Source organism: Columba livia, chromosome 4 (assembly GCF_036013475.1).
Source record: "Columba livia isolate bColLiv1 breed racing homer chromosome 4, bColLiv1.pat.W.v2, whole genome shotgun sequence".
NCBI classification, from domain to species: Eukaryota; Metazoa; Chordata; class Aves; order Columbiformes; family Columbidae; genus Columba; species Columba livia.
Window position 1 is genome coordinate 24,994,397 of NC_088605.1, and position 116,328 is coordinate 25,110,724.

Here is a 116,328-nt window from a genome sequence, read left to right on the forward strand (position 1 = left end):
CAGACCACTTACATGATGCTGAAGGGCAAGGCAATCAGGTATTTTCTTCCTTAGATATGTCTTTGGTGACATTATCATTGATGAGGTGCTGGAGCTCATCATCTTTTCTGCCACGGCACTCCTGAGTGCTCTGGGCAGCTACACTGTCACTGCTGAGAGGATTGTGGGGTGACAAATGCCTCCATGGTGCTGCTTGAATGCTGGTGTTGCAGCTGCTGACTAGGGCTGTGTCCCTCTGCATCCTGCACAAAGGCTGATGAGCCAAGGGATCTGTCTGCCTGGAGCGAAGCCAAGTCTTGAGGGAATCCTTAGCTTATTACATGGCTGGAAAGCCCTCTTGCGAGGGCAGCAGCTGAAAAGTCAAAGACTAGAGAAACTAAGGATGCCCTGTGTACAGCCAGTGCATGCATAACAAGTTTAATAAGTAATCCCTTGTCATTATGTGGCCTGTTGAGTGACTGTAGGAAACCCTGGTCCGTATCCTACAGATTTGTTACAGGAGCAAGAACTGGTTGTCGTAGTTATTGCTTCAAAGCTTTGGAACAAAGGAAGTGTTTTAAGTGTAGGCTGGTTTGCCTCTGATTTAAATGCATCTCTCTCTTTACTGGTTAGCTTGAGGTCACTCCTGTGGCTTGTGAAGGCGGTTTGCAGGGGGGGTTTCATGCCTCAGTAAGATCTGGCTTACCTGAGCACATCTGAGCATTTTTACCCAGGAAGTTTTCTGGTGCAGACTTAGTCTTGTCTGCTCAACTCCCACATGCACGATCTGCAACTTTGCCTGAACAAGGATTGCAAGACAGTGAGTGCTTCTGTCTTCTTTCATCAGGAAACCAGTGAACTCCAGTCCTGGCCTTCTGGGTGAAGGAAAAAGTGTGTGATCTAATTAATCAGCTTGACAGGAAAAAATACTTTGTATGGGAAGTGCTACTACAGTACCAAATTTCTAAAAATTTCCGTAGCTCTGTGCTCTTTGGCACCTTGAACAACCATAATAGCATGGCACAGCTTGCCTTTGTGCCAGGAGAGAAGGACTTGGTGCCACAAAACTGCCCTGTTTTATTCCTTAAGTTGCAGCCTCTCCTTGCAACACCCTTCTGACCGTTTTGTTGCCAGGCAGAACTTGGCCTTGAAACTCAGTCAACTGTGGTTCAGCATTTAATTGACACACTGGAGCATAAAACCCGACTTTGCTGGCTTTTAGATGCACAGCAAACGTAGTTTCTCCTGTTATGAGGTAGGTCTGGGGTTTATTTATTTTACAGGTCAGCATGATGGGCCAGTTTTGTGGCTGATAGGCATATGGGGAGCAGAGAACTCAGCAGGTGCTCAGGACCCAGCCAGAGCAGAGGTCTTAGGTGTGTAACACCAGCTGTAGAGAAGGAGTTGGGGTACTGTTTATGCCTTTTCAGATGTATCAAAAATGCATTTTGCATAAACTTTGAGCTGTAGTGCTTATATAAATGAGATGTTGCAATACCAGAGTGGTGTTAATCCACTTGAATTTCTTGTTAATCTGTTTATATAGTAGCTGTATCACAGTGGTGTTAATGGGTGGGGTTTCCTGGAGAAAGTCAAAGCTGTTGTTTAGCAATTTAGGTAGATACCAGCTAGAGAGTGCGTGTCTGCTCTTCAAGATCATCAAGACAGGCGTTCAGAAAGAGAATGGGATCGACTTGGCAGCATGTTGAGTTGTCACAGTGCCCAAGGCCTCAGCAGAGCTCCTGACATTCCCGAGGCAGCAAGGTCATCTTGAAAGCACAATTGCATTTCTCTGGCATTGTTTATGTTAATATCCTGAGAATGACTTGCATATTTCAGCCTTACGATGGGTTAATCATTAATTAAGATCTTACAAAACTGAACTCAGAAACCAGCCGTCTAGGAAAATTAAAAAAAAAAAAAAAATATTGTAAAGTGTCTGTTTAGAAAAAGCTGTGTAGACTCATTTTAATCTTGGGTACCTTGGATAAAGGGAAAGAGGAAAGAGCCAGAAACATATTTCAGTGTGGCACAGTTCTTCACCTGACTTGGAAAACATTGCTTTTTATGAGGGACTTGCCCCACCTCTGAGCACCTGTGAAGGGCACTGGTTTGCTGCTGGTTTCATTCTCATCCAAGCGAACATAGGTGGACCTCTAGTGAGTAGAAAGGTCAGCAGTGAATTTCAAGGATGGCATTAATCATCTTGTGTGACTTGATTTGTCTGACAGGTGAAGTCCTAACGTGTCTGTCTCTTCTTGAGAGCTGCTTTTAGCATCGTGTTAATTACCCATTCCCCGAGAATAATAGATTGGCCTGGTACTGGAAATGATTGCTGGAACACGCAGACTCCTAAACCAAACCTGCAACATTTATACATGGAAAACGGGCAAAATTAGGTGAAAAAAATTTAAAAATATATTTTCTTTCTATTTCCTTGCACAAAAGATAACTAGGGAAACCCGAGGAAGTTGCAGACACTTTTGCTTTCCTACAACAGATGTAGAAGCTCATGCAGTATTTATCTGGTCTCCTTCTCTTTGGGATTATTCATTAGCACTAGTCCCTGCCTCGGTGGCCACCACCGCTCCCATCCCTCCTCTCTGCCTCAGTTTACCTCTGCTCCCTCACACTTCTCTTCTCCTGAGACTTGGTATTTTCAGCACATTTTGTCTGGGTGGACTTACCCTGAGGAAACAGCCATGGACTCTGGAGGATGGCAAATACTGCCAAGAGGTGCAGCAGAGCTTTCTGTGTTTCTGCAGGGTAGAGCACACTGAGATGAAAACCAAATGTCAGCCCTCAGCACTTCTGCCCTACAGCAAGGACACGCAACAGGGCCACAGGGGTTTTGTCTGCTGTGTGGATGGAAAGTGTGGAGGGATGCCAGCTTCAGTTCCTCCATCCATATCCAGGCACCGACTCTAAACTGGACATGAAAAGAGATTTAGTCAGACCGAGGGTATGCTGTAAGAATGGGGAAATGCCCAATATGCCTGCTGGGAAGGTCATTGTCCTCCTCAGGTGGTGGGATGGGGGAACAAGTGCATCTCTTCTCCCTGCAGGAGCCTGTGGGATGCCAGCTGTGGTGCCCCACTCCCTCCTGCCCAAACACCTTCTTGGAGGGGAGCACAGCCGTGGTGGAGTGGCTAACCTGGCAGCAGGATGTTGCAATGAAATAACAGTCTCCATTTTTAAAGAATGCTTTATTCACTACATCCTAGAAATGTACCGTAAATTGAGCAAGAACTAAATAAACTCAGAAGCTTCTGACAATACAGAAAAACAGAGATACAATAAAACAGGTAAAATATCAGCTCTTTTGAGAATAAGGCACACTAGCTTTTTTTTTTTTTTTTTAATATATATATTTATTCGACTAGTTTGTTCTTAACCTAGAGATGTTCACATTTCAAGTTATCAGACTTACCTCAGTAGTAGTGTACACGAAATGGTTTAGAAGCAAGTGTAAAGCACAGGCGGGAGGCTCAGCATGACCCAGCTACCTGCGTCCCCATGTCCTGCCTGTGTCCCCATGTCCTGCCTGCATCCCAATGTCCCACTTTCTCCCGTTCCTGCCCTGGTGCAGACAGTACCCAACCGGTGGCCGGGGGCACCTTGGGCTTTTCCCTCGTTGGCCCCTTTCTCTCCTTGCCACCTCTGTCAGTGACAGGACCCTCATACTGCCAGCGAGGAGATGATGGGTGGGAAGGGAACCATCAACCTTCACCCCTCCTCTGCGGGTGAACGTGGCTGTGGCAGGGGGCTGGAAAGGGTCTGCAGAGACCCAAGCCAGCAGACAGCCTTTTCCAGAGCCTGGGAATGTCTGTGCAGAGCCCACAGATCCGTGGCAGCAGTTACTGCTGAGCCATGCGAGCCCTTGGCCACAGGGAGCCCCCACGGAGGAAGCAGTGCCGGCCGACCCAGGGCTTTGCCCAATTTACCTCCTCTTGCGAAAAAACGGGCAGGGCCGCAGGACTGAGGTCTGGGTGCACTTTTGAGAGCACAGTTAGAGACAATAAAAACATGCCAGGCAGGAGTGCGGAGGGGCAGAGTCCAACCTAATGGTTAACCCCCTCCTCACAGTGCTGTCGCTACGGGTTCGGCGGGGCGAGCGGGAGCTCAGCTTGGCTGAGCAAGAGCACCTGAAAAACAACCGCTCAGTTTTGAGGCAAGAAAAAAAGTATATTAAAAGGTCACCTTAAAAAGGTCACTTAACTGAGCTGGACATGGTCTGGAAGGGGTTCAGTTGTCAAAATATACCCTATATGAAACCCTTTTGGTTGGTACTTGTACCACAAAAAGTAAAGGCACGTTGTTTGCTCACTCCCTGCTTTGCACCCCGTGTCACTCGAGCTGTGTTTGCAGGGCTGACGCACTTCATACAATGGGCAAGGTATTTCTTTACCATTTTACTATATTTTACATTCACCGCACTACTAAATAAAAGCCTTTAAACAGGCCACAAAACACTGCAATAATATATTTACTTCTTAATAAAACAAACTTTTTTATAACATCGCAATAAAAGGTTTTTGTTTTGTGGCAAACCACATACCATGTAAATTTGCAACATAAAATGACTCTAAAAATGTATATTAAAAGATATTTACAGGCTCTATGTCTTAAAATCGTCGGGTCTAACGCTCCCACCCCTGTTGTGCATGTACAACTCCAGTTGCAGAGAAGGGGAATTAAGCGTGGGAGGGAGGCTGGGCGGGAGGCTAGCCCCGTTTCAGTAATTCCAGTATTACTACCACCCCAGTACCTCAGAAATTTCTCACAGAACATGATAGAGCGATGGGTAAGTAACGCTGCGCACCCTCTCAGCAAGAGCGCACCTGCTCTCACCAACAGCAGCATATATTGTCAGTCACTACAGCATATACTTCAAAGAATAAAATAAAGAGAGTTGAAAAAGAACCTAGGCTTTATACTGGATAAAGATCTAAGTCAAGACACCTCGTGCGAAATAGCAGCTACTCGTTTCTGCACGTGCTCAGACTACGAGTAGCTTCAATAAATAGAAACTCCAGTTGTTTAGGAAAACTCAGAGCCTTTCCTTAAAGCGAGCCTGCAAATCACACCGTGAAGAGGTTTGTGTGAGGAGGCTTCTTTTTTTCTTTCAAACAGGCGATATTAGTTCTGATTTCAAATAAGAACAAGCAGATTGTATTAATGCCAGCACAAAAATGCAGAGGTCTTGCACATTTTTTTCAAATTGCACTTTCCAGTATTTTTTTTAAATAAGATACTTGTTGTTTTTTTTCTTAAAAAACTCTAAGGTATGTTTTTTTTTAAATATTGAATATATTCTTCAAAATATATTGTTAAAACTTTCCCTAGCTGCTCAAGTGTGCTTTTTAATATATAGCTGATATATTATTAAAGGCACTACAAAATAGACATTTCTGGAGTGCAGAAGTTACTAAAAAATAACCTTCATACCACAAATATATTGAAAATATAACTGCTAAAAAAAAAAAATTAAGACCCTATGCAACCCCACTAGGATGCGTATAAATGCACGTCAGCGGTGGGCTGGATGCATTGAGGTCCTTTAGAAATGTATGAATACAGGTGTGTTAAATTTTAAAAATAGCCTAAAAAAGTTAGTGAAAACTTCAAACGTAGAAAATATTTCAAACGTTTTTCTATGACATTCTTCACTTTCTGTTTCAGTTTACTGAGACCAAATGTTTACTCTTTCGCAGCCAATTCTTTCTTCATAAATAGTAAAGTGTTCCTTCAGTGTGTGTTTCTCTGCTGCCCTCCTATGCTGACAGTCTCAGTACGTCTGGTAGATGTCGTGGATGGGGACCTGGATGGTGGCAGCTGGGAACGCTGGGGGGATGTAGCCGGCGTATCCTCCATAGGCGGCGGCAGCGGCAGCGTTCTTCTGTAGCGTGGCTATCGTCGCCGTTGCTGCGGCAGGTGCTGCAAATGGCACGTAACTTGTCCCGTAAATCCCGGCAGCGGGGATCCGCTGCACATTGGGAGCCATGGTGTACACCGGTGTGATGGGGCGGCCCTGGGAGGAAAGCGTCTTGTTCAGACCTCAAAAATAAAGTGCTTGAATTGCTGCAATATCCCATTGCCACTCCCTGAATTGCAAACCCCCTATAAGGGGAGGTGACAACAGGAGGGTAGGTAGCATGTGCTCTGTTAAATGACAGTTATGCCATCATGAAGGGGGTTGCTCCCTCCCTCCTAGATTTGGATCCCCCATAGCAGGAGAGCAGCTGTCCAAAGTGTGCGTATCTAAGGTCAGATGAACTGCAGGGCTGTTGGGCACCATAACATCCTCAACAGCAGCTCCTGAATGGGAGTAGGGCAAGAGGCAAGGCTTTCTCTCCACCCCGGGTATGCAGGGTGGGACATATGGGAAGCGGGATGTATGGGAAGTGGGATGCATGGGAAGTGGGATGCATGGGAAGCAGAACTTACGTGCTGAACTCACCTGGAATGGGGGAGGCGTTGAGACAGCTGGTATTACGGCTGCGGCAGCGGCTGCTGCAGCAGCTGCTGCGCTGGCTGGGTCCTGCTGGATGGCTATAGGGTTGATGATGTGCTCAACAGTGTGGATTTTGCCGTCTTCCATCATCTTGGCTGGTGGCGCAGCCTGAAACATGGAGTACTGGGCACCAATGGCAGGGATGGCCACTAGGAGAGACCAGGCACATCAGGCACATTAGGAGAGGTTCTCCAAGACCTCATCTCAAAGAGCAAGCAGCCCTGTAAAAGCAACTGTTCTTTAGAGAATTCTCCCTTGTGCCAAAATGGGAACACAAAACAATTAGAGCTAAGGTCTCCCAAATGAAGAGAAAATGCTCCAGTCAGAATGGCAGTGTTCAGAGGCAGTATGTTGGTCCACGCTACAAAATGCAGCTTCATGGCACTGCTTAGGGAGGAAAGGTGCTTTGCTGAACATCTCCAATAATCACAATAGTTGGACATGACTCAGCAATGTGCATTTGCAGCCCAGAAAGCCAGTCATACCCTGGGCTGCATCAAAGGAAGCATGGCCAGCAGGTGGAGGGAGGTGACTCCCCCTCTGCTCCACTCTTGTGAGACCCCACCTGGAGTACTGCATCCAGCTCTGGGGTCCTCAGTACAGAAAAGTCCATGGACCTGTTGGAGTGAGGCCAGAGGAGGGCCATGAAAATCATCAGAGGGCTGGAACACCTCTTGCATGAGGAAAGGCTGAGAGAGCTGGGGTTGTTCAGCCTGAAGAAAAGAAGGCTCTAGGGAGACCTCATTGTGGCCTTTCCGTACTTAAAAGGGGCTTATAAGAAAGCTGGGAACAGACTTTTTAGCAAGGCCTGTAGTGACAGGAGAAGAGATAACAGTTTTAAACTGAGACTAGATTTAAACTGGATATAAGGAAAAAAAAATATTTACTATGAGTGTGATGAGCACTGGAACAGGTTGCCCAGGGAACCTGTGTATGCCCCATCCCTGGATGTGTTCAAAGTCAGGCTGGTTGGAATTTTAGGCAACATGATCTAGGGGTCCCTGCCCAATGCAAGAGAGTTGGAACTAGATGATCCTTGAGGTTCCTTCCAACCCAAACCAGTCTGTGATTCCGTGATGCTATGATTTCCATAGCTGCCTTATAGTGCACACTTCAGCATTCAGCTCTTGAGCCTTTCAGCAGTAAAGTTATTCACAGGGAAAACAGAGCAATCGGTAAATGATGGTGATGTTGGCATCTATGGGAGGTGCAGCCAGTAATTCAGAAATTAAGCCAAATACACACATAGAATCCTTTCACTGGGATGAAACTTTGCAGTGTGGAAGTGTCCAGGTCTGCCTGGGGAGAGGACAGGTGCCAGCAAGCAGTACTCTCATTTTCATCCTGGAGACTGCAACAAGGGATCTGGTCTGATATCTTTCAGGAAGAGATGTTTCCATTGCCAGTGATCTACCACTGTTTCCTCAAGCAGACACCTCCACCCGTGAGCTTTTCCAGTTCACCTTCTACACCAAGTCCACCTGGTCAGCTCAAACCAGTTTTATCACTGGTTTACATAACCTGGATAATTTCTCACCAATGCAAAGGCAGAGAGCTCACATGATCCATTCTGCAGTGGCTTCTGGCAGAAAAGCAGTAACAAGCAGCTGGAGTTGTTGGGGTGACCTCGTAGGAGTTTTCTAACTATTTGCAAAGAAATTACCTTTAATATTATTTTAAATGTAGGAAACTTTACAGAGTCAGTACATCTCTACTCCTCCATTCTGGTAATGTGCTTTCAGACTCATACTCTTAATAACAGAGGTAAGTCTTGCATGTGGTACCTCTTACTAGATCAGCTGATCTGATTAGGGAAAACAGAGTGGGTGCTTCTGTGCTCAGAGACTGTGCTGGAACCATATGAAAGAGGAAGACCCAATAAAGAAATCTGGATCTCAGCATGCTTCAAGTATAGAACCATTTTCAGTAAAGCATTGATACTGTCTCTCACAGTATCCTCCTGGACAAGATGTCCAGCGTACAGCTGGATAATCACACAATGCAGTGGGTGAGCAGTTGGCTGACATGCTGGGCTCAAAGAGTTCTAGTAAACGGGGTTATGTCGGGCCGGCAACCAGTCACTAGCGGGGTTCCACAAGGATCTGTCTTAGAGCCAGCACTTTCAATGTCTTTATAAATTACTTAGACTTAGGACTTGAGGCATTGCTTAGTAAGTTTGCTGATGACACAAAATTGGAAGCAGCTGTCAACACTCTCAAGGGCAGAGAGGCCCTGCAGAGAGATCTGGACAAATTGGAGAACTGAGCAATCACCAACCACATGAAGTTCAACAAGGGCAAGTGCCAGATTTTGCACCTGGGACATGGCAACCCTGGCTATACATACAGACTGGGGGACGAGATGCTGGAGAGCAGCTCTACGGAGAGGGGTCTGGCGGTTCTGGTCAACAGCAGGTTGAACAAGAGCCAACAGTGGCCCTGACAGCCAAGAGGACCAACTGTGTCCTTGTGTCCTGGGTGCATCAAGCACAGCATTGCCAGCTGGGCCAGGGAGGTGATTGTCCCGCTCTGCTCTGCACTGCTGTGGCCTCACCTGGAGCACTGTGTGCAGTTCTGGGTGCCAGAGGATAAAAAGGATTTAAAGCTACTGGAGAGTGTCCAGAAGAGGGCTACGAAGTTGGTGAAGGGTTTGGAGAGGAAGCTGTATGAGGAGTGGCTAAAGTCACTTTGTTTGTTCAGCCTGGGGAAGAGGAGACCCCATGGCACCTACAGCTCCCTCACAAGGGGAGGAGGAGGGACAGGCGCTGATCTCTTCTCCTTAGTGACCAATGACAGAATCCAGGAGAATGGCAGGAAGATGTGCCAAGGGAAGTTTAGGTTGGACATTAGGAAAAGGTTCTTCACCCAGAGCGTGCTGGAGCACTGGAACAGGCTCCCCAGGGAGGTGTCACAGCCCCAGGCCTGACAGCGTTCAAGAAGAGACAACAATGCCCTCAGAGACGTGGTGTGAACTGTGGGGTTGTCATATGCAGGGACAGGAGTTCGACTTGATGATCCTTGTGGGTCCCTTCCAACTCAGGACATTCTATGATTTAGACTTGAGCTTCAGATTTTTGTTTGGCAGTCAAACAAACAACAGACACCACTAATAGGTGTGCATTTCAAAGGCCACTTTTCCAGCATCCCTTAGTAAGAGCTGGAATTCCTGAAGTATCTTTACAAACACATAGTGGTAATATTTTCTGATTGTAAGTGGGTAGTTTTCTCAGGAAGTCTGATCTTCCTTTGGAAACAGCTTTAATCTTAACATCCTTCCTTTGTCTCTAGACCTCTAATCACATTGTCTCATCCAGCTCTTATGAAGAACTCTTCACAGCCTTTGTTAGATGCAAGCTGTAGTATGGAGCATGTTTTGGGAAACCACTGCAGCTGAATACTCAGCTGAGGATGTGGCAGAAAGAGGTGATCCCTGCCCTGGCCCTTGGACTGGCTCCCTGCAGCCCAGCAGAACTGAGAGAACCTCCTTCAGGTCACTGCACAGCTGTGAGCTGGACCCCGAGGGCTCCCTGCATCACTCCTTCCCCATGCTGCGGAGGGTGTTGGAGGATCTCTCCTCAGCTAGGGGCTCCCCTGCAGTGGGAAAGCCCCAGGTCCTTTTCCCAGCCTCATAACGCCAGAGAAATATGAGCTGAGATGGGGAGAGCTCTGACCTGGCTGGGGTGCGAATCACCCAGGGTGACATTAGCACCGAGGAAATTAAAAGAGAAGATTGCCCGTAGTCACCATGGTCTAGTGTACATGACTAGACAGAGAAGAAAGTCTGCTTCCTCCTGAGGAGCTGCAAGAGGGGGCAGGAGGAGTGGGCACAGCTTCAGCTCTTTTTCCTTTGGTCTGAATTGCTCCCAGACATTTGTGACCCCTTCCCCACTGGGTGCCTCTTGTTTGCAGAAAGCCTGACCAGGGCCAGGAGGCACCTGGCACAGGGGAGAGCTGAGCCCCAGCCCTGTGGATGTCTTCACTGCTGTAGCCATGGGCTGGAGGGGTCCACATGTGCCTGACACGGGGTTTGTCATGGGGGCTCACCCATCACCTCTGCCTTCCTCCCCTCATTGCACACTAACCTGCACCAGGCTTGATGGCCACTGGATTGACCGCAGGTAACTCCAAGTTGGGTACCAGCTCGTATCCTTTCTCCTGCTGTTTTCCTTTGCCTTCGTGGTACCTGCTGTAGATGCCGCGGCCGGCGGAGTATCCCCCCAGGTAGGAGCCCCTGGGGCCTGGGGCTCTGTTGCCAGCTGCACCTCGCCCTCTGCCTCGTATGCTGCCTGCTTATGGTAACAACACAGGAGAGGATGGTGAGTAACAGAGAGTGAGAGCCCCATGGGAAGCACAAACCGCCCTAGACTGAGACCAGGAGTCATGAGAAACCGGCATTAGAAACCGGCTGCTGGAGTTAGTTTGATCTGAGTCTTAGTGACTCCACTTATGAAAATAGAAGAGTTTGGCCTTAGAAGTACCCATTAAGACTACATACATTTTGCTCTTGGTGTTTCTGACCATATATTAACTGCTTTTTTATACTGATGCAACTCTCATGGCCAGTGTTACAGGTATAATGCACTCAGCAGAGAGAGAGAGGCCCTCCAGAGGTGATACCTCTGCAGTAGGAACAACTTCTGCTCTCAGCGCTCCTCCAAAGGAGACCAAACCTCTCAGCTGCTGTGGTGGGACCCTCCACAGATGGCCCAGAATTGTTGGCCTTAAACTAACTTTGTCCCACCATTGCATATGCTTTTACTAGTGTTGTCTGTTTCCTCTGCTCTTATAGTAGTAGTGTGAATATACCCCATCTCCAAAAATATTGCCTTTAATTATCTTAGTGTCTCCACACACTTTATAACAGTGCTTTGGACACTGTGGTACTAGTGCAGTCTATGATGGCCTAGTTGAATATTTAGACTGTTAGTTAACTTCTTTGTTGTTCAGTGTAAGTACAAATCTGGAAAATGCGAAGAAGCTGAAATTCTTGATAAACTAGAGTTAAAAATATTTCTTGGTTTATGTGGGTGCTCTAACAATATATTAATGCTAAACTGCCTATTGTATGGAAATACACATTACATTTCAGGAAACTATAATATCTGTAAGTACAAGATACTTGTAATTGTAACACCAGGTTTTTTTGAATGACTGATTTTTGGTTAATTTTTAATAACTGTAACCAATAACTCATTAAGTATATGCAAGAAAAGAATTATTTTGCACACACATGTTTCTGTCTGCATGTAGATATTAATCGACATTATAAAGGACATAGCACTGCTGTCATTTTAATGCAAATGACACCTGGAAAGTTTCCAGCTGAGGTTTTCCCTGGCACCTCTCCCTTTGGATGATGAGGTCACCATACCCACATCTCCAGGAGAAGGCAAAGCACTCTTTGTCATGATCTCTAATTCTTAGGTTCTAGATCTTTGGAAGAGGCGTCAGAAACTGAAGTCGTTGGACTTGCTCAGACTTAGTACAGCATTCATAAACCCCAGATCTCACTCTTCACCATCCCACGCTTGGTCCGTTAGCTCATTCTTAACTATATTATTGATGCCTCCCTCATACTAGCCCATACATTAGCCATTATTTCTAGATAAATATAGTCTGTGTAGTCATAAATTAAAATGAGACCAAATAAAAATATGGCAAAAAGACCTATAAAAGAGTGTTTGAGAAAAAAGTGCATCGCACCAGCTGTCCTTTGGCTCAGGCAGAGCTTAGGCTGCATCAGCCCAAAACCAAACCTGCCCATCACGTCCCCTAATTGCGCGTACTAACCTTTCACAAAGTAATCTCTGTTGGGCCCGATCAAGGCATTGTATGGGTATCCATAATACGCTAGTGTATATGGATCACAAGAGTAAACATAATTAGGTTGCTGAGTTACTTCAGGCGTTGCTGTGGCCCCTCCTTTTGCTGCTTTCTGGTAGCGAGTGTATTGCTCCTTGTCTACCGGCTTGGCCAAGGTAACCTCCAGGCACGAGCCTTCCAGTTCTACACCATTAAGGTTGTTCATGGCATGAATAGCGTCTTCCCTGGTTGTAAAGTGCACAAAGGCGTAATCACGTATTTTTTTCACCCGCTCTACACAGCCAGGGTTAAACTGCCCAAAGACCTTTTTAATGGTGTCCTCTGTGGTCTCAATCATTAAATTCCTCACATAGAGGATTTTAACAGTCTCCATGACATCTTCATCCACATCTATCTCTGGTTCTGCCCAGTCAACAGCAATTTGGTGTCCCCACAGCTGGATCCTCCCTGGCATGAGTTTCCTCCTGGCCATTGCTGCTGCTCGATGGCTCTCATACTCCACAAAGGCGAAGCCTCTGTTCTTCATCTTGTCTGCAGCACTGGCATACACAATGACATCCAGCACGCCTTCTGTCACCTTGGCAATCTCTTCCAGGATCTCCTCTCTCTTCTTCATCTTGGGAATGCCTCCGATGAAGAGCCGACAGTTATCCACGCTGCAGCACACACCCAGCAGCCTGCCGGGGCGGATTTCGTAGTTGTTCAGCTCCCTGACAGCACGCTTCGCCTCGTGCTTCTGTGTGTACATCACGAAGGCATAGCCACGGTTCTTCCCATCAAAGTCCATCATCAGGCGCATTTCATAGATGCGACCAACAGACTCGAACACAGGGACGAGCTCATCTTCATAGACGTCGCGGGGGATTTTGCCCACAAAGACTTCACAGCCACGAGGGGGATGCAGGCCCTCCCAACCAGGAGGAGGGCCACCATACTTGCGTTGCCCATTCTCCTGGATCATGCTATATCCAGTGCGTTCCATGAGGGCCAGCAGAGCTGCCTCATTCGGTGCACCAGCAACACCTTCAGGAACTTTCGTGGTAGCCACATTGGAGGAATCGTTGCTCATCCTTGCAGTTGAGTCCTCAGCAGTCATGGTGCCAAACTCATTCACAGCCTGATAAAAACTGGTCAAAGGAAGAAGGAAGACACTCATTAGAAGCTGTTAGCTACCACTGGAAACCCACCCCTCTCTTTTGCCATTCTGCAGTTGTTCTGCAAGTTCATTTTTCAAACTGGGACTAAGGCTGCAGAAAAGCTGATGAATGAGCCATACCAGCCTAAGACTTTATCTTGCAGGGGCAGAGCATCCTCAATGTAGGCACAGCCCCTCTTTGAAGGGTGTGTGTGGATCACCTGCCTGTACCACCCCAGCATGGAGAGCTGCTGCCACAGGAGGCTGAAGTCACATGAAGGGATGCCACCAAGAACCTCAAAACCTCAAGACCCTAGGGAGATTTGTCTCCCTTCTGAATGGGTAGGAAGGAGCTGGCATGGGACTGGGAAAGGGAAGATGTTGCTATGGAGCTGGTGGTCCCCACCTCCAGAGCCCTCTCCTCCTCCTCAGTCTTTACTTGGTTACTCCATCCGCTCCCGAACAGCGCAAGTGCCAGGTGCCATACTTCACAGTGAAAGATGGCGAATGCATGAGAAGCGCCGGTCATGGTTTTTGTTTGATAACAACCCCTTGCTCCTCTAGGCCTTCACAGTAAGAGTTGAGTAGGAAATAACAAATACACTTCATCATTGGAGGACCCAGTTCTTGCTCTCCCATGCAAATTGTGATCTGGCAAGCTTCTGAGTTGCATGATGGGCTTGTCTCTTCCATTATTACAACAGGACTCTAAAAAGACTGAGGAGAATCACTCCTTTATGACAGACAACTTGCTTTAGAGCAATTGGCCAGTACAGACCTGCAAGCCTACAGGGGGAAGGCAAATCTCTGAAACCTCATTCTGCGTTTGAATGCAAGCAGAGTGTGGGAAATGCAGACATACAGGAGGAGATGACCATGCTAACGACTACAGCTGCAAGAGCAGAAGGGATTCCTACCTGAGCACAACTAAATAAGACACTGAGACTGTAAGCATAGTTAATTCATTGACTTTTAAAACTGGAAAGGACCATCAGACCATTTAATATGAGTGCTTATGACGTGGACCATTACATTTTATTATTATTGGTACATTGACTCCTATAACATTTATCTGAGTAAACTGTATCTTCCAGAAGGACCTTGGTTGTAAGGTATAAAAGAGCTGTAGACCCTATCACTTCCCTTTATGTCTTGTTTGCTAATCAATCCCTCAGACAAGCAAGCGTGCTATATTTCTCATGAGAATTTGTCTGGCTTTTGCTTCCAGCTAGGATTACTTATTAAACCTTTCTCTGATAGCTTAAAGACTCTTTTAAGACCTCTGCTTTTGCCTTATGATGATATTTAAGTTGTGTAATCAAGCCACAACTCTGTCTTTTTAATAAAACTTGCAGGTTGAACTCCTGAATTCTTTCACAATCAGTTATTTTTTCACCTAAAATTGTTTCTGTGGCTCTTTTGACAGTTTTTTTCAGTTTTGCTATATACAGGAGTAAAGATCATCCCCCCTTTTCCCATGTCTCTGTATCACCAAGACCTTTTTCTACACAGCTTCTCAATAGCAAACCACATGTTTTGTTTTGTTTTGTTTTGTTTTTTTTTTTGTCAAATCTAACTCCAAATCCTTTCCAGAAGGAGCACTCACTGTGGTTATTTCCCATGCAGCCGGCATGCCTTATCTTTGTTACTCCTAAATGCCACATCCTTGTGTTCAGTCCTATTCCAGCTGTCTTCTGAGAAGATGCCACCTACTGACTGCTACACCATTGGCTCCTCCTCGTTTGTGTGGGGGTTGTTTGTTTGTGTTTGTTTTTGTTCTTGTTTTTTTTTAAGTCCATCAGCCTTAGCTGATTTGCTTTCATGACCAATTTGTTGATGGGACTACCAAAAAACACTGCCCCCTGTAGGAAACTCTGCAAACCACTGTAACAAACGACCTGGGATTGACAAGCTTATTTTCCAAAAAGAAAGGACAAAGCTTCAGCTAGATTCATTTATTCTATGTAGTCATGTTATTCAGTGGAACACAGATTTCTCTCCTTCTCAATAGCACCCCAATAGATACACTTCATTAGAACTATTTGGGCATTTTCAGTGCATTGGTTACCGTGCAGGCAGGTCTTTCACTAGTACAGTAGGCTCAAGTCCATGGAAACATGGGTGCAATATTTAGGCATCTAAGTCTGATTTGTATGGTCCACAAAACCCATTTAAATCCTAGTAACCTTAGCACCTCAGAGTTTTTTTTTGGGTAAAGCTCCTGAGCTGCCCAGAGTTGTGCTGGTCTGTACCCAGAGATGGCCACGCACCAGTCAGGGCAAACAGCACTGTGCCTGGTTCAGGTCCTAAATGCGTTTGGGATTGGGAAACCAGACCTCTGCACCTTGGTCTGTGGTAGGGCCTGATCCCAGAGGTGTGTTTGGGCCACGGGTGTTACATGCTGATGCTTCTGGGCCCTCTCAATTTAAAAATATGGAGAGCAGAGGGGGAGGCAGAGAAGATGTAGGGCAGTACTAGTGGTGCTGCTGCCCAGGCAAAACTTTAGAAAACAGTTTATTTGAAGCCAGGTCTTTCATGGAAGTACATCAGTTTTTGATAGCTTCTTCTTTAAAATGTTGATAAATATATTTCTTGCAGATTCCAGTGTTCCCCCTTCATTTTTATTTTACTCCTAGGAATTATTTGACATAATTAAAATACTAAGGCAGGGAAAAACATTTTCATTTTTCACTTGACAATTTGTTCCTGAAAGTGTGACTTCACCTTTCCCTGAATGAAAGCAAAGCTTGTTAAACAAACACTGCTGGGGAATAATCATTACCTTTACATGGGCCACCTGTTGGCAAGTGAATTACTTATCGCCCCAGGTTTGGGTAAGTTTAGAAATGAGTCATTGCCATGAGTTTTAGGTCAACTTACAAAATAAAAGTCTCTGTATTCTGTTATCTACAGTGCTAAGTCACTGGGGCTGTGGTCTAGAAAGCTACAGATGGGCACCTGGATTGTGGAGAGAGGAGAGGTGGAGAAAAGCCTCTCCTGCCCACCAGAAACCAGCTCTTAATTTGGTGGCTGTCCAGGAACTGTCATGTTCTCCAGCACTTTGCATTGCACCAGCAGGACAATTTCTAGTATTGGAACTTGTATTTGAAGCAGTTGCTAAGTGCTGATGGCCATCTTTGCTGCAAACAGTAACATACACCATTTGTGACAGTGAATAATTAAAACTTTGTGAACCTAAAATGTGTCTGTCCCTATGTAATTTATTGGGAATCAAGATTCATGATCACGTGTTTAATTTTTTTCCATGCAGCTCCATAGAGGTGGATTTCATAAGCGTATGCTATCTAAGAAAATTATAAAGTCCACGTAATTCTACTTGATGTAGCTACATACGCACTTAACAACAGTCATTGCCACATGGCACAATCAACACCTTCCCAAAGTTCAGATGCCATCTACCTTGACGAGAAAAAATGTAGGCATGTCTGGTTTGAGAGCTCTCGCCTCCTGTTGCTACTGCCTTACAAAATGGGCTGCCATAACAACCTAACCTTTTTGTTTCAAAAAGCAATCACTCTCAAGAAATTTTGTTTCAAAAATACCTGTTTCCAAAGTGTTCAACTCTACTTGCGCATTTTTTTTAATCCACCAACTGATTGTGAAACCTTGCTACCACGTGTTGTGGGTGTACACAAGGCATGAGCTAGTATTCCGGGTTTAGTGGCCTTAATAAAGCCAGACTGATTTCAGTATGTCCACCAAGTGTGATTAATGCTAGAAGAGGCAAAAATTTAAGCTACATTAAATTGTAGTGACTTGTGAAATATAAGCACTTGTTTTCTAGTCTCTGAGGAGGAAGATACACCTGATCTTGATGACAGAGATTCATACAAGAGAGGCAGACAAAAATATTAATTGCTAGTGAGGAAAGTTGAGCTCTGGAGACAACAAAGTTTTAAATGACTAACTATGAAAACAGAAACAAGATCAGGTTCTTTTCTTCTCAGAAAAAGGTAAAACCTGCTTGATTGTTCAATGCCACGTGAGACGGATGCTAAGATCTGCCAGCCTACCAGGGGCCAGGCTTGCGAGTCCTTCGGTTCAGTGTCTCCACTCCAAGGACTCTCTCTCATGCAGGTGGCCTCTCAGACATACACGTTTCACTGAAACTGGTCAAATTTCACTTCCCCCTTGCTTACAAAACTCCTTCCCTGCCGCCATTTGGGTAAGTGTAAATAGTTCTTGCCCTAAACATTAATTACCTTCTTTTTAACCTATCTTTTTCCACATCACAGCTCAGAATATTAAACGGGAAACTTCCTGTGTTGGCAGTGACTGACCTAAAGCATACTGTGAGCAGGCTGATTAACCAAGGCAGGTCTTTTTTTAAATAGAAATACCATGACTTGATTGCAGCTTGAGGCCCTGGCAAGAAAGCAATGCTCACAGTCTGTGTAGCTTCTTATCCCTGGGCTTGTCCAGCACAGGGCAGTGCCCCATGAAGTTACACAGCCACCTGCTCCTCTGTTGAACCTGCTGCAGTAAAACAGGCTTTTACAAACACAGGGATACAGCCGGTGTCCTTGTGGCAGCAACCACATGTCCACTCCACTCACGTGCTCCTGTAAAATGGGTTTGTTTATGTTTGCACTTAATTCATCCCTCCAGTTTTGTGTTATATAGACTTAGTGGCATCATGTGTTCTTCTGCAGGTGATGCAGCTGCCAGCAGTCATGTAGCAGTAGGATGGGTGCCAGCACTACGGCAAATAGCAGGAGACCCCAGGGAGACCCACCAGCTTAGTAGTAACTGGAGGGATGAGGGGATGGGGACTCCCCCACTCCAGCTGCAGATCCTGGATCGTACAAACTCCCGCTGAGCTGACCCAATGTGCCCTCATGGACACACCATGGCCACCTGCTTTCTTCAAGAAGCAGCCATAGTTTTGCATTTTAAAGCCCCAGCTGCTGCACATGGAAAGTCTGTCACCAAAATTTTAACTGAATACACCCTGTTGACAGAGGGAAATAACAGCTACCGGTTTAAGTGTGACCTTCCTACTTTTTCAGTTGAAATAATAAGGGTGAATGGCAATCCTGCTGCTGACATAGAGCGGCAGATCTGCAAGCACGGTTGCTATTAAAGCTCTTTATTTTTAAAAGCTGACTGTTTTCTCATGGTAACTTCAGACACATAAAATGTATATAACAACAACAGCTTACTAATGACAAGTATATCACTTTGTCACAAACATCAGATATCAACAGAAATGCTCTTACTGAAAGCCCAGTTTGCCTGTTTACATATTTGTCAACAGAAAAGAAAAACGCAGAGGCCACATTAATTTGAAATAAGGTAGTGGCTCGAGCATTGCTTCAAGTGTAATGTGCAAGTTGACTTCGCGTTTAAATGTAACTATGGTATCATTATACATCATTTTCTTTTACTTGGCAACACTGTCACTCCTTTCTTACAATTTATTTGCATAAATGTGCTGAACAAATCCAGCATTTTTGGGTTGTTTACGGAAGCTGAGCCATGCATGGCATGTCCCACCGCAGGGCCCAGCTGGCAGTCCTGCAGCCGCAGCCACAGCAGGGAGCTGGCGCGCAAGGTGCTCCTTCCCAAACTAATGGCAGAACAGAGAGTCCCACCTCTTTTACGAATGTGCCTAAGGTAGCCACTGGCCCTGCAACTGCTCGCTGCCAGCCCATATGCTCCCTGGCAGAAGGCTTCTCCCTCTGTCCCTCAGGGGACATCCCGTGGCAGTGGTGTCCTCGGCTCCTCTCCACGCACAGTGCAGACAGAAGCAAGGCGGGCAGCAGGTGTGGTGAAAAAGAGCTCTGATCTTCGGTGAAAAATCCGTGCAAAGACTTTGCCTGACTCCAAATTAATTTATACTTCAAGTGTCAAAGGCTAGTTCTCAGTGTGGTTTTCAACAGGAGCGGGATCATGGCTTGGTTCCCTACTTGCTGTCACTAATGAAATACACATCTCTGAAGTTGAATCTTGTGGTGGGCCAGTGCAAGAGAGAGTGCAGCATTTCAGCATGGCTTTTTGGCTAGGGACTTCTGAAAGACTTTCATATGGGAAAGGGAAGGTTACCAGGGATGGACAATGTCTTCAGGCTTTTAACAAAAAAACCCATAACAATATTTGAGGCCAACAGGCCATGACAGTGTCTACAGTGTGCCAGCCAGGCACTGAGCTGCGTGAAGAAATCTCCCCAGGCTAGGTTAAATGCTTTGAAAAACTGGATTTTCTTAATCTGGATAATTTTGGCACAACTCTGGAGAAAGTGGTGAACTGCATCAGCAGACCTGAAGGGGCAGGAACATCAGCTGGCAAGAGACTTCATGAGTAGTTTGTGATGAGCAGTTTGGGAGAGTAATCTCATAGATTAGATCAGCACTAGTTATTGACAATGACATGTCTGTCTGCTGTGCAAGTTATCCTGCTGTCAGCACTGCTAAAGCACTGCACACTCTCATCATCATGTGTGTGCCTGAATTTAGGCAAACAAACTTCAGCTGGGGTCACCAGGAGAAGCCTTTTGGCTCTGGTCCTGCATGGAACCCAAGGAGATGCACATGCAGCAGCATTTGCTGTACCACATCATTTCCCATCTATGTTCAGGCATCAACATGTATAGCAGTGGCTCTGCCCACCAGAAGTACTATACTTAAATGTAGAGAGAAACAGTGTAAAGTACCTAATGGATGGGATAAGACTGGCCTACTAAATCCCCAGTCTAGCTGCAGAAATTCCCACTTCTGCTAAGGGTGACACTTGGCATCCTAACCTAGGGCCTGTCGTCAGAGGTCTGGACACTGATTTAGTGGAAGAGTTCATATTTCAAGCTTAAACTTCTATTTCATTCTGATCAGGTAGTCATGTTCCTCTTGTGTGGGGCAAGTTAATATTCTGGGCCTGAAAACCAGTTTTCAGGGTAGAGCTACTGCAAAGTGGGTCTGTGCATGATTTTCAGTTGCTTAAATTCATCCTAAGTGGCCTAAGCACATTAAAAATGGTTGGTTCCATTCGAAACACACCAAGAACTGTTTGCTTCACCTTTTGATTGTGTTCCCTTCAAAGCAGGAACAGAAAGAAAGAGAAAATTAAGGGTGATATTTCCAACAGTACTCCACATGTACCACTATTACCCCTGACATCAGTTATAAGACTAATGGTTTCTATAGGGATATATTTAAGACAGTGATGAGCACTACTGAAAATCCTGCCTTAAAATTCTTGCAGGGTCTGGTTATGTCCTCCTGGCACCAAACAAAACAACATGTTTGTTTTAAAAAACTGTAGCAAAGTTACATAAATCTGTTCTTCTACTTCTTGCTCCTTTTTAGGAGGAAAACACCTGAAATTATTCTGTAAATTAACATCCTGGAATTTTTCAGGTTAAAACTTGTGTGCTAATCAGATAATTGAACACCGAATTTGTACCGTCAACAATTGGCTACAACTTCAGACTACAATTTGAAGGTTAAACATTTTATTTTCATCACTATCATTAAGAACAATAACAATCACAGATCTAATTCTCTCAGCCATATTATACTCGTTCCCTTAGCCATATTAATCTTACCTCACAGCAATTTTATATACAATTGAAAAAATGGAGCTAAAACTATGATTCCCCTACAAAATAAAGTCGCTTTGTATTACACAAACTTTCTACCTATTCTGTTATCCAACTTCTCTGCATCCTTCTAAGGCATATTTAATTTGGAGTGTGATTCTGCAAAGGCTGTCGAAGGTTCCACTTGCATTATCCATAGGCACTATCAGTGCCCAGCAGCGGCCATTCCCAGGATGGAGGTTCCTCAACAATGTGACCTCCTGGCCTAGAAACTGCAAAAATAGTATTCAATGAGATATCACTGATGATTTTCACAAGTGAAAATTCTGTTCACGTGTATATGGCTTTCCCATGGCAAGAATGAAGCTATGCTGAAGTTACTGATGTGCCAAAGCGCCAACAACATCTAGAGCATCCTATCAACATGGTTGTTATTTTCCCTATTTCGACAATGTTAATTCTGTCGGTACAGTGTGTGTTTCTTGAGTATTTTTATGCTACTGCAGTGGCAAACCAGCCATCTCAGCTTTAAACACTTCTGAAGGAAGTGTGGGTAAGCAAAACCCAGTCTCCTCCCTTATTTTGTAATGCACTTTGCTGCAAGTCATTCAGAACTTTGTCCCAACAAGTTGCGTAACCCGTGTGTTGTACCATTTGCCCCAGCTCTGTCTTTTACCCAGTCCAACTCAAAATAATTCTATAACTCTCAGCTATTTCAATAGAACTGGTTGCTGGCTGAGGCTGAAGTTATTATCCTGGAAGATATTGAAGCCACATGTTGAGGAAAGCTGAGAAGATGAGAGATGGGTTGTTTCCAAATCAGGAAACAACACAACCTTTCATTTTCCCCCAAATTCCCATATTTCAATATAGCCAACAAAGTCTATTATTACCATGGTCAGACAGGAAAACGTGCGATATATAAATAAAGTGCAACGTAGTCACTTGGTGTGTAACAAGTAATTCCTATTCTGGATGAGCTGTACTTGATGGGAAACTTTTTTGTGGTGTTTGTTTACCATAAATGCAATTAAACAGTGTTCTCTGCAGAGATGCTGGAACAGATAAGCGTGTTCTCCAAATTAACTGTCTACTTTAAAAAGCATTATTTCTAGGAAAGGAAGAAGTCTTTCCTTCAGTGTGGACTAGGGCCTCACAAGCTTTTGCCATAAGACAGGAAAAACGATCTTGTGCAACTGAAAAACAAAACCATGACTAGACTCATCTGTTAATTATTACAGAGGAAAGATAAGACATTCACCTATTTCAGTTCTTGCCTCTTTAAAGAAAAATCTTATATGTGAACATGGTCATCTCGTTTGATCATTGAAAATGTCTGTGAAAGTCTTTGCCGAACTCTGTGGAGCAGGGATATGCATGCACGTGCTTGTGATTTTTCTTTGTTAGAATGCAGAACACTATCTGTCTGTTTGTCTGTCTGTGTAAACATTACAGTAACATGTTCAACTCTACAGTGCAACCAAGAGTATCTAAAAAGTTCATAAACAATGGTTCCCTTTTCAGCCTTTCTGCCCTAACATTTTCAGCTAACTCTTCTGGAGATCCCAGAGTGAAACATAACACGTCCTGTCTGTTCATACAAAGTCTACTTGCTCAGTCAATTTTATAACAACAAAAATAGCTTTGGACTTTTCAGTTCGCCCTAATCTTATCCACTATTTTTATTGCAACATTCTCAGTTTTGCGTTCACCACTTGAACGGTGCAACAACAGGGGCCCCAACCTGCAGCTCTGCTTTCAGCAGGAGGCAGAGACTTCAGGGAAAGCTGAAAGTGGCCCAACATGTTCCCTCCCCCTCAGGTCACAGAAATGAAAATCAGCATAAAGCAAACCACAACTGGGATGTGAATGTTCGCTGCTGAAAGTACGTTAAACTCAAAACGTTTGGCTTAGTCAGTGGCTGAGTGTTGTTTTCTTTTTTTCCTTTGTGCACTGACATTTGACCCCTTTTATAACATGCACCTTGCACCACTGGAACCCGGTTAGTTATTTATTAAACTCAGGTACCAATGGCTGACTTGTACATATCACGCTTTTAACTGCCTGGCGTTGCCCATGTGTGGAGGAGAGGGGGATGAAAGGCAATCGTCTTTGCTGTGAAATTCTGTCATATCGGCAGAAAGGAGCTGCAAAGTGCAGCAATTTGTACCTGACCTCTGATCTAAGAAGTCCGTACAAACCTTTGAACTTTGGATTGAAACTGAGAAATGAGGTTTACAAGTACAAGGAAGAGATTTCCAGCAGTCGTTACCTGTGCCCAGGGTTAATATTATAAATTTAAAAAAATGTTTAACCAAGGCAGGGACTCTCTCATGAGGCACCATTCCTGTGCCGGGTTAATTAAAGACAACTTAAATCTACTGAAATTACAGCTCGGTGGGAAATACCCATGGTTTGGAAATGAAATTTCTGTGCACTTCAGAAAAGGAGTGGGATTTGAGACAGAAGTCATTTGAAATTCACCTTCTGCTGACCTTAACTGGGATTTTTTTTTTTTTTAATTAAAAGCTGAGGAAATCAGACAAGCAACATTTGATTCACTATCATTTCTTCAGCAACGAATGGAGCTGAAATGCGGAATGGAATAGAAATTATTAAAAAGAGTAGCAAAATGGCTCCTCCTTTGTTAACTTTCTTTATTTTTATCCAACACATTATCTAATCTCAGTTATAGAGCACAGACCTAAATGGGAACTCATGGAAAAATAATCAAACCAACAACATTCCAACAAGCTCTTGATAGACGGTCTTATGGTCTTGTCTTGATGAGTAAAAAGGACACATTTTGCAGTCCTGTTAGATTAACTGTGCTAATTAAAAAGCTCTCTCAGCTCTTTCAGACACTGGCAAGGCCTTTGGTGCAACACTATCGGATCCATTGGTTAACACCGAAACAGGCCAGCATGGGCTATGCTGGATCTCAAGGTCTTCGGGGTTCAACTGCAATAACATGATTGAAAAAGACACCCTTTCTACAGCCCAGCCTGCCATGCCATGGAGCGTGGCCAGGGATGGATGGCAGTATCGTTTTGCCGTGACATCCCTCACGTGTCCCAAGCATTGGCCGTCCTCCGCAGCAAGCCTGGGTGTGCAAAGGGTGAAGGAGCAGTTTACACACATGTTGGAGGACGGCTGCAATCCCACCTGGCTCAGGACACGATACCATTATACACAACTGCTGCATCTGCTCCACGTGTGAACAAACCATTTTGCCATTGGTTTAAATTAGATCAAAACTCAACCTTACTTATAACAATTACATTTACTTTTTTTTTTTTTTTAAAAAAAGGTTTTAGTTTCAAGTGATTTTTTCCAGATTTAAGTTCAAACTTCACTATTGTTATCAGCACTGACCCCAATAAGCAATAAATGAATAAATAAAGATTAAGGTCACATGTCTTATGTCATACACAAACCTCAAACATTTCACATGCTACTTAAGAGGAATGGGAATAGAATAATATCAGAACTTAATTCTTTTAAAACACTGTCAAATATTCAGTATGCACGAGGAGTTTGTGTTAATAATAATTGCATATATACCTTGCTTGCTCAAACTTCCTAGCCACCTTCATTCTACAAACTCCAAATTCTGCAGCTAAAGCCAATAACCCACTTTTAAAGCTTGATTTTTATGTCAGTCTCTTGAATAAGAGCAGAACAAAATACCAGGCAGCACAAACAGCAAACAGCAGAGACAGCCCAACTGAAAACACAATGTAAGGTCATTGTAAATAGCTACCTTTCACTTCGTTAACTTAAGATAATAGAAAGAACCTGATTTTGTTTGCTTTCTTCCATCTGAAATTTCACTATTTTAGTTTTCACTGTTCAGACATTCGCTTTGCTATTTGCTACTTACATTCTTTAAGTTATTCACATGTTGAGCTTGTAGTTGAGGCTTAGAAGTAGTTTCTTCTCAAACAACCCTTTAGGACCCTCTAAGGGAAGGCAAAACCCATACCCGGCACCTTGACAATGACATACTTTCAGTCTGAACTCCCTGATAAACGAAAACCAGATAAAAAGCCCTACAGAGCAAACAAGATTTCCCTTACCTGCCCGGTCCCACGATCGAAGTGCGACAGGTTAAGAGGACTCACGCCTTTGCCCGAGCAACCTTTCTTCCTAATGGCAAGAGCCGTGTAACCTGGTTATACAGTTTATGCATCTTGTTATTGGCCAGCGAGCGTTAGCCATTTAAATTCCTTGGGAGTCATTTGTTAAGGGCTCTTAGGCTGAGGCTAAGTGGGTGGGACGGGAGGGAGAGAGAGGGGATGTTAGTGCTGCCAGATGCAGAGGGCTCTCCAAAGCGGTTTGAAGATTAATAGAAAACCATCTGCAATGAAGAGATCTTTGGAGGGGAGGCTGAGTCCAACCTTCGGGGAAGCATAGGAAAGAGAAACCATGATATTTTTGCAAGGAGGAGGAATTTGAAGATAAAGATTTCATTCAAAATTCAAAACTTGGAAAAAAGAGGGTGAAACATGTACAAACAACTCCTTCCTAGCACAAGGCGTTGTGCAAATAGCTTGAGTTACTCACAACAGATAAGATAAGAAAAGGGCATATTTTGCTTGACGGCATGCGTTTTTTTCAGAGATTTTTTTTCTTTATACATGTCTGGCAAAATTATTTCAGGCTGCACTGAATCAATGTACCTTCGCTTTTAAAAAAAAAAATGGTCTGCGGCTCCTGGAGCGAGAAGTTGGTTTACTGATCTCAGCAGCGGCGGGACGGTAAGAATAACTCAGCCTGTGCCATATACCCGGCGTGCACCACTTCAGTGGCAAACACGGAAACTCAAACTTGTTTGCTTGAAAGAAAAAAAGAGCTTGGTGCAGGAGTAAAATACAGGGGTGGTAAAACATGATTCATGATAGCAGAAATGGTCTGTACATAACAACGGAGCATTAGGCCCCGGGAGCACTTAGGCAAAGCAAACAACACACCTTCTCGAGCAGCCAAGAGGAGGAACTGCACCGAAACACTCCTTGGATGATGGATTTGCCCGGTCGGCAAGCAGTGTGCACAGCCAGCCGGCGGGAGAAGAGGGAGCAGGGCATGCCTTGGGAGATGGCTAATTTCTGGGAAACACCGCTGCCCGGAGATGGTGGAAAGCAAACAGCATACTGCAGAAGCAAAACAACTACAGCTTTCAGTCTTTTTGCAGTTTTTGTTGTTGTTGTTGTTGGCATAGTCATTCCTTTCTTCTTTCTCCTTTTTTCCAAAAAGTAAAGCTTGGTCCAAATCTTCAGCCAAGCAGCACAGAGGCAGCGACTTCAGACCATCTTAGTGTGGAAGACGTGTCTTAACTTCTCAATGACAAACTGTGCACAGGGGTGGATTCTGCAGAGGAAGTGCTGCCAGTTTGTATCAGGTGGTCCTACATAATATTTTGTTCTTGGCCTCTGAGTGGTTTAATCTGGGCATGTAATATGTAGAGTCATCCTTGTACTGCAGTCAGAGGCTGGTTGCTAGAGAAGCAGGGTAGGGGGTCAATGGGTCTAGAGAGCACTAAAATTAGAAGGCTCCAAGTTAGAGAGAGAAATGTAGAGGATTGCAAAGATGGGCAAAAGAACCATCTTTGTAGTGGATTCTGAGAGTGAACAGGAAGGATAGCTGTTGTACTGACACCACAAGCCCAAACAATGCTTGCGGTCACTCTGTTCTGGATTTTTAGAGTTGTTCATCCACAGTACTGCGGCCACGGGGTGTTAGGAACTGCACAAACACACCTGCAGCCAGGATACTGCTCCCAAAATGCCTGCAGCCCGAGTCTACTGTACAAGTCTTTCACCTGCAGGATTCCTCTCTGCAAATGTTAACTCACTAGCTGCAAGAGCTGCAGAGAAGCAGGTTCTGCAGCAAAGCTGCAGCATGGAAATTAAATGGTTTGCCCAAGACTATGAAAGGAATCAGTCTTAAATCCAGGGATAAAATCTAGGAGATTCTGCCAAGATCAGATCCATGCCTCAATCCCACTGATCTCTATGGGAAAGTAAGTATAAAATATTTAGCTTGCAAAACTCCTCTCCATCAGATTAATTGATTTTTTAAAGACAGTATCCTTCTGTTTACTTTGCATTTTTCTGTTGGAAAACAAACTAAACTTTTAGCCATAAACATTGTAACGTGGATCACGTCAGTTACAGTCATGCAAATACTTGAATGCATAGGGAACACTATTCTGGGGTATGAGGAATGAAAAAACATTGATGCTAGTGAGATGATGGGATCATTTTTAGAAGGCTCTTGAATACACCATGTCAATTAGGATTGTGTAGGGAGGCAACTCAAACTATTGATTTTCATTTTATACTTTGACTTTTAGCTCCAGCTTGTTAGTTCCCAAGTTACGATCTGATTATTGTTTAAAACAATGAACACCAATAGATCAAGATACTGCAGGGTAGTCTGAGGTGTTAGCATTCCCAACGGCAGAATTTGAAAATATATTAATTTGTCCTGCATGCTGTGCTTTTATACGGAACTTAAGAAAGCTGGGCAGAATATTGCGTGTCCCCTAGCTTTCCCTGGCGTTAGGCACCTACATCCCTTTGGCTTCAAGCATGCTGTGTTCATAAAAATTACATTATTTTTTATATGCCTCTTTATGATGACTCTGGCATCATAAGAGGGATACACCTAAGGCAGAGTGGAAAAGCATTAGGGGCAGAGCCATCCAAGCAGCAGGGTGGATGGGTTCTGTGCATACATGCACACTCCTCTCCATACAGCATCCACTGCTGTGGCATAAGGATAGAAACACATCTTCTCTCCTAATACACAACTTGATTACAATGATGAAGTGTCACTGTTACAATAACAGCATAAATATTTAGTTGTTTCCTCTTTTTGGTGATTGACAACTAAGCAGGGGCCAAATCCTAAGAAATGTGAAAGGGAACAGTGCAGAGAAAAGTCCATGTCTATGTTTCCAATAGACCTTCCATTTCCTTTTATTCTTTCCTGCAGTGGAATTACATGTGAAAGGTTTTTCCTAAATAATTGTTCTTCTGAATAGTGACAGAAAATACTGAAAATTTGAAGAAAAAAGTGAGATTCACTGGGATATATTAATGCTTGTCAGCTAAGGACCTTTCCCCTGCCATAGAAAAAGCTTCCAAGGAGATGGTGTGCTTCCCCTCGACTGTCTCTCTTCTGTAATACAAGCAGGTACATGCTCTGGCCTCTGCTGATCAGGTGCACTGGGCTCCTCAACACGATGACAAGCACTGATAAAACATTGGATCCCTTTCAGAGACTTTTAGAAGGATTGAAACCATATGCTTTGGGAGATCCAGAAGCTGATCACAGACTCAGGATTTCATTGAGGTGGTGTCATTATCTGGATGAGAATTAGTATTTCTGATGATCATGGTAGGAAATAGGCTTTTAGGAGATATTTCAGGGTGGCAGCTTAGCATCGTGTAACAGTACAGACGTGAGCAAGCAAAGGGAGAAGGGAGAGAATGGACTGAACGGTGGGTTGGCTTTTGTGGTGATATTTGGTCTTCAAAACTGCTGAGAGGCTGTAGTGGAATGAGAAAGGAATGTGCCAGGTAAAATATTTCACCGAAAGAACATGTGAATTTATAAGTGAACTGCAAGTTTTCCAATCTTAGGCTCAGAAAGTCTTTAGAGTTTATCAGTATATTCACACATAAGCCACTCCTCAGCCACAACACAGCCACAAAAATCAGGATCTCATAATGTAGTAGACAGCCTTTTTTCCCTTTACTTTCTTTTCCTTCTCTTTTTGACAAAACCACTTTGTGTTTGGTGGAACAGGTTCCCACATGTTCACAGAACCATTTTATTGCCTATTTGAATGTTTAAAGGGACAACACCACTTATTTAAATGAATAACATGTTATTTTACACCTGTTCTTACACAATGTGAGTTAAGACAGCACAATTCGTCATTTCCTGACTTTTATAAGTTATTGCAGACCAAAACCTGGGGAGATCCTTCAGAGAACATACAGTCTGTAACAAGTACCACAACACCTACATTTTTTTTTTCAGGTGGATAGAATACAACAAACACCACATACAATTATATGTCTGAAAACAGCTTTACTGTATAGTCTCAAGTGATTTTCAGAAGTATTCAGGCACCCAGGTAGACACTTGGAGACAACAGCTTTCCGAGTTCTCTTACAAAAAAGCCCTTTCCATGGGTAAGCTACGCCAGTGCTTTGACCTTTATCTTGCCACATCACAGAGGATTCCCAGTAAATGCCCTTGAAAAGGTGGACTGCCCTGCTGCCCTGCCAGCCCCAGCCACATCCCACTTCCCAGCATGGAGAGGACAAAGTCACAGCCCTGAAGGTAGAGTCCCACACCAGGGGGAAAGTTGGTCAAAGACACCTTGGGCTTTCCCCTTTTGTTTTTTTGATCTTGGGCTTCTCTGGTTCATGGGCAGTGAGAGAAGCCCTGAAAACCATGATGGTCCTAGACAAATTTTTTTGTTTTATTTTTAGTACACACATTAATTGTCGTTCTGCAGTGAAAGTCAGCACAGAGGTTCACCCTGGAGAGTAGGCTCAGTTTCCCCATGTGCCATTTTGTGCTTTCATTTAAACCTGAAAGCAGGTTTTAGGTTCCAAAATGTAAGAAGACAGATACTGAACAAAGCCATGGAGTGCAATAGATTTTGATTAGCACATAAGGAAAGAAGAAAACCAGCAAAACCCAAAGGTTTTTTTATATTGTCACAATCATTACGTTTCTGTGGTATGTTTGCTTTCCATTAAAATAAATACAGGGTCGGTTCTGGATGGACGTATCTACAAGGGACATTAACATGATGCTTGCTTTTTCAGTCGCGGGGTAAATAAAACACTACGGGAAAAAGGTTTAGCCCTCACTAGCCTGATGTGGCTGCTCAAGACCAGTGTTTCGCACCACATCCTCACAAACATGCTAAATTGGTGTCCCCAGTGTGAAGTCCCACTCCATCCACAGCCACCCCGTGCAGCCTCCGCTTGTGCTGCCAGAAGCATTTGTGAGGCTGTACCCTCACATGCTCCCTGAACAACTGTGCTGGCAGAAGGGAAGAAGGTGGGACTGGTCCTTCTGTCAGCATTGCTGGCTTAAAGCATTTGTTGAATCACCAGCAATGAGCAAACTCATGGGAAAATGGGAAAAATTTCTTTTGAAGCCTGCTGACTGTAGTTTCACAGCACAGCTCCCACTCCAGAGAAGCCAATGAGAGGTCACAGTGGGGTAGATGAGAACCTTTCTGTAACACCAAGGAACTCACTGACCCATCCAGAGAGATCAGAGGGTAGGACAGTAAACTGTTACTCTTTATAAGTTCAGATGCAGCCCGTGAATTTTAGTGCTGCAGGTTTCGAGAGGCTGAAGGTACTGGAGGAATCAAGGAGGGAGGTGCAGCATGGTAGTGTGAGCTCCATGGGTCACTGAAAGGCACCTGGTGGCCATCTCCTGTAGCTGGCAGGGGTAACCAGCCAGCACAAGCCAACCATATACCAGCCAATTTTGATAATTAAAAGGTTCCCAGCAAATAAAATTCTCACTGGTCCCCTCTGGGGCCTTTTTGCAAAAGAGAGCATCACAGGGGTTTGTGATACATGTTCACCAGAGGGAGGATAAAGAACTCCAAACCTATATATTTACAGCAGGCTTCCAGAATCAGGGTATGAAAATGAGTGTGGTTAGCACACGTAACCCTCATTTACTCTCTTCCGGCAATTGCTCTGCCCACAGTAAAATATAAGAATGTTAAGTGAAAGAGCTTTTCCTACAGCCAACGGGCAATCATCTCTGGTCGGGGCATGAACTTTTATATTTTTGTTCTTAATATCTTATTGAAAATAAGACAATGAACATCACTTGGAAATTGTTTGTAAAAAGAGATTATCAGATAAGGAAACTGACACAGTTCCCTTCAGAAACACAAATTTATTTTTCCACCTCCCAGTAACATGAAGGAAAAATTTAGACTAGAGGAGACTAAATGAGCTGTAGAGGAGTTGACTGTATCCATTAATTCTGCTGTCTCTTCCATTACATTTTATTACACGCTCACAACTTTCATGTCTCAGAACACCAATTTATCATCAGGGCTAGAAAAAGCAGATTTTGATGGTGTCAGCAGAGTCTGAATTGCCATGCACAGAAAAGATGTCATTGCCAAAGAAGTCTGTGTTAAGCAGACCAAGCTTTATCCCAGTCCCATGCTGCCAGAATACCTGGGACAGGACTTTACATAGTGAAAAGCTGCTGTGACCGAGTCACCCTTTGGCAGTGTGTGCTGCCGTGAGTTGGGAGCAGGGTCACACCTCTTGGCCCATCGCCCTGCCTTGCATGGCACACTTTGTCCCTGCAGCCCAGCGCAGATTCGCCTGAGCTGTCACATGCTCTCACCTAACCAGACCTTGCCCGTACACCCGGCCCCTCCTCTGCCAGTATCTGCATCCTGTCTGCTTCTCTCCACAGGCAGGCAGGATTTGGGCTGCAAACCTTTTGGCTGAGCTTTCTTCCCAGCGGCCAGCATTATACCAGAACCCAACTGTTGGCACACCGCTCCTGAGCCACTGCAGCTTGCTCTGGTTTTGTGCTGGTTTAAGCTATGTGACCTACAGGACGCTGCTCCCTGTCTAAGATGTGCTTCCACAGCAGGGGAAACAGCATGAGTTTGCCTGTAATTCCACCAAACATGTTATGTACAGCACAGGCAAGGGCCAGAGCTGCGCCTATACCGAGCCACTTGCACAACGCAGAAACACAAACCTAAAGTAAGCTGCTCTTGGTATGAACTTTGCAACCCTGTGGTAAAACCACCCACCATAATCAAACATGCTTAAATAGTAAAAAGGCACTTTCAGCTCCGTGGCTGCACCTGGGCTGTGGCCACCAGCAGTGTGGGGCTCCTGGGCACCATCCCCCTGACTGCCAGTGCTGGCCCAGGTCACTCTGCATGGCAGAGCCAGCCTAATTAAACTTGGAATTCCTCAAGAGCTGTGTTATTGGGCAGCTCTCACTAATCATAGGAAGGTGATTTTTTTTTTTTTACAGGACCACACTTCTGCTCTAAACTACTTCTCTCTTAGAGAAAGACCTCAGGAATGTTGACATAACTTACCCCAATAGATATTTGACAAGATAAAACAGGTGAAGTGTCTGTGATTTCAAGGACCATAATAGCTGAAATGTTTAGGAACAAGAAGAATGATCTGAGTGGCTGTAATTATTAAATCCATCAGTTAAACTGCTCTTTCCCTTCCTCAGGAAATCAAATGTTTCCACAATGACCTAGGATCTGCCGCTCTTGAGCCACACACAAAGCCTAAGTGGGACGTATAACTCATTCAGGATGAACCTAAGCCCCACACTTCCTATCTCTAGGTGAAGGCTTGTATCTTCAAGAGGACATTTCCAAACTGGTAATAAACAAACCCTTGAGTTTAGCCTCAGAAGCTGCACAAAAAGGTCTTGAGACAGGAAGATCCCTTCCTTTGGCTGAAGGAGGGGTTGGAGACACAAAATGAGCTTTTCTGAGCAGTATCTGCACCCTCAGCTCTGCCCTATTTATTTCTCATATTTCTTCTCTTCTGCAGGGTAGGTGCATTTAGACCCTGGGACTGCCCAGGGTAGGCATTGTGGGCAAGCCCACCTTGTTTTGGGGGGAAGGAGAAGACTCCAGATAAAAGACTCTGTACTCTGCTGCCTTTGGGTCCAGGGAAGAGACCCTGGCATGTTTTAGTCATTTGTAGAGACATAACAATGGCAATTACCATCCTCAACTGTTGGGCATAAGTAATACTCTCCATGCACCTGGGACATTGCTGTTTGCAAGGAGCAAACCTGCAACTAAACAGGAAATTGCAGCTTGTCAATGCATTATCTGGGTGACAAATGACTGTAATCCCGCAGACACAATCCCATTTTTTAAAACAAAACAAAGCAACCAAAACAAAAAAAACCCAAACAGACAAATAACCAAACCAGATCAGCCAACCAACCCAAAACAACAGCAAAAACCATGAACAAAACCAACAACAAACAGTTAAATCTTCTCAGGAACTTAAGAAGGTCAGTGTCTTATTGCCCTTCTCCAAACCACACATGGTAAACTCCTAAATGAACTACATCTAATTGGTGGGAATACATATGAGTTACATTTTAAAGGTAAGCATGTTACCAAACATCCAGAGAAAGCTGCTACAGTCTCCATGCAACTAAAATGGTTGAAATCTGACCTTTCTAGGGTTGTGTGCTGTCTTCAGAGCACCAGAGGAGGTGAGCAGAGACCTCTGTTGGAGAACATTTGCCCTTCCTGCTATGTTGCTGGAGATTATTCCAGAAAATAAAATGAATAATGTTCGCCCAGTCTGTTCAAGTCTTATCCTATTTGATTCACCAGTACACGATTTAGCACAGAATCTCTGAATATGAAAATGCAACATATTGTTGTCTAGTACACAGATTAATGTGGCAACAACCAGGTTGTCACTTGTCCCTCATCTGTCCAAATACTTAGACTTCCACATCAACCTTGAGGACTGAATTTTCTATCCGTAGAAGGGATTATTTTCTCTGTTTATATTTAAGACCGTATGTGAAGACATGGTTGAAATTTTGTTGGTGTATAAGTTTATCTGAATGAAGCCAATTCACCCTTGGTGCCACATTATCATGTTTGACACCAGGGATTTAATTTAACTCGTCATATGTTTCATAGAATGAAACTGGTGCTATGTACAAGACAGCACATCCCAGAAAAAAAAACAAAGTCATCAGGTAGTGCATTTCCCTTGTTTTGATGTTTGGCCTTTGTAAAATGAAGCAAAATCTTTTTCTGAAGATGTGCTGCAAGACCAAAGAAGAGTAGTAAGGTTATACTGAAGGTTTAGACTGCTTTTCTTTGGAAACTCTGAATTCTTTTGGGAACACTTATTGTTAAAAATGAAACCCAAGTGTATTAAAATTGCCTGGCACATTATTTCCTAAGTATATTGATGATGCCAACAAAGGAAAAGTAATTTCCTTATGCAGTCACTGAGCTATGTCATTTCAGAGAGGAAAAAAATGTAATATTTTGAGTTCATGTATTTACTCCTGAAAAGATAATTTTATACACGTGAAACAGTTACTTTTGGTTACATAACGTTAAAAGAGCAATTGCAAAGTACAGTGTGACGGTTGTGGTACGCGGTGCAGGAGGACACTTGTGTCCTGGAAGAACAGGAGCCTCCACGATGACTGCCTCTTTCTAACAGACACTCAGTGGTACTCAGGGCACGGTCAGCTTCACAAAAGAAACTACCTTCCCATCTAAAGCATAAGACACTCTCTTGCATTTAGCAACTAGGACGAGAGATTTCTCTAAAACAAGGATTTTCCATCACCACCTCCTCTGTGAACACCTACACTGTGTTTTATGGCATCTACTATTGCCCAGGAGGCTGGAATAGGTGCCTCACTGATCAGGCTCCCTCCCATACAGCCTGCATCCCTGCTAAATACCATAGGAAATATAACCATGACCATAATACCACCACAAGGTACGGTTACTAACCTACACGTCGCTCCTCAGCCGCCTGAAGGCTTGTGCCCCGCTAAGCCGTCCCGTGCCTGGTGCCACTGTCACTGTTGCGTCCCCAGTACCCAGCAGGACAGACCTTGTGCTTTCAGATGCTCTTTTACTGAAACTATCAAGGGAATCTAAATTATTACAACCCCTAACGACAACCGGAGCTGACTAAAGGGCACTTTACAAAAGGTTCCTCCCTGGGTACACTGTGATCGTATTTCGCCAAGAGTAAGCAGCTTCTCTCCTACCTCCTCTGGCCAAAGTTCAGCACGTCAAAGCGAACAAAGTCCAGCAGTAGCTCATGGTTACATGGCTAAAGCCACTCCAGCTTACCACAGGTGCTCCAGAAGTGCAGCTGCTGTGACACTCAAAACTCACAGGTATAAACTACTGTAAAATTTGGAAGGGGAGGGGGTGCAATTCAGCACAGAAGACAAAGAGCAGTTGACGCTCTAACTGAGCAAACAGGCAATAAATAGACTCGTTGTCTTTGTCTGGGAGTTAATTTCCCTGTTTGCACATCCTAGCACTTGCATGCTGTTCCTGGTTTTGCTGAATGTGTGGTGTTCCCAGCCTGGTTTCCTAAAAACAGCCCCACACCCCACCCCAAGCATACGAGCTCATGCTGTGTCTGCCAGTGCCCCTTCTCCCGGTTCAGACTTCTGGACAGGCTGGCCAGCTGCAGGCAAGCAGCACGGGGATGGAGAGACGTCTCAGAGCTCAGGTGGCTTTAGGAGAACAGGGCTAACCCAGAGAGGTGGAATTTGCATCCAGCTGAGGGAAAGGCAGTTACAGGTGAGCTTTTCCCCACCCTGCAAAGCAGAGGCCAGCAGGGCTGTACAACCTGCCTGTGAGGGCACCCACGGCCCCAGCAACCACCCAGCCTGCGGGAAGGGGTGCAGAGACCAACGAGGGAGGAATGCAAAGGGTGGGAGAGCGGAAGGAGCTGGGGATATGGGATGGAGCTGGAATTACTCTGCATTCCTATGGTGATACTATAGAAAACCAGACTCAGTAAGTTCTGCTATTTATAGATCAACTGGTTATAATGATGTTGAATCCTCCAGTCCTTGTCTGTCAAATTCACACTGAGGTAAGTAGGAACTAAGTATGCTCAAGGGCCTTTGAAGACTGTAAAAGTGCCTTGACATTGGCCTGGCAAGGTCTGACTTCAAATATCCCTGTCTTAAAATGACAACATATTAAAAAAAAAAAAATAAAAAAAATCTGTCTTTCAGACACAAAATTTAATCATTATATTGCCCAACTCACAGAAGCCTTATCAACAAAATTATGCAAAAAGTGCACAGTTACATTCTAATTCTGAGTAAAAATCAAATTTCTGAGACTATGCTGCACTTTCATTAAGCATACAACATTTTTTAACTAACCTAGACCCTAAAATGGTCCTTCTGTCTTCAAAACCACTAAATTTAGGCTTTGTTAAGTATACTGCTGATACAAAAGTAAAGTTACTGGAATGTCACAGAAGTAATGAAAACATCTGAAAGTGTGGCCTGCAGCAGAGAGGGGACAGGGGGCGGGGAATGATTTTTGCATTTGTGGAATGGGGAGATATATGTGGAAAACCCTGCATGCTGGTTTTCCTATTTTCAGTTTGGTAATAGAAGTGCTGTCTCCAGAGAAAGCTGCTTGCTTTCCTTCCCTCCTTCTCTAGAAAGAGGACAATACATACAAGGAACACAAGGGTTTGAAGAAGAAATTGGTTTCCTTATATCTTTTTCCGTCTTTCAGTTGCTCTTTACAACAGTGTTTAATTTTAAGGCAATAGTAACAAAGCAGACTTATTCAGAAAGAGCTGACCTTCTAATAAAACAAGCAAGAAACATCTAGGATAGGTAGAAACCTGAAAAGTCAATGATGTCTTTTATTAAAGATGTATAAGGAAACAATCCCACTAGTTGTCTGCCTGGTGGTTAGGAAACCCCTGGCTGCATACTATTGTGCATTTATATTATTTCAGCGAAGGGAAAGCCCATTTTATTTGTTATCCCATTACAGGGCTTTGTTTCTGATGTTCTTACTCTCAAAAGAAGAAAAAGCACCAAAATGACATTTTGTTTAATATCAAACAATGCTCTTATTTCCCATCAGAACAGGGAAATCAAGTCTTGCTCAACTGCACAGCTAGAAAGAATGTAACGACATTTAGACTGGGCTTATGAAAGAAAATAAGGAACAGCATGAAAGCATGGAAATTTTATAATAGGAGCAAAGGAGTTTCTCTAGGTGCCTGCCAAGCTGGGAGCACAATGTTTTATAAACCCCAGTGTCAGTTCTTAGCTCAGAACGAGGAACCAACATCTAGAGATGTGGTTTGGGGAAAATGAATGAGTTGCAGTTTGGTGGCAGAGTGGCACACAAGGGTCCCCAGCTGATGTAGCCAGGGCACAGGTTGCTGCTTGGGGTCTCAGATCTCAGGTGGGTTCTCTGCCCTCCTGGCTGCTTTGGAGCAGTTCTTTCTCTTGGTTTGGCCCAGAAATCACATCCTGGACATGAAAGTTTAACTGAAATAGTGAGATCTTCTGAAAACTTTTGGTTCTAATTGTGTGCTCTCCACCAAAACTATGTTTTGTTTAAAAAAATTCTCAAAAAGCCATAACATAAGCACACAAACTCCTACTTAGCACTTGTCTCTTGTGGAGGAGCTGCAGATACTCCCTTCTTAAGGAGGATCGCATTTATTCCTGCAAGGGGAAGGTGGAGGAGAGTCCCAGTGGAGGATGGGCTGGACCACTGCCTGTGCTGCAGCTCCATTCAGCCTGTGAGAGAGCAGAGGAAGGTACATGTGTCCTTTCCACTGCCTCAGCTGCTGAAACCTCTGCCTGCTTTGATCCCTGGAGCAGCTCAGGGCAGTCCCATGCACTCTGCACATCCACACCATGCGACGGGTCAATTCTCCAGGTCATCCTCTGTCCTCGTCTCCTGAGCATCCACAGTGCATCAATGCTTGATTTTGGGCCCTCTTTTGGACAGAACAACCAGCTGTTCCTGAACAAGGCCCAGATGTGGCTCCAGGGATGGACAAATGGACTAGCCCATGCCAGGTGTAGTTGCCTGGGCTAATGCAGATCCTCTTTCAAGCGGACACCTGCACCCACAGGGGTCCCTGTGGGACTCCACGCTGCAGCCAAATGCACACCCTCAGTTCCATGACACCCCTCTGCTACACTTTAGGAGCTCACAGCTAACAAAAAGCATGTGAGAGATGATAATGATGACTTAGGACTAGGTGGGTCATCACAGGTGCTAGAGAAGACCCGGGACATCTGTTGTGTGGATGAGCCAGCCTGCTCCAGAGGGGTTACTGGAGCAGCACAGATTCTGATATAAACCATAATTTTATATTCATTTAAATTAATAAATTATCTGCTACCTGCTACCTACATTTTGTTTTCCCATAAGCAACACAGCGTAGTTAGTAAATGTAAGTGAAAACTACTGGTTACAAAAGCTACTCTAAACAAAAATAATATCCAGTTCCAATAAACATGGAAATCTGAGGCACAAGTTGCAAATGTTTGATGTCTTACCTCCAAACTTCGTGTGATTCTATTGAAACCTGCCAAGAAATACCTACTCAGGTAGGTTCAGCTGAGGCAAAAATCGTTTTGCTTGGAAGTGGAGCAGTTCTCTGAGAAGCAGGCCTACAGCTAAAAAGTTATTTCATTTCTAAATATGAAGAAACTCACATTTAGCATTGCAGCATTTTGAGGGAGGTGTAAACATTAATATACACATCCCCATGCCTGCTCTGCTCACATGGGCATTTGCAGTGCAAGTGGTTAAAAAAAACACTAAACAAATAAAAATGAAGCCTTCCCCCAGGAAGGGACAGGCAAGCAGAGAAAGAACCACCTCATGGCACAGTCTGCCACCGAGAACATCACATCACCAAGCAATACAAATGAAATACTGTGCTATTATACCCAGCTTGTACAGAAGTGTCCTGCTGGTAGCAGGTGAACGGGAAGGTCGTATTTCACAGTCAGATTTCAACAAGGGGTTCAGGCTTTGGAGATGAGACACTATGCAAGAGAAACAGACTATTTTAAAAAGTCAAGACAAACATTTGAAGAAAACCTTCTAAAAAGAAACTGTCAGCACAGTTGTGTTTACGGGTCTATTCAACCAGCAAGTAGCTGGCTCATGGATTTTGAGTGCAAGCAATGATTTAACATTTTGACCCGAGCAAGAAATCAGAACACCCCAAAAAACAATGAAGTCAGTGTCCTGCATTTTTACATGGTGGAAGTTATTTTAATTGCCATATAATAATCTGAGGAGCTGCAAAAGGCTGAATACATCCCACTTCAATACTAACCCAGTCAACACTGGTCATGTGTTTGCCTTGTGCCCCTCTCATCAAGGCAAAATTACTGTCTGTCTACCAGACCTGTCTGGTGATGGACCTGAGCATGGAACCACCATGCACCTGCCCTTTGGACAGAGTGGCCTGTAAGCTGGCCTGCAGCTCTCCTGGCCTTTGCTGGGCATTCTTCTTGCTTTTAGGCCTAGGGAAGGGGTCACATCCTCCTGGTATTTGTGTCTGTTCTTTTTCACATGAGCAGCTAGAGGAATAAATGAGAAATAAAGCATGCTCCTGAATCAGAAATAAATCCTGTTTGAAAGCTGACTTGAACAGGTGATCCAGACGGGTACATTTTTTCTGGTGATTTTTTTTTTTTTTAAACCCACCTTCAAGCGTCTTTACTAAACTCTACATTAATTTTCTAAAAAAAACCCCACAAATATTTGACCCTATCTGCCTCTTACTGACAGAGCGACAGGAGACTTATACACACTCTATAAATTAGATGTATGACTAAAATCTGCTACTCCCAAATATTTTTATAAACAAACAGGAAAATCTATTGCGCATAAAAAATACTGCCAGTGTAATATGCTCATCTGAGGTGTCAAAAAGCTACCCTGACAGCTAAAAATTTTTAACATTTATAAAGTTGCAGAGTTGCTTAATCAAAAAAGTAGTGGGTTTGGAGGGAGGTTAAAATCGAACTAAAGTTAGATCTGGAATGGCCAAATGTCATTTGCTGAGCTATGTGCCACAGCTCCTCTGTTGGGAACTACCATCACCTCTAATATCAAAACTCCACCTGCAGATATCGGAGTACTGAGCATTAACTGTTTTCCAGAGTCAAGGTGGTCACCCTGATTAAAGACGAGTAGTACAGGAAGGTTGCATTCATTGATTCACTTGCAAATCTGTTTGTCAAATCCTTGCAAATGCCCCTCCTTACAAAAACTTGCAGATCTTGCATACTAACAGTCTGAAGGACGCAAAACATGGATATTTTCAAGTTTTCACTTCCCTTAAGACAGAAGTGCCTGCTGCCTTGACACAGAAACTAGACCTTAAGCTAGACTATCTTTCTTTTTTCTTTTTTTTTTTTTAATTACTTGGACTTCACTTGCAAAACCATAACATAAGTAATTTACACAATTATAACTCTGGAAAACCTGAGTTTAAACAAAACAGAAAACTCCCTAGAACTGGATTGGACAATCAGAAAAGCAAAAGGGAAGACACAGATCCTATCTCCCATAGCCTGGCATGGTATCACCACTCTATTCCCCCCAAAAAAAGTCAAAATGTGAGTTCTTCAAAACAATATTTTTTCCTTTTTTTTTTTTTTTTTTAAATTTTTTACATCTATAGTATAGTCAAAACCAATACCACCAGGCCTAAAATTTCAGTACCTTGATAAACTAAAGTGCCAATTAATAACTTGCCAAGCAGGGCAATCACAGACTCTGGGCACAAAGTTTTGCCAGTGTGCACCAGAAATTCTAAGATTTGGCTAAGAATGATTATTATGCATGTTTTTGAGAAAAGTCCTTCTTGAATTCTTTTTAGCCTAGTTCTTCAGTTTTCCATAAAACAAATCTCCAGTTACACTCCCAATGCAGCAAAGTATCTAAGCAAGTGAGATCAGTTTAAATCTCACCTACATTAAGACAATTAAGATGTGTTCAAAATGACACATGTGCTGGCTGGGGTGGAACTTACCTGCCTCTCCCGAAATGTAGCCAGAGGTCCTGGTAACCTCCCCACCACTGCAGTTAATGCATAGAAGAGATTTCATTGTGTTTTCACATTGCCTTGAAGACACTTCAGGTAATTCAACAATTTCTTTATTGAAACTTCCTTGTTTAAATGCAAATGAAGAGCAGAACTGAGCCTACAGTGTTGAATGAACATAAATTGAAATACCTTAACCAGATTTCATTTCCTTGCCTTCCCTCTGTTCTTCTGTAGGGCAGATGTGTCATCATGAAGTTTAAAGGAAAGCTCTCTATGCATCCTGCTTCTGTTTACAAAAGGCTGCTCGCCTTTCTATTTGCCATTTTAAAAACTAACTAAAAGAAACATTCTTCATCTAAAGTCCTTTATGTTTATGCAGAAAGCAGTCACTTTGAAAAGTGCTCACTTGCAGACATGTACATTACTCCAGTTAGTGAGAGTCAGAGCATTTGTATTCAACATCAGCATTAACTCATCAGCCATTGACAGAAAAATATTCTGTAGCAGAAAATAGCTTACTACCCAGAGCAAAAAAACATAGCACGTAGAACAACACCATATTAAACAGCTGTGCATGCCTCTAGTTTCAATGTAGGCTGTCTGTAATTATGGTGGTAGTACAGAATCACAATGATGGTTTTTACCCTGGCTGAATAAATAAATTATTCTATTCAGCCTCACAGCATAGTACAGAATGGACCAGGAGGGTCTTCATTTAATTTAGTCCAGGGTGAAAGCCCACTAGGGCTTTGCAGAAGAGAATCATACCCTGTCAGATTTACTGGCTGTTCCCTTATCTCCAGATTGTGAAAAGGAGGGAGTGTGTTGCCTGTAAGGCCTCTTGAAATCCTTTCCCCTTGGATGTGGTACAGCTGGTATTTTGGTGTGCAGAGGATATCACAGGACACCAGAAGTGGAAATATGAAGAAAAGGGATAAATCAAGAATATGGTGCTGTTTAGGCCCTTTTTATTGCTCCTCAGCACTGTTGTCCATGATTTCTACCCAGATGACCCTGTTTTGCTACTTACGGTGTTGCACAGTTTCAAACAGTGTCCCTGTTGCTAAGGGATTCTCACCTGACTGCTGATACAGAGCTAAGTTTTGTGCTTTAAGACTGATTGGCAATAAATTTTAAGTAAAAATGAAGTAGTGGTAATACCTCCGGTATCTTCCACTCTACCTAATTGTCACCATCGTTCCAATGGTACACACTACCAAGCCAAACGAGCTTTCCGTGCAGTAATCCCAGGCACCCTTTGTACATGTTCATGCAGGTGTGGTGACTGAAGAGACTTAGAGAGGTCTATAGGTACATCCTATAAATTTTTAGGACTGTATCATGAGTTTTTCCACTTGGAACTCCCTTCAGAGCCATCCTTGCCATTATGTCTATTAAACAGCCCAGGCAGGCATAGCCCTATCAGATATAGCATTTACTCATAATCATTGCCTGATGAAGCCCCTTTGGTATACAGTACATAATGGCAACGTAGTTCCTGAGGATAATGTTAGCAGGAATAAACACGATACCAGGTAGAAAAGGGGTTACAGAATCAAGACTTTAGCTGTCAATCCCAGCAACTGACACCAACAGACTGAGTAATCCTATTAAATTCAACCTGTAGCTGCCTTTAATTTTCTGTTGTTAAGTTCTTTGTTTAATTTTTATTTATAAAGTTGTCTGCCCACACAAAGTTAACTACAGGTGTGGTTTGGGTATCTCTGAGAGCTGTTCAAGTGGAAGAGCTTCACGATAGAGTGTCTGCACTGAGTATTGCTTGAAGAAGCATTAACAAAAGTAGCATAAACCAGGTTAGACAAAGCTGCTTCTGTGCATTGCAGAATGTTTAAACAGCAATTTTCCTTTCAAAGCCTCCCAAGCTTTTCAGGTGGAAGGATTCAGTTCAATAAAGCTTAGTATGATCCCAGCTGACTGTCCATCTAAGGGCTGCTGTTGGGGCTGCTTTCCGTTGCAATTACAAAAACTGCCCAGAGAAAAGAAGATCCAAGCAAGATGTGCATTTTTTTCTGGAGACCCCAAAAAAAATATATCACTGCTATAGTGCCACAGCATTTGCCTGATAATGTCTTTGCAGAAGGGAGGAAGGACTGGAATAATAACTGTTCTCTGCAGCTCTTCAGAAAAGATGAAAAGCCAGTACAGGTTGCATGTCTATAAAACATTAGTTGCTTCACTCAACAACCAATAGGTTTTGGTTTGAACAATGCGCTTTCCTTTTTAAGCTGAACATTTATTAGACACAAGAGAGTCAATCTGATGACCTCTCAAACTTAATTCCTTCCAAACAGCACTGCAGCTTTTTCTCAGTGTCTTTTGGTTTTCCCTCTCCTAGACTGGGAGATGCAGGTAAGAAGACTGGTAAATCCACATTAGTCAGGACACTGTATATGAGAAGTAAGCCTTCATTTAGTCAGCCATTTTAAAAATAACTTCTGCTAAAATTATTGGTTATTATCTCTACTTTTGCCCTCTAGTGTGTAAGCAAATATTGTTTAATATTGACAACTGTTGTTAAATATTGTAAATAAAGGGAAACATTGTGACCCACCACTCTGATCTGTGCAACATGTGACTTCTGATGAGAAATAATGTTCTGAAAGTTATTACTGAAAGCAACAAATTGCATTAAGAAATATTTTAATTGAAAGTCCATGCTGCGAAGAAGTAAAAGCTAAATCAAGATCTAAGCATTAATTTCTCATCAACGTGATTGGGAACTGCATATACATGCATCCAGCACAAAATAATTTTTGTAATTAAAATAATTGAAGTTACTTCATTTTGCAGAAATTATATTTTGTGTTCAGCTGCAATTCATGGGTTAACACTTTGCATTATTTTAGCAAAATTGAAAAGCTGAGGTTTCAGTACTTATGCTCAGCTGGAAATATGCAAGGGTAAGTTTGCTTGTCTCTAATCATCATCCTTTAAGGTTTGCATTTTACCTGATCATTTCATTCACCGCAACAGAAAGAGGAAAAACGGCTTATTGTCACAAAAATATACTTCTGCAGCTCGCTCTGAAAAGGTAAACAGCATTCCCTCAGAAAGCTTTTCCTCCTATAAAATGCAAAGATCCCCCAGTAAAATTCAAATTTCTGCCTTAAGGAAATAAACTAGTGAAATGCTGCTGGTTTAAATTGCTCCCAAAGTAATGTGAAAGAGCTATTCTGGTCATGCGGGTGTTGTACAAGCGGATAGCTATAGAAAAGACTTTCCAGTGTTCAGAGAGAAAAGCAAGGAGTTGCATCTTCATAGAAGGAACAAGAATCCTGCCGGAAACTGCAGAGCCACTTGCTCTTCTGTCTCAAGCCTAAAGCATCCGCAATGGCCATACCTAGGTGCCACGTGGCTGCTATGTCAGGGGAAAAAAATAATGACTATGAAGATCTCCACTCGAGGCACGTTCTTTAACAAAGAGGTCCAGCACAGCAAACCCCGAGTAGCCCATCTGATCCAGTTGATTTGTTGTCAACAACTTTGTAATGGGGAATCAAGGAAACTGATTGCAACATCTCACTCGTGATGTGATGGCTGCTACCCAAACAAGTACAATAAACAAGTGAAAGTTGCTGGAACGAGCACTCGAGTGCAGGAGGTGGCAGAGGCACTGCCTGGACACTCCTTGTGGCACCTGCCTGGTAACAGCCAGTTCTGCCATGTCTCTGCTAATCTTTTGTAATTCTGGTTGCATGGGGTTTTTCATTTGGCAGACTTTCCTTTTTATCGCCATCTGAATAATCAGCATCTGCATGGACCAAGTGTCACTCCTTTCCAAAGTATCCAAAGAGATTATTTGCATTTTAGTATATCCCTTTACTATAGGCATTTCTGGTTCAAATATAAATCTTTATTCTTTCCCATGAAGGGAAATTCAGAAAAGGGTCACTGTGAGATCTCTGTTGCATCTACAATGTTTTATTTTGCATAGGTCTGACAGTAACGCCTGTGTCACGGAAACTGCCTTTAAGGGTGACTCTGTAACCAGCCCAGGCTAAGCATTATTCTTGATCTTTTCTACCTGGTATATCCCTAAGAAGATTTTGCAGACCAGGCTGTCCTTGTGACCTCTGTGCAGTCACGCTCCTTTCAGAGTATGTACACAGGTTTAACCAACTAAAACTTGGTAAACAGCTGTGCTGAAAACACAGCACATGAAATAAAATCTCCTCCCTTCATTTTAGCTCATAATAATGTGTGACTATTTACTGAAACAATTCAAGTTGCTCATCATTTACAGATAGTTATGACCACCTTGTCATGAAACCTGTCTATCTGATAACATTTTTCCTTAATTCAGAGATAGAAAGTGGTTGAAGTTGCTCTGAAAGAAGTCCTCTGCAGTGCTAACAGGACTTGAAGACTGAACAAATTTTGCCAATAGGCCTATTCCTTCCATTTAAGCCACATAATCTTCCTTATAGTCACCAGTTAGAACCCTAGCTTTGTATGAAAATAGATAAGATAGCATTGTCATCACTGTCCTTTGTTTTAGATATTTATTTTTTTTAAAATTCAGTCTCTGTGAACTCTGAGATAAGATTTGAACTCTTTCTTTAGTTACTGCAAAGGAAACTTCTACATCAGTCCAATTCAGTGTCAAATAAGGGAACCACCATTCCTGGGAGGAGAGGGCAAGAATCACACATCAGCTACCACACACAAGAAAATCACATGCTTTAATCATCATCATGCTTTATGTCTACAAATTCACCAACAGACTGAAACTACAGTGCAGCCTTTACCAAAATTTTTCTTGAATCATATTTCAATCCTTTAAAGCAGATGCTTGTGGGAATCCAGTTGCTTTGTTCTCTGGTAATTACTGTCCTGCACTTTGCTCTCGGAGTTTTAGTACTGCTAGGAACTGAAGCCACACTTACACTACTTTCAATAAAGCAAATGCGTTACCATGCTTCAGTACTGCCTAACACCACTGACCATTTACGAAGCATAAATAGCATGTCATGTGCAATATCAGTTAGCAAACACATCAAGAAAATGTGTCACATCAGGGAAGATAGAAGCAAGCAGCAAGCACAGCTAGGGCCCGACACTAATAAAATGGAAGCAACAAATAAATGAAAAAAATCTCTTTCTTGCCTTTTTTTTTTTTTTTTGGCACACAAAATAGACTGTAAATAAATTGTGAATATTGAATATCCACTCATCACTTCACACCAAGCTCTCTGTGTAAACTCGCCTCTCAGGAATACTCGACAGTCACCCGGGATATAAAAGGTGATTTTGGAAGAGTTACCATGTGTACTTATATAAAGAACATCCACACCAGCAAAGCACACACAGAGGACAGTTCCTGTATGAACAAGTCAGCTTCCACCATGAGGTAGAAACTTTCAGTCACTGAGCAAACTTAAAACAATGATTCGAATCTATTGAGCTTCACCTCTTTCAGTGGCATATGCATAGTATTTTAATAGAAACTTAAATCCTGGTATTTTTTCTGTGTTTATTGTCTTGGAACATGCAAAAACTACGGAAAAAAATTAGTCATTCTGCCTATTTTTGCAAACCTCGTTCAAAAATCAGCAAGTATTTTTCAACATGAGTCACTACCCACATCCCTGTTACAATAATTGGATGCAACATTTTCATTAGAAACTCTGACTCCTTTTCCTACTCTTCGGTTAGAAGGAGAAGCCAGCCATTTTGAAGTTTGTTAGAAAACCATGAAGTTTTCAAATGCAACCATGCATTTTTTTAATATGAAGATACAACAAAGTCAAAACAACTAGCTAATCAAACATGGGTTAATCCATCCATGTTTTAGATGATGCCATGCAGTCAACTACGGCTGATGCAAGCAAATTGCAAAATAACAACGCTAACTCCTCTTCCGACTTCTACCGAATGAACCTTTGTCAAACCTTATAACCGAGCGCCGTTGCCCTTCTGCCTCTCAAAGCTGGGAAAATGGAAGCGGAAAGCAGTACCTGGGGAGAAGCCGGTGTGCTCCCGTGGGTGCTGCCTGCCTCCCCGGGCAGCCCCACAGCCACGGCAGCTCTGCGGGTCAATGTTCTACCAGGCTGTGGGCAGCCACTGTCCCACCCTCCCTGCAAACACCCACCCCGCGGGGAAGGCAGAGCCGGGGCCACAGGGGCAGAGCCAGGGCTGAAAAGGTGTCACCCCTCTTCTACCCGCCCTGTCCTCCGCAGGGAAAACAAAGCACACACAAAAAAAGGAAACCTGCTAAGAGGGGATGTAGGGAAAGCATGCCATGAAGGGAAAAAAAAAAAAATAAAGTGCATAAATGGTGCTATTAATAGACAATTTGTGGCAGGTAAATCATGATAGCCTTTCTCTATATTGTTCCAGGGCTGCGTGCAAGCCTAGGCGTGCCTGGCTGAAAGCTGAGAAGGAGCGCTTAATTTATGGGAGTACATAAATTTCCAAATAAATCTTCAGCATGAGAGCAGTCATTCAAATGACAGCTAAAACCTCAAAACCAAAATGGCAACAAAAAGACCTGAAACAAATTATAAAGTAATGCAAAGGGAGCCTAAACACAAAGAAGGGGGAAGGAAATGGCCGAGGCAACCTGCGACAGTTTACCTTGCAGGTAGAAGCTTTGCTCCTGTGTCTCGGTTTCTTGGGACTGCCTCAGAGTTAAAGCTCTACCCGTGCTAGCCAGAGCTTTCCCATTCCCAGCAAGTTAACAATTAGAAGCAGAGGGCAGCCAGAACGGGCTGGCAGCCGAGCATTGCGCTGACAAGGTGCCAGTGCCACTCCCAGAGGAGGAGAGGACAACCACCGAGCTTGGAAAGGACTCAGTGGCTGCTCCCCACCTGGGAGACTCTTTCCAGACCCGGTACACAGACGTGTGCTCTTGGAGGAGCAACAGGAAAATCTAGGCTCCATTGTGTGTCCTGTTCTTGTGATACTGCCTTGTCCATCATGGCTTTACAGGCCTGATTTGAGGAACGACTGATTTGTTTTGTCTAACCTAGGACCCCTGACTTGAGCAGTACATGTTTAATGAATGTATTTAAGGAGGAAATCTGCATCATTGGCTTCTCTAGCTAGTCAGATTAGCTACTGAAAGCTGCCAGGTGTTGCAAGAAGGAGCATTTCCATGTGCTGGGTTTGTTGGATCTCATACAGGGCTCACATAGTCTCACATAGGGCTGGGGTTGTCCACACTCAGTAATGGTGGGTTGAGGGACACCAGCCAAGTCTGGTCATGTTGGAGAGGCTGTCTCTGCCTGCTGTGCACACTGCAGCATGCTCATGGGTGGCCAGGGGAACAGCTATGTCCAGCTCGCCAGCCAGCACACACACATGATGCTGCTTGTTGGTGCAGCAGCACTGTGCAGCCAGACATGAGCAGATGTGTCACCAAAAGCAGGAGTGCCTTTCCCAAGCCAGAACCTGTGAGGGTGCTTCCTCAGAGCCCAGGGCCCAGGATGAGTCCTCAGGGGCCAGTGCCTGGCCACTGTGGCAGTGGGAGCCCTGTGGGTGCAGCCCTTGCTGCATGCCCAGTATGCTCAATGCACACAGGCCTGCTCAGCTCTCCAAGGTGCCATCATCTGCTGCAGGTCCCTTCAGGTGTGGTTTTCCCTCCTGCCAGTGTGCACTCACCTCCACTCCCCTTGTGCCTGGAACAGGAGAGGCAGAGTGGGAATGTCTCACAAATTCAGTATTTAAGGCCACCACGGCAGTACCCTGTGACTCCCTCGTAGGACAGGCTGTTGCCACAAGCAGAGAAGGCATATGGACTTCCCCACAGCAGCTAGACACAATCCTGCTACCATCAGACAACCTCTAAGACCTGGCAATGTCTTTTGCATAAGCCTTACTAATTCCCAACAGTCAACTTCTATTTCCTCTACATAAAAAACCCTCACAGCTGCTTTACAGCATCTGCTCCCAACCTGTAAGGAAGAGCATTATGGCGAATGCACAGGGGAGGGAGAGACACATCTGCCAGCTTCTCAGGCTTGAGGCAGGACACCTGCCAAATCACGTTAGCCTCTTGGTGCCTCACTGATTCCACAGCTATAAGTGGAAACAATAACAACCTGCTCTTCCACAGAGCTGGCTGGAGCCTCAGCTGTGGCTATTACCTCGGAGATCCCCAGGCAGAAAGAGGGGTCTTATCTGAAAGAGCATATCTGCACTTAAGACCCTGCCTAACCAGCTCCAAGGAGCAGGAACTGCTCATAGCTGTCTCGCTCTACCTGGTATGGAGAGCTGCTGCCAGAGAGGGGTTGACCACATGGGTGAGGCAGGGAGGTCCAGCTGTGCTGTTTCTCTCTCCTAACTGAATAAGGACTCCACTGAAGATCTCTCAGACTTTCCCAGCAAAACCTAGGGAAAGAGTTTCCGTGAAAAGGTCTGCTTTCGGCAACTTGGTGTTTCCTGGTTGCAGAAGCATTTCAGAAGACTCTGGAGGAGTGCTGCCCACTCATCTAGATCAGATCTAGATTTTATCACCCTCATGTATCGTGTTGTGACACTGCTGGTCTGATCTCTGACAAGGCTGGAAACGGAGGCTGCAGTGGTGAGATTTGGAAGTGCAGGAGCAGCACGCTGGTGCTGGGGATATGGAGCCAGCTCAAATTTAGCTTGCCCGTCAGCATAGACAAGGTCACTGCCAGTTATGAGAAGGTTGTAGAAATCCTCTCTCTTCCAAGATGCTAATACTTCTGTGATGCCTGTTAGCGTGGTATAGGTATAAGAGAGTAAAATTGTGTGTAGTGTTGACCCACTGAGGCCAAAGGACTTCAGAGAAACTCAGTTGTCAGTCATAGCTGTCCAGTGTAGCTACCATAAAAAAATGAAGGCTCTACCATGGTACAGCTGAAGTTGTATCATGTCATCCTGGACAAATAGGACCGTGGACAATTTGATGGATCCTCCCACTACATTTGCCCTTGTAGATAAGCTGATATAATGCAACAGAAGCCAAACATTACTTTGTTGCACAAGCAATAAGAAAAAAATAGATGATTTTCCCTACAGCTACCACTTTGTGAAAACCCAATCTTTCATTCATGCAAGCTTGTGCAAACTTTTGTCTGCTTTTCAGAGATCAAACTCTGAATTAAAATCATTCAAACCCAACAACTTTTACCCTTCTTTGGAACAAAGTAGTAGCAGCAGTAATGTTTTTATAGGGTGTTACATCCGAAACCAAGTTGTGAACATGAATGACTGGATTTAAGTACCGTTATGAGGCATTTCCCTGAAGTGTTGATGCCTTCGACTCTTCAACAGGCTGGGGTAGACTGAGATAAAGAAATTTTCCAAAGGTCATGCAGCAAGGCAGTACTACACCTGCAGTCAGCTCTGCAGGTATCATTGCCCGTGTTCCTGAAACGGGTGTGGATGGCTTTTGACCAACCCAAATTTAACATGCGTCTTCTGATTTTCCACTCTCAAGAGATGAAGTTTTCACAACCGAGGGCTCAGAGGCAGATGCTTCTCAGGAGGCCAAGTCTGCCCCTGTGTTCAAAGTTCCCTGCACCCACTTTTGCAGATAACTGGGGATGGGTTTCTGATTAACGCACCACTGACAGGGGGGACTGTGACCCGCAGAAACTTGGCATTTCAATCCCTTCTCAGCTCACAACCTTTGTCACAGAGCACAGGTTTCAAGGGCAACGTAACACTTGCATATTTACTTACTGCAAATGGAGGAGGTGCTGGGTTGCACAGCACACAGACTGTAAAGTCAAACATTAATTTAGTACAGACACTGTATAACTGCAGGCTGGCTTGAGAGTAAGCAAAGTAAATGATACGGACATTAAAACCAAAAAAGCACCTAAAATTCATGGGCTTTTGGGAAAAAACACTTTCAATGAAACACCAACTTACTTACAAAGTGTTAGCAGCCATAACAATAAAAAGATCAAACAACAAAGCTATAATGTGGGCATCAGGTAACAGAAGGGGAAATTTCTATGAATCTTGAGTAGGGTTTAATTTTGTTCTAGTTCTCTTTCAACAGATGCATCCTGCACGACAACACTTGCTTTGGAAAACGTCACAGGCAGATCCAGAGGAGCTACTGCAGGGGTTTTGAAAACTTCATTTTCCCAGTAAAGAACCTCCTGATATGAGGACATGGTGCTGCCGGGAATATGTTCAGACTCATCCCTAAGAAGCGTGTTGAAACCGCCTCCCCAGGAAATACTGGAACAGCACCGATCACCTCCAATGGGAGCTACGTCCCATCCTCTGGGGCAGAAGGACTAGCAACTACCTGCTGCAAAAGAAACAGGTGGGAGGGGAAAAATAATCACTGTGAGCTGTGGAAGATCTTTATCGTACAGGAAAATAAAACATGTGAAGTGTGAACTGAGAAGGTTCTTCAGCAGTGGCCTGAAGGTGGCACACGTGAGGACATCTCTCCAGCTGTGGCTTTGGCTGGGTGTCCCAGCTCTTGAAATGGTACCTGGCCATGCTAGCAGTGCAAGAGCTACAGCCCTGCCATACCTACCCATCCCTTTGGTCCATAATTTAGTATCTTGTGCTGAGATTTCAGACCAAAATGCCCTGTAGATCTTCATCTACAACAGCATGAGTCCTCAGCACTGGACGGACAAGGTAGCCCTCCAGATGATAAGAAGAAAAAAGTAGCAAGGGAACTATTTACAAAATGCTTCTGCTAGCTGGTCCCAGAGCTATTTTGCTAGTGGTTTCACTGGGCAGAGTTTCATTCATCACTGCTCCCTTGGAGGGAACAGGCCTTGAAAAATACATGAGATATGTAAGAAAACTTGCTCATGATTCACAGAGAAACTGAATGTTGATGGGAAAGAATAATTGCAAGCAGTTTCTGTAGAGCTGATTTGCTAAACATCTGGCTATCAAAGAATGGGCAACAGTGGTACAAAATCATATGCTGCCAGGCTAAAAGACTCCCTAAAGACAAGACACGTTATTCAAAAACACAAACCACCCTGTCCCACCTTTCTTGTTCACTTCCTTATTTGCAGCTTTCTTGCAAAAATAGTATTTCAAAACCTTATCATCCAAAGCTTTCAGGGAGAACTGCCTATTTTTACTTTATCTGTGTTTTGTTCAACCACACTATGCTAGTGATTTAGCAACTTCACATTGCAGACAAATGTTTCAAAATATTCCCCTCTCTGTAGCTGTTCAACCGCTTTTACATGTATTGCTGCATTGCATGATGCCACCCACAGTCGCGCTTAGGAAAGGATCATGTTGGAAACGCAATGGTTTAAAATCACAGATGTGCATTCCCCATGGGTTTGATTTTAGTGTAAAAGTCCCTCAGCTAAGCTTTGTTGGGATTTTCCTGATGTGACAGTTACTGATAAGGGAAAATCTCAGGCTCAGGCTTTGACGGTGCTGGTTTAGTCAAGATCCTCAAGAGGCAGTCAGGGGGTCTGTGTGGTTTGGGTGCTTGAGCATTGTCCCCATAGTGCCCATGGTCCCCTGTGTCTGCCTGTGCAGCCTGGGAGCAGAACAGCAAATGAGCAGGTTGGCAGGGGTTGGGCAGGAGATGTACCCAGGAGCACCCGCAGCACCAGGAGTGCCTGGCAGGCACGTCTGCTCTGGCCAGCCATCAGGACGGCACTGGGAGCATGTAACAGTGTCCGTAGCGCATGGGGGAGTGCGACAGAATGGTACCCCGGCAAAGCTGGAGAGCTTCTCAGACCGTGCTTGAGCCCTGCAAACACCGGACGAGGGCATCACCAGCCCAGGGCACCACCAGCCCAGGGCACTGGCCACCCCAGCGCTAGTGACCTGCAGCAGCCAGGCAGGGACCACAGGGAATCCCTCGCAGTGGGTGCCATTTGCCACACAAATGTGTTGCCAGACACAAAGGACAGGTAGAAAAAAAGTGGCTTAGGGCTAAAGTATTTATAGGTTTCTCTGACTGTTGCTTGCAGAATTAAGAAGTTTGAAAAATTAAACATTCAAAATATCAGCATAGAGTTTTAACTAATTTTCTCCTTTAAAGGGGTACTACTGGGAAGAGAGATTTCTTCCACTTACATTTTGGTTAAGGTTTTTTTAATTATTTGTTCAAGTACACGTATTATGCATATGAATTAACACAAAGTGGTACGTGACTTTTTTCCCCCTTGTAGTTCCTTGAAGATAAGAATAAAATTGTTTATTTTATACAGGAGAGTTCTTGTATAAAAATCTATGGGATCTCTGCCTATCTCTCTTTATCTATTCTCTCTCTTTCTATCAAGACACATTAGGTTTTAAAACTCTTTGGGAGATCCAACTGAGTACATGGAGCTATGAAAAGTAAGAATTTCTAATAGAAGAGGATGACTGTGTTGCTAACAGTGTCTTGATTCTACTCTCCTGGACTTTAACACTGGAACTGAAACTAGCCTTTAGCCATTTTAATGATGAGCAGTCTTCTTAGCACTGTCTTTAGTGCCTTATATTAAATTTGGGCAAATATTTGTCATCTAATTTAGTGCCTACCATTTGATGACAAGAAATAATCCTCATCAGACTGTAAGTGCAGCTAGTTGCTTTGAATGAACCCCAGGAGATAAGTAACGTTTCTATTTAAAAATAATGCTTAAGTGCATACAGAGATTTTATAGCTGAATGGAAAAGCTCGGACTGAATCAGCCTTTCCAACACATACTGCCAAGCAGATGAATGAAATATTGTTTGTTCTTATTTGCTTTGCTGAGAATCTCAGAGGAGATATTGATACAGATCTCTGTAAGGCCAGTTCCTGAGGACTGTACTTAAATATTTGGAAACTATTATTTGCTGCTTAATTATCTCTATGCAACCAACCCCATCCCTCAGCTTCAGCACACAGATGCCTTTTACAGCATGACTGCCTCATTGCCAAATTCAAGGCACAAGGAAATTACATTTGTATATGAGTGGGATGAAGGTCTGAAGGGCCGATCCACACTGTGGACCTCTTGCTTTGTGATTTTCCTGTCACCTGCCCATGAGAAGTGTCCGGCTGCCTCTTGCTCCTCTCTTCTTGGGGAACCCCAAGGTAGAGTGAGGGTTCCTGAAACAGCTGGAAGGGAGGAGGGTGTCTAAGGACAGCATTGTGACTAAGACATGGCTGGAGCTAGACCTGCAACCACAAAAATGTGGTGAACTTTTAGGGTGCTTAGGATGGAGTCAGGGACTTGATAATTGTTTGGAAGGAAGTTAATAGAGAATCTCAGAGATTAAGAGGCATGGTTCAGTAGGAACAGGAGTTGTGAACTGCTTATAGGGCAGGTGGTAGATGGAAAGGAAGGTGGGGCAGAGCTGGAAGGCATCTTGCACGTAGACAAGATGGGAGGAAATCCATAATTTCTGAAGGGAAGGGAAAAAATAGGACGGGGCAACCCAGCTGCTGAGGTGAGGTAAGGTGTCTTGGAGGGAGAACTGACGGGAGACAGTAATGCTGGTGAGAAGTGAGAAAATGCACCGCCTACAAGGGGAAAATAGGGGTCGAATTGGAAAGAGGAAGCTGTAAACACAGAATATACAGATGCTGTCTCTAAAGAAATGCAAATGAATCGGGTAAAATAATAGTGTACTGAAAGAACATAACGAAAAGGACAGTTAGCCCCTGGGCGAAGGAAGAATTGTTGTGCCACCTGCTTCCAACCCAGGCATTTGGCAGCCCTGTACTTGGTGCTGGAAGCCACACTGGCACAAAGGTGAGAGAGATGGAGTCCAGCTAGAGAGAGGAAGAAAAGAGCCGGAGGTGTCAGCGCAACAGAGCGTGACCACAGAAAAACAGGGAGGTTAGAGCCCAAATCACTTGTGTTGTGGAGCTGGTCCTGGGGCAGGGGTGAAAGGAGAAGCGGGAACTGGAGGGGTAACGGTTCAGAAAGAAAAATAAAACAATGAAACTTTTTCCTGTTTATGATAAAAATAGCCCCAAGCAGATTTTCGTACTTATTAAAAATCTTCACATAAAAGGAGCTTAGGAGAGCCAGCAATACACTCTCTACAGCAGCTACATCACACGTGGAAATAAAATATATTGCTAAACTTGTTTTTTTCATATGTAAGGACTAAAACCAGATATCATTTACTTGTATGCACACAAAACCAGTAATACTTTATGCTTGTAACGTTCCCATCCATTGTATGAAAGCTGGAGAACCAAGTAACACAACGTTCTGTACCAGAAAACCGCAGCTTTTAGCCAGTGTATCAGTTTTCCAGAGTAGTTTTATGGTATTTCTATTTTTTTAAATCTTCTGTTAACACTCAAAGTGTATCTGTTTCTCCATGCAGAGAATGATTTAAGAGAAAAATCTGTAGTGCCTACTGTGGCAAGCACATTGATGCATTTTTTGAGACCAGTGGCAAAATGATCTGCAATTCTTCTGTCCAGAGGCTCACAGCATGGCTAGTGGGAAAGTCCTGTTTCAAACTCACAAGTTATAAAATCCATCTTGCTCCTATACATGTTTTTAGAATTCAAAAACCTTTCACTGGATTCTGCAAAATTCACATTTCAACCTTTCACCTTAGGCCGACACTGTATTTCGATACCTGACATGCAGAATCCTGCTCTGCACACTGCTATGGAATCAGGAGCTGTGGGATACATGTATTTCTGAGGAAAAAAAAGAGAGAGAAAAGAAGTGCTATCTACTTTTAAGCACAGGTGCAGCTGTTTGTGGTTGGCTGGGTCTCAGTCCAGCTTACCTGCAGGCTAGACTTCAGATTTGAGGCTTGGACTTGATTTATGTTAAAACTGGAATTACGCATTTTGCTCTCACTAAGCTTTGCACAAGACAGAAGGACTCTCAGGACCAGCTTGTTCTTGCAATATTTCTGCTTAGAACAAAACCTCTCTGAGGACAACAGTTTGCACTTGAGTTGGGCCACACCTGTACTAGAGCCAGATCTTTGGCTTTGTAGATTCAAAATGGTCTCCTAACCAGCAAGGATTTAAACACCTGAAATTAAAGGATGCATTTGATTCAGTACAGCTCCATTTATTCCATGTGGATATTGAAGACTATTGGAGTTCTTTGCCTGTGTCGTGAACTCCTATTTGGGTTGTTTTTATGGTCCTGCACATCAGTTATGGAAAGAGAGATTTTTTTAAAATTTGTAAACACAGACGAATAGATGTATGGAAACTGTTGTTCTGAAATAACATACATTCACAGAACTAAATGGATGTTACAGACCACTGTGAAGAGAGATGACAAATCATATTTTAATGATTACCGACACTCCAAGCATCACCAAATTATGATAAAGATCTTAAAAGATACCTTAGAAAAGATTGCTAGACGGCTCAGAGTCATCTAACACTAATGAAATATCTGATTCCGAAACCAAACAAAACATTGGCAGTCTAGCAATGTCGAGAAAGGCGAGAATGGTATTGCAAACCTGAAAACAGGATTTTTTCATAATTGATTTTACTCTCCTTTTTCTTTTGCAACTTATTGCCTGAATCTGAACTCTAACCTGATTGGTATTTTGGAATAATCCTGGTGTTGTGCAGTGATAGTCAGCATTTCATACTACATTTGCACACTTGTAGGCTTTTAAATGCTATTGATGGCTTATACTTGCACAGCCTTTCCATTCAATGAATCCCAGCTCACTTGCTCAAGTATTTTCACATGGTGTTTTCACCTTCTTTGACATACAGTCAGCTCTGAAGGAGAACACAGTGTGAAATGATTGAAGTTAAAAATAAAACAAAAAATACTTGGTTTCATTAAGATTTTTCTGGGAGCATTTTAGGAAATAGAATGCATTTATCTGATCTCATGTGTTAGCTGGCTACTCATTAGAAATGTAGAGATGACTATGTTTGGGAAACAGAGAGTCTTGGTCACTTCTACAGATTTTCTTCTTATGAAAGTAAGGCACTGCCTCCAAGAATATCAGCAGCAAACACCATTCATCCTAGGAAAAGTCGGAAACCTCTCATCTATTTCATTATTAAAATTTAAAAAAGGATCTAGATCACAAACAGTGTTTGCATACCCTCACCCGTTGCTCAGGGAGGAAGTAGGGACGCATGACTGCTTGGAAGTGAAGAACTGCAGAGGATGAGAACAGGTCCAGCACAACAAAAAGCAATACCTCTGTTGGGTTTGGGGGCCGGTCAAGGCTGCGTCTGTAAATTTCCTATTTTCACTTACATTTCCTTCAGTAAAAATAATAAATTACCTCCTGCTAGACACTGTGTCTGTCTGAGCCCAGGTGAGAAGTGCTATTGCAGCGTCTTTTGCAGAGCTGCGGCACGCAACCAGTGAGAGCCTGCCCTGCCAGGCGGCACCACCTCCAACCAGCCTCATTCCTCTTCTGGAACCTCATTTTTGGGTTGGGGCACCAGTTCAAGAGCCAGGCTTGAGAGCCTGCCACCAGGGCAGATCTCCTGCCATCCTCCCTTGGGCTGAGTGTTCGCTTCAAGGGCGGCCGTGAGGATGCGGGAGGGCGGCAGGGGCCGGGGAGCACCCTGCTGCCCCGAGCTGTCACCCGGCACATCCAGGGGAAAGGTAAGGTGTTTCTTCACATCAGGCTTTTCTCAGGAATGAAGGCAGTGGCATGTTGGAACAACGTCACTTCTAGATACAAACAAGTGAGGGCAACTCAGCCAGTCTAAATAAACAAAGAAGCACAGGGGGAGGGAAAACTTGCACCTTTTGAATTTACTGCTATTCTTCATGTTCCCCTTTCACACTTATATGCTACTATGATGGATGCTAGAGTTCACTTATTGATTAAATCCCAGTTACTGAGCCCATTTCTAGTTCTTGGCTGATGCCATGTTACTGACAGGTTGAATAAAATCTCATTTGTGTGTGGTTAAGTAAATAATCAGTGTCAATCAGCATTTTCTTACAGTGCTAAGCCCACAGAAAACATGCAGCAGGCAGAGCAACGATAAATATAAGTCTGTGGGATCACACTGTATGAGCCTGAAATTCCAGGCTGTGAATCAGTCTGTGAACTGTGTGGCAGAGCCTGAAGTGATCTTTTGCAGAAAATAGCACATGGATTAACACTTGCTGAAACTTCATTTTCAACAGCATGTTAGTCAATGTTTTGAGCGTTAACATCTTGCTGATCACATTCTTCATTAAAGAACAGGAAAGAAAGTGGTAGCTTGCAGCTCCTTTGGCATGAGGATCTCCCACCCATGATACTGTATCTCTGAGGGGGAGAAATGAAGGAGACACAGATTTAAAATCCCGGAGTTGTACCCAGGAATCACCACTGTTTAAACAAAACACCTTCCATTATTGTGCTGCTCGTCATGCTGCTGGTTGTCAGGAGCTCTGCAAACTTCTGGGCTTCTGCAGCCACCAGAGCTGTTGGTGGGTATTCTGAGGGAATTCATTTCTAGTGAACAAACAGTCCAATGCCCTGGGTTAGCATCCTCGGGTGCTGTATGGGATAAGCCAACACAAGGAATCCAGGTCTGTTTAGCCCTAGGGGCTCTGTTCCTTCCATACCATCACTGGAAATGGAGGCAAGGGGGTTGGACTGCCTTAATTCTGCTAAAATCCCTCTCTTGCCATCCGTAGGCCCATATGAAGTACTTTATGTGAGGAGGGAAAGAAGATAAATGATGTTCCAGAGAAGGTGAAAGGAAATCTGCATGGCTTCATTAAAAATGCTTATCCCTGGGAAATGGATTTATATAAATTAAATTTTCTACTTATTTCTTTCCAATTGAATGAGGAAGGAAATGAAGGGACTACGGCAGTCGCTCAAAAAGCGGTTTCAGCCCTTCCACATTATTGGTGACGTTCTTCTAGAAACCTGTGTCTCCAAAGTCTTCTCTGCCTTGTGAATAAGATGCTGAAGCAATATCAAAGTTATATGCCTGCATTCCTCACCTAAAGAAAACTGATATAGTGCTCAGTCATGCAAATTAACATATCAGTCAGAATCCACCGAGTTGTCTGGGATATCAGATTATGATTTGAGACAACTTCTTTTAACCTAATGAGTCTGCATTCTTCTTTAAAGCAAATTAGCATAATTCCACTACAGTCAAGGTAGCTGTACTATTTCAGATATGTTCTTATACCGTGCTTATCATCTGAGGGCTTTACAGCAAAGCTTTAAGCAATGTGACTAATATCAGGAATAAGTTACTTTATACCCTCTGAGACAAAACCCAAAAATGCTATAGTAGTTAATACAACTTAAAAAATGCAGACATAATTTATAAAACTTTTTATAAAAGTCTCTATCCCTGGCAGTACAGATATATACAGATCTCAAAAAAAGTTCATACAAAAACATGCCGTAACTCCCTGCGGCCACAGAAAGGAAACTCACAGCTTATGACAACACGCTTTTGTGCACACGTTTTATACAATTCTCACGCTTTTGTGCATGTATGTGCACAAAATCTGCAGTATCACTTCTGTTGCTTTTTAAAAAATTGTGTTAAAATAATTTTAAAATTATTTTTAAAATTAGAGCATTGCTTATTTAATTATTTATTTTTAAACCCCTAAGCAATAGGAATATCAGAGTGATATTTTTTACTGTTTTATAACATATATTGCTTGTACTGTGCCACACTGGCCTTCAGATTATAAACCCACAAAACACAGTGGGTCAGAATCAGCTGCTCAGTGTCTCCGTTCCTCACAGCTTCAGACTTTAAGGCAGTGGAATTGCACTGATGTAACACGCTTTAACAAAGTGCTCATCACTGCTGCAGTATAAAAGAGAGGGATAAATAATGCCTTTTTTTTTCTGGTGGTGTGAAGATAAGCAAGTTAATTTGAACTACAGAATATAATGTTTCCTGCTCTATGTTCTCAAGCACAAGGGCAACACAAGTTCTGTTGTACTGATGCAGTGGGTGTTTTACTTGTTTAGAGGATAAAGGAAGAACTTGAGGTCATTTGTTAATCCAGAAACTTTTCAAAAATAATTTTAGTATCATAAAAGAAAGCACAGAGCTCAATTCTGAGTCTTCCTATACACAGAAAGAGGGACAAAAGGTGGTAGGGGACACAGAGTAGAAGGTGCTCTTGCCTAAGTCAATCTTGTCAGGCTAGTTTAACAGGGTTAAGAAACCTTCCTAGCGTAAATAACCGGGAGCACTGCAGCACATGTGGGTAGCATGGCTTCAAAGGGCTCAGCCTGAAACTTACTAGACCCCCAGCCAACATACACCATCATGCAATGCTCCTGCCACTGAGTCCTACGGTCTTCCTCTGGCTCCAGAACTTACAGCCATGGTATAGCTGAGGGAGCAACATCCTTCCCCCAGGTGCTGTGGTACCACTGCTCCCTGCAGTGCTCCCCCTCCAGCACAGATGGGAAGACAGAGCACCTTGAATTCATGTACACATCAGAAAATCAGCACAAAGTTTGTTCACCATCCAAATAATAACATTAAGAACAGTGTTGTTATTTCAGATTTTTGCGGCCTTTGTAGCACAGTAATCTGTCTGCAGCAGTGACCAGAACCTGACTCCTACGGAGTCAGCCAGAAAGTGGGCTTTTTGATGATGTGAACATCATCAACACTGTGAGAATTCACATACTCATTGTTACCTGCAAATCTCTGCATGTGATACTACTGAGGGAACCCAAGGGACTGGACTCTGTGAGCTTTCCAGTTGCCCTCTGAAAGCCAAAATTTCTGGATGAGCTCGAACAGCGTATTTTTTTTTTAAATCTGGCTTCTTAGGGAACAATTTATTCTAATACTTCGTGCTTTCACTAATTTAACCTCTCTCAGTAGGCGATCTGTAATGGAAATTCTGCTTGATCATGCAGGTCTTGTTCAGGCAGCATACTTTCAATTGATTTTACATCCATTCATCAGAATGATTTGCTATAACACTGATTTTACATCTAGCTAGAACATGGTCAAATATGATTTAAAGCAAGTGCCCTGTACTTAGCACGTGAACCATGTGGCTACCTGTTTATTATCCTGTACTGGGATGGGAGGGCATTTTTAATAGTTTACAGCAGGGGCAGCTCATCACAACCACATCTGTAAAAAACCAACTTGGATAGCTGTATTCCTGGCAGGTCTGTGTGCACTAGCGCATCCCATAAGTGCATTGTGCCCTGCTCACCAGGCAGACCCTCCAGGTATCTGCTCCCCTGCTGAGGCAGGGCCACCCAGCTCTGAGGGTTAGCATGGACATCCTGAAGAGGAGCAGCTGGAGCCAGGAAAGAATACGTGGAGAATGTGGGGACAAGTGTAAGTCAGTTAAAGCTGATGGCTAGGCAAGCTCTGAGTATGTTACCAAGTCAGGGCTGAAAATAACAAATGCTGCAGGCTCACCTCTCTGGAACTTTAAAGAAAAGGTGTTGATACTATTTCTCAGTTATTTACTTATTTTTTTCTACTATGTTTTGAGATGCTTCAAAGCAAGTTTAAGATGAGAACAGAGACCAAAAATAACTCTATGGCAGCACCCTCAACAGGGGTGACTTGATCAGCGTCAGCCTCCATGGGGGTGAATTGGTCATTGTCACTTCTACTGGCATGGGTGTTTTGAAAACTCTGTGGTGACAGACACAGCAGAGGAAGATTTTACAGCTGGAGAAGTGCAACAAAGCAATACCCTTGCTAGCTACCACTCATCGCCTTCCCCTCCAGTCTCAGCCGATCACTATATTGCTCTTGTTTCCTCCAGAGACCTGCCTAAGGAGCAGTGCTAAATGCTCCACATGGCCCCACAGGATCCCTGCCAAGATAGGCTGCTGGAGAAACAGCCTGGACCAGGAATCACTTATGTGCACTCATAGGTGGGCTTTGCATGGCTGTGGCCCTGCTCCTGCAGCAGAGCTACTCTCGAGTTAATAATTACATGTTCAGCATATTACACAAGCTTTCACTCCTGCTTTTTTGCCAGCGTCCATTCTTCCGCTTTGCGATAGCCACTCCTTTTCTTATTTGATTTCATGTGCCACAGAAGCATGGGTCCCATGGCCACCAGCATCTCCCCCAGCCCCGTCTGCCCCACAGCAGTGACCCTATGCTTCCTGGGTTAGGACATGAGTGCTGCTTGAGTAGTCTTTCTTCTGGATTCAAATTACTGAGATCAAAAGTTCAGCAGGTTCTATCCTCGCTTGTTCTGCTAACACATTTATTTGTTCCAATGACCTGCCAGGTCTTCAGCAGTCCTACCAAGCCTATGGGAAGATACTCAGCTCTCTTCAGAGCCAGCCTGACTTGTGCAAATACAAACAGAGCGGCTGCCTTGGAGGGGGAGGAAAGAGCAGGGGTTAGCGAAGGATCATGAAACTCTGTTTGGAGCCTGCAAGTTACCATTAAAGAATGCTGCCCACTTATGCAGAAAAACTGGGTGCCAGCCACTCAACAACCCTGTTATTCAAGTTCTGCAGCCTGCAGGAAAGGGCTCCTAGAATTAGCTCGCTCAATCTGGTGGTAAGACACCTCTGATGTCTGAAATGGGTTTGCCTTGGGGTTGTTAAATACCTGCTCCATGTGATTGGGCTAATTAAAAGTTTTTAGCCAAACAAATCCCTGTTTGTGAAGGTATAAAGCTAAGAGGATTAGATGTTAGTTAAAGTAGACATAACTGAGAAACAAAGTTGTTGCTGTTAATTCTTGAAAATGCTAACCTAGTACGTGTGGGTGAAAGGAGTGGATAATAAAATTAATCTGTGAAACTAAAGTCCCAGATGACAGTTAATCTGTGAAACAGAAGTCCCAGATGACAGTTAAATCAGGTATATTCCACAGAAAACAGTTTCTCCCTTGAATTCCGTGTTGCCACATAGCAGGGGAAGACTTTGATCTACACACAAAAGGCAAAACCAGCTTTAATTAAAATTGTTTGATCTCTAGTATTCTTCTTGTAAAGGAAATGTAGGTATTTTCTATTATTCTAGATTTATTACCATAGACCATTTTATACAAGTATATACAAACAGCACCAACAGCTGGTTAAGGACAATGTACCTCCAAACTTTTGTCACAAGGATTGTCTGCTACTAAGCTGAGACTGCTTGCAATAACATCCCTAGTAAGGATAGATTGGGCAAAATGGAATTTAGATCCACAGTATATTAGTGCTAAACAAGCATTCCCTCCCTACCAAGAACACCCCCCAACCCCCCAAAATAGGCCATTAGAGCCTCCAGACTTCTCCTCCCGCTCTGAAAATACATTTGTATGCCTGATCAGAAATTGTTGACTTTATTCCCAGTGAGATTGTTGGGTTGAGCAGCGGCCAGCAGCCCCCACCATCAGCATCTGCTGCTACCTGTCATTTTGCCTTGTTTCACTGCTTCTTCCTGGGCAGACATCCCAGGGTTTTATCTTGATGGCTCCATTCTCCCCTACCAGCCTCATTTCAGAAAACACTTGCTAATGCTGGTAGCACTAATTATACTTTTATTTTAATGTAAATACTTTGCTTGGGGACATAATAAGTATACACCTGATTTTGGAGCCTCCAAAAGAAGCATGTTTTGCTGATCAGTGCCAATAAGGAAGGGGGAGATGTAAGAACTACCTCTACAGAAGTAAATTAAGGGCCAGAAAAGCCCCTGAAACACTTTGGGCCTGCACCATTTAAATATCAGTCACCCAAACCAGAGGGCAGATACTGCTCTCCCAGGTGCAGGCTAGGGGTTAGGATAAGCTCTGGATCGTTCCTAACACATAGTTTGGGTGCAGCCATTCGGTTTTGGCGGGCAAAACAGCATCCTCCTCTGGAGGCAATCAGCCCCCATGCCAGGGAGCGATTCTGGGCATGTTTAATTTACTAGCAGACATGTAGCTAATGCGGAAGAGAGATGGAAAACCAAGCTCCTTCTTTAACAACCAAAATAAAGAAATCTTTTACATCTGAAAATATTGAGGCAGATGATCAAATAATTAGCACTGCAACAAGTTTGTACTGCCTGCAGCTAGAAGAACTGCACTGTATGGGAACAGGAATGTGGTTGAGCCAGCAACAACACGATAAGGGATCTACACCTAATACTTTTGGATGGTCTGCCTATGTCACAGGTATGTTTCCACAGAGCTGAGAGAGCATTCAGGATTAAATGCTCATGTAAAAACTTCCTACTCAAACCAGCTGAGGATGGCTTGACCATTGAGTACCAGTGCCACATATTTACTCCTGGGAAGCTGAAAGTATCAAAAGTAGAAGTGTGTAGAGCACCTTTTTTCTTTCTACCACAAATTGACCCTGGAAACAACAATAACAAAGATTCTTTTCTCTTGCCTTTCTTGACAAAATAAATAAGTTTCTGTCTGATTTTTTTTTTTCTGTAGCGCTTCTTGAGATTTTCCTACATTTTCCATATGAGGTGCTCCAAATTGAAAAGCTGAAATATTTTCCTTGGAATTTTATTTTTTACACAGATCAGATTATTTTGCAAACTCACAAATAGTTTTATTTTTACAAGATTTTTCAGTTTTTGATAATTGTGCTGTTTACACATTTTTTCCCCAGCTGGAATCCTGATGAGCTTGCACGTTGTAAGGTAAAAACGTACAGGTACAGATTTCTATGCTGATGTTTCATCACATGTGTGGGTTGATGCTGGCTGTACATGTGAAATGCAAATTTAGTATATACAGATCCTGCTGATCTAGTAGAATGATTAAATAACAAATCTCCTGGCCCTTTTACAGAAGGATGATTCAAGCAAACCGTAGGTTCCTACGGTGCTGCACAAGATCACAGCCCGATCACACGTGTATAATGGCATAAATAGATGAACAATAGCAACTGCATTTTCAGTCCCACCCACATCTCATCTTATTTTTTAAAATCACATAACACCTACACACAACAATTGGCTAAGACTGACAAAAACAGAGTACAAGAAAATAAAAATATTGTTTTCTATAAAGATATTGTTTTCTGTGTTTGTGTATCTCAGGAGGAAATAATAGTTGGGGATTCTTTTTAGTGTCTTTCTTTCTTTTCTTTCTTTTTTTATTTTTTTTTCATCTTTTAAGGAAATAACTCAGAGAAAACAGCAGGCAAGTGGTGAAAGCCATTAGTTGCCATGGGATTTCAAAAGGTAAGTCCTTGCCCAAGTGCACGGGGGATTGGAATGGAGAGGCAGAGAGCTGTAAGGCTGCTGCCTGCCCTCCCTGTTTGGCTGCGGTTGGCTCCAGCACACACTGTGACCTTCCCTCTGCTGGGAGCTGGAAGAATGGAGGAGTTGAATGGAGGCAGGACCAGGCCCTACCCAGAAAGTTTCATACGCTACGTGTCATATGTGCATGCCAGCATTATGCAACAGGCTGAAAAATGAAAACCTGTCGGGCACAGAACTGGTGCACTCAAGGACATACTGTTATTTGTTTTGCAGTTTTACCACTCTAACTGGGATTAACAGTGCGCCATTGATAGCTGCCATGATAAAGGCAACCAAAATGCCTCATTTTTAACTTTCAGAACATGATCTAAACTTTTGAGGGAAATTGCTTGATTGACCTTAAGGTTTTATTAAAAAAGAAAACAAAGCAAAAACTGAGAAAGCATTTCCTTTTTCCAGCCTTCTCCCTCCACCTTTCCCCTCCTTTGTCGTCCAGCTAATATAACGGCAGATTGAATTCACCTCCCAGTTCCTTTATTATTTATTTTTTCAAACAAGTTGGTAGGTATTGTAGGTCGCCAACCTTTTCTTTCTGGAAATTCTTTAGTGTATTACTGCATAGCAGAGTGGTGTGACAAGGATAAAGAGATTAGAAGTAATTTCATATAACTCCTGTCAAAATCTGCAGAGGGCAGTTACTGGTAACTCAGTATTGCTAAAATTCTTCATTAAAAGCTTTCAGTATGCAGGCAGGAAATCTCTAAGCACTAAGACACAGAGTAACCAAAACAGAGGGAGAGAAGGAGTATTAAAATCAAAGCCCAAACAGAGAGAGAATACAAAGGCAAAAAGCCTGCTCAAGTGCAACAAGAATAATGCATGTTATCTCCAAGGGAGTTGATGCCAATACAGGTTTGAAATCCAGAAAACCACATGCTGATATTCACCAAATTCAAGTAATTAGGCATAATCAGTGCAGACACCTTGACACCATGAGATAGTCAGAGTGGCTGTGAGCTGCTGCTGGATGGTCACTGCTGGAGGCTGCAGTGGCTCACACAAAATTCAGGATCTTTTTTCCCCATGTGCTTGTTATACCAGCACACTGTACATACAACCTATACCAGCAAAACCTGGCCAACAGTTGAGGAGCTTTTCCTGGTAAGGTGGTCAGGTGTGACCCCTAGTTTTGTCCATGTGGGAAAGCATGGGGGAATCACAGGGAGAAGAAGGAATTAAATATGAGCTGACCAACACAGCTGGCCAACCAACATTTGCACTGTAGACCTGACTAAAGCTTCAAAGATGAAATGAGGGGGGCTTGCATACTCTATGAGCATCCTATTCAATGAACAGAAGAATGGACAGACATGAAAAGATAACAAGTCCTGCACTTTTTGAAAAGTTACCATCATGTGTTATAAAGCTATCGTTGTGCATTGCAGGTCCTCCTCAAAGCTGGTGACCTTGCAGAACAGAAAAAGAGCTGATGAGCATGGGCACAGGTGCATGAGAGAGAACATACCACTACCATGCCAGGTGCGGAGAAGAGTTTAAATGCTGTATCCCCTGTCAGAGGGGTGCCAGCTCTTCTGCTGCCCCTTTTTTTTTTTTTTTTTTGGTCCTTTTCCTCTGTTTGTGAATGATCCACCCACTAGTTCCCATAAGCATGTTCACAACTCGGGCTTGCCCAATGAAGGCTGCAGCATGATCCACTGTTTTTCAGCCCACTCAGGACAATAGGTTTGTCCTTATTTTCAACCATTTGCTATGCATGAGGGACATTGCTCCACATGCTTTGTTTCTAACTCTGGATTTCAAGCTGGTTGACCAGGGGCTGCCTTTCCCTCCAGTGTCTGTAGCACCCTGTGCAGTGGGCACCTTTCATTTGTCCCTTTCTGCCTTAGAACAATATATTAAAAGAACAAAGTATTTGCCAGTTCACGCTGGCTGGGACATTTAATTCATTCAGGCTCTGATCCTGCACCTTTCAAGTCACAGAGGTTTTTTGGGACGGCTCTAGCAGAGGGGAAGCAGCCCCCTATGTACAGCTGTGCCTCTGCCCTAGCCTGTCGGAAGGCAAAGCGCAAAGCAGAGAGACAGCCCTGTGAGGCGGGCACCTCTGAGTCTGCAGTGCCATCACCCCTGTCTCCTACCAACCTCCTGTTCCTTGCCTGAAAACAGCTTAACTTCAGGTAACTCTCACTTGCAACTATCATCCACCAGGAAAAAGAGAGCCAAACACACTAGCAGCACAGGGTGTATTGCTACATTTGACTCCTGCTTTTACACTTTTATTAAACACATCTTCAGAAGATGTGTAATATGATGGTCAGAGCTGTGCTGGACATACTCCCTAAGCAAGGATATGTCTACGGCTAGGAGACCTAGCAAAGCAACATCTCAATCAGCGGCCCACTCTTCACTATTTGTCTTCTACAATCTCTTCCTTCTTTATCCCCTTATATTTTCTTATCATGCTAAGGACACCAGCCTCATTTATCCTTTCCACAGGCCTTTTTTTCCAGCCACAAACGTGTTAGTGAAAAACATGATCCCTTCAAGACCCTGGTCACCTGCCCTGCTGTGCTGGGCCCACCAGCTCTCCAGGCTGCCTGCAGGGATGTGTATGGGACCACTGAATCCAGAATGGTCCCAAAATTGGTCCCAAAGCATGGGTGACTCCAACGCACAAGAAGCTAGTGTTTGCTCCTACCTGTTCTGATATTTTACCCAATAGACATGGAGGCATGTGGATAAAACACAGGAATGGGCTGTAAGACAGACATGACACCCTGGGACTGCCCCTTCCCAACCCAAAACCCAAATAGCTGTTGGCAGTGAGGATGTCTCTTCTAGAGGTTTCCCCTCCCAGCCCCAAAGCTCCATGACCATGCAGACAGGGGGCTGGCATCCCCCTGCCCCACCTGCTTGTTCCCAACAAGGGCTCTCCAGTCCAGAAGGGACTGAAACATCACAGTGAGTACTCTGGGTACCCTCCATCCCAACAGGCAGTACCATTGCCCTCAACCCTGTGTTTTAGCATGAGGAGGTGTCAGCCTGCGTCTGGAAGGGTGCTGCTGACCCGTGCATGGGAGAGTGAGCATTGAAATGTGCTGCTCTCACTGAGAAGTGCAAGAGGTCCCAAATATTTGGAAGCTGGGTGCTGCAAATTGGATCCTACACTGCCCCAGTCCTTCATGGGAGACAATGGCCTCCTTTGTTCGCCATGCAGTGCAGAGGGTAGTCCTGCTCCAGCAAAAGACTTCAGGCACTGATGGTAGCTGCCATCCCCACCACTCTCCTGGAGACATTGGAGGGGATGTGGTGCCTGATGCACCACGAGAAAGGGGAACTCATAGCTAAGACAGATAAACAGGCTCTTGCTTACTGCTTTCTGCCCTCACTCTGCGTATGGATCCTGTGTATCACTGGCCAAGTCACTTAAACCAAACATTGTACAGATGGTCGCTGACTGCATTGTTCCTTATTTTGGGCTGGGAACATTTTCTGGTCTGCAACTTGCTTGCAGAAGCAAAGAGCACTTAGAGCTGCAAGTGATCTTGCTGGGAAATGCACTTTGAAAATGTGGATCTTGAGCTAGACTAAGTTTTCTGGAAAACAGAGTCATAAGGCAAGCAATGCGACTGACTCATACTGCTGGCTGAAATTAAAAAAAAAAAAAAAAAAGGAAGAAATTTATTTTGCCCCAGAGCAAATATTTCATTTCTTGATTCTCTACCCCAATTTTATTATTCTATTTAGTCTAATTTTTAAATCAAATGTCATTCTAATGCAAACAAAATGGAGTCACATTATTTGAAAAATATGGATATAACACTTCAACTTATTTGAATGTTTATTTCTGTCCACCTGTTAAGCTTGACATAAATCTATAGCTAGAGCTTGTTAATCCTAAAGTACGTTTTTCTGTGAAGATGACCTTTAACTAAAAAAGTTCACCTGTGCCTGGCCCTGGTATCCTGAGTTGTACACTCAAAACTAGTTTAAACTTCATAACTTATGTTCTGTGTCCCTGTTTTCTTAATAAATATATATCAAATGGTGGTTGTGCAGATTATTTCATTACTGCTTGGGAAGTATTTAAATACTATAAACGAGCACCATTAAAAAATCAAAGTAGTGAATCTCTCTTCAGAGCAAACAAAGCAATGCAGGACCATGAACCATTTACATCTTGAATAGCAGGAAAAAAGTATTTAAAGTAAATACCCTACTTTTCATACACAATATAAGGGAAAGATCCTACAAAAAACCAAACCAACCCAAACCAAACCAAAAATCAACAGTATTAAATGTGTCAAAACCCCAGGATTATACTATAATAATACATACCAAAAGGCAAATTAGGATTGTGCAGACTATAAATGAATTACAAACTTTACATTTTTCTGAGCAGGATATCTGAATTACTTCATATTTTTTCTGAGTCTGTGCACTGTTTCCTAAGATTTTCTGGGGTTTTTTTGTGTGTTTTTGCTTCGTTTAATGCAGACTGAAACCCAGCCCCCCAAATTCCATCATATGATATCCTACTGATGCCCGTGTCACCCGGAGGGGTAGCACATGAGATTTACTGCACAGACTTCTGCTCCACAAAGTGGCTGAGTCAATCACGGATGCAGGGCAGCAGCCCAGCCCGGCCTTTGCTGGAAGCAGAAGAAGGAAGAGGCAGGAGTGGGGGGCTCCTTCCAGACTCCCAAGGGAAAGATGGTGCCAGGAAAAGTCCTGGATTCACAACCCCAAGCATTCCAGCTCGGCTCTGTCCCAGCTTGGCCCTCACCATTGTCGGACACCAATGCCTCTTTCTTTGCTTCCTTTACCTTTAGGTGCCCTATAACTTGCTCTGGAGCTCAGGCAGAGAGCGTCTTGCAGCTTCATGTCACAACTGCAACTGAAGTCTTGCTCAGGCTGGAGCACACACAATGTGAACAGCTTTTTCTGGGACTCGAGTGTTAAAAACTGAAGTCTCCACTAAGCACATGGAAATGGTGATGTTCAAAGGTTTATATACTGCTTAAATTCTGGTACTTCTATGCAAGACCCACTTCCTCTGCTAACCGCCAAGTCACTGCCCTAGGAATAGGTTGCAAGAATTTGGAAAGAGCAAATTCTCAAACTTTGATTTTCAGAAACAGTTGAAGCATTTTAGGTTAAGTGACTCCCAAGCCTCTATTCAGGCAAATGCGGAACAATTCACATGCCTCAGACAGACATTTTGCCATGGAATGTTTCAATCCTGGGACTTTAAGGTTTGCAAATTTAGGAGCAAATTAAAATAGTCTCCTACTAGAAAATGCAAGACACCTTTATTGACCAGATCTGCTGTCTTCATTTTACACTGCTCGTGCAATGGGAACTTCGGGATGCAAAGTTTGATGCACTTGGAGTAGCTACAGTCCGAGATCACTGTAGGTTATATCATGTGCACAGTTTTTTCCCAGAGTGGGCTACAACAATTATATCTGTTTATTAATACTAAAGCTAAAGACCCTTTAGCACTGCTTTTCAAAAAGCTGTGATCTGAAGCCAGCCCCTGGGTTTCACAGCAAGCACGGCTCACCCGCTCTGGCAGCGGGACTTTGCTCTCACTTCACAGGGGCACAACTGAAGCCCAAAACGCAGCCTGATGCTTGCTGGGCAATCACCCCGCTCTCTCGATGGCTTGTGCCATCAATGAGTACAAAGACCTACGTAGCCCCAGCAGCACTTCCCAAAGGCTCCCTTGGCCCAGGGCTGTGGGGCTGCTGAGGGCGGCGCAGGAAGGGGAGCTGAGGCAGGAAGCCCAGGAGCTGCTGGAGGTTTGGGTTTGGTGTCCAGCTGATTGCACCTTCCTTTATCCCTCCCTGCAGCTGTCCCGGCACAACTGCCCAACCTTATCAAAATGGAGGCGTAAACACAGAAACACCTGAGAGATTTGCCACAGCTCCCCAAAGACTGGCCATAGCAGACCCTGCTGCAAGACCTCACAACCTCCTGGGATGTTCAGCTATACTGGCAGAGACCAGTAACCACAGGATATCTATCCACTGCAGCCAGAAACCACCCACTTGACCGTACTTTTGTTAACTCATCTGTGTCACTTTCTGTGGCAAGGTAGGGACATGAAACCAGGTTTCCTAAGCTTTATACTGGAGCCTTTCCCACATAACCCGTCATTTGTACACTTTTTGCTTCTTGCCTGGCTTGTTCACACCCTATTGTGCATATACATACAATAGTATGTGTGAACTCAGATGAAACTTTTATTTAATAGTGATTGACATTTGCAAAAGCTTTAAGAATGCAATTATTTTGGCATCAGTTACTTTCCAGGTAAGGATTAACAAACTGATGAGTTAACAACCAACTGATCTTCTTTGTTTAAAACAGGCTGCATTTCAAAATGGAGGCAGCTTTCAGATTTTTTGCAGAAGATTGTGCTTTGATTTGGAAATAGGGAAGCACAGCAAAGATTGCAACACAAAACAGATAAGATTAGAAGAAGAGGAAATGTGATAGAAACGGTTTGGATCTATAGAAAGAGCAATAAATTGTTGTTCATCTCACGTCGGTCATCTCACATTTTTCATGTTACAGTGCTTGTTTTAGGAGACACAGAGGCAGTGCCCCCTTGTCAGACGTAAGGCAGAAGCTAAGCTCTTCCTGCATTTTGGCATCATGGCTGTAACCCAGACCTGAACATTGTAGAAATGCAGTGAAAACAAAAGCCTGGTTCCCTCACTTTGCATGTCATTCAGAGCTTCCCACATTGATGGGGAAGGGGTTCATCCCTTCTGCTTTTCTTTAGTACCAGCAACTCTGCAACCAGCTATGTAGGGCTCTGAACTGGCTTGCATATGCCCTGACGCTCTGCAGGCCCTGTGCTCAGTGACCTCTCACTTTGTGTCTTTGCAAACACGCACCGGGATCTCCGACCACGGACCCAAAGTCACCGATGGACACAGGCAGAGCAAGCAGAGTGTGGAGGCCTCAGAAACTGGCACCTGTGCCAGAAAGGAAGGTGGACACAGTAGGATGGGGAGGCAGTGGGTCAGAGCGGTAGGCTCTGTATGCTGACTGCCACATCATACCACATAGATGGAGTCTGGCCACTGAGGAGTTTCAAAGCAGTGGTTTTGGCCAAGTTTTGCTTTGAACCCACAACTCAGAAAGAAACTTGCACAACAATGACTCGCCAGCTTATCTAATCCTCTTTGCACCAGCATTAGCTCTAGAAAGGGTTTGTCCAACCCATTCGTGGGTATGCGTGGGGCATGACTACACATTTGGGGACAGATAGCCTCATATCTGCCCTGTGGTAACATGGTTACAGTTCCCAAACTACAGCAGGATCCTTTCTGATTACTTTGGAATATAAGGAAAAAAGAACATACGATTGCCTACATATTAAAAACACAAAGGTGTGCCCACAGATACTATAAACCTGCACTGCAGCTTACAACTCCCCTGCAGTCTGTGCCTTGGGTACCCCAGCACTCATGGAGAGCCATGGTCTTTAACTGGTTTTCACTATTACTAGGATGAAGCTTTATTGCAAACCTAACCTTCTAGGCTTATGGATATGTGGCATTTTTCATAAAACTAAGTTTATTACACTGCCCATAGGTAAGTAAATCGCATCATCAGCAGTCTTGGGAGACCCTGTACTTTTTACACAACTTATTTATTCAGGAAAAAAAAAAAAAAAAAAAAAGTTGTGTCTTTTGGAAAATATGAAGAGGCAGAGATGGCTCATGCTAGAAGCAGGTGCATCCCTGTCACCTCTTGTATATACACAGCGTGTTCTTTAACAGTCTATCCCCTATGGCACTCTTCGAGAGTGCATTTCTAGCGTTTCACAAGAGTGGAGAAAAAAAATGTGTATTTCCTATTTATTGGTGGGAAAACCATGGCTGAGTGAGCAAAAATGATCCCTTCGAGATCACTCCTCCAAACCAGAGACAAAGCTGGTAACTAAACACTGACAGCTGAATGACAGTGTTTTGAGAATTAAAAATCCAACACTGAGACTGATTTGTGTTGATACTGTTCATGCATATACAGAGAATTATATACATTTGTGTAGAAGCAGCAAGGTCTTCCCCAAACAGATGCAAAGTCAAACTTACCAAAGCCTTGTTCTCTTCACCTATAAAGGTTACTGGAACGCATTTTACTGATTTCACTGGAATCAGTGATCACTGACACCAGTGTAAAAGGAAGGTCACCATTTGCACAAGGAGTGCCATCATGTATAAATATATAAAATTAAAAAGTGAATATATAAATATTTATATATAAAAATTAAAATTAAAAATAAAAATAATATAAATAACATAATCCTTTCTTTTAAAAAAAAATCTAAAAAAAGCTCTGCGATCTACAGATGGAAATGCCAGAATCTGGCTCAGATTTCAGCCTCCTCAGTAAAGCCACAAGCTGAAGCTGAACAGGCTCAGCCCTCCACTGTGTTGCTTTACCGACAGGATGGACACCACAACAGTGCCAACAGCCTGGCCCCAGCACCCCCACAGCCCAGGGGCAGCAGGTAACACACTTGTCTCAAATTCTTGCTGTGTTTTAATGGTGACTCTCTTCCTGCTAGCACATCACAAACCCATCCTTGGGATATAACTGGAATCAAAAAGCCACAGTTAAAACACCAGCTGTATCTAGAGGGGAAAAAAAAATGGAACCACCCTGTGAGCAGAGGTTGGTTTGCCCTGGGCTTTCCTCATTTTGATGAGAAAGCCAACAGCCAAGGACACCAGTGCCTCCGGTTCAGCAATACTCAACTGCACTTACTCAGGGCTTCTGGCAGTTCATTCCACACCCCTCAGAGCTGCAGCTTTTATACAGTGCCCCATATATCAACCAGACCATAAGCTGATAAACTTTCCCAAGGCAGGTGGCCGTGGGAATGGCCAGGAATTTGCACAGGAATTTCAACAGGAATTTTCTTGCTTGGACTCATAGGGTCAGCAGACAGTAAAAACTAAAATTGCTTGTCAGTCTGTCCTGCTGCTTCCTACCAGGAATGTAAGCTTGCAGAGGAATACCTGAAGAAAACCAGAATTTTCAAGAGAAATAAAAACTCGACATGGAAAGACATGATCTTTGATCTCAGCACCTCAAACAAGGACCTGCAAACACCCGCAGTAAAATATGGGTCAGAGAAAAGAGCTTCCAGTGTTGGGAAGGCCTGCAGGGGTTGTGAGCTGGCACTTTATGTGGCAGTGAGGAGCAGAGCAGCCACAGACATGTCCAGGAGCCACTGCCCATCTCGGACCACATTCCCACCGATCACAGGTCGCAGGAGGCAGAGCACCCTTGCAGTGGACCTGACACCCCTCGCCACCCCCATGGTGCTTGGGAAGATTTATTCTCCGCACATACAGCCAGACCTGTGTGAGTCACACGGGTAAGATGAGACTCAGGGCTTCAGTATGTGAAAGAAGCACGTAGAAGCCTTTTTGTGTATTATTACTCAATACAATTAGCTTCTATGAAAATAATTATGTTTTGTTTGTTGTGTTTGTTTGTGCTGTTTATTTTGATTTGTTGATGTTGTGTTTGGTTTTTTTTCTCCTCTCTTCCTTCCTTTCTTACATGGCTTTTTTGAAGCACGCCCAGGTCAAGGTTTGCTCCTGGGCCCTGGGGTTGTACAGCACTGCTGGGTCCATCTGCAGCTGCCACAGACCTGGGTGCTCAGGGTGAGCAGACAACCTTGTCAGCAGCATCTCCGCACCCTGTTTACTTCATAAACACTGAGTAAGATGCCACACATGGCAGCAACCATAGGCACATTCAGATCTCCTTGAGCCAACCTGAGGTGCCTCCAGCTTCCATTGAACATGCACATTCAGCAAGTCAGATAAGGTGGTTCTTTTCTTGCCCACTTCATGAGGCCAAGGAGCCAAGGACAGAGTCAGTCTTCAAGAGCCACAGACTGTACCACAATCGCAAAAGTTTAAATACACATGAAATCTACCTCTGCTTGCAGCTTTACCTGCAACTATGCTCCTGTGAGCTTCAGGCATCTTATTAGTGCTGTCTCTAATAGGAATACTAAGGACAGTGAAACATGCCCTATGAGGAGTAGCACTCACATCAGGATGTGGGTACCAGTGCATGAACTCTGGTGAAATTGCAGCATCCACAGCCAACAGAAATTTTATTGCCAAAAGCATACACATGATGTGGACGTGGCCTAAAGTCATGTTAATAGTGTGAATGTTTTATTAAGGTGAGCTGAATGTGCTCTTTTGCTGTAGAAACATCTTGAGGTCGTGTCCCTGCGTGCATATTCATGTTTGACTCTATCTTCCCCGCCTGCCTTTGGTACCTTTTTCTCGGCTCTGACTCTTTCTCCCTTCCCAGCCCCGATTACTCCCACAGTCGCACCCTGTGTGCTGCCTGCCCAGTCCTCACAGCCTCTGTTTCTCACTCCAGCACACACTCCAGCCATACTCTCTTCACACTTCCCTCCCTCCAGGTCCTGAAACCTCATTGCTTCAGCAGCAAGGCTTTCAAACCCTAATGAAGCATCTCTGTCTCAGATTTTGCCTAACTGGTATCAGACTATATTCAGTGAGTTGAACTTCTCCCCACTTTCTCCCCACTCCTTCTCTTTACAAGGATCCCTCACTTCTCTTTCACTCCCTTCCCTGCCCCACAGACACCTCCGCTCCACCCAAGTCTGTCACCTTCGTGCTCTGGTTTTGATGCTCTATTTTTCTCTTCTCACTGTTCCTGATTTATGCTGATGACCCATATCACCCCCTCATCATGCCGTGTCCATCTCACCTTTTCTCTTCCTCTGTTGCCCTGGTCCTTTTCCTTTACTCATAAAAAAAAAAAAAAAGACCGCTTATTTGGCATGCACCACTCAGACTCCAGGCTCTCTACTGCTGAATTTCCCCTGCACTAACCTTCAAGTGGTCCCATTCAGCTCCATCCATTAGCCTCCCACATTATATCCCACCATTCAGCCTTTCTGTGTTTTCCACTCCATCAACCCTGATGACTTCTCTTTTGCTTTTAACCCCCATCTTTCTATCAAGTTCAATTGCAAATTCTCCATATACTACAATTTCCTTCAATTTTCCTTCCCATCCAGTCTGGCTGGTGCCCCTCACCCACTTTTTCTGCTGTCTTCTGAAAGACTGTCTGCCGACAGCTTAGCTATTGCTTCCAGCTCAACATGGATAAAACAGAGTTCCTAATACCCCCACTCTCAAGGGATACCCCAAAATCTCTTTTCTTTCCTTGCCTCAGTGACAATTACTGCTCTGTTTGCAGGCAAGGCACAATTTTTATTCCAGCAGTCTTGTTTTAAAAGTACAGTTAAGATCTGCTGATGCTTTCTGCTTACACATCAGAAACATTGCCTGTTCTTTCTGCCCTCAGACCCAAACACTCCTCCAGGGTCTCACCCTTGCATTATCTCAGTAATGGTGACATCCTTTTCTCTGTTTTCACAATCACAATCTTGACCTGCTGTTTCATTGTCCAAATGCTGCTACAATGGTCTTTTTCATAGCCTGATGCTTTGAGCATGCCCCTCATTTTTGTGCTTCTGTTGACCAGCTTTTCCATTCTCTAACAAACAATATATAAGATGTGCTTACACACAGCGCTTGCACAGGCAGCTGAGTGGCAAATGATTGCCTTTTGCAGCTTTGAACCCAATTCATACTTCACATCAAGTCCCTTTCCTGTTTTCCCTCATAATTCTACCCTGGGACTACTCTGTCATCACAACTGCAGCGAAACTTTGCTCATCTCTCCTAAATTCCTCCTCAAAACTCTCCCTTGCTGCTGAAATAATGCAAGAGCAGCCAGGTTGCCCGTGTGCTGTGCCTGTTCTGTACCCATCTGACCCCTCTCACCGCTGCCTTCTGCTCCACCCTGTGTCTAACCCATCTCTTGCCTCTCGACAGGTACTTCATGCATAAACTCCACACAGCAGTGACAGCCCTTCCACTCCACTTACAAGCAGGTACACATGCAGCAGCAACACCCTGGTCAGGAATCTCGGGTCTGTGACAGTGCAATGATTAACCACATGTTTAATATTACCAAAACCTCAACTTGCTGAGGCTGACCCTACACTCTGACTTGTGGTGGAGCTTACTAAGTTTCTTTGATAAAAGACAGAAATGTAGAGTCAGTGTTCCGGTTTATTTCCAAAGTAGAACTCAAGAACACCCATTGAGTATTCAAGAGGCCGAAACACTAGTGCAAACCCTGAGCTACATCACTTGGGGTGGTGCTTCTCTAGAGTAAATCTCCTGATGGCACTCACACTTGTGAACAGGATAGAGGGCATTTTGGTTTTCAGTGGCTGGTTAAGCCATGGCCACTTCAGAAACAGCTGATTCAGGCTCAGCTTTTTGGCACAGCTAGGTATTATCAAAATATGATATCCACACTCTAAGTATATTTTAAAATAAAAACCACTCTTAAAAACATATCAAAAACCCCTCTCTTCCTTTCAAGGTGAAAGCTTGCTTATGATCATGGCAAATGAAAGACTGGAAAGGACAAAAATCACCCTCAAATACCAGGTAGTCAGCTTTGCAGTTACTAAGAAGTTGCTTTGCTCTGTTGAGTTTACTGTGTCACCAAAACCCTAACAGCCATAGCTATACAAAGCATGCATTGTCTCAGAAAGGCTACTGAGAAGATGTTCGTGATCTTGGCAAGAGCTAGGTGTACCCAGAAGCATTTTATTGGGAAAAAAAAAAAAATACAACAGCAGAAAGAAGTATTATTTTACACCTCTTACTGGAAAGATAATGGTCAGAGTCTTTCCTTCTGCTAAAGCAGCGCATAAAAATATCCTGTTCACAGGATCAACCTTACAGCCTTTAAAATTGCACCTAAAAATCCCCATATGAAACAAATTTCAAATTGACTTGACTACAGTATAAGGAAAGATTTGTGAGTTTAGGTTGTTGGCAATTTGGAGATCTCAACCTCCTGATGAAGGAGGTGACTACACACCCCCATACACAGGTATGGAGGTATCCCCTTCATAGTTAGTCAGATCTGCTTCCTTACTACAAATAAAATCTAATCTTTCTGTTCATCCAAGTAATTGATTCTTCAACAGGAATAGAATCTGGCAACATTTCTTCACAGAGAGCACATATTTTCCCCTATTAAATTTCTTAATAAATCAGAGCCATGTTGATTTGGAAACCATGGACAGATGATCAGGGCCAGTGGTTTGAATGAAAAAGTCAAGATTACGTTACTGCTTCACCAATCAGTGTAGTATAACATCTGCTGGAGTTTGTCACTCTAATAGTGCTGTGGCCTCCTACAGTAAAGCAACAGGCGCTTGTATGCCAACTTCAGAGTAATCCCTGGATCTTCTTTTCTAGTTGTAGGATATTTAACACATTTTGAATATGCCATTGCCAGCCCAATGAACAGGTCTTCAGTATACACTTAAAACCATAAAAATCAATTTCACTGGTTGTCAGAGACAAAAATAAGTCTGTGACAGCAGAGGCAAGAATTGCCATCTATATTGTTGGGATTACATATTTTTAATCAGCTACCAGGAAAGCATAATTTCCAGCTTTTTAGCCAAGCAGTCTTAATTTTCACAGAGGGAAACACCTGACAGTGGAAAAAATATACCCTAGCAAGCAAAAGCAAACCCCTCTGCCTCCTGTCAGATGCTCTCGCAGCTTTTGCAGAAGAAGGTGTAGCATTTCACAGAGTGGTAGCAAAGGAGAGAGGGTGCTCTGCCACATGGAGGAAGCCAAGACCCCAAAACGTGGGCAGCCCCAAAAGCAGCCTCTGGTGCTGGGGAGAGCCCTGCTGAAGCCAGCTGGGCATGGACTCTGCAGGGTCGAGGTTTCAGACCAAACTGTAATTGAAACAGTATTCCCTGAAAGCTCTGCCATCTCTGTTGCTTATGTTAAATAATTCTATTCAAAGGTTTTTAATTTTTTTTTTTTTTTTTAATCTGGTGTGTTGAAGGCAGCACATTCCTTTGCTTTCTAAAACTTCAAACAAAGGTTTCACATCTGGGACTGCCGCAGGGACACACAGAAACAATTAGAAACCGAATTTACATGTCAGCCAACTCTACATATTGCCCAAACAGCACCTAGGGCCTGGAGCCTGTGCCTCAGAAGAGGTCGGTACCCAAAAGCAGGGGAGGTGTCCCCGGGCAGGGCGGCGAGGCGGGAGCACCTGCCCCAACCCCCGGCGGGATGCGCGGCTATGAAACAGATCGGGAGAAAAGCTCCCGGGACGGGAGAGCACGACACCCGCCCAAGTGTTTGTCTCTTCATTTATCTCCCAGACAGCAGTTTGTGAGCCTTTAGCGCTCCTGCTACGAGTCTGCCGGACACTAAACAACGGCGTATTCCCGGCGTTATCTCCGTTTCCTAGCCAGTTTTCCAGCTGTACACCAGGCTCCGCTTCACACCGCGGGCAGCCCCTCACCCCCGCGGCCTGGCACCGGCTGCCCGCAACCCGGCCGGCAAACCCGCCGCCCTGCGCCCGGCCGCTCGCTGCCTCCGCGGTTACGAAAGATGCCTGGTTCCCCCTCTCAAATCACGTGAAAATGGCTCGACTGGCAAAGAATAATTGCAGGCTTGTCCAAATTACCATTTGTAAAGTCGAGGAGGCACATAAAGGCACCAATATTCAACTTGTGTTAGCCTCAGGCGGCTCATTTCAGCCCGGTCTTAACGCTCCTGCCCTCTGCCAGGTCAGCCCAGTTGAGCTGGTAAAATTTTGGAGGGATTTTGTGATCTCTTAGGTCCCAGCCCATCTTTAGCTATTATAATACTTTGGCTGTAGCTCAAAGTTTTATTTTAAATTCCTAAGAAGAAATGAGCTGTGTGGCTTTCCCTCTGAGAGAAAAAAATAAGGAATAAGGAGTCCGTGGTATTTCTCTTCTAATCACACATACCTCAGAGTGAAGGAGATGCTTGACCTCCTGATCAATACATGTATTTTAAACGGTCATCAGGAACTTTTCCCAGATAAGATCCCATTCTTATGTTAATGCCTGTAATAGACTGGCAGACATCAGTTTATCTCAGAGCCCTCTTGTCACCTCCCTGTCACTTGTGCCACCGCTCCGCGTTCTGCGCCAACTACAGTGTTATAAATGTTGAAAAAGAAACAGCCATACAAAATACTCCTTCCAAAATTTCCTCCAAAGACATTAGACACGTCATGCTGTAGTTTTTCTTTGACACACGAAAACATACTCTTTTAATTTAAAACTCTCAGATCTGCAGATCGGTTCTTATTTAATACCTGCTTCTGCCTCTCATCTGTCATCTTTCCTTAGAATCACAAGCTATTTGTCACTTGGAAAGAGTCACCAAAACTTCACCGAGAATCTCTGCAGTCCTCTCCGTGTAATTTTTCTCCCTAAAAATATTTTAAATGTATTTTCTGAGCGAACTTCTGTCCTCTCACGTTGCCAACGCAATCACAGAAGAGTAAACCCTCAGGTAAGGAGAGAGGAAGAGCAGAGCAAACCAAAAAGCGACGGTACCTACCTGGAGCCCGCCTCAGCACCCAGCACCATTCGCAGCCACGGCAACGTTTTGGGGCAGCAACCTAATGCATTTTCCTTTCCACCGCGCTGCTAAATGAGAGTTGAGCAACTCCTCACGCTGCTGCTTGGAGCAGCAGCTCTCCCAGCCTTAACCCCCTCTCTTGGCTCTTTGCTCTCCTTTTTTTTTTTTTTAAACAGAGTTTTTGAGCACTAAAACTTGCAATTAGTACCAGCTAAGCTAAAGCCCCTGCTCGCCCCTGCCCTAAGCCGCACATTCCAGGGCGCTGAGCGGGCCGCCGAGCTCCCCACCAGCACCGCGCTGCCCTTCCACTCCAGACCCGACTTTCTGCATACAAACTCGATAAGGCTGCAGGAGCTCAGGAACAAGCACTGAAACTCGGACAGGGCAAAAATTGGTCTCTCATCCCCAGCATGGGTGTTTGGCTTTTTTTTTTTTTTTTTAATCCTCCCCCCACTCTCTCTTCCTCCTCCCTTTCTCTCCACACTCACAGTAGCAAGGTTGTCTCTTGACTACTCCCTGCCTCAAACTCACCAAACCAGATTTTTACTCCCAACACCTTCCCGTAAATCTGAACTGAAATTTTACCCTGCTCGCTGAGCCTTGGCTGGCTGAGGGCCAGCGCAGCATTCCTGTTGTTTTAAGAGGGCAGATAAAAAGAAAAAAAAAATAAAAGAAAAGGGAGAGGGAAACCTGGAGAGATGCAAAGGCTGGAAGGAAGCAAACTTTTAGAGCAGCTTTACTAAAAATGCTGTGGGAGTGATTTCCTTTTATCCCTAAAAGGCTAAAACAGTGATTTTTTTTTGGCAATGTCAGTCATGAGAAAATACCCTCCTCAGCCATCAGCATCCTTCAGCTGGATTGAGATTTGAAAAGAAAATAAAGCGGTGGTACTCACCTGAAGGATAGCATCGCCGGCGTTAGCACAGCAGGGAGAGGAACCTACACCTCTGCCCGATCCAGTTACCCCAAGGTAGCGGTAACGCTGGTTAAAGAAGTGCCACATTTTACCCTTTTCTGACCTAAAGTTACATGTGGTTTCTAGAAAAGGAACAAAAAAGAAACCAGTTTATTTAAAAAAAAAAAAAAAAAAAAAAAGCGCCAAGCCTTCTTTTAACCTCTGGGTGATCCCTCTCACCGTTGTTTCTAAAGCTTAAAGAAACAATGGAGCAAGATTGTAAACTTTCTCACCCCCTTTCACATTACCTGTCTGTGCCTGGCTATGGGCTTTGATGTATTGAAACAAAGCACAAGACCTGTTTATAGTAAATTAAACCAACCAACAGACAGATCTAATTCAGACTTGTGACTAAACAAACTGGAACAGGAAGCACACACCAGAAGATTTTTTTTTTAAGCAGTAATTCCTGCTTGTATTGTCAAGCAACAGAAAAGAAGAAAAAACAAACAAACAAAAAACCGAACAAGCAAGCAAACAAACAACACCCAATAGAATAAACAAAACCAAAACAAAACGAGGAAAAATGTAAAAAAAGTTTTCAGGTTTTTCCCTTCAGTCACTTTTGTTCAAATGCAGTTCTTTTTTTGTTTGGAAAACTTGAGAAAGGCAATGTTTCATCATGTGTATGTAAATACATAAGAGAACAATATTTACCACCAGTAGTGATCCAAAGATCTTATTCATTTGTTTGTTTCCCCGTGCAGGACGTTTCTGCAACCGATTAGCTCCTCCCCCCGCCTCCTCCCAATTAACATCTGTAACTGATGACTAGACAGAGGATCTTCATCTACGATAGCTGGACAAAGCAAGCCCCCAACAAACAGTAGATTAGCAGTCCTGCAAGTTAAATATTTAAAGAATAAATAATATCAGAGGTTAAAGCTAGTAACAGAAATTTATTCTTCACAATTCTTCCTGATTTTCAAAATAATTCTTTTTATTGTTAATTACTTCTTAGGAATACCTAATTAAGAATTCTTCTTTATTAATTTTTGGAATAAATATTCAGAGTTGAGTACACACCACGCTGCTTTGTTACTGTTACATTACCTATGCTTTTTGAAAGCAGTTTGTCCTTCTAAACATGTATTCTCTAATTATATTCATTTTCCAGTAGAGGAAAATCCCACAGGTTCTAACTAAGCAAATCCACTTTGACTCCCTTAGATAGTTTTGCTTCAGACAGAAACCAATGAATCAAACTACTATTGGGATAATATGTAAAGCCACACAGCCAAAGATTGCAAAGTTCAAGTTAGCAATGTGTTCTCTCCAAAATGTCTTAATTCAAAAGTTGATAAAAGGATGTGATTCCAGTTTCAGGAAATGCATTAAGTATAAAAAAATATCTTTTAGAACTTACCAGTGTTAACGAGCAAATAATCATGTGGAAAATTGTCATCAAATACTTGAATTAAAGGGAGAATTCAGCATTAGCTGAAAATATTTTATGTAGTTAAATTCATTAAGAAAGAATAATCCAGAAAAGGAAATGATGAGGGTCTTAGTGGTACAAAAATCTCTTATAGTATTCTAGCATTATCTCCCTTAAAAATGTGTCCCATTTGTTTTAAAGCAAGGCCTTTCCATAGTGTCTTCATCTGATAAGGTTGCTAATGAAGTCCCCAGCAAATCTATCTCATGTAGCTTATGCTTGGTTTGCTTGGCTTAGAGGAGCAAAATACGCATTACCAGCAGAAGTACTTCTTTGCCAACGTGTAAAGCTTACTTTTTCTAAATGAGAGTCTTTGTAATACAATGAATAGTATCTTCACATGCAGTTGTGGGTCTCACCTCTGACTGACACAGCTCTGAGAAACAAAAAATTCCTCTCATCCTCACAACCATGCCAGTTATCCTACCATGAAACATCCTTGTCAGTGCTGGTCAGACTGGATTTGACATCCTCTCTGAAAACCAGTTCACGCCTTCTTTTCTGGTGAGGAATTCAAAGAGCTTTGCTTTGAAGATGCCCAAGATAGGAAAGAGTTTGACATTTTTCTTAGGGCAGTTCAGCTTCAGGTGAAGAGTGTTACAGCACGTGGGGAGTCTAGTTAGAGCTAATGCCACGCAACAGCTCACCCAGCAATTAAAATATCCACTACTGTTCACTGTGTGTGACAAGACACTTTCCATGGGCCCAGGTAAGACTGTGAGGTATCACACCTGTCTGCACCCCTCTGCAGGTGTAGGGGTGACCTGACACATCTGCTCACAGCTTTTTAATGGATTTCCAAACTTTGGTGAAGACAACGATTTCTACATTGCACAGCTGTCAGCAAACCAGTACTGCAAAACCTCCACCATTTATTGCTTGTGGCACTAAATAGAGTATTTCGTACTGTACTCTGATTCACAGACCTCAGTTCAAATAACAGGCAGACATTGCTAGGTTGTTCCTGAAGGCCACTTTCTTCTCTTAGTGTACAGCAACCGTTCAGATGACAGTATTATAATTCAGGAAAGTTTCTTTTTGATCAGAAAATGCTGGGTCTATCACATGCTGAGGTGGGATGAAAGCATCCTAGAAAATTTGTGATCAGTCGTAGGGATTGTTGCCATTGGGGGTTCAGGTCATCTAAAATTAAACATTAGATCTAATTCATCTAATGGCAGTTTGAGACATTTTGACATCAGAATAATTTTTCTCCCTCTGTGAGTCCCAATTGTTCACCTGACAAAGTGTTTTAAGGAGTTGTGAGCTCTTTACACAGGAAGGAGAGTGACCCAGCCATAAACTGCGGCAGCACCCTTCAGTCTATGGGTTAAAATGAAAGAGCAGTCACAACCCCGAAGCACAGAGCAGAGATTTCCTGTTCCTCTGCCAAGCCATGGTAGGGTTTCTGACCAAAAGAAAAGATTTTAATGAGTCCATAGCAAAGCAAATTAAGCTAAGTGCACCATGATTAGACTGTGAACACTAATCTTTAAAGGCAACAGTATTTGATCAAGGAAGGCATCCTCCAAAACTGATCTTAAAATTGCAATTAAAAACGTCTACGAACATTCAATGTTGGGGGGCTTTTCTGGTTTTTGGGGAGAGGGGAAGGGTGTTCTCCCAGTTTGTAACACTTCCTTCTGAATATTGTGGTGTCAGTTGTGTAATACCTATTCTGCAGTTTATCACTACTGCCAAGAGCTGACTTTACTGCAGCAAGAAACTGCATGTTGAAAGTTTGGTGACTGCATTTCATTCAGGAGATTATGAAAAGCAAAAAACGTTTTGTTTTGTTTTGTTTTTTTACTAACCAGGAAACTATGAAAAACACAGGTGGGGAAGTGTGTTACCCAGGGATGAAATATTTCTAAATAGCAGAAAACTAATTGGAGAATTAGAATATTTGTTACTTCTGTAAAAAGTTTTAAAGTCTCTATTTCAACTCTATATCTCTGTTTAAGCTTTCTAACATAGAATGTTTCCTAATACGGGTTAAATATTTGGATATAATTCACTAAACAAATTAAGTCAGTCACCTTACAGTGTTCAATTTTTTCCCAGTTAAGGCTGAAGCTTGGAGAGCGAACATTTCTGACAGTGGTCTGTGAAATACTGTCATTCCCTACATAAAAGATCTCAGTATGCTCTGTTGGTGACATTGCACCTTCTCCTCCAGAAACGTCTTACAGGGAGCTGATCTGGGACCCCTTTTCTTTGGAAGAGAGGATGAGATGGACAGGGGCAGCTAACGGGGAGAGTAATAGAAGGAAAGAGAGAGCCTAGTGAAACCATTGCAGATCTTTGGTCTCCCAGGATGACCCCATCTTCTGTCCCATCCACTCTCCTGGGAGCTGGCTGAGGCCAGTGGAGCATCAGGCAGAAAAAACACCCCTTTGTCAGCACAGCTGAAAGTACCAGAGCTGGCTCTGTCTATAGGTTTAAATGCCTCTTACCAACAAAGCTCCCCATATTGTAAACACTCAGCTTCTCCTCAGAACATATTTACTGATTTTTTTGCTACTGGTACCATTCCAGAATTATTAAACTGACTCCTGTCACTTGGGATGTGCACAGATACCCTGTGGCTTGAACACAATACCTTTTACTAACAAAACTGGCTGGGTTTGAGATAATTTTCCTCTAAGACCAAAAGAGTGCAATGTAAGAGAAAGAATTTCCTTTCAAAGATCAAACCCAGACACATGACTTCATGAAAGGCATCACAGACTTGCACAGAAGAATTTGCTCAGAAATATTTTATGGGTAGGGGAAAATTCTTGCCTCTTTTCCTCGTGTGGTTGTGAAAACATCACATTATGTTTAATGGAATAGCTCAAGTTATTCTTGATTATTCAAATTAGAAGGATTATAATTTGAATTATTAAGAAATTGTAGCAGCTGACATGATTTCTCCCATGCTCTTGTCCTCTCATATTTCCTCACCTGTGCTGTTTTCTCTCTGATACTTCCTGCAGGCTGACTGCAACCTGTGTCTCTGGCTTCACTCCCTTCCCAGTCTGTATGCCTTGCTTTCTTACTTGGTGGGTGGTTTGACCATCCTACCTTTCTCAATAGTCTCATCTTCTATCTATATATTTTCAAGTCCAGGCTTTCATTTAAATCCTGCATATCTCAGCCCTTCTCATCCTTTTCTCCATCTCGGCACTTTGCCTCTGCCTTGCCATGACTCCAGCAGTGCCAGCCCAGGTCACACTAATATTTGCTTTTCTGCAAGTAACCTCAGGTGTTCTTCCATGCTGCCCTCACACCAGATACAATTTGCAAACTAAAAGAAGCAGGTAAAGCCACCGGTGCATTTTCCTTGAGTGCCTCATTAAGACAGAGCTCTGTTGTGACAACAGTGAGAGGATCTTGGAGTTACATTTTGGGATGGAGATGACATGCCCCGTGGGAGGTGTGTCCTCACCTGGCACTGTCAGAAGCTGTGCAACCTGCCTGGCTGCACCACAGCTCGCTGTCCTTTTTTTGCCCTTTACAATAACTCTCCTCAACCTCTAAGTCCCAGCTTTCCACCGCTGTGCTTGCTGTGTAACCTGTTGCACCTGTGGGAGCTGGGTACGAAGCAGTCTTCTGATTTTGAGGTTTGCATTTGCTGAGCGCAGGAGCCCTCAGCCACAGTGGGTCTGTGGGCTGCTCCTCTCCGCCCAGGGCCTGTGAGCTGCCAGGGGCTCGGCCTCCCAGCAAGCCCCAGCATGGAGATATCACAGCAACACCTGTCTTTGATAGCAGCGGCTCTTTTTTATCTTTGATGTAAGCCCTTTACTCAGGAGAGCGGGTACAGTTGGTATGCTGTGTGCTCCTGCTGTGTTCGGACAGCAAATACTCTGTGAGGGCTCCTGGAGCCAGAGAGGTGCATTGCGGAGCTTTAGTTTGGGGGTGTCTGCACGATGCACCTCCGCTGCATGTAAACATGTCCTTAGATAACCCTCGCTGCTCCTCCAACCTAGGCCCACAACTCGCAGGGTGCTGCAGCCAGCTGCTGCTCTTCTTCTCTCGCTTTTATTAATCTGCTGGAGAGAAGAGAGCTTTATTTTCAAATAGCCATGGACAGCACCTCCTCCAGCACAGAAATAGTAGTAATGTCCTTTCTGTTGTTATGCTGAGCTCTTTCACATATGTGAAGCAGTTTTCCAGTCCTCCTAATAAAATGAGGACCTGAAAATGCTAGGGTAAAAACTTCTGAATGTGGCATTGCTGTTCTCTCTTAATTTCTCAGCTCAGAAGAGTGGATAGTTTGCACACGGAATCTCGGAGATGTCTTCTGCCTTGTGGATGGCTGAGAATTCACAGGAGAAAAGTTGGTTGCTCTCTTCATAGCAAACATACATTTCTCTAGCTCAAAACTGGAAGCTTTCTCTGGTGAAATCAGGAGTTGGGTAAAATCACAAGGCTGTGTGGTCAGATTTAACCTTGGCTGGGAGATGCACTGAGGGCTGGTCTGGTATTTACTCTGAACTCACATCTCTTGGAAGGGAAGTGAAACAGGCAAAGTGCAGCAGAAGCAGTTCAGCAGGAAATCATCATTTTGTACCAAAGCAAGTGCTAAGAACAGAACAAAAACCCAAGGCAAGTAGAACTTATCTAGTTATTAATCCTTGTAAAAGGGGAAAAGAAAACAAAGAGGTTGCCTGCATTCACAATTTCTGTCTCTCAGCAAACAGAAGCAGTAAGGTCTGAAAGGCCCCTGAGACAACATCAGATATCACCACAGTGCATGTAGACACTTGCGTGTTTGGCTGGGTGTGAGCTTGTGTAGAGGTCAGGGGAACTAGGAATGCTTGTGCCTGTGGGAGGGAGGGGGTGTTCACATGTATCCCGTAATAGTCTTGGGTGGTTAGCAGAAAAAAATGTACTCAAATGACTCAGCGACTCGAAAATAATGGTGAGAGCTGAACGCCCTCCACTCTCCAACAGAGAGAAGTGCTCCAGCAGGACACAGGACATGGGCTGTGGGACTACAGCACAGAAAAAGGAACTCATCAAAAAGGAAGGTCACCCAGATACGTGAGATCTGTGTCCCACGTGTTAATAAACACTGACTTTCTTTTTGACCTAGATAGCAGGGTAAAATTAAAAGTCTTTTTTTTAATTAACAATTTGCAGCAAAACCAGGAACATTTATTTCAAGTCAGACTACTTGCAAAAATATTTAAGTGTGTGATTTCTTGGAGATAAATTTCAGGAGAAATCAAATAATGATAAAATAGTTTATTTGCAGCAACAGATGACACTAAAACAAAAAGCCTCTCCACAGGCTTTTGGTAGAACTTTCCACCTGCACTGCTGTGCACTGCCCAGCTTCTTGCTCTGTGCATTTGTTCACAGCTTCTGAGCCCTCAGTAGCCTCCAATATACCCACCCACCAAAGAGTAATGCTCTCGACCTTGTAAGCCTAGAAGGATGTATGCTCAAAAATAAATTTCAGTAGGAAATTATCTCTGCATTTGCCTTGGCTTTCAGGAAAGCTCTGTGTTGATACTCAAATTTGAAAACTCTTCTTGTTTCTAATACCCACACTGATAGAGGAGCTTGAAAGCATCCGACAACTACCTTCAGTAATGGGTGGCAGATGTCACATACCAACTTCCACGAGATCTAACTAATTTTCAAAGTAATTCCTTAAAATATTCCCATGAGGCCACAATATGGCAAAAAGACAATTAAGATCGTGTCTTTCAGCACCATTGATCAAACAGTAATCGTGTCCTCCTCCCAGGCTTTGGGTAGCTGCTGCCTACCCCCACTGGTGAGGAAATCCTTAAGGCCACGGCTGGGCAAGTGCCAGCGTCCAGCTGTGTGCCTCTCACCCTCCAAAGAGGACACAGAGATCAACAACAGGTGACACACAAGGGGAAGAAGAGGGCCCAGACTACTAGGAGAGCCAAGCATCAGCAACGGGGATGGAAGGAGCAATTAAACATTACAAAACATCCACACACCTTGTTGGTAAACAGGGACAGAAGGCTATGTGACAGGGAAATTTTCAAGATCACAATATTTATTCTGTTCTCATTTTTTTTCTTTTTTTTCTTTTTTTTTTTTTAAAGGCCAAGAACCGCACGTTGAAGAGTAGATTGCACCACAAGCCATTATGAAATCTGGATTTACACAGAATAAGTGTGCTGTCCCAAACAGGGACAGCAAAGTTAAAAACACACTGCTTGCCAGCTTGAAACCTAGAGATAGTGACCGGCTCTGGCAGTAATACTCTGAAGAGCACTGAAGTCCAGTTTTGATCATTTCTATAACAAATAATTACAACTCAGTATGTGAGACAATGCTGGTGATAATTATAAAAGAACCGCGCAGTATGTCTATTCCAATATTTGAAAAGGACCCCTACCCTTAGCAGCCCCTTTATATTCATTACAGCAAGATGAACAGTAAAACACACTCATCTGTTCATTCACTAGATTGGCATTTCTCTTTGTTAATTAAATTAACCAGAAAGAAACCTAGATCAGAAAAGTAGTTGCTTCAGTTTAATTACTGCAGACCTAGTGCTAATCAAAGTAATTAATAGTTGAACATTCCTTCACCTAGGAAATTAAATACAAATTCAAACTAGCTTTTATTATCTTGCAATAAGCAGTTTTCCAGATCCCCCACCACCTCTGCTGAGAAGTACAAGTTGCCACAGACCCGATGACTTACAGTGCCTGGAAACCAGCCGGGACTTACCTTCAGCGCCGTGTAATCGACTCCACCATCCCTGCCAGACTGCTCCTACAAAAGCAGAGAGTTTATATGAATTTTATAGGGCCTTAATTGTATTTTTTTAATACTATTAGCTTAGTAATTAGTGGTTTGTTAATAATAACCTTGACAAAGCCAACATCTCTACTGGCATTATAGACAGAATTGTTTTAAGCAGGAGAAATGAAGAGGAATATGGTGCACTGAGTCACAGCCACCTCCCCTCCAGCCAATGCTAACACAACTGTGTTTTAGCAGCACTTTCTACTGCAATGGCCAGTGTGCTTTTTGGTGTTTTGTGTTTTTTTTTTTTTTCCTCCTCAGTAGTACTCTCATTTCTTCTAACTCTTTTGTCTTCTGTAATCTTTACTACATTTCACTTCTTACTTTTTTTCTCTTTTTCCCAGACATACTTATCCAGCCCCAGTTTATCTCAAAATTCACCAGTTTAATTTGCAGGTAGCAAAAGTCACAGGCTCTACCCAGTGAAATGAGTAACAGATCACGTGCAGGAGCAAGTGGAGAAAACTATAACTAGGCTGTGAGTACCTGTGAGAGGTTGCAGACAGACACCATACAAAAACCTAGAGGGCTCTGAAAAGTATCTTTTCCCTCCCATCTGTTACCACTGCTTCAGTACAAGCTGAAGTTGAGCCAACAGAGACAACTGTGTCAGCACTCCCAAAGGTAGCTCAGGTCAAGTCACCTAACTCAGCATAACCAGTCCCTGAGCTGCTGTTGGCAGCAGGGAAGGCATTGCCCAGCCATTGGGGAACAACCACCACCTGGGAACACACTTGATCATGCACATGGTCTATTGCAGTGGCACCAGCTTCACGTCATCACCCTCCTGTTCACACCTTCATCAAGCAAAGATTCAGCAGGTGAAATATTTCTCCACTTTAGAAATTAAGAAATTTATTAAAAAAATGAAACTTTCCTTAAAGTGTGCTTTTGTACTTAGTTTTCTTGTAGATAGAAGAGTGATGTTGAAAATGGCTTTGCAAAAAGCTAGATCTCTGAGACATGTTGTTGTTTTAATTCATTCTTCTGTAACATAAAGTAGTTGTATGATACATCATTGGGTTGAATTCTCCAAACTACCTGGACAGCAGGACACCTACTGCAATCCAGGCTGTTACGTTACAGATATCACAAAAAGCATAACTTTGAACAGGAAGCTTACCATCAGCAGGCAGCACCATAGTACAAATAAAGTGGTAATAATTGGAACAAAACCATCAAATATTCCTGAAAATTTTGCATGGCAGGAGAATTTTGCACACCTATCAATGAGTTCTGCTTGTGGACGGAAGGATGCTTTGTTTCCTAGCTGACAGTTACAGCCCCACAAACATCTGACTATTTGAAAATCAGACAAATGGTGCTGGAAGAGACTTGGTGAGGTCATCCGGTGTGTCCCCCTGCCTGGAGGGATGATCAGTTGTTCCCACACGGTTTCTGACAAACACTCCATTAATCATCACTGTTAATAATGATGCTGGACACCATGTTGTGTCCACAGTACTTGCAGTGGGGGCTGTACAGGTGAATGCAATTAGGATTTATGAAGCTTCTGCTGATGTATAGTATCATAGGAAAAGTATCCAACTCCCTGTTCTCTACCTGTGTTGGCTTAGGGGAACAAAGACATTCAAAGGAGAGGGGAAGGAAAAAATGATTTATGCTAGCAAAAAAACAGGATTCTGAACATAAAGGTACTTTTTGTCTATCCTTTTGTTGTTGTTGTTGTTGTTTTTAATTAGGATCATACTTTATAATAGTGATCATGGGAGCAATGCATGACACTTCCTAGCAGAAATCACTCAAATTCCTGCAAGAATTTTTGCAGTATGCAGCACTTTCAAGCATAATGGGCTTAGATCCAGAAATTTTCTGCTTGTAAACTATCAAGACTATAATGAAGAGATTCAGAATCCCAGAAAGAAAATTCACTTACTATAATTTCAGCTTCTGTTTCTGTGGCACTGCAAAAACCTGTAACCAAAGTCGAAAGCTTTGCCATGCCCATCAGTGCAAGGTAGGAGCCAAACCAAGAGGTGTCCACCATTTTGAATAGTCCCAAGACCTGACCATATGCTAGATGGGATGTCAAAGGTCTGAAGGAATATCCTTTGCAAAGGCAGAAGTCTTAGGGAGGGGGGAGAGGAAAGGAAGGAAGGTGAAGTGGCTTATTCAGCTTCTTCTGTAGTTTTGGATAAGAAAAATATTTTCTCTGCACCACGTCAGCAAAAGCATTTCCTCAAGTTGTGCTCTCTGCCTTTTTTTTTTTTCCTTTTCACTGAAGCAGCTTTCTAAAAGGCATTGGAAAACGTGGGTGCTGGTCGAGGGAATGTATTTACCTATCTCCAGGCTTCAAGCTGACTCTGTTACCAGAGCACTCAGGCACTTCCCATCAGGGATGCTCCTTCTGTGCCCAGGGTGAGCTTCACTTAAGCAAAGCACCATCGCTCAGAGCAGGCGGAGAGCACAGGGGATGAAGCAGGAGCATCCATGTGCAGAAAGCCAGTTGTGAGTGCCAGATTTAAACCACACCCTTGGACAGCTTTCCTTCAAGTATTCAAGTCTGCAAGGTGCTTTCAGGTTTCCCTTCTCTCCTCCAGGCAAGTCCATAGCTGGGTATGGCTCAGAGCTGTGCTCTCGCCACTGCCCAGCTGCTGTGAACTGACTGGGTTTTAAACTCATTAGCACTGCATGAAACAGCAGCAAAAATATTTCTCTGAGTAAATCAAGCAGCAAAGGGCACCTGGGGCAGGATTTGCCTCTGCTGCTTTTGAAATGTAAGAAGTAACCGGGGACTTCACTCTGCATAGAAAATCTTACCCAGATAGAGTTGCTTTGACTTTTACAGGACTAATTGTTAATAACTTCAAATCTTTCCTATTTATGCCTTTCGATTATGTTTTTAGTGAGAACAGGTGAAGTTTTTGCAGTACAGTTGCCTAAACTGCAAAAATCTGTTTGCATGATTTGTAGAATTCCAGGAAAACAAACTTAAGAAAAAACTGTAAATATTTTTAATTGATGTAAACTACTCCATGCCCCAGCAAGACTCAGGCCCACATTTTACCATTGCTCCCAAGCCTGAAGTGAGCAATGAGGACGTGTGGGGAAGAGAAGGAGTGGTGGATGCCCAGGGAGGGGAGCACTGCAGGGCAAGGGGGACCATGCTGCCAGAGGAGGGGGACACAGGATGACTGTGTGGGGGGTGGCTGTGGCACGGCCAGCTTGTGCCATCCTCCTCACCACGCTGTTCAGAAATGTCTGGTGTCCTTGAGAAACACAGACTACACATTTCTGAACCTGTGATGAAGCCACTGTCCTTGCATGCCCTGAGACAGGGTGGAATTTCTTGTCCCGATTGCTAAGTGGTGAACATCCTCTTTACTTCCCTCCCACAGAGGTTTGTGCAATGATGTCCTATTAGGACACTCCAAACAGACAAAATATTACGAGTGCCCTGGATGACCTGAATGAAATCATCACAGCAGAGCCGTGGTTTGTTTTTCAGGGGTGCAGGGCAGCAGGACTGGACAGCAAACGGCAGCTGCAGCAGATGTTACCCTGCTGCTGAAGTGTGGAATTGTTAACGCGTGTCTTGCCAGACAAACTTTACCAGGCTGATTCTGAACTTGAAGTGAACCTGGGCCAACTGCACCTTCGTACTTCATGTTATAAACAAATGTCAGGTAGCAGCACCCCATGGCCTGGTGTTTTAGGGAGATGGCCATCAATGAAAAACAACAATGAAGAAAACAGCTTCCACCAAATCCCTCCATTGTGCTTCTTTTTTATGTTATGTTCTCAAACTACAAACTAGGGTTTTTTTCTTTTTTTTTTTTTCTTTTTTTTTTTTTCTTTTTCTTTTTTTTTTTTTTTTCCCCCCTCTCCTGTTGCTAATGAGCACTTGAGAATTTGATTTAGCTCCTTGGAATGACTGCCACTTACTGCTAGAATGTTAATCTGTCTAAACCCATTCAGCTCCTCTTACTTGGAAGTCAATCACCTGGAGCCTGCATTTCAAAGAGATGCTGGCTAAGGCAGTCACAACAGCAGAGACGTTTTGAGACAACTCCCACAGTTGGGAGTAATCTTGGGAAACACAAAGCTACTAGACAGCAAACAGATTTGTGTTGATTCCCTGAGATAAACATCCCTGACAGATACCAAGAGCACAAATCGGGGGGGGGAGACAGGAGGCTGGTGAGCTGCTGATCACACAAAGGATGCTGTACTGGCTGTTGCATCAGCTCCTCCGGGGGACAATCTTTAGTTAATGGCAAAAATACACCCAGGGAGGACGCAGGCAAACAAGGACAGAGGAGATATGCCTGGACACAGCCAGAGGTAAAGCATTACAATGTCAGAGGAGTAGTCTGGCTTTCCAGAAGTAATTAGAAAGCTGGTTTATTTTGTCTTGTACTGGCCTTTTTTTTGATCCCCTGTTTGGAGAGGGAGAAAATGCATAAAATCCCACACTAAATATAGGAGACAGTGGTGTCACCTGAGACAGGTGATGTTGTACTAGAACCCTGTGTCTGTGAATCATCCCACCATGCTCTTCTGGCAATGTTTCTCTTTTAGCTTCTTTAGCAGGCTCAGAAACCCCCGTCTGCCAGACCAGCCTGCCTGGGGACTAAGGGCAGCCACAGCTGGGGATGAGTGGGAAAGCCAGGATCTGGAGGTTGCCCTGGGCCCTGTTTGGGACTGGAGGGGACCATGAAATCCCTAATGACCAGAATCGCTCCTGGGGATTTGTTACATGGGAAGAAGGGTGATTCTCCCACGGTACACTCCATCTCTGGCATGTCCTTCCACTTTCTGTGCAATTCTTTGCTGGCAAACTTTGTACAAATTACACCCTTGCAGAGAGAATATGCAACAATTTAATAGGAAAAATTGTTGCTTTGCTGCTGCTGTAGAGGACCGGACTAGTTCTGTGATCCCATGTGAAAAAGCACATTTTGGGAATAAGTAAATATTCAGAGTGGTTATTTGCTCTTTAAATAAAACCTTTAATTATTTCTAAATAAGACATTTATCTTTAGATAAATTTGGGAATCTTTATACAGTTTCTAGATCTCTAGAAACCTTATAAATGAGAAATGCAGAAGGAAGGTCACAGTATGTATTTTGTCAGCATATACAATCCTTCATGGATGACTAAAAGTTTTTTGTTGTTCACTGTAGAAGAGCTACATTTGTGATCTTAGTTCTGATTTTCCTTAGAGTTCAAGAGGAAAAACTGTGAGAAGAGCAACATTTTTGCCTCCTGAAAATTTTGGAAGAAAATGATTGATTCAAACCTCTGCAGTTACCAAAAACACACTCACTGACACGTCCCTCGGGGGAAGGTCTGGTACACAGCAGCATTAGCAATCTGCTAAGTGCAAGACTATCAGAGAAATACAACCAAAAATGGCCAATTTTGTCTCTTTGACTGCCAGGATTATTTCAAGAACAAGATGTTTCCAGGAATGAACCTTTGTTGGAAAACAGAAGGAGCATAAAGTGCAGCCAGGATACTGAGCTAATGTGGATGGCTGGCTTTGTTTTGTGAAGCTGGAAAAATCTGCCCCTGCTCCCGTTGTGACCATACAGCAAAGAAAGTGGTCTTCATGTATGAATAAATGAATGTCTTCTCCATTCATTTATATCAATGCTTAGTGAAGAGATGGAGAGATTGTAGGTACCTGTATAAACACACAAGCTTTCTAAATTCCTGTTAACTGGAAAAGCCATTTTTTAAATGAATAAGTCCCTAACTTATCTTCAGGACACAGGTTTTAAGGTATTTTTTTTTAAAAACTGTGATGATTTCTGTTTGATTTTGATTATTTGAAGGATAAGCAAGGCTGTTTTTTGACACACAAGAGTATTCAGAACTTTTGGCAGCAATGGGAAGCTGATAAAGCAAAGCTTTTTAATGTCCATATGAAATAACCAGACTTGCCAAAAGACTCCTTTGGGAGGTGGAGGATGGTGGAGGAAGAGTGATCTTCATCCTTTTCGCCATCTGTCATTGCAGCTGAGTGACAGATGAGCTCCCTGCACCAGCGAGCTGATGCCTGCACAACAGCCACCTCACATCTCTCTGCACAGGGACAGCCACCACAGCCACCTTGCATTGTTCTGCATGGGGACAGCCATCCCAGCCACGCTGAGCTCTGACACGTAGAGGGGACGCAGTTCTCCGTGGCCCAGCCAGACCATGGTCCTGCTGCTAGCACAGCCTTGTCATTGCAGAAGCATTAAAAGACCTTCTATATTTGGACTACTCAAAATGGCCATCCTGCACCTTGCTTCAGCCAAGGCATTTGCTTTCACGAGAAAATGATGTCCACATACCTACATTTTGCTTGCCAGTGTTTGGAACAAAGACTGACTTAGAGTCAAGGCACACTGGTGGATCTACCTGCATCACTTTGTTTTGCCTTTTTTTTTCAGATGCTCAGGATTTTCTGATGCTTCTGTTTTCTCTGTTAAGTACGCACAGGCACAGATAGTGCTGAAAGCTCTTACCAGCTTAGCTATGTTGTAAGAACAGCAAAATTAATGACAGCCTGTGTGAGAAAAAGCCAGTGGCTTGGCAAGTAGGCTGGCAAAATAATTCTCTGCTCTCCCTTAGACCATATACTATCAATTGACTATTTTCCTTAGGTACCACTGTTATAAACTATGCTGGTAAAGAAATACTTCAGCTGCTGGAAACTACCTCAGTAAGAGGCTCTGCCATTCAACTAATTACATCTTCCTAATGCAAGCAAGGAGCTGTTTAAACTGTCACTCCACAAGGATATTTGAGGTAGTTAATTTTTAAGATCTTCAAAAAGTGTGTCAGCCACAGGCTTGATCTTTCAATATTTTGCATGACTCCCATTCCCTGAGAAGTAGAGATTTGTTGTTAAAGATGGTTGTCAATGACTGGCGTTAAGCCGTAAGCTGATTTGGAATTTTTTTAATAAAGTGGCTATTATTTGCACAAAACTGCTGAGTAAAGCTGTTCATTTATATAATGCCACACAATACTTAAAAAATCATAATAGAGTTAGGCATACATTTAACTGTGAGTTCTTGCAAAAGACATGCACCAAACTCGAATATGAGCACTGGTGTAAGTTACACTCCACTTGTACTTTTGTACTTGTGGCTGTTGCAAGCACTGAAACCCCAGTGCAGCTGAACATGACTGCAGGTGTATTCTCCAACCCTAAGTAGTTTCAGACGTCCTGAAGGCCACCAAGGTCCAGCAGTACTGTCTGAGGCTGAGAGTCTCAGAGGCTTCACACTGGGAAATTGAAAATGTCCAGACACAAACTCCTTCCAACTGAACTTGGTGTTTCCAGCACAAACTCCTCATTTGGGCTGGTTGTTTTCTGCTTATACAAATCTCACGTCTGGAAGCTGACCTCACTTGCATTGCCTAAAGAGGAAGGGATTCTGGAAAAAAACTGCTGCTATGATTTTCTTCCATGTGTTCCAGCCTGGAGTTTTGAAACCCCGGGCAATTCCCGGCCATGACCACCACCAGGAAAGCCCAGAAAAACGCTACGTGAAAATGCCTATATTCTTTCCCACACTGCTCACCAAATAGTTACTAGCAGACACAAATCACACTTGTATTGGGATGTAAAACTTCCGACAGACAGAGGTATTGAGTTTCAAAAAAGCAATACAAACAGAAACTGGTAAAATTCAAAGAAAGTGAAAAACATATCTTTAGGAGGCAAATAAAGCCTGGGAATCTTCTAATTCTAAATGTCCCCTTGCCAGTGGCACACCAAGCGAGGCCCAGGCTCAAACCCACCCGAATGAAGGGGGAATGGCAGGCACAGCCCAGACAGTTTCTTCCCACTTGGCCAGAGCAAGCAGAGCACCCACCCATTCAGCCTGATGGGACAATTGAGCTTTTTACCACATCCTGGTCTCTTGCCACCCCCAGGAATCCAGCACCTTATCTCAGGGCAGGTTAAACCTCCTGGGTCACAGCCAGGCTCCCAAGTTCTCTATGTAACTATGGGCTGTGCTCAGGACAGCAACTTACCCTGCCTGCTTCTGGCTCTAACGAAACCTTCAAGCCCTTCGAACGAAACCTTGTCTTCCTCATAATGAATCATATAATATAATGAATCATATAATAGTGCTATAACTCATCTGGGTGACACACCAAATGTTAACCCCCTGGGAGCAAGGGTGGAACAGAGGGAACTTCACCCTTTGTGCTTTCCCTGAACACCTCAGGAACAGCACAGGACACACTGACACAAATGCAAAGGATCCCTGCCAACTAGGACTAGATCTCAAGGGGAAAAAAAAAAAAAAAAGCTTAGTATTTTCTTTACAAAAGGCTTTAAAGCTATCTTTTTTTTTCTTATTTTTCTGCAAGCATTCCATATAACATGCTACACATATTCAGTACAATCAGCTAGCCATTCCCATAAAATATATGTGCAACAGAATTCAGAAATATGGCTCTCAGGAAAGGCTTCGGATGAACCAAACAAGTGAATAAAAGCTCAGTAAGACCCCCTTTGGCCCGATGGCCCTCTTTATAGATAGACAGGCTTTTGTTTAGATTCTTGGCATTTTGCAAAGGAATCAAAGGAGACTAATATATAGGAAATCTAGAAGACGGAGTTTTATTTCTTTTTTTTAAACATTCTTTTAAGCATTCCAAAGCATTGACTGGGTATAGATCACCTCACCCACATCAAAGAATGGTAACACAGCTATGCAAAAAAATCCCCCATTGTAGAAAACATTACTTTCCAGTGTTGCAAATACATCATTGTACTAAACAATAGTGTCGAATTCACCATCTAGAGTAAGTATTTGTAAAGGGTTTGGGGAAACTTCAGTGAAAGAAAAGCATAAGATCTACAAGACCTATGGCACCTCTGTTAAATTACTTGAGATTTGTAAAAATTACATTGTTTTTTTGTTTGTTTTTTTTTTAAGCTGTAGTTTTACAGACTGTATCCATTCTCCTCAGAACTCTCAGCTGGCTTTAAGCTAACGATGTGCTTATTTTTGATGAACAATAGAGGAAACTTCTAACCAGCAGCATTACTTGGCTTCTTTTATTTTGTGCTGGTTGTTGAAAGATAGATTGTGAATGTGGACAAGCAAGCTATTCAAAGTCAGCTCTGGTAGGAATTCCACGGATCCAGAGGACTGGCAAAGGTCTTATAACAAATCCTGCAACATCGTATACTACAGCTGAGAAGGTAAATAAAGCTTGCCTTGTAGCCCAAGTGCAAAAGAGCACGTGTGGAGTCTATCAATGCCAGGTGAAACAGGCCCAGAAATTCTGTGCCTTTCCTCCACAAATATAGTAAAATAGTTAATCTATAAAATGGAAAGCTTTGTCTTGAATGGCAGAAAAATATGTTGGTATCCCCAAAAATAGCATATGCCTCAGTATGAGGGTCTCACACATAATTATTCATGAATTTTGGAATCTGGTTTCTCAGAAGAGGATGCTTTTCCTGGAAACAGTTGTTTTTGTTCTGGTTTGGGCAGCAGCTCTCGGTCAGCTGTGGCAGTTCAGCCACTGCTACCTACCAGAGGACACGTCCTGGCAGAGGAGGGGACACCCTCTAAGAGATAGAAGCCGAGTGCTGGGGGAACCTCTGCCGTAACCCAGAACTTGAGCATTGCCCCTGTTGTACTTCACAGCGCATTGCAAAGGCCATGTGGATTCTCTCATGCAAAGCCACATCTTGCAGGTGAGATCCTAGTAGAAAACAGAACATGTAAACACATTAAATATACGTAGAGAGGTGAGAGTCCTTCCCTGCCTGCAGGTATCGCTGCCACTCACACGCAGTCAGTGGGAGCTTTGCTAAACGGGCGCTTCCACACACTCTAGAGTCAGGTAAGCTACCATTTCTCATTTCCTCATCTACATACTGGGATAATTGCACATTAATTAGCAGTATAACCGTCCTTCCTGGCTTACAGGGTTGTTATGTAATCCAACGTAGCAAAATTCTGTCACAGTGTAATGCTGGCTGAAAATTCCTGAGTTTTCATAGAATCACAGAATGTTAGGGATTGGAAGGGACCTCGAAAGATCATCTAGTCCAATCCCCCTGCCAGAGCAGGAACACCTAGATGAGGTCACACAGGAACATGTCCAGGCGGGTTTTGAATGTCTCCAGAGTAGGAGACTCCACAACCCTCCTGGGCAGCCTGTTCCAGTGTCTGTCACCCTCACCGAGAAGAAGTTTCTTCTCAAGTTTAAGTGGTACCTCTTATGTTGCAGCTTAAACCCATTCCCCCTTGTCCTACCACTGTTTGTCACTGAGAAGAGCCTGGCTCCATCCTCGTGACACTCACCCTTTGTATATTTGTAAACATTAATAAGGTCACCCCTCAGTCTCCTCTTCTCCAAACTAAAGAGACCCAGCTCCCTCAGCCTTTCCTCATAAGGGAGATGCTCCACTCCCTTAATCATCTTGGTTGCCCTACGCTGGACTCTCTCCAGCAGTTCCCTGTCCTTCTGGAACTGAGGGGCCCAGAACTGGGCACAATATTTCAGGTGTGGTCTCACCAGGGCGGAGTAGAGGGGAAGGAGAACCTCTCTCGACCTACTAACCACCCCCCTTGTAATACACCCCAGGATGCCATTGGCCCTCTTGGCCACAAGGGCACAATGCTGGCTCATGGTCAATTTTGACTTAACGAGGCTTAATTATTTTCAAGAACTGGCCAGATTTTGATAAACTATAAAGTATCAGGCACTTGAGCATTTCTGGGCATCATGTGAAGGAATTTCTTCCATCCCTGTTTTGGCTACGATGAGCAGCGTGGAAGCACTGACACCCCTTGCTTCCCTCTGTCTGACTACTTCTCTTCTTTCCCTTTCCTTCCCTCCTGCCTGGATCCAGAAGGAGGACATCGAAATGCAATCAGAATTTAAAACCTAAGAGAACATAGATATCCACAAGCACCAATTTTTTAGTAGACACCACATCTCCAGAGAAAGAAAAGGTGAAATGAAGACTAGGTCCAATCCAAAATTTTCATTCCAGTTGAGCTTCACTGGCTTGATTCAGAATGTAGGAAAATGTAAAGTTTAACTTTCTCTGTTTAGGTAATTCTGCCTTGCAACTGAATTTCAAAATTTTTCTAGAAATAAAATTAATACCCACCATACACTTGATTTGGGAAATAATACTAATTCCCATCTCATTCTCTTGTGCTGTTGAAAAATGGCTCTTCTGTCTGATATTAGGATATTTAAGGAAGCTCACATATTAAGAAAAACCTGTCAAAAACTGTGATAAGACTTACACAATGCAGATCTTCTATTCACTAGTACCAGATTGCATGCAATTTAAATTTACAGCTACACCAGGCCTGCAGATTTCTGACAGCAAAGTGAGGTGTCTACATTTTGTCTCTGGCTTGTATAAGCTCAGTGGATAGGTTTGTCGCGTTTTTCAAATGGAAAGCTTCTCCTGCATGCTAAGAATACAACCGAATGAGGCATTTGAATGGGAACCTGTTCTGGCCCATCTCATCTATCTCGTGAAATCCAGCATTTACTAGTCCTATTTGGCACCCTTAGCAACTCCTTTATGTATTACAAAGCCTCTGGAACTCATTGCAGGACAAATTCTAGTCCAAGACTTCAAAGCAAGGCTATAGTGACATGTAGGGAAAGCAAACATGAGATAAACAGCTATGGGTTAACACAGGAATACAGTTTAGTTTTCTAATATTCCACTTCATGCACAGGAGCAGGCAGATATATTTATTAACTGATCGGGATGAACTAGCATGGATGTTCCTGCGTCAAATTGACCATACATAGAGGCAGAAAGATGTCGCAAGGTACAACTTTCATATATTTGTCACGGAATAAAGGTCTGGAGAACGGAACAGCAAGATCTAGGTTGCCTGAACATTAAAAGCAGTGAAGGGCCGGATTCCCTGAAGCTGGTCCAAGGAAGCACAACCATTACTTCTTCTACCAGCAAAGCCTCTGCCAGCCCATGAGCCTTTCAGCTCTGAAACTGCTGAGCTTGCTCCAGCCATCTTGATAGCATATGGTCCCAATAGGGGTGATATGGCTGCTCACGCAGTTCTACAGGAGATAAATGGCCTGCTCCTTTTTTACTTTTTCTTCCTTGAGAACCTTTTTCCCCTGGCCACTGCCACCAGTTTCCTGAATCCTCTGCCACTGAGCAGAGAGGGGCTATAGCTGGTGCACAGTTTCACAACTTCCGAGTAATTTTTAACTTCTTCTTCTTGAACTGGAAAGTAAGACATTAGCAAGGCGGGCTCTGTCTCTGAGGAATGTGGGGGAGGATTAACACCTATGGAAACATCCACCTGTAATGCCACCATCATTGGGGATCTCTGAAGTTAAAAGCCTGAACTACTACAATTTGGGCTAAAGCAGTGATGCTAATGTGACCAGCTGCACACTGATACATTTTTTGCCATGACAGGAACAGAGAAGAATGGATATTTTACTCATTGACTCTGTACAGCGGTTCTGACTGCTAATGACTGCTTTGGAAAACAGCTCTGAACTCTGCTTTTTCTGCCACATCCAGGTTGTGCTCTCCTATATTAAAAGCCACCACAAAGAGCCCTCCAAAGCTGTGGCATGCAATATCGTGCCTCTTACACAACCGAGATGGTTTGAATATAAAAAGTGAGGAGCTGCTGGAACACTGCCTTACCATAGGAGGAGAAAGAGGAGTTAAAGAATTTTCTGAAGGGCAACAAGTTCCGTGGCAACACACAGCACATGTTACCTGTAAACAAAAGTGATCAGTGGCAGGACCAGGCACCAGGCCCTGTGGCGTGGGGAGAAAACCAGAGAACAGGGACAACAGTGGGAAGAGAAGGGAAAAACCAACATACATCAAGTACTTCTATGGATTCGCTTTGTGAGAACATGAAACAAAGGGAAATGCTTTGATGCTCAGCTTTCTGGATCACTAAAAGCATCCTGGGAGTCATTGTAATTGTTATCCCCAAGTTCCACCCAAACAATTAATGCTCTGCCTTCACTTCATGTTAGAAAGGAGTGGTTTGCTAGTTTTGCAGCAAAAAAATGAGGAGGCATGTCGATACAAATGATGCACAAAAGGTGCAGCTGAAAGTTCAACAGAACTTATTGTTGTTAGGTGTATTTTAAGGCTTTACTTAACAACAAGCTGCATTTCAATGGCGCCTACTAAACTAGCAAAGGCTTTACTCTCATGAGTGTGTATGTCTGCATGCATGTGTGACTGTCATGATTTAAGGAATTCATAAGTGATTTGAATAGTTTTCAAGGACATGACCATGTTTTGACAAAGCCGGCGTTGTACTGCTCATGGCGTCAGAGCAAAAGTGCAAGTGCAAAAGGTTATGAGGCCAGATCACAAAACTACCTTTCTTGGTTAGCTACTTGGGTACCCACCCAAACACAATTATAAAAAAATGCCAGCAGGGATTTTAATTGTGGTTGTTACCTTGAAAATGTTAGTGTATGACTCAGCTTGAGAAGTCTGGAGAATACTGACTTTGCTCTTAAGAAAAACTTGGAAAATGAGGTCAGGTACAGTCCACGTTGGTTATGATTGCTCAAGAGCAATGTTACAAAAAAAACCCAAACCCCAAGACCAAATATATTACTCATTACCTATCAGGGAGCTAAAGGGCACATACTAAAGGCAGAAAATGAAAAACTGTTGTCAATACACAGAGGTAATTTATCGTTTTCAGGGGAAAAAAAAGGATTTGGGACTCTCTATCATTAAGTAGACTATTGTGTAGAAATACCCCATTAAAATACACTAATCTTTCTTATTCTAGCAAGAAATGCCAGAATAAGACTCTACTCCAGATGGAGATACCCATTCACTACAAGAATGTGTGTCAAAACAGAACATTTTTGTTATTCTTTCACTTAGTATCAAATCTAAGCAGTTCCAGTTTGTAATATCTACCCAGTTTGTTACAAGCGTGGGGAACATAACAACAAATATACATCTGAAGCAACATTTCTTCAGAAATTTGACATAGCTGACCATAAGTTCTCCCACTCTAACTCTAGCATAAAAAGATACAGGGATTATTACCTTAACAATGTTAACCATCAACAATGATAATTTGAAATTTTAGTCCATGAACATACATTTTATTTCCTTTAATTTGTGAAACTGAGCTAGAAACAAGCCAAACTCAAGAGTTTATATGACATTTGATGATACATTTCTTATCTTTTAAAATCAAACACCACATTATACTTGTTTATATCTACTTATATTTTTATTATCCATGAAAAAAAATGTTTTCTGTTTACAACCACATCTATTTTATATAATTAGAACATCAGTGATGAAAATACTTGTCCAAGCCCTAGACATATTTAGAGAGCAAATTTGAGATCCTTATTCTTGATTAGAATCTAATAAATAATTATGTTACAGAGATGGACAATTACTGATTGCAGATCTTTCAAACCTACATATATTAAAGCTAAATTCAGTAAGCAGGATCACCACTCTTAATAGATGTTAAAGCATTGTCTGTAATGTTTTAAGTGGAAGCCTGGAGCTACACCCAAAAGAAGACACAAGTTACCCCACCTTTCAGGATGGAGATAAGGTGGTAGTTTTTTAAAGTACAAATGATGAAAGGGGAAAGAAAATAAATTTCTTTGTAGTCTGAACAGGGTGGCAGATAAGTTTTCTTTCAGGAGTGAGTAAACAAAGGATGGGCCCCCAGAAAAATGAGTGTGAGGAAGATAATGGTGCCCATTCATCCCTATGTCTCAACTGGACTTTGAAGTAGGATGGAGTCCCTGATGGCACATTAGCTCAGGCAGAGAACCTGGGGAAAGTCAAGTTGCCCTGACTTTAAAAAAGTGCAGATATAAGGTGACCTTCAGAAGCAGCGGAGTTCCTTCACAATAGTATGAAATGTAGATCAGTACTTTTTTCTTTGTATTTTCAAATGCCTGCATTTCACTGCCCAGCCTGTGTGTGTGTGTGCAGTTATCAGGATGCAACTGCACCAGATTCATGCCTCAAGCTCTACCTTTTTGTTTCCAGTCTAAGATTCTTGCTTGAAGGTTATCAGAAAAATTACGAAAACAAAGATGCCAAACCCACTGGCTCTGCAGTGTCCTACTTACACACAAATATCCACAACAGTTTCACAATATTTTACATCCAGCAGGATGTTGGGCAGGCAGATGTGGACGAGTTCCTAGAAACCCCCCAGCATGGCTTATGTGAAGCCACATCCCCTCTACACCATCTCGTCGTACAAAAGCATGGTGAAGCTGCCTGGTGAGGCAGGGGCAGAGATGGGCCAGCCTCCTGTTTTCTTCCTTTTCAATTCAAGACTTGCACAGCTCTGTAGGGCCTGCCCCCAGCTTGGCTCCTCTGTGGTCGTCCCCTGTGACTGTGTCCCATTTCCACTTGATCAAGTAGCTCTAAACAAATAAATGTGTTCATAGTGACCCATGCTAGAAGTTAATCTTTCTGACTAAAGGAAGCAGAGGTTCTGACATTATCACCTAGTCTGGCAGGGAAAGCTTCCAGAATCAGCTACTGGCTTTGGCTCATCCATTCTTTGAAAAGGAGATTTCTCTGTTCCAATCTCAAACAACTCCTGATTGTAACAACTCCGTGTGTGGCAAGACTCTCATAAATTTATCCCCAGTGAAGTGGTCCTTTGACCATGTGATTAAGTAGGCAGATAAGAAGAAAAGATTCATCTCAGTAAAGTTCTACCACTTTTTAATCTGGATTTATCAGTGTGTCAGGCTGATGTAACCAGTAGGCAGAGAGCAGAAGGAGCATATGGCTGGAAATTAATATATTCTGCACACTGCCATGTTGACTCACATGATCATGGCCCTGGAGTTTGCGGAAAGGTTGGGCAACCCACCTGAAAAAGCCTATTTCAGAGGTAGCGCTAGCCATGAAGTCCTAAATCCACATCTAAACCCAAATTTTGCTGAAGTATAGATTTGAGTAATTTCTACCTGGCCTGGATGCTGCTTTTGCTCTACAGTTAGACACACACCTAATGAAAGAGGTCAGACTGTAACAGAATTGGAAGCTCTATCAAGGCTGCAAAAACTACAGTACAAGTATCCATTTATAGTGGGGCACAAATCACTTTGTATTAATTACCCATGCATTAATGCCAAATGCTTTGAGGATTTGGCCAGTTATTTTCCTGTTTATTATGGTGCCCAGCTTTGCGAATGAAAAATAGTATATTTTGGTCTAAGAAATGCTTAATGATCGAGGGAAAAACAATCACTGTGACACTGTGCTGTTTGAGAGAAAGACATGAGGACCAATGATAATCACCAAACCAGGCAGCAAAACCTAACTAGAGGGAAGTTATTGGATAAACCTGATAAGAATAAGGCCCACATCCTACAGAGAGCATAGCACTTGCTTAACTTAGAGCATGGAAGTTGTCTATTTTCTGCCATTGTTCCCTGGGTCTACTTGCAGTCCTACTACCCCAAAAGTACCAAAGTGTTTGTGAGCGCAGGGTTAGGACTGAAACCAAACCCATGCAGACAGATTTTCAAAAGACCTGATCCTAACAGAGACAAGCTTCCATGAAAAAGAGCATGGGTATAGACCAAGATATGACAGTAGGATAAATACATTTTAGTAATGAAACAGACCAATATACAAGTAAGGTATGGGAAAAATCATATGCTGAATAGATGTATACATTTCCTTTTATTCATAGTTAAATATGTATTATCATGAACAGTCAATGAATTTAGGCTGTCATTTTGATTTCCTTTGCTTATGTTGCACTGTTCTATTTGTTTAAGAATACCACACTATTTAATAAAAAGCTAAACAAACCTATACCCTCCCTTTCAACCATATTCATGTCTCTTCTACCTGGATTGTACAGATGTCATGTACTCAGTGGCTAATGACTGACAGACAATACTAAAAAAAATTAGTACTGATGAGTACCCAGCATCAGGGCCTGGAAAACACTAATTACATGATAGACCTTTTGCTCTTCTGCAAAACTGAGAATAAATCAGTAGACAGTAAATGAGTATCTCATAAATGTCTTATATTTGACTTGTTGTACAGTGGTGTAGACAAAGTAGAACTCGCCTTACTAATGAACACAGGTATTTTTCTTTATAGTAAGTTTGAGAGAAATCGGCTATGTTGTTCCTACAACTCCACTTGCTGGACAAGCAGTAGAAATGCAGGGAAAAAAGGTAGAAGAGAGTTGCTCTTTGCTCCATGTGCTGTAAGCAATTGCCAAGACCAGTCATCTTCCCAAGCTGAATGAAACCTTTCATCATTTAATAAAAGGAAATGTCTGAAAATATCTGCAGCCATAATGCAGAACTAAAATAGCGTGTTTATATGCCCCCAGTCCTTATAGTAGAAAAATGATGCCTTCTGGCTTGCATGCTTGTTAAATAATCAGAGATGATCCTATAGCAAGAAAAAACACCAAACAGCACTGATAATTCCAGTGATACACACATTAGTCAGTACCAGCCCCAGACACACAGTTTCACAGCACTTAGATGACTAGTTCAAAAAAAACCAACTCAAAAATCAGCATTCATATTACAGCTATTGACCTTGCAGTAATGTTACCATGATCAGTGGGACCCTCATTATTGGCCCTTTTTTATGCAGTCAGCTCTTCGAATCTAGATAAATTTCATTTCATGACCCACATCTAGGAAGAAAAAATGTCTGAGAAGTTTGCCTCTCAATTAGCATTGCAATATCTGTTCTATTTCCTATTTCAGAAATAGCAGACACACAGCCTTTTTATTTATTTATTTTTTTTTAAATTTACATTTAAAGTGTTCTTAATGGGAAAGTCGTAAAAAGTGTTGAGCTGCTGATCCTGAAGACTGGCATGTACTAGTCACCCAGAGGAAAAAAAGCACTCAAAACTAGCCTTAGCTTTGCCACACTACATTACAAAACCTTCGGCAAAACAGTTTTTTCTTTTTGAAAACTGCACATAATGCCACTGCTGCAGGAATTCTAAAACACTGCCAATAGTTCAGGTCTCCCTCTAACCTGGTACGTTTTCCTGAGGTGTTAGGATACGTAGAGACTGTCTGCACACCTGCTGGTTTGAAGCCCTCACACAAGCACTCTTTCTGTGATAGAGCTTGCAACAGTTTCTTCCTCCTGTGTGGTCAGGCTGGAGAACGTTATCTTCTTTACCAGGATGCTGCCAGTGCATGATGAGCTTCCCCGCAGTCAGTGGTATCTTTGGGCCTGTATTTGCCACCTTCTTCCTCTTCACAGGTCTACAAAATCTAGTTTAAAAATCTAATTAAAATGTCTTCTCTGCTGCTGTAAAGCTAGGCATATTCATCTCACTAGAGGCACAGAAGAAAGGTTATATAATGCTAACTGTAGTATTTTTATACTGGTTTTGTGTATTTATTAACCACTTGGCAATTTAGTCTTTCAATATATTCCTGAGATTTAAATGGGAAATGCAAATGTAAAACTATAAGGCAGGTGCATTTTCTAAATTTACTGTTAAAATGTTTCATAACCAGCAAGCTGAGGAACACTTAAATAAAATGATGAGTCTTTCATTCTACTTTAAATAAGACCAAGCTCTATGTAGACTTTAGTTACAAGCCCCAGTGAAAGACATAGTAGAAATCAGGCACAAAATATTCGCAGAAAAAAATACCAGGAATTCACAATGCCAGGGCTCCCAGCTATATGCTACCTGCTCTGAATGTGTGCCTCTCTCAGTTCTGCTGGTGGAAGAGAACATGGATATTTTCTACAGTCCATGCAAAACTCTGCATCTTCACTTGAACTGCCTTGCACAATGGCTTAACTTAAGCCATCAGACTTTGCAGTGACGTAGCTGAGGAGTGTTCATATGTGCTATTCCACCAGTGACATCTGGCAGAGAGGTGATAACAAATCCCAGGGTGAGAGGTGTGATGAGAAGGCTTTATCTCTAGCTCATTTGTTAAACGAACATATGTCTAAGCCTTGCTTTACTTTTGTGACAGACATATGTGATGTGTCCCTACCAACTATTGGTTATGTAGGAGAGTGAGATAAATGGAGAAGCAAGGGCAAGAAAAATGAGGCTGTAGACCACTTCCCATTTGTCCTGGGTACTAGTAAAGAAATACTGAACTTTGCCCCACAGTGAGCCAGCAACACATAGAACCAACGAGGTGGATGGGCGAGGACGTCTCTCATGAAGTGATGGCATCTCAGACTAGTTTAGAATTTGAAAACATGGTGAGGACCTGCAGTGTCATACTTCCAATCCACACACACCATGTACATGGAAATATCTTTATATTGTCACACACTGGTTTATGTAAAGTGCAAACACTGACTCCAGTGCCTTTGTGCCCCATCTTTCATTGTTCACCAGTCTTCTCTACTGGGACAGAAGAAGGCAAAAAACCCACTGCAACACCATGGGGAGATTCGATATGCCTGTTTCCTTGCCCACATTAGGGCTGGTTTGGAACCGAAGAGGGGGTGGCTGTTCCAGCACAAGGCCAGAACCCTTGTGAAGGTGAAGCCTGCAGGAGTCCTGTGCTGGAACCTGGCCGGGAGGTGGCAATGCAGAACTGGAGACCAGGGTCACCAGTCCATGCACGATCCTGAGAACAGGACGGAGCTTTCCTTGCACAGATGACAGCTCCTGGTCTGCATCCAAGGTGATTACACCTCCTGCATGCCCAAGTGTATGTAAAGTAATTAATTCTTTGCACTGATGTGACGCATGATGCTGTAGATGACAGTGTGTTGTTCTGTGGGTTTTTTTTCAGACTCACAACAGTCTGATTGAACCAGTCAACACTGAGCACTAAGCTATGCAATGATCTCTTTAATACCTGAGGAGTTTTCTGAACAAGCTGATGATGTTGTTCCATCTGATTAGAGCTGAAATTTTTTCACAGCAACTGAAGTGATGGCAATGGATCAGAAACCCAGAAAAAAAAGCAGATTGGCATGTGGGGCTCAGAGAGGCTCTGATTAAATTCAGCTTAGTGAGAGATAACCTTAATGATTTTTATCATATTTAAATACTATGTTCCAAATATGAAAAAGCTTGATCTGCAATTTTCAGTGTGGGACTGAATCTGAACACTAACATCAAGAATCATAACAGCAATGCAGTTGCAGGTGAAGTTTGAGGTCTGGACTTCACAAGTCCTAATTTCACTTTAGCCATGTGCTGTGTCTCCAGTCACGGTTTCTTAACAGCGAGTGAGATCTGACCAAAGTGTGTGCTTTTATATTCTCAGAGATCGCAGTTGTCACTCATTCCTTTGATCTAAGACTTTCAAAGAGATGGGGAAATTTTCTTGTTTGACTCCAGGGTTTGGATTCCATCAGGGAGAGATATAAAGACAGAACAAGAATTTGGATATGTTGTGTTAATGCAATCAGATAACTGAGCTGTCTGATCGAATGTTGCCAAATTGACCGTGTCATCTATTGAATTCATATACATCTTTTGTATAGTAAATTTAATGCAATGTATTTTACTGAATTTTACTGTAAAGTTTATTAGAAAAATCTGTGTTATTCTGGCAAAGTTCAGTTTGGGAATATTGTTTTTCCTCTGGAATTTCTTCTTATGCTAAGAAATAGCAGCCAGTATATTTCCACTTACAAATGCTTCAATTCAGGTATCAGGATGAGTTCTGCAAGGTAAGCCTAAAGAATCTGAACTCTGCTGGGAAGTAATAGAAATACAGGAAATTCAGCAGCAGAATCAGATCAGGTTTTAACTACCATTAACTGTTCTCTTGGTTGTGGTGAAATCATAGCAAAACTCACTATTAGAAACCTTTTTGACGAGGAAAGTAGCCCCCTACCCCATAGCTGTCCTCTCCACACATTCTGGGATCTTTCACATCATGGGAGGTTATTGCCAAGCAGAAGCAGCCAAGTATCAGAGCTGAAATCTGTAAAAGAAATAGGTGATTTTTGCCATAAATTCTGGATGTGTCATTGAACTTCATGCTGTGAACTTGAAAGACAAACTTGAGAGACTAGACCTAGAAGGTTTTTCAAGAGTAACCTGATGCCTGTTTAGAAAACAAGGTTCAGGTTTATCACTGCAATATCACTGAAATTAACATAATTATCATTATTTCTCATTTTCATCGGCATACCTCAAGTCAAAAGTTTTGCTATATAAGTGGTATGAAATTGCTGGGTGAACATCCTCAGGCAAAAGTAAAATGGTTTTCATTTGTTCTAGCAACCTTTATTAGTCTTCCTAACTGTCAGTCACCTGAATGAGTAAATTAAGAAAGGATGCAATTCCATGTAAGAAGGTCATGTTTAATTCAAACTTCTTGCTCATACAGTTTTATCTGAAGTTGGGTGAGCTAATGCAGTATTTTGCCTGTCCAGGGCTTGCTATGGTCAGTAATTAACAGCCAAAATCAAGGGAAGTTGATCTGAATGAACAAGACAGATATTTAATGAGTTAGAAAATAAAGATTAAATAACTGAGGACTCCTTCTGTAACTTAAATATAAATCTATTTGAGATCTCGGTTCAGAAAAAGGCGGTTAGACTTTCATCCCTTTATTTTCCTGTCACTGATACTTTAATAAATTAAGGAGAATTCAGAGGCACATATGAAATTGCTGTCAGGAAGAACAAAATCTCCAAATTAGCAATAAATACATTGCTATCAAACAGTGTTTCTTTATCTGTTTAATGAGATGAAAGCTCAGGGTACTGCAGTCTTTTTGTTATAATTAATACTATCACTAAAGGCTTCAACAACTGAAATTAAGCAACATAAGCAACTGAAATAGAGCAACAACAACCTTCTGTGTCATTTTGTAAGTTCATGTTACAATATTATTTGCTGGTGTATTAGAATGAATGCTTCACAAAGAATTTAGCAAATGTAAAGCTTTGGAAAAAGAAGGTGGATGATAAATGTGAAAATACTCTCAATCTTCTATTTTATCATTCTTTCCTTAGTATTTTCCTTAGTTCCCTTGTGGTATTTTGAATAGAAATGGTTTTTCTCCCATGAAAAGCATCACATCTAATTCCAACAGTCTCTCTGGGAACCCATAATGTTTGAGATTGATTACTGAATTGTGAAATGCTAATGCACACAGTGGCTTGAACCAGACCAGCATACAGATGCAGAATCAGTGAAATTTTAAATGGAAGCTTAATGGCCATTTTGATTTAGGACAGATAAGCACACTGCTATTTCTGTTCAGGAAAGTTTTGCTCAATATGATCACAGTAGATCGCAATGTGCTCTTCACTTCATGTTGGTCATCCCCATATTGAATTGATGCCTTTGGCTTCCATAGAAAGAACCAAAACCTATCAGCAGCTTGTAAAACTAGTTGTATGGGTCTGTAGCTTGCGTGTCTCTGTGTATTTGGCAGTACAATTGCTTACATGAGGTACATGCACTGATCCTCGCCTACAAGGGTATTATTAGATGCATGCAATTGGTTGGAAGCCTATGTTTTCTAAAGCCTACCCTATTTTACAGAGTACTTAAACAGTGTGGGGTGGAGGTTAGGGAAGTGACAGACTTTACATCAGGTCACTGCTGTTGTTTGCTCCCTCAAAGAAATGAGGAATACAAAGAGAGGAAAGGACAGGTACTGTGAGGACAGGCTCCAAGCCTTGGCAGTATCTGTCCTATTACACAACAAAAAGCCAAGTTGGAAAGTCACTGGGGTATGCAGGTTACCTGTTTTACAGAAATAGTTTTTTAAAAAGCCACTAATCTGAGATGTGCCACAAGGCACCCAGTGCCATATTCTTCTAATTTCAAATTATGTTCTGAGCAAAATTTAACTCCAACAAAAGATAAAAGCACAAACTGTGATCCAAAACCACTATGCCTTCTCTTTATCCTCCAAACTTTGACAAATGCTCTTATGCTGCCTCTGCTAGTTGAGTGAATTCAATTCTTTTAATCTCTGCTTGGGAGAACCATATAACTTCCATTCGTTCAAGAACATGAAAATGTAACTGTGACTTGTCAGGACAAAGAACATGCCTTTTCATTATCTCCATTTGATAGATACTGGTGAAAATGCAACGGTCACACTAAAAAACTTGCCAATTCATGTTACTAACAGGCTATTTTGTTATTACTGCTGGAAAATTGTGACAAAGTATTCAGAAACGGAAAATAGACAAATTCATGCAAGGGCACTTATCAAGTGAGCTGCAAACAGTAAAAATAAACAAATAGAAGTACAGCATGTTTTTTATTCCTGTGGCTGCATAATAGATCAAACAACCTCATCCCCAGCCAATGATTTGATGATGCATATGCACTGCCACAATAGCTTCATTGAAATTGTATTGCTGAAGAAACACTTTTCAAAAATCTGTTTCAAATAAAATAGATTTGAGAGGGAACTGATGGATCTTTTGAATAGGGTTAAGTTAATTTTGATACTTAAAATGCTTGGCAGCATTCCAAGGAGAGTTACAGTTGTGGCTTTCTCTACAATATTCTTATCTGCAGAGCAGTGCCAGAGATTTCTGAAACAGGACTCAGCTTCATCAGCAGAGAAAAATATGTGCAGGCACTGTGATGAATGCTCTTAATCAGGAAGATGTCCTGTAACAAACAGGTGTATCTTAAATTGCAAAGTCAGCGTGCTGACATTCAATTGAGACTTAGCTCTTAGATGAATAATTTTCAGTAGGCAAAGCAAGCAGGAAAATCATGACAAATATGCTCATTTTCTGCCTTAGTTTATAGTTAACAGCCTGTTCCTGTAAAATCTACTGGATTGTAACAAACTTTCTTACAATATGTACCTATGTTCCAGGGTTTGAGCCAGGGAAGTACAAATCTCTATCTTTTTAAGATGTACAGCTTTTTTTATAACACTGCCTAACACATATTGCAAACTTTAAAGAGCCACATGAAAATAGCCTTGCCTGAAGTACCTGAAAAGTATGCTGTTAGGTGATAGCGAGTCACAGGGAAGTCTATTGGAATGCAGAGCTCACCTGCTAAATCACCCCAACATCAGGGGTGGGTGCACTGTATAAACAGGCAGAGTTGTCAGAGCTGTTTGATCTGGCAGACAGATACTCTTAGTTTTATAAGTAAGAGGCTGGAGCCTCGCCTGGAGGTGGAAGGGATTTGAAAACTGGAATTCTCCTCCAGACAAAAGGAGGAAAAATTAACTAAGCTCAGGAGGATTCTTGGGCATACCATTGCACTAACAATAAAACTGAACACAGTAAAGTAGGTGCTTGTGGACATTAACAGCATGTGTGTTAACTTGCTTTAGACACACAGATAACTTAATGCTCACTTTGGCCTTGACGTGACTCCTATAGAAGAGGCAAGATCACAGGACAGACACGGACAGCAGTGAATTTGGATTTAAGGTAGAACTAGCATGCACAGATTTGTGGTCTCTGTAAATGAAACTTCGCCACCAATAGTGAGAGGGATATCAGCAACAGAGTGCAAAGCCACAACTCCAGTCCACCAGTCCTCCCATACAGCTGGATACTTAAAATTTCCTTGTGAATGGAATGAAAATTATTAGGAAGAACTGGCATAATGAATTTAGGATCTCAAAGCTGACACCACTGGCGGATATTATCTGGGCAGAAGCACAAGGCAACAAAGCCTGATCTTGTATCCCTGAACACAGTAAGAGTGTTTAAATCCAGCTCAGTGGATGCAGGTGGTGAGAGGAAAGGCTGCTGGGGCCCCAGGAGCCTAAATCTGTCCTGTTGGCTAGTGTAACCTGTGCAGAGGTGCTGGAGAAGAACAGAGGGTCCCACTTCTTTGCATCTGCTCAGGTTGTCCTAGACATTCAGAATGTCTCTGAACCTAAGTTACAGGAGAAAGGAGGAAAACAGAGAAAATGTTGTGCACCACTTCAGACACGTTCCACAAAAAATGTACTAACAAGGCAGGTTACAATTTTACTTGCAACTGCAGTGACACGAACAAATCTTTTGAGCTTCAGTTCATTACACATTTACAGCTTCAGGGCTTTCCATTTTGTATAGATGTGCTTACGTTTGTACAAGATAAAAATTAAATGAGTTGTTTATGTCCCAAAAACCTGAACATGTTGTCCCCGACAGGTGAAAGAATGTTCTCTCTTACATGTTGCCAAACCGCACGACTACTGCTTTTTGGGGTCAAATTATCTGCCTGTGCTTTACTTCTCTGTCCTGTACCTCCTTTATCTTCCTGGCAGACATCTTTGCAATTTTATTAGTATATACATAAATCAACATTGTCTTGCACAGAAGGTTTCTATGGAATGTATGCAGTACTTTTGTTTTTCTTGATAAACATTGTCAACTGAGGTGACTTATATGTTAAATCCTTACATTTGAGCTGTAATTAGATTACACAGGGAAATATTTGTACTGGCAATTGTTTTCCTGTTCTTAACTTCAAATAATAATATTATCAATGTATCTACATTTATTTTTAGAACACTTGAAAGGCTTGTGCTTTTGTTTTTATGTTTGTTTTGTTTTGTTTTGTTTTGTATGGATACGTCAAACTTTAGATTTGTTAACCAATATTATTTTGCTCCATTGTCCATTTATGCCAGAAGAATTTCTGCCTGTGACAGAAATGTCTATGAAGAGTATTTGTGAATAGAAAATCACTGTTGAATCTTAATGTTAGCAGCAATGATCACGATATTAGTTAAAGGTCATAACCATCAGAAACAAGGAACTCAGCTTTGCATTCTTCTTGGTAAAGAAACAACAGAAATGTATTTACATAACCTATAAACCAATGACACCGGAGAGGAATGTTTTATTAATAACCTGATGGCTGTGTTTTTACAAAAAAAAACTTAATAATACTATTGGAAGAACTGGAAAGCTAAGGTTATAAGGGCTAAAAAAAGTTAGTTACTGCTGCAGCAATGGCCATTTTATTCTGTTTCTGTGTGACTGGAAGCTCCACTATTCTTCTTTGGTCCTTCTTCTCTGATAGGCTTTGGCTAGAAACTTTGGCTCTGTTTCCTCTGCCTCCTACTCCTGTTATCCCTGAGGCAGCTCACTTTCCTCACACATATTAATAGCAACTATTCAGGTGTCTGATGTTCAGGTTTCTTCCTCAGACCTCACAGTCAGATTTCCCTTCTCCTCCACACTTCAAATTGCTAAAATAATGCTTTATCTAGCCTACTGTTTTCTACTGTGGTATTTATTACTCCCAAGCCAATGCCTGTTCTGTGCTATTCCGAGATACAGTCACACTCCTCCATGTTGTAAAATAAAGTCAGAAGAGTGAATGGGGAAACATTGTAACATTCCGGATTAAACCCAACTTGCTTTTTTTCCTTATTATAAAGCATAATCCAGGATTTCTTGTAATGATTATAAGATAAAATTAAATAAAAACACAGTAGTAGAGTAAAGAACATAGCGGGGCAACCTTTCCAGTTAACAGTTCTGAAGCTATTAGCAATTTTTGGACTCATTTGGCCATTAACTTTAAAACTAAAATAAAAAAATCCAGAAAAACTAAATATCCAAAATTGTTTTTTGAATGAACCTCTTATATTTTTGGCTGGATTTGCAAGTAGACTAGAAAAGCAAAGGAGGAAGACTTGTTTTATTGCCTTTATAATATTTCCTCAGTCCTATGCTCTCAGCTTATATTAGAGTCCAGGTAGAAGTTTGTGGATGCTTAAATGGTATTTAAGACTGCAGTTATTATACTGCATTCAGATTAATTTCTAACTTTAATGGAAGACTCTCCACTCTAGAACACAAATCTTCCACGTCTGAGGTAGGAGAGCTGACCCTAACAAGGATACCAACAAATATTTCAGAAATCTACGGTAAATGCAACACTTCAACAAGAAGGAATGGCATAAAAGAAAACAAGAATTTAAGGTGAGATCTCATGTCTTTCACCACTATAGGTCCCTAAAGGCTTT

The 116,328-nt window shown here is 42.9% G+C and overlaps 1 protein-coding gene across 10 annotated transcripts; it reads right to left on the minus strand.

Moving 5' to 3' along the window:
• Window positions 1–3,166: 3,166 nt before the first annotated feature.
• Window positions 3,167–81,966, minus strand: RBM47 (RNA binding motif protein 47). 10 transcript variants are annotated; one of them, XM_065060731.1, is made up of 6 exons: window positions 81,860–81,966; window positions 81,143–81,285; window positions 12,283–13,442; window positions 10,575–10,781; window positions 6,440–6,642; window positions 3,167–6,010 (listed from the first exon to the last, which is right to left on the minus strand). In XM_065060731.1, exons 2-6 carry the CDS (start codon window positions 81,154–81,156, stop codon window positions 5,768–5,770), a joined length of 1,827 nt encoding a protein of 608 aa, XP_064916803.1. In that variant the 5' UTR covers window positions 81,157–81,285; window positions 81,860–81,966; the 3' UTR covers window positions 3,167–5,767. The 10 variants fall into 10 exon arrangements, with proteins under 10 accessions (XP_064916803.1, XP_064916805.1, XP_064916802.1 ...); XM_065060733.1 differs by having other exon boundaries at window positions 10,575–10,778; window positions 81,860–81,965; XM_065060730.1 differs by lacking the exon at window positions 81,860–81,966 and adding an exon at window positions 81,451–81,577.
• Window positions 81,967–116,328: the final 34,362 nt, after the last annotated feature.

Coding starts and splice junctions, on each gene's coding strand:
- RBM47 (XM_021286011.2), bottom strand. CDS start 80,255: ATGGTGCTGGGTGCTGAGGCGGGCTCCAG. Junction 10,782..12,282: donor CAGAGATTACTTTGTGAAAG/GTTAGTACGCGC, acceptor TGTTACCATAAG/CAGGCAGCATACGAGGCAGA. Junction 6,643..10,574: donor GGCCATCAAGCCTGGTGCAG/GTTAGTGTGCAA, acceptor GGTCTCTCCTAG/TGGCCATCCCTGCCATTGGT.